A 141849-nucleotide genomic window follows, 5' to 3' on the forward strand; every position below is an offset into this window, starting at 1 on the left:
GTCAAATGTTTGTGGAGGTATTTCCCCTCTTTGTTGTGATCAGTGCCAGGGTTGTTATTACACATAACACTTTTCTTAAAGGTAATGCAGTAAGTTACTAAAGTACCCCCAGGAGAAAGTAATTCATGACACTACTCTTTACATTAATTTTGCATTTCTCCATAAAATGACTTGGGACACATGGTCTCAAAATTACCATTTAACAACATGAACCTGAGGTTACAGTTCCTACCTTAGAAACATGAACAAGTAGAAATGGAGGCTGCAGTCTGATTCCATTTGTTACATGTTGAAGTTCACGGTCTGGCTGCTGGGCTGGGGTTGGCATTCACTATGGGCTCCTGTTAGCTTAGCATTAGCATCCTGTCTGTGCAGGTGCTTGCAAAGAGCCGAAATTGTGTTCGCAGCAAATGTGTTTTTTTCTGCCCTGATCGAGTTTGCACTTTACCATTATTCTTTTGTTTTTTTGTCGAATACAAATTAAAGCTAATATCCATATGTCCTCCATGAGCACAAGTGGAACCAATAAGCGGGATTCTCTACAAGAACTTCAATTCCTGTCACCATTCAGCTTTTCATGTATTTTGAAAGTGTTTTTTTAGAGCTGGAATGTAAATGTTCGTGTTTGATGTTGTTTTTTCCTTCCTAAAGAATAATTTCTTCAACACAGTTCAGTGGACTTCATACTGAACTTAGAGGATGGAAACAATCGATCGATCCTATGAAGCTAGTATTGATCCGATACCAGCATCAGCGTTGGTATTGATACTATGAAAAAGAAAATTTTGTTCATTATTTCTGTAAGCAGTTTTTCTCATTTTCCATACATCAGCCGCTCCATCTGACAAGCTTGAAATGAACTTTAAAATTAAGTTTAAAAAAAAAAATTGCGCCTCCCTGGTCGGTTCACATGCTAAAAGCTGCGCGTCAGGCTTTCCTCCTGTATGTGCGATGGTGTGCGCTTTATTGTGGCAATTTCCTCTGAGCCCCCTCCGCCCTGGCTGATGGACACATCCTGTGTTCTGTGTCTCACCTTATCGCTGCAGATCTATATTAAACAGCGCAGCACCGCCAGCGTATCCCTCCACCCCGCTGTACCTGTCATCTCAGCATCTGCCGAGCTGCCTGTCTGCCAGCCTCCCTCACTATCAGGTGTCTATCAAGACCTCCAGCTCATTTCATCTCTTTCCCAGCGCTCGTATCTTCCTGTTTTTCTCTTTCTTATATGAATTTGGGCCGAGCGAGCCTGGGCCAGTGCTCTGTGTCTGCTCTGGGCTGCTGTCACTTTGAGAACTCCCTCACAGGATTTGATTTGCACCCTAACACTTAGTCGCAGTGGCTTTCCACTTCTTACAGAGTAGCCGAATTTGACATATCTTTCAACTCTCCCTCAGTCATCTTTTTTTCAGAGGGTGACTCTTCTTTTCCCTGACAAATAATCCTGGCATTTACCTCTCTAACACACTCGGCCGGTCCTCTCCCTGTCTCTCCGTTTTTTTCTTCTTCTACTCAGCTTCTCCGCTGATTCTCCGATACCGTCGGTGTCTCTGAAGAACAGGAAATGAAACTCTTTTTTCCCTCCAATCTGTCGCTCCCACCCTTTATCACACAGACACCTTGATTCCCTGCAATGACTGTCTTTCCCTCCGCTAATGAACTCATTTTGCACGAATGGAGAATACCATCTTATCTCCGCACAGTGGGCCCTCTTTTACTTTCTCTCTCTCTCTCTGACACACTTTCTCTATCTGTCTCTCTTTTCTCCATTTCTCACTTCTCCTGTGTGCTTAGTTCATATAATTGTTGCCAAGATACACCGAGAGGTCCTTGATCTGTTGTCTTCTCATTATAGATGAGGAGATGAGGCAGACAGAGACCGAGCAGGGGAAGCGATGCTTAATAGACTCTCTGAAATGCATCCATTATGCTTGAATTAAAATATATGTAGAGGTGGAAGTGTTTGAGATGTGCAAAATAGCCTTAAACAGAATGGGAAAACATTTTACCTAATGTTGAGTGCCCCTGAGGTGGCTGCGGCAGGGAATTGACTCTATATAAATAAAAGTTGTCCAGCTTAAACAAGAAAACTCATATTTTTAGCATGCATTTCATGCATTACAATGGACATCAGGTGTTCCTCCTGCACCGCCATTCTGCATGGAGAAGTATATGGAAGAAATCCATAGGATCAGAGTCCAAACTGAGCAGATCAGTACATGACCACACAAAAAGGCTCATATACTGGAGGATAATTAAAGAGTTAAGGTTCTAAATTCCTACTTGTAACCATAAAAAGGTCATAGGTCACAGGTCAAGGTCATAAACAGGATAACAGCATAACAAATAATCCATGGAAAGAGCAGAGCCAAGAACATGAAACTGTCCTATCATACACAAGGAAATCAACACATGAGGACTGCAACAAACACAAGGAAAACACTGGAAGGTTGGGAAGGGATTGCAGGCTTGATACTGACGCTTTGAGCTTAGGAAACGCAGATGTTTCAGAACACTGCTCAGAAGTGTGGTTCAAAACACCCACTTCATGCGACCATGGCTAATTGAGGTCTTGGAGAGTTTCACCCCAGAAGGCTTACCTGCTGCTTCTAGGTTTGACTGACAGAGTGTAGAAAAAAACCTAATGACACTGCAGACTCACAGGAAGCTTTAGAGTCATGAGCAGCAGCATAAGCAGGAGAGGCAACAACAACCACAGCCAAAGTTTGTGGGCACTTTTTGACAGGCAAGTTAGTGTAAGCCGTCGTACCCACGGTGCAATTGCTGATGGCACAGAAGAGTTCAAAACATACCTGAATGATGCATTCGCTCTAAAGACACATGATCCACTTGTTTCTTGGCAGGAACGATGAGCTGTATAACCACATTATTATATCTTGGCAAAAAATAAATAAATATTGCCAAAAGTATTTGCTTGTCTGCCTTCACACAGATATAAACTTAAGAGACATTCTTAACATAGGGAATGTGTTTATGGAATTTTTGGCCATTCTTCCAGAAGCATATTTGTGAGGTCAGACACCAATGATGAACGAGAAGGCGTTACATGCGCCTCAGCATCTGCTGACCTCGCTCTGTGATTTTACGTGGACTCCCACTTTGTGGATGAGTTGCCGTCGATCCCAATCACTTCCTCTAACAACTGACTGTGGAATATTTAGTAGTGAGGATTTTTCATGACTGGACCTGTTGCACACGTAGCTCCTATCACAGTACCATGCTGGACCTGTGACCATGGAAGAGACTAGAACACCTAAATTCAATGATTTGGAACGGTGAATGAATACTTTTGTCAGTATTGTCAGTATGTGACTGGGGTAAGAGCAGCTATTGTTAGGCACTGGTTTCCTACGTACCAGTGAGAGAGGCGAGTCAGAGAGATGTTTTCAGTGCTGGTTGTTCGTCATTGTGTCAGGATAATTGCACAAAAATTACCAAGATGCATTTCTTGGGAATGAGTGTTAGTAACATGTTTTCTCCCACAAAAGAAAATTTCCTAAAGAGAGCCCCATCAAAAAGTTTAGATCCTCAAAATTATTATCCACTGTTGTATTGCTGAAGAAATAATATTTATTTATATATCCAACAAAGGGACCGTGTTCGTCACAAAAATCCACAGCAGAGAAAAATGGAAATAAAGGAACACTGGAATTAAAAGTAATTTAAAAAGTTGGGAAGAAAAAAACATACAAATTTGACAAATTACCAAAAAGAGCAGGGAAAATTTATGAAAGTGTATTGAATAAAAGCAGACCTGGTGCTAATTAAACACCTGTGTAAGTAGGTATTCTATAGGTGGCTTTAAAAGAATCCACAGATAGAAAAATTCTAAGGCGGAAAAAAAAAAAACTGGAGAGATGTATAATGTAAAGAAATGTTTCATTTCAAGACAAAGATAGCAAAGTGCTTTGCAACAAAAATACGTGGTGGCTGAAGGAGAGAGGCACTAAGTTATGCACATTCATATGCTGAAGCACAGTTCAGGACAAAGACCCAAGACTTTTCTATGTAACATCATCTGAGGTAATGATCAGTCCTTGATAAATTAAATAACATTATTTGAAAGAAAAATGTCATATAAGTTGGATATCCTCCGGAGAACTGAGTAAAAAGACTCTTCCCATTGAACCTTTTTTGTGATTTTCTTCTTCTCTGGAGCTAAAACACTTGAGATATCAATGGAAAGCCTAGGATGTCCCCTATCTAGTACATCAGATATAGACCAAAAACAAATGTCCATTACAGAGGACATAAATGAATAGGCTGGTTCTCAGGAGGATATGAGGTGTAAGTATACATTATAAAGCAACAAAAGGGGCCTCAAAACAGAGCCCTGTGGAACACCACACAGTAGGGACAGCTAGGTTTCAGTAGAGAAAGATCCCCCATAAGACACCCTCATAAGAACAGTTTCCTTGGATTGTCTTTTTCAAAACACAGACCGAGTTTTAAAGTATTTATATATATTTAAATGCAGCAGCAAGTTCTAAGCACACAATTCTATCCAGATGTGTAGAAAAAAAGAAACTTTGATATATGGACGTGTCCGTAGACAGTGAAGAATTAACAGTGCGGGGCTAATAGCTGGCAAGAACTGTAGTAATAAAGACTGGTATTACATCCAGATGGCTGAAGGATTGCTTTGTTCTAGTGATCATCACTCTCAAATCTTGAAAGCTGATCAGTTGAAAGTAATCCAGAACAATAAGAGATGGAGGTGAGATGGAAGTCTACTGGAACGTCACATGCGCCAAGTCATTACCTTATCAAAAAAATCCCCAAAAAACCCAACTTATTAGACATGGTAGAGAAGAAGGGTAAGTTGTGTTATTATTATTAATAGCATCACATAAAATCTTTGGATTTCTTTCTGAAGAGGAGCTTATCTTTGCAAAGTGAGACTCCAAAAGATCTCTAAGCTCATCAAAATGTCAGAAGCCCAAAGGCCAGTTTCATTAAATGTTTCTAATAAAATGCTGTTGCTTATGATTAAAGATTTTTTTCATCTGATTTTTAAGAATGCATTATGAGTCCTGCTCTTGCTAATAGCTCTTGCTAATATATGTATATATACACACACACACACACACACACACACACACACACATATATATATATGCTTAATTACTATGTGGAAGATATATGGAAGAACAATCCTTGTTGACAGACTCGGGTTAAAACCTTAATGACATGTCTGATTATTAATAATAACATTTGATGAAAGAATGTTATTATTAACATATTAACATGTGTGTGTGTGTGGGGGGCTGCCTACAAATTAAAAATAATCATAGTAATAAATAAATACATGTAGCTCTTAGGTTTTTATTTTATTTTATAAGAGCAATTCTTGATCAACTATGTATCTCTACTGTTTTTTAATAGGGTCATATCCCCCCCTGTTGGTTTAAAAGTATCATGACATTACTTTTTTTTTTTTTTTTTTTTTTTTTTAAAGGAACTAAGAATAGGGATGGGGGTGCGATAGATGGACTCTTGCACTAGAGGAGGGTGTGGGGGTTTATGGTGTAAGAAAATGTGTAGTTATACAATGCACACTCAAAAAAGAAGAAACAACCAACTGAAAGAAAAAGGATTCTTGGGGGTCTTAGATACTTGGTTAAAACTGAATGTACACTAATCAAGTAAGTTTCATTTTACTAGATTCCTATAAATGTAACATGTAACATGTAATTATGTAACAAAATGACATGGAAACGTACATGTAATCAAATCACTTTAAAAACGTGTTTTTAAATCTAAATGAATGAGACTGAACATAAACTTGTAATAATGTAATAATTCACCTTGAATGCAGAAATCATCTATATTGTGTCATCATTTTGTCCCTTTAGTATCCATTCAATCTACCACACACACATAACCTATCGTGCACAAACACACTCTGTCATCCAATCTCTCTTGGAGATCAGCACTTTAATTACAAGGAGGAGTGTCTTCAGTCCCATTGTCTTTATCTTTACACTAAGTCCCTGGAGTAGAATCATCCTCTCCTCCAATCCTAATCTTGTTTGCTCCTGCACACTCACTTTCTCAACACCTTTGCCTGTTGTGTAACCTGTCTCGGAAGAGTCTGTTTTAAGGGTTTTTTCCCCCATGTTTCCTCATCTTTTGCCTTCTCTGTGATTCTGTCTTCAGCTTTCTCAGTTACCTTGCTGTCATAATTGTGGTTGTAGGGAATTTGTTCTCTGGGCAAATGACGCATGTGCACACAAACAAATGGACTGAACTAGGATATTGCCATAAAACTGAAAACAAATAGAGGTAGCTTTATATGCACAGCTGCTCTCTCTCTCTCTCTCTCACGCACACGCACACGCACACACACACACACACACACACACACACACACACACACACACACACACACACACACACACAATGTGTGTAAAGCCTAATGGGCTACACCCAACACTGAAGGGCTGACTATGAAGATGGGGGGATGTGAGAAGCACAAGTCATCAATCACTTTGTCACTTCTTTATTTGCAATCATTTCAATTATGTTTTCTCTGCTTTTTATATCCACTTTCCATTTTCTTCCATCCTCTTAGCATTTTAACTAATTTCCTTTTCTGCTCATCAACCACATTTTTTTCCCAAGCTATCTGGCATTTCGCCTTAAATCGAATTCTAGGTTATTTTAATGCCTTTTTTGTCTCTTTCTCCTGTGCTTCTGAAGTCAATCTAATTGGATGATTGGGGAAAAGAAAGGAGGAGAAGGGACGAAGGAGGGGAGTATGAGACTAGGGTGAAGTAAAGGAAGCGATGACCCAAATAATGGAATGAAGTGAATCAGAATGACCCTCCTGTCCTCACAGAGACCTCAGCTTCACACCCACACAGCTACCCATCCACCCAGGCCTTCCCCTGTCTAATATCAACACCTGCTCCACGCCTGCACATCCACTGCGAGTGAGTAAAATCCGAAGGGGGTGTCTAAATTTGTGTTCCCAGGTATCCTTCTGTTGAAATTCAGAAATGTGTAACAACGATTCCAAGAAGCACTGAAGCTGTTATCTTCTGACACTTTATGTTGGTTTTAATTTCTCACACATCTGTGCTCTTTCTGTAATCTGTCTTTCTGAGCTGACCCTCCTTTCACCATCATGCTTCATAAATGTGCCTCCCTGCAGGAGGTATGTAGTGTGACAGGAGAAAAATTGTGTAAGCATGGAGGTAAGGTCAGGTCCTCTGAAGCAGATCCCATAGGAGCAGATGAACACAGATGATTAAATATGTGACAATACAATGCCTTACTAGATACTAAACTCTACTGATTAGGTAAGAGTATTTGTATTTTAGGTGAATATTTTAAACTTGACCATATTTATACTGTTTTGTTTTTTTTTAATTCAGCGTAAATTATCTTCTTTTAGTGACCTTAGGATAAATTGCAGTGTATTTATCAACCAGCCAGTAGCCCGTTTGACAGCTGTTTAACAGGACGCATGCGCATAGCGCCGGCGAGGGACGCTGACGTGTAAAGTACACAGATGTTGGGCATGCCTCTGTAGGAAGTTTAGAAATCTCCTATCAAAATAAAAGTAGACAAAATTAGACTCTTTGAAGAGGGGCAGATTAATTGTTATCTAAAAAATACTCTTATCAAAAAATATCACATTAATAATTCGACGTCTTAGGAGTGCACACTCAGCTGTCGGCTCTCCAGTAGATAACCAAATGCTGTGTTTGTTTTTCCTCAGTTGCTATAAGTTTCTGGATACAACTTTTCGTTTGAAAAACTATATGTTACAAAACTTTAATTATTGTTTGCGACTTGACTCAAGCGGTGCAACTAAGCAACCTCCGGAGAAATAACCTCGGGAGCACGGTGCACTGTAGTGTCTGCCCAAAATAATGTCCGGTATCCCGTCCTTTCACTCTCCGAGGTGACCGAGGTCTGAGCAGCTGCAGTCGGGATGGCGCTGGTTACTGTCCAGCGGTCTCCGACACCGAGCACTACCTCCAGCCCTTGCGTGTCTGTGAGTATCTGTAAACTGGTTTGACGTTTTGCTTCACTTTCGGCTTGTGTGATACGGTGAGACTACCGTTAGCCCAGTTTGTATTCAACCTACATGGGTGGCTAACTTTACTAGCCGCTAGCCCCACACTGTAACCCTAAAGTAAGCTCGTACTTTGAGATGAAGAGATGGGGGTTTGAGTTTTAAGATATTTAGCCAAACACAGGCTACTATCCAAGCTTCATATTAAATGTGAAAAGTTGTTTTTTTTTCTTTCTTTGAAAGTAGCAGAAACCAAGCTAGCAGGTAGAGCTAACTCACTTCCTCACGGAGAACCCAAAGTCGTCTCAGATCAACTGAACTACAAAAAAACAACATACATACACAGACAGACAGACAGACAGACATGTGTATATATATATATATATATATATATTGAACTATATATATATATATATATATATATATATATATATATCTTTTGAACTGTTTGTAAATTCATTAGTTGGTGTAAAACATAGGATAGGATTCCAGTCCGGAGAACAAAACAGCTTCAACGGATCACTGGTTAGTAGAGTGACAGTAAGGGGCCGGGAAGCGGGTTAGTGTGGCAGGCATGTCAGAGCCGGCAGGAAGGCAGTCCTGTTATCCCCTCTGACAAGCCTGAGGTTTCCAGCGTCTGGCTTCAAGCGCTTGAGAGCAGGGTGACGGTGTGGCTGCAGTAGATAAGACCTATGCCTTGTACAAAGTGCTGTTTGTGCTGATGTTGACTGCTCTGGCAAGCTGTTTTCTGAGAAAGAAAAGAAGACAAATACCAACGAGGACTTCTGATTATCACAAGGTGTTGCAGAGTTTACATGCAGCTGAAGAGAATGTGCAGCCTGATGGAGGATCACATGGACAGCTGTGCAAATTCTTTTGAATAGATCAGGGGTAAATATATGGTCAGCAAACATCCCGGTGCTGATGCTGGTGGGGAAATTTGTTGTCAAGACAAAATGATTTAAAAGCATCTTTAAGCTCATTATTAATGGTTACTAACATTTGCATGGGATGCTGCTTGGCAGAGTTTGGACGCCCTAATAAAGTCCAGCCTTTGCTGATCCAAACAGATGGTTCACACGACTTATTGCTGTTAGTGAATTTATGACTCCGTGACCAGGCAGCAAAAGAGTCGCAGGCTGAGGCTACCAGCTGCTTGTCATGAGACCTGCTTCTGATGGGAAGTAGCCTTGTGAGGACTCTTGTGAGATGTGTGCTACTGAGAGGGCAGAAACCTGAGAAAAGGGGCAGCATTGTATGGGGAAAGAACTGGGAATAAAACTCCTATGGAGGAACTCAGCAGTCATGAGGCTCGCAGCTTGGATGCCACCGCACCATAATAGTTAGAATATTTCCTTGAATGCTTGCCCTCTAAACATCTGATCCATGCAGGATCAAATAAAGGTTTAAGATTGACCCTGTGGTAATACAGAAAGCATTACTTCCATACATCACAGCAGGGAATAGCTTCCCCACTGTGGCAGTACACAGTAATCTGCCTAGCAGCACTATGAATCCCCTGTTCTCATTGGCTATGCAAACACTCCCTACACATCCACGCAAAGGAACGATAACCACAGAGATCAGCTCGTAGCCGCCTTCTTACGTTATGTTGTTTTAAACACAAATACTCAGCACCTACACTCATCAGGAATATGTGGGCTTGCTTTGCAGTGGGAGCCCTGGTTTCACATTTGCCTTTGAAATCTGCTGAGCAAGCTTTTGTGTCAGAGGTGTGTGTGTACATGCAGTATGCATCTGCGCACTCCTATTTCACTATGTCACAATATTTTTGCCTTGGAGGCAGGCCGATAAGCTGCTGATGTAGAGAGCACCATTCAGCCAGATGCCTCTTTAGCCTTAATCACAGCTGTGTTCGTGGACACCAAGAAGAAAATGACAACGCTCCGGCCTGCAGCCGCCTGCTCTTCCTTCTTTTACCCGCCTGTCACAATCTTCCATTATCAGTGTATCATTAGCATCTTATTATCGTTCGGTCTGGGCGTGTCCGTGCACACTGCATGTCTGTATTGGCCTGGGTAGTGGCCCAGGATTGACAGATTGATGCCAAAGAGAAAGTTCCCTCAGTTTGTGAGGGATTACTGAAAAAGGCTGGGATTAAAAATGTGTGTGCGTGTGTGTGGCAAACTGTGCTGGTTCCAGTGGTGGGGGAGGATGACTGCATGCGTTTTGGGAAGAGAGCACCCAAGGGTGTGGGGAGTATTGGGGGCATGGTCACTCAGTGTGTTTCGGCCTTTATCCCTGGTCTCTGCTCTGAGCCTCACTTAAAGTAGTGGCCCTGTCTTGTGAGTGAAATCATAGATGAAGAGCTTTACGTGGAAGCCCTCACCCCCAACCACTGTAGTGCTCCTATAATGTACAGTTAATCAAATGTGACGCACTCCCATTGGTTGTTAAATAATGTTTATTCTTCCTGAAATACAAGCGTCTCCCGTCAAAAAAAAGGTGATGAAAGAGTTAAATAAATATTCTGCTTTCTTTAACAATATTGTTTTTTTCTTTTCTGGTCTTCTGTTTGCCTCTGCAGGAGTCGGGCAGTGGCGAGGATGACCGTCGCTTCCATCTCAGGAGGTGAGACCACCCCTCTGTCTTATGTTTCTTGTTTCCTTAAACAACCCTTTTCTTTCAAATGCTGCCAGTTAGCAGGATCCATGCAAACTGCAATTTGAGTCTCAGACCACTAGGGGGAGACTGTACATCAGAATTATTCAATTTTACCTCTAAGTGCTTAAGCACATTTTCTGTTGTCAGTTTATGAAATATTAATGTAGCTGTCACGTTATTATTATTATTATTATTGTTATTGTTTTTGTTGTTGTTGTCATTATTTTAAGGCAACACTATTCAAAGACCAGAATTCCCATGTGTAAGAACATTAGAAAATGTTGCTGTATCGTTCTCGTCACAGCATAATCAAAGGAAATGTATCAATGGGAATCGGATGAAATTGTGTTCCTGTTGTTTATTCCTAAATGTTCCTCGCACACGGTCCCTGCATTGTAGTGCCAAATTTCCTCTGCTTTAAACAGCGAACAGTACGCTGCTATGACAACAACAAGCCGTTCATTCTAAATTTGGAAATTACTTATATATTTACAATGTGTAACACAGAGTGTTTTGATATGGCAAAAATAGTTCCTTTCTGTTTGGGGTAAACAAATGGCAGCTCTGTGAGAACTTTATGTCAATATTTGGCCGTCCCTGTCATATTGCAGGCTGCGGTTAATTTGAGGCTTTCTGCCCGAGGGTTGTGGTCTAGCTGATTTGCTTTTGACGTGTGCATCTGTGTCTTCATAAAAGACGAGGACGTCACCGCTGTTATTGTTTTTTTGTTTCCATGACTCAGGTGGCTCCGTCATTATCCTGCACCCTGGGCCAAGGCCCTGTTCACAATTGAAATGAAATTCTCTTTAGTGAGGAGAGCCTGAAAGCGCGCGCTTTGTTGCATTTGTGTCTGGCTTGCTACTAGCTGCCATTCAACACGGACATTTTCTCTCCATTGTAGGGAAGGCTACGCAAAGACACCGCACTCACTTCAAATGTTCTCCCTGCGTTACATTCTGAGTCAGTAGTGCACAGTCATTAAAGAGGGAGTGGAACATCAAAGCATGTGCAGCCTTTCCATCTTTAATGGACTTTGTAAAGGGCTTTTGTAGACTTATCTAAACTTAGAGGTGTAATCTAAGTAGCATGTCTTTGTCGTTTAACTTTCTGTGTCAAGCTTTTATCAGGTGTAACTCATATTTTTACGTTGCCTCTTGTCACTGCTGTAGGTACTGTCTAATGCAGCAGGTAAAGATGCAGTGCAGTTAGTACAGCTGTGTTGAGCTCAGCCTGAGACAGACAGTTCAGTCAGTGCAGATTGAAGGGCTGGTCTGATTGTCCTGTTTGGAGGCATGACAGAAACACCAAGATAACACCAGATAATGACAGATTTCTGCAGGAGTCCTATCACAGGAGTCAAAAAAACCCAACAAAACACTGCCTGCCTGCCAGTCTGTGTTAGTGTTTCCCCATCTTTGAATAGCAGTGCTAAGAAGCAGTCCAGTGAGCCTGAGCTTCTCCACTTCTCTATTTTCTCTTTCTTTACTTTTGCACTTTGACTGTGGCTCAGAATCACTGTGATTTCATTCAAGTTAATCTAAGGATGCTAAGCACAGTCGGGCATATTTATTACTGGGACGGGAGACTGAGCTCAGTTGGTAGAGCTCAGGTGGTCTGCCAGTTTGAAAGTTGGTGGAACGATACCTGGCTCCTGCAGTCCATGTGTCCAAATGTCCTTGGGCAAGATACTGAACCCCAAATTGCCTCCATCATTTACCATTTGGGTTATTCATTTTGGGAGTGACATCTATTCAGATGCTAACTCTGACTAGATGAATGACTATTTAAAACCCTTTGAACATAGTTGTGTACGTCCTGCTCTACATCTGGATTGCACCACAACTTGCTCATACACAAACCCTTTGTCAGGTCCAAGAAAAATATTTGGCGATGGGCATGTATAATGAAAACTTGGAACAAAGTGGAATTCATCCCACTGTGGAACATGCAAAAAAAGGGGGAGGGGGGTTGTCAGATATATTTGAAAACTGAAACACAGTGACATCATTCCCACAGTAAACACACCCCGATAGTGACCGCGAGGACATGTGGTCCCGATTATTTGTTAGGTAATACCTCAAAGCAGAGGTGAAGTCATAGGCATTGATGAGCATTTACCATTTGGCTCTGTTACTTTGCTCACCATTTCAAAGTCACTCTAGTCATGCAGGGTGCAGCCAAGGGCCTTGCTAAGGGACGCCCGATGTGTATTAACCAAGAGCAGAGGTCCAATTAACTGTGCACTCCCCAACCTGCATATGCCTTCACACAGCCGCATGGGCCAGTAACATTGCACCGGAGCCGTTCAGACTGAGGAAGGCTTTGGCCTTTTGCACTGCAGTAATATTTTTCTCTCCATCATCGTTTTCTTGCACTTCTCCAGAGTTTTTTTGTCTTCTCCTTTTTGCTGTATACCAACTCCCACACTGTATCTCTCACTCTCATATTCTCTCTCTCTCTCACATGCAAACAGCTATCTCTGCCCACTGCACCACACCAATGAAGGATAACTGCTGCAGTGCAATAATGAATCTCTGCCACACACTGTTGCCTCAGGACTGACACTGACTGTCAAGGACAATGTTAGAAAAACTTTTTTTATTTTCCTACCCAAAGCCATCATTTGGATTTTTTTCTCTCTTTTTTTTTCTCCTCTAAGTAAATCTGTTAGTGCTCGAATAAATGTTGGTAAATGTGTTTTACTGTGGCTGTTGCACCATAGAGATCATTTGCAGGGATCTGTGAGTAACTCAGTGTTTGGTCAAATTAGTTTTTAATGCTCCCTGCATTTAATGGTTTAATATTTGTTCACTTTATCCCTGTTCTACAACAATATCCATTACAGTGTTGTGTAATGTTCAGCACAGAGATTGATATGGGATAGGGATATTAACTTGGATGTTTCCCGCTTCATTAATCTTGTCTAATCTTGCAGCTGTCACACGAAACGCTAAGGTGCACAAGCTGGATTCATTCCTTTAAACCACAAAGGCATACCCGCAATCACTTCTCCTTCTCCCCCCTATTTGGTTTGCAGTTCACAAAGTGCCACAATGTATCAACAAAAATGCCACCTTAGTTAGCGCCGTGTCAGTGTATTGTATCTACTGTAGTGAGAAAGCAGGCCGAGGATAAGAAAAGCTTGTGTGAAGAAAGAGAGCTGTTGTTTAGCAGCCCTCCTCCTGACCTTGTCTGTCTATTGTGTCCATGCTGTACAACATTTCCTTTTTACTGAGTGCAAAACAGGTCATTGTATTGCAGTGTTTGCTGTTTGTTTGCAGTACAGCCCCATTTCCAAAAAGAAAAAAGGGTAGACTGCTTCATAAAATGTAAATAAAAGTACAATAGAGTGATTTGGAAATGATTTACATGTAATTTAAAATATTATCTATTATATTACTGGGCGACAGACCGGGACCGCAGAAAGGCCAGTTTAGCACACAGGCATAAGTACTACAGAGCCTTGCTGTGGTAATACATGCTAAAATAATCACAGCCTTTAATGGGGGAGGGGAAAAACAAACAAAAAACTGAGTGGCACAATAGGTTTCTCCAAAATTGTATTGTTTATTATTAATGCTGCCTTGACCATTGAAATGCCTTGTGTTATACAACTCTTTTGTTGCCTGTTCATGTTATAGACTTATAGAGAACTCTGAAACAGGTGCACACAAGCAGAGCAGGTTCATCAGGCCTGCTCTTAGAACGAGAAGGGCGAGGTGCAGTAATCAACACCAAGCCAACGGCATGCTCTTTAAACACCAACTTCTCATGTGGAAACAAGTTTATAAGCTGTTATCTGTCATTTACACCCTGCACCTGCCTTCTGTCTTTCTATAGCACACCTGCTGTTTAAACATGGAGTGCTTGATTAGTGACTACATGGGCGTATATGTTCCCACTGCCACTAAGAAACTGCAGTGCACAGTTTGTACTTCCAGTATTTCGTCCATAGAAGTTCTGCCTTGTGGGACAAAAAGCATTGCATGCACAATATCTGACAATTTTACAATGCAGAAAATGGAAATCATGGGTTCAAGTTTTGAAATTTAGTTGAATCATGCAATTGCAAATTGGAAATATTAGAGTCACTGGAATAACAGGAAAACTATTTGGGTCCTGGTAAGTTTTCTTTTGAAAAACTGTATTTTGTGACTTATTCATTAAGAGAAACTGATTCTCAGGAAAGAAATTCATACTGGATCAGCCATAACCTCAGTGGAAAGAAATTTGTGATGCAACAGTTGGAAACAGTGGAAATCCACAAACAGCATGCAGTTAGTTCCATAGAAGAGTCAAGGGTTACAGTCATTGTGTGCAACATATTTAATTTAATTTTAATTTCAATTAAGTTTTATTTATATAGTGTCAAATCACAACAGTCATCTCAAGGCAGTCTATATCGTCTGGTAAAGACCAGACAATAATAGAGCGAGAACCCCAACAATCAAACCACCCACTATGAGCAAGCACTTAGCAACAGTGAGAAGGAAAAGCTCCCTTTTAACAGGAAGAAACATCGGGCAAAATCAGGCTTATTTATACTGTTGGAAAGTCTGCTTCTTTTCCCTTAAGTGGGGCCCTGTTTGTAAAGAAAATGCATTTGTGGGTTGAGCAGCAGAGTTGAGTATGTGAGTTGTGCCCATGAAAAACTTGCCAAATCTGGTCTCGGACTGAACTCTATTATCCAAGATGACAACAATTGCCCCCACAGAGCGGGGTTTATCAAAAAACAGCTAGAGAGTTTGGGAGTGGAAAAGATGGAACGGCCTGTCTGCAGTTCTGATCTCAACCCCACTGAACACTTGTGGGATCAGCTTGGGTGTACTGTTCGTGCCAGAGTGACCAACACAACCACACTGTCTGACTTGCGACAAATATTGGTTGACGAATGTTATAACATCCCACAGCAGTGTGTGACCCAAGCTGGTAACCAACATGAGATGAGGAACCAGGTTGTTGTGGATGTGTATGAATCTTCCACATGCTATTGAGGCCCCTGTTTGAATAAATTGTTAAATTGGCAATATGTCTTGTTTATTCAGACTTCATCCAATTCAATAAATGACACCAAACAAGAGTCTATAGCAGAGTAAGCTGTTTAGCATTGGCTGAGATGATTTGGCAAGTTTTTCATCAACTTAACCCACACATTGAACTCTGCTCCTCAACCCACAAATGCATTTTCTTTACAAATGTGACATTATTTGAAGGAAATAACAAGCTTTCCAGTGGTATAAAATTTATTGCCAAGAAGCATTGTTACAACTAAGAAATAATCGACCAAACACACATTTCTTTACTTTTTATGCCAAGTTTAAATATATGACATACATAATATATGTCACCGAGTAATGCAAGATATAACATTACAGATATAACAGTTTTGCAGTTATATTTACAGAAATGCGTTCTGGGCTAACTTCACTAACACACCTATTTTCAGCTTGTCCTTATCTAAAGTATACTTTTGGTTTACTGTTCAATATCTTTTGCTAATAGAGCCTTATTTGTCTTTCTTATATTGCTGTTCAGAGCTTTAGAGCCATTTCTCCAAAGCTAAGTGCTTGTACAGCTGACTGGGCTAAGTCTTCAGCAAACATTTGAACTTTAGGCATTGTAGGTCATGCTGTTCTTCGGTTCGTTTTCAACTTGAAATTGCCTTTTAAGTGATAAAGGAAGACATGTAGCTGGAAAACAGTTGTGCAACTTGTTCACATCTCAACTAAACACCACAGCATGGTCTCAGGTTACCATCCCAGAGACAAATAGGTTTCCACTGGGTGCTGGTAAATTTGATGACACTAAACAGAACCACATGACAAGAGCACTTGAGCACACAACCTGCCTTGTGATGCAAGAGCAGTCAGTGGGACATGTAGGTGAAGCAAAGTATAGCGTGAGTACAGGAGTGCCGGTGCGTTTGTTTCATATGTGATTTAATCAGAGTTATCGGCACGTACACACTGGTTTGTTGTCTGTGGCCCTGTGTTGTAGCATTGCTGTTGGATCTATGCAAATTAGGGTTGTAGTTTTAGTTATTTTAGCTCACTTATGTTGCCATGTGTTTACATTCACTGTCATGAGTTCAGCTTTATTAACAGGCATTCGCTACTTGCAAAAGTATGATTATAATTTTGTTTTTGGAGATTTTTTTATAAGATAAGTAAGAGTACTTCATAAAACGGTGACAACAACATGTCATAATCATTTCAGAGAAGGGGATAATAAAATGGAGAGGAGCTCTAGCTCATTAAATTGTTTGCCTCACACCTGGAGATTGGTGTATGTTCTAGGTCCACGAACAATCAGCCACAACATCCCAGCTCCGATGCTGTAGTAGTAGTAACAAGCTTATCACCTCCATGCCACAGCGCATTGCTGAAGCAATTCTTGGTAAAGGACACCCAAATAAATACTGAGTATATAAATAAATATATATATCGATGTTGTAAACACTTTTGAATTGAGCTTTGAAAATATTCTAATAGTTTGTGAACGGATGTGCCAGTCCGATAGCTGGATCAGACACTGGTCTGATAGGCCCAGAAAGTCTTCTCAACTCAGTGATAATGTGCCGCGCTATGGTACAATCAATGCAGTTCAGCAGTGCGAATCTAACAACAGTGGGACAACAGTTTTGTACCTGACACTGGTACACCAACAGCTTCTATTTTTATGTTTACACAAGTTTTGTACTTAACTGCAAAATCTGAAATGAACTGGATTAGGCTAAATTTCAGATACTGGATTTCAGATTTTCATGATCTACAAGCCATAATCATAAAAATTAAAACAAATAAGGACTGAATTAAGATTTCACTTAATGTTCAGTGAATATAGAATATATGAATTTTTACCTTTTTCAATTAAATCCCCCCTTTTCCCCAATATTCTCATTTTTTAAAGATTCACTAGTACATCCAACAAAGTTTCCCGGTGCTAGTGTTACAGGTTAGTCAGTGTTTTCTGCTTTAACAGGATGTAAGAACTACAGGCTGGAAAGTTTGTGATTGCTTAGCCAAAGGTGTATTGTGTAACAGTATTCTTAATAGTGCCCTATTCTCAGACTTCCTACCGATAACTACACTACTTTGGAAACACTCAAAACAAAAATCCAGCCCTCTGTAAACACAGTACGACTGCTCCATTGTGTAGAGGTAGAGGTCATTTACTACAGATGTTTTAGTTTAGAATTTGAGGCACTTGGCACACGTTGGTGTGACTGCAGCAGCAGGGGGGTGCACTGTGGTTTTACCTTGTTTTTCAGATTGTTTGCAGGTTACATAGGACCCATCATGCTGGCGCGTCAACTGAACATAAAACTTTAAAAGGCTATAAAATAAACCTGATGCCTGTGCCCATCTCACAGCATGGAGTACCTCAGCTGATACTTGATACCCTCAGACCAGCTTCATGGGAACAGTCACTGCTCACCCAGACTTTCTTGACAAGGCAGGCTCCACTTTACCTAGATACTACAGGCTCACTGCTACAGCAGCTCAGCCAAGATAACTTCAGCCTGTTTCTCATTTATCTGCTCCTTATGTAACCCAGCCACATGGTTTGTGTGTTGGGAGGGAAGTTTGGAGAGGAGACAAGTCTTCACAGTGAGCTGACTGCAGAACCAAAAGCCCATGCGAGTTTTATTCTCTCTATTACATTAGCTTATTAATGAACAGATCCTCTATTGACCCTGTTGTGCCGGGACAACTAATCAGCTGCTCGGCCTCACTTGACTCTGGCAACTTTAACATACTAGGCTTATTAAATGCGTTACTCCGTGTTTAATCTATTATGGATGCGGCATTAAGTAATTCCCAGCTTCTAACCAAACACTGAAGTAGTATCTTCAGCCAGTCAGAGCAGCCAAAAGCCTGCGGGGTAGAGAACTGGTTTACTTTCAAAAGCGTCGATGCAGAGGTGCTTCTAGTGCCGTCAGTCCCACTTCCCTCTTGCCCTCATTGGCTTCCCCATATTTCCCAAAAACACGTGGCTCCAGCTCCTCCCTGCTATGACTTCTCCGGCGAGAGTTTGACCCAAGTCATACGCCTCAGTACTGTACACGGTAAAGGATATTACCGCTGGTGGCAGGGATGAATATTTTTTGACCTCTTTGAAAATGCCTTTTGCTTTCTTGGGGAAATACTGGACAGTGACACGCTGCTGACGAGGGGCAGGAACACGGCGTGCTAGCTTGAATCTTCCTGTCTTATTTATTGTAACAGAACTACGATTTGGAAACGTCTTATTTTTTGTGAAATATTTAGAGGAATATTTCCTCACTTTCTGTCGAATCACGACCGTAAAAACCTCCCACGGAAGACTGTTTGCGATGACTGTGGGAGAGGAGTAAAAGTTCTCCATCGGACTTTAAGAACACCTGCCGCTCTCTGCTCCCTCCGCGCTGCCCTCGACGGCATGACCCTCGGCACGGTGGCCGGTTCCGACTGCTCGTCGCCGGTCAGCTTCTGCTCCTGCTGCGGGGCAAAGATGGTACCCTACTTCAGCGACGACGCGGTGGTGTCAAAAAATGAGATCAACCAGCTGTAAGTTGCACAAGAGTGGCATGCTGTGAACAGTAGTGACAGTGGGCAGTTTGATAATGAATAAACAATTAGACGGCATAGAGTGTGTGTATGACTAAAAACAATAAGTAGATGGGACTGGGACACAGAGCAAAGCTGCCGTTAAGTAACAGGGTCTCCGTTCAAATTTCTCCAGCACAACTTCAACGTGGAAATAGACTGTGGGAGTACTGTCTGAAACTCGAGTGTGCTAATAAAGCTTTAAAATACACACTAGATTGTCACCATTATTTCATCTTATGGCAATTTTATAATTTACCGCAATACTCAGTGTTCTAGTGAATTGATGCAATATGTGCGTTTTGTAATATCAGGGTTGATGAATGTATTTCCTGGTGACATAGCAGGGTCTTACTCATCACAGTACTCCCTTTTTGACCTTACTAAGACATAAGTGCTCTTCAGCCTGTGTGACTCATCCAACCTGTTTCGCAGGTGTGGATATGGAATTAAGCAAGGGATTCTTCTTTTGGTATACTTAGTGGAGAGAAATGGGGGAAGGGAAGGGGTCACCCGATTGCCATAATAAGAGATTTATTTGGCAGGGAGCATGTTGGTGTTTAGTATCATGACTGAAATAGAAATAAGAGCTTTTGAGGAAGACGAGGTAAATAAAGAGGAGAAAGAAGATATTGTAAATAATTGTTTTGCTTTCTTTACTTTTGGCTATAATATGTGACAAGTTAAACTTATGTTTGAGGTCAGTGGCTTAATGTGTCTTAATATTTTATAGGAAAAGACTCAAACTGACCTGTATCCACCTGGATTCTGACAGTTAATTTAAGCAATAAGCATCTGAATGTCACTTTTAAAATAATCCCAAACAGTTAGGACTGTTGTGTGTCTGGTAACCCAATAATAGTACTGCACAACTGGCTGCTCATCAGAATTTTTTAACCTAAACACACCAAGCTGTCCATATATCCTGTTCTGTATTAGAACTAATGCCCTTTGTTGAGATGTCAGTGATGGATGATTACTTTATCATCCAGTGGTCTTATCTGTTATCTCTCTGTGCCTGCAGACATCAAGGCAAAGTTGGGTGAAGGCTTGGTTTTGCCTGAGAGATGTAAAAGGATTTAGCTGACTTGTACATGTGGTAAAGACAAGTCTGCTCTTCAGGACAGATCAAAGGCCTCCTGTGTTCCAGTATTTCTAAACTCATGTGGTGCTGGCTCAGATAAGCTTAACAAATTTGGGGAAGAGGGGAAAAAGAAAATCAATGCAAAACTTCTTCAAAACTACTTAAACTAGATTAAAAGCTGATGTAATCAGCATTAACCAATTTGTATTTAGTAAAATCACCATATTTAGTTCCAGTGTCGGGCTGTTTTCATGGAGTCAGCGAGTGCATGAGAACGGGCCCTCTGTTATGGTTTTCAGGAAAGTCAAGGGCAAAGTGTGTGTCTTGATTGCATTGTTTTTTAGTTGGTTTACATGTGACGGTGTAGCAAAGTTATTGAGTAAACTGAACGTTTAGCTTTTTTTTATTAGAGCTGCACCCACTCTTTAAGGAAATAGTTTTTCTTTCTTTCTTTTTTTTCTTTGAGTTTGCACAAGGTTGGTTTATGGGAAGAAGTTACTCCGAGACAGGCACACAGTGCTTACTGGCAGTCGCGTGTCTGGTAAACAGCAGCAGATGTGGGAATCTTTCTGACTTCCTGGCTTTGTTTGAAATACAGCATGATGCTAGTGGCTTGTTGTGATCAGCAGTTCTTTGTAGTGCCCAAAGATGGTTTAGAGCCCTTATCACGACACAGGGGGCGTGCTTTCATTTTTTTCTGTTTGTGTGCACACATACATGTCTGTTTATGTCAGACGGATGCTGATTTTTAACCAGGTTTCTGCACATAATTACAGGCCTTGAGGCTGTCACTGGACTTTAAGTGTTGCCTGAGGATAAACGACACCTGGAACACTGTTGTTGTGCCATCAGTTTTTAAAAGATACTGGTAAACCCTCTCCTCCACTTTAAACCATGTTTGTGTTTCGTACACATGTCCAAAGCAAACGGATGGGACTGAAACGTGACAAAGAGATGTTTTGTTTGAGCGTTTGCAGAAGAGACTATCAGCTGAACAGCGATACGGCATCTGGATTACCTGGGCTTTGTCTGGGTGATTTGTCTTTAAAGTTAAGTAGGTTTCTCGAAGTTTGTATAATTAGCTTCAGTAAATTGCCTGATATCAGACAAAACAGATGATCATGTGTGTTGCCAAGTGTCTATTAGTGCTTAATTGTGTCCAGGTACAACCACTGCTCATCTATATTTTGCCTCGGCCACATTAAAAAAAGATTTCTTTCTGTAACTGTAAGTGTAAAATGTAATCTGGATCCTTCTGAGAATAGCCTCGAGTGCCTGACTCAGGTATGTTTATTTCCAGCACTCATACCTCTGTCTATCAGATTACCAAAGAAACAGTAGTGAAACTTGTGGTACTTAATTGCACACTTCCAGAAGCCAGGGGACCAGGGCAGCAAGCCGACTGTACTAGCAAAACAAAAGTCTATGTTTCGTCATCTGTCCTGACCTCTTCTGCTCCTGAGACCCTCATCTGCTATTTGAGTTTCCATGTTTGTCCAACAGTCTGTTTAGCATCGGGCAGACTTTGTGGAAATGCGCTTTGATTAAAATTACAATCAAAAATGTGTAACCTCTTGGGATGTCGTGTGACGCAGGCCTTCAGCCAGACTTGAATGAGGACGTTGAGGTTTGTGGGTCTGCTAGCTCACTGTGACACTACATGAACATAACTTCTCCCTTTAGTCATCTGTCTGTCATTTTTTTTTCTACATGTTCATGGCTTATGCTTCCAGGCAGCAGGGCCCACGTGCACCTGCAGACATGTGGACACACATAAACACACACAGCAGCTAATTCCCTGCCTTTCTCATGGGCTGTATCCGTCTCTGTTGTAAACTCCTAAAGCCTTAGGAGGACCTGCCCTCCACAGAGCAGACCCTATATTTATCCCACTCTCCTCCTAAGAGTGACTAATATGGGCACAGGCTGGAGGAGGGGGTCACTCAGTTATCTGCCCACTATGTGGAGTGGTCCTTACATAGTGATGATTGTGTCTGTGACTGTTGCCCTAACAAGTACCTACAGCTTCGCTTTAGCCCAAAAGCCCGGGATGGCTTAATGCCAAAAGAAGACCCGCCCTGCTCTCAGCTACACGCTCTGACCGGGTCTTCTTTCTTTTCCTCCCATCTTTCACAGTCCACTCGGCTCTGTGGAGCCCAGTTTAACTGAACTCGTTGCCCTCTTTCCATTTCCCCCTTTGCCGTGTCCTCCTGTTTGTAGAGCGCTGCCCTTTAAATCAGCCTGAAAGTGCATATTTTCAGCTGTCTTGGCAATTTCTTATCTTTCTCTCATACACTCCTACAGACTGCTAGTGTTATCGGTCTGACAGTGCCATATCACATTACAAATTTATCATTTAAAATGAGTTCGGCTTAAAGGCAGCTGCGTAACGTGAGTTGACCACCCTAATTTAAACAGAGGCTTGAAGTGATGCAAAGATTTACCCATTGGATTCACAGCAGATGTGTGTGATGATGCAGAAATTAACAATTATGTCCCTAATGAATCTATAGTTTGCCCTATTGATTAATGAATTGACCAGGGTTGCATCAGTCAAGAGATTGATGCAACCCTGGTGTGATTCCTCTGGGTGATGGTATTCTGTGCTTCTAACTGGCTTTACCCGTTTGTATTCATCCAGCACTAGCCTGAGTACAGTATCACAGCAGCACATGCAGGCTTCAGTGTGAACCCTCTGCAGCGTCAAAGAGAAGCTTCTATGTACAGTTCAGCGACTGCTGAGACTTTTAAAGGACTACTGTATTTTTAGAAACTGTATATGAGAGTCATTCACAGCCCCCCACCTCTCAAAGCATGGGGCTTACATTACCCTCTCTGTGTGTCTGTGCGCAGGAATACAAGTGCGCGTTTGCTCGCGCGTGTGACCCTCCACACCAGATTCTCAGGAAGAGTAGCAGTGTTGCATTACATGACATTGTACAGTAGCGCTGCTGTACACAGTCATTTCCAAGTACAGCACATAGGAAACTCACGAGTGTAAGTGGGGCATGATGCAGCAGGAACTGAGGAGAATGACAGAAACTTAAAAGTAGGGCAAAGTTTTGTGAAATGCAGAAAAGAGAAAGGGGGGGAGGAAACAGCTGGTTCAAGGGTGGGTGGGTTATGGGAAATGAGCCCAGCACAAGTCAGTCCTTTTTGGGGGGTTTTTTGTTTTTTTCCTCCTGCGTTGTCTCCTGATTCTCCATATCTATGGTCTCAGCAAAACTCAGGAAGGGCAGTTGGATGGCTGGGAGGATGGAGAGATGAAGTTACAGACAAGAGGGGGATGACAGGAAGACTAAATGACAGACAACACCAGACTTTTTTTGCTGTTTTGAGTGTGAAACTGTAGAACTTGATGAACTCCAAGTTGGGTTCATTGAGTGCAAGCCTGCTGCTAAAGCTAAAATATGCTCGCAGCACACTAGGTTACCATCAAAATAAACATTTCAGTCAAATACCTGATTGTTTGACCTCAGAGATTTGATGTCATTACCTTGCATTCATTAATCCCAGTGATCTTTATCACGTCAGTTCCTTGTTTTAGCTGCCGGCTAAAAGCCGCCCTCGTTTTGAGCAGAACAGGTTGGACGAGTCCTTGGAAGAGTGTTTCCTCTACTAACTATTTGTATCTGCAGTGTTTTTGTTTTGTTTTGTTTTTCTATTTCTTTTTTTAACTGATGTTTATTTACTGCAGCTTTAAAAGTCACAAAAGCACCTTCCTTAAGAATGTGTTTAACTTTTAAGACTCAGGTTTTGCTGATTAGGAACATTGTGGCTGCACGCACATCTGTTTCTACATCAGCCGCATTCTTGCCAGCTTGACTTGTGGTGTCATTTTTGGCAAAACCTGCAAAGTGAATACAGCCGATGTGTTTTTGTTATAATGATGCATTTCTCCTCGGCCTGGAAGAGCTACTTCAGACTTAATTATATTTGTTAAAAGCATAATTTTCATAGCAGCAGTACTTTTCTTTTTTCTTTTATTTCTCTCCGTATCTACTCATTAAACACGAGCAGCCAAGCGCCCCGCTGGCCAAGTGGTAGACTTCTCGCTCAGCATCATTAAAGTTATGCTTTAGCGATCCCATGGTTATCATTAGCTGCTGCAGGAGTAGATGTTTTAACTTGTTTTATAGCTATCTTGTGAGGTTAGTGTACCTCCATACACTAAACATACACCTGGTCAATTACACATGCAACACTTTTATTTTTTATGTTTTTGGTATCCAGTTAAAACATTGGCCTTAGTTTATAATGCATCTTCCTCCTCAATGCAGTGACCTCAGTCACTGTTAATAAGATTAAGTCTCTCAAAGGGAGCAAAAAGCCTGTTTAACTAGGCCTGCTTTGGAGTGTGCGCTGGCCAGCTCTTATCGACGCTTAAACATTGTGTAGGAGGGGGACTCGTTCTGTCTTCCCTCTCGGACCCCTGGTCCCCCTCAGTTCCCCCTATCCCTCCCTCCTGGCAGCTGTTAGTGTGAGTAAGTCTTGTGTGTGTAATCCAGCTGTGTGGAGGACCAGAGAACATTGTGTTCTGAGTTCACATCGGGGCTTGGATGTTGTTTTGCTCGCATCGGTCTGTGAGCTCTGATCTGGGGAGCCTGCAGACCAGAGGCGAGCTGAATGGGGCATTGTGACGGCGACACAAGGGCACGACAACACTCTACTAGTCCGTGTCCCCGTCTTGTGCCTGTTATGGCCATCCGGGGTCGGCATGTGGAAGGAAGCGATTTCAAATTAAGTTACGCAAAAAATACCAGTTATGATTAGATAACTTTGCTTTTTAGGCTTCTATTCATGCTTCATTTTCTCTTCTCTTCCAGTATCAGTGAGAGCTTCCTCACAGTTAAAGGTGCAGCCCTCTTCCTTCCCAGGGGTAACAGTCCCACGCAGAACTCTGCACCTCGAATCAGCCAGCGCAGGAACAAACACACAGGTAAACCCTCATTCTTACAGCGCCCACACAAACAGCAGCTGCACCATCTCCCAAAACTTCCTCTTACTCCCTTTTTAACCCCAAACCTCACAAATGAACTCTGTGGAGAAACTTGAGATTAAAGAGCACTGTATGTCTTCAAATGGACATTCCTCTACAGCATCATGGGTCATGGCTGGCGTTAATTTCTCTCAAGCTGTTTCACAACATAGCAGATAAGCTCAGCAGTGGTGAGCTTGTTTGCTGGATAGAGAAAAAAAAACCCTAACGTCTTAATAAGTCGAAGACAAAACAGATCCACAGGGGAAATAACACATTCTATCTGGTGTTGTATCATACTTTGAAAATGTTTTTGTTCAGGTGACCTCCAGAAGCATCTTCAGACCATGTTCACTGTGCTGCGCCCAGAAGACACAATCAGACTGGTTAGTAACAAGCACACATAAATAAATATAATAACAAAGGTCAGCTGTGTGTGGTCCTGTGATCAGAGAGCATATTCCAGAGCATCTGATTAAGGTCTTAAGAACTGAAACATGGATTGACTTTTGAAAACATAAACAGTTATGAGGCAAAGGAAGTCTCAGCTCTTCCAGCTGTGCCAATAACACCACCCTCACATGAAACTTGCAGAACTCTAAGTGTACTATGAGTGTGCTCGCCTTTCCCCTGATGTCCCTGCTGCATGTTTAATAAAAAGGGTTTATGAAAGAGGGATTTTAAAAAAAGGACTGGTTAAAATTTCATTAGGTTGTCCCTGCATATCTCATATTCACGATCCAGAGTTTTAAATGCCATTCTTGTGGTATAAAGAATCTATAGGTCCTTGAATGATAAGGGGTGATTTCCAGGGCTGTAAAGAGTCAAAGACATTACACAGCTGATTTTACAGTTTGCCCCTGTCCTTCTTTTCTTGCAGGCTGTGCGTCTGGAGAGCGCCTATCCTCAGGTAACCCGCTACATGGTGGTGGTCTCCACCAACGGTAGACAGGACACAGAGGAGAGCATCGTGCTCGGCATGGACTTTGTCTCCTCTGATAGGTACACCTCTGTCTTATTGTACTTTTATAACAACTCAAGAATTTATGTTTTCCCTATGCAGATTTCTTTTTCCTTCTTGAATTGGATCGTCCTCATACTGTAACTGTGGTGTAGTTGACACAGTCAGAGAAATTCAATAAATCAGTGAAAGTTTTTTCAGCTAAAGGATAAAGTAAGCAAACCAGTGCATCTTGTTTCACTGTGTTTACCTTGTCGATCTTCTCTGGCAGCTGCTGCACGGTGGGTCTGGTTCTACCTCTCTGGAGCGACACTATGATCCACTTGGATGGAGACGGGTAAGACGCCACACCTACTCCCTGCTTCCTCTTACTGCTCCCTGGGGCAGCTGCCTGACGGCTCTGATGACTTTGTTTACTTGTTTGTGAGCTTTGTGTTTTCTAACCTGTCTCTTTGCGTCTCCACAGTGGCTTTAGTGTGTCGACAGTCAACAGGGTTCACGTCTTCAAACCAGTGTCTGTCCAGGCCATGTGGTGAGCAACCTTTATTTTTTCCACCAGAATGACAGCCATGTGAAGCTGTTGGCCTGCAAACAATGTGTCCATTGTGCTCCACCCTTAACTTTGACCTCCAGACTGTTTTGTTTTTTTTCCACTTTTTCTTATCTTTTTATTTGTTGTCTTATCATGTTTTTGCTTTCAATCCCTCTCATGTGTCAGAACCGCCTCTTCATATCTTTATTTTGTTGTCCCCGACTGACTTCCTCCTTTGAGTATGATCATGTTATTCCTCTTTATAGCTTCAACCTATGCCCTGTTGTTAAGTTCTCAGATGTTATTATTCCTTCTTCACACATCCATCCTTTTTATTTTCACTCTCACATAATTTTTACCCTTGCATAAGTCCAAGTTCCTTTCTGCACTTTTCATTCCTCCCAGTGACATTTGCTCAAGTGAAAAATCTCCTTGCTTTCAACTGTCTGCCTTCAGGTCAGCCCTGCAGTCACTCCACAAAGCTTGCGAGGTGGCTCGCTGCCACAACTACTACCCAGGCAGCCTGTTCCTGACCTGGGTCAGCTACTACCAGAGCAGAGTCTCATCCAGCCAGTTGTGTATCAACGAATGGAACGCCATGCAGGATGTCGAATCGCACCGTGCCAATTCACCCGTCCTCTTCACAGACCTGTGAGTAGAGTAGGATGGCCACATTAAGGGAAGGGCTTTCCATAGAGAAGCACTGCACTGCTCACACAGTCGTACACAGTTTCATCACAAATTCACCTTCACCGTGGCTGTTTCTGTGAAAAGTTAAAAATATGTTGCAGTCACATCTTCCTAACAGCATTGCCTAATAAACATAACAAGTGTTGCTACATCCCCAAACTAAAATATTACAGTCTGCAGAACCATGGACTCTGGAATGAGGCCAGGTGCCCTCTCTAACCTTCCAGGAGAGGCAAAAACAACAGACCAAAACAAAAGCTTGAAGGGCTGATGTTTACAAAGGTGCCTAATCATTAACGTGTTCACAACATGATGAATAATGCTGCCTTATCAACATATTTACATGGAAACATAAAAAATACAAGCAGTGACTTCAATAGATTTGTCTTCACTGATACCAGGGAAATTCCCCTCCCTGCTGCTTCATCACATGCTCTGCTACCTATTTAGACTGTCTCTCTCCCCTCGCACGCACGCATGCACACACACACACACACACACACACACACACACACACACTCTCTCTCTTTGGAGGTCTTCAGAAGTCTAAAATAGCCAAGGCTTTAGCTGTCTTGATTTACTTATGGAAAAGTGGAGTCCAGATAAACGCACAGGTAAGTAGAGTCGCAGAGAAACGGACAGGAGCAGGTGGTGAGCACAAAGACAGGGGCTACTTGAGGAAATAACGAGGAACGGTTCGGGCAGAAAAAAAGCCACTTCAAACCATACATTTAAACACTTCGCGCACACACAGACACACACACAGTCTCTCTCTGAGTGTTCTGGCTCTGCCCCTTATGGCCAAACACAGAAAGTTCCTGTTGGTTTTCCCGGACAGGGAGGCTGCTAAAGCTTCATGACGCGTCAGTGTTTGTTGACATGGCTTTCCCCCGCCCCCAAAGTAAAAATAGTCGTATCTACCTGCAAGCAATTCAGGGAAGCTGCGTAAAATTTCCATTATTCATTTACTCATTAGCTCCGGTCCTTATGTCGTCATTTGCCCTCGTGTAGTCTGTGTTTTTTCCTGACTAGGCTTCCCTCCCTCAGGCCGTCTGCAGGCAAGTGGAGGCTTGTTGTGAGGTAAAAGTGTTACTGCATGTCAGTAAATAACCCGTGTCAGGTTTTTTTTTATTTGTTTGTGTTTTTTTCTCACTCAACCCTTGTTCCACTCAACTCGTTCTCATGAGATCAGGGAAATGTTCAGGGTTGAGGTAAACAAGCCCCCCTCCCACCCCATTTCCAGCACAGATGATGCCTTCACGGGTCCAGTGTTACACACCTGTGGTCACCGTACTTCCCCTTTCTGTAGCTGCTGACCCACACTGCTGTGTGCTGTTACACTGAATCAGTTCGAAGCAAAAACAAAAGAAAAAATGTTAGAAGAAGGAGTTCACAGACAAACTGAGCTCCTCTCTCCAGAGAGGCAATTAGGCCACTTGTTGGTATCATCGGCATGACGTCGGAAAGGCCCCCAGCCAGAACGCTTAGGAACACAGCGCGGCACAACAAGAAGCAGATCCTACAAGGGGACTTTGTCTAATTCTGAGAAACTGGAGAGGGCAACAGAAAATCTGAGAGCACAAACTCAAACGGGAGGGCAAAACAAAGCCGCAGTTCTCTGGTAGAAGTAATGTCATTGAGACTTACGTAAAAGTGAACATAAATTAATGTAATGCAGCTGTGAAGGTGGCTCTGTCTTCAAAGTGAGTTTTTTTACTTTGGCCAAGAGAAAATGTGTTAAAGTTGTTTTTAAATGGAGGTCTTTGTGTGTTTTATGTGCAGGCCCACAGAAAGGGAGCGCACAGAACGGCTGATCAAGACACGCCTCAGAGAGATAATGATGCAGAAGGACCTGGAGAACGTCACCTCAAAGGAGGTGAGGGGACAGTGAAATTTACATTTAGTGCTTAAATGTAGGTGTTAACTATAGACTGCACATTAAAGATGGATATAGTCACCATGACATCTCTCGTGGCTTGTGAAGTGAACTCGTAAATGGCCCCCTTCTCTCCTCTTTCAAACCATCTGTCTACACAACGTGAACATTGGCGTCCTCAGTCATGTGTCATTTGTCCTTTTTCAATTCAATTCAGTTTTATTTATATAGCAACAAATCACAACAACAGTCGCCTCAAGGCGCTTTATATTGTAAGGTAGACCCTACAATAATACATACAGAGAAAAACCCAACAATCATATGACCCCCAATGAGCAAGCACTTTGGCAACAGTGGGAAGGAAAAACTCCCTTTTAACAGGAAGAAACCTCCAGCAGGACCAGGCTCAGGGAGGGGCGGCCTTTTGCTACGACTGGATGACGCGTGAGGGGAGAAAGACAGGATGAAAGAACATACTGTAGAAGAGAGAGGATTCAGGGTCACCTGATCCAGCCCTAACTATATGCTTTAAAGGAAAGTTTTAAGCCTAATCTTAAAAGGAGAGATGGTGTCTGTCTCCCAAATCCAAACTGGAAGCTGGTTCCAGTAGAGGGCCCTTTGTGTGCAAAGTAATTTTGTTGTAAATTAGAATTGAAACTATACACTGGGACCATACACACATCACTAAAGTGTTTACAGAGGTCATAAATCAAGAGCGACAGGGTCATTTTCTGAAAGGCCTGAGTGCAGACTTCCTTTTGCAGCCCAGATGTCTCTTCATGATGGTCGTGAGAAAGAATGCATGTTTACACCACTGGCTTCACTTTTCAGACGCAGAGGCTGCATTCATCGTTTATGTACAGTCTGTGGTTTTATTACTTGTTCAGATGTACTTGTACCCTGATTTTCTGCGTTTCCCTGCTGCTGTTATCAGCTGTCATCAGACCATTTATTGTTTGCCTGAACTTTCACAGATCCGGACAGAGCTGGAGATCCAGATGGTGTGCAACCTGAGGGAGTTTAAAGAGTTCATAGACAATGAGATGATTGTGATCCTGGGACAGATGGACAGCCCCACGGAAATATTTGATCACGTCTTCCTGGTGAGACAATTGGGCTTTGATTCCATTAGCCTGTGAAGGTTTGTCATGTCAGACTTGAGGTTCAGTAAAAAGCTGCATCTAACTTTGTTTTGTCTTTCTAATTGTAAATAAAATAAATTAGCGCATGCTGTTAATAATGACTGGACCTGTGTTGTCTCCAGGGTTCAGAGTGGAACGCTTCTAACCTGGAGGAGCTGCAGAACAGTGGGTAAGAGATCAGTCACTTAAGCTAAGATTAGAATTGATGTATTCAATTAATTTTCACTTTTAAAGTCGATTGAAATGAGCAGCTCGTTTATCATCATACTGACACGCCTCCTCCCGTCTCTCCTCCAGAGTGCGCTACATCCTGAATGTGACCCGGGAAATCGACAACTTTTTTCCAGGGATGTTTGAATACCACAACATCAGAGTGTACGACGAGGAGGCCACCAACCTGTTGGAGTACTGGAACGACACGTACAAGTTCATCACCAAAGCCAAGTAGGCTTCTGCCCACACACACACACACACACACACACACACACACACACACACACACACACACACACACACACACACTTTAAGCTCCTCTTTCTCACTAGTTCATGTGCTCCAACCCTGCCTCTTTCTCTTCCCACTTTAGGAAAGCTGGTGCCAAGTGTCTGGTTCACTGTAAGATGGGCGTGAGCCGCTCTGCTTCCACGGTGATAGCCTACGCTATGAAGGAGTATGGCTGGAACCTGGACACCGCCTTTGACTATGTGAAGGAAAGACGGGCCGTCACCAAGCCGAACCCTTCCTTCATGAAGCAGCTGGAGGAGTATCAGGGAATTCTGCTGGCAAGGTGTGCTCTCATGCAGAAACATGTACACTTCCTTAGAAGGAATTTGGAGCTAACGAACTCTTCTCTCCCTCTTGTTCTTCTTCTTCAGCAAACAGAGGCATAATAAGCTATGGCGTTCTCACAGTGACAGCGACCTATCAGATCGCCCGGACTCGAAGCCTTCATCTCCCTCCTTGAACCGCGCTGACTCTCACAACAATAACACCTCCTCCCCGTCTGTGCATCACTTCCTGGGTGTGGCCATGCTGCAGGCGCTCTGCCCCGAGCCCGAAGACTCGCACGCGCTCTCCAACGGAGTGTGTGACTCGCTGGTTCAGGAGGTCAGATCAGATTGCGCAGACCCCTGCCTGCTTCCCCTCCCCAGACCCCGAGCAGCCACCGTGGTCCCAGAGGAAAAGCAGGGCAGCTCGGCAAGCATGGCAGTCACTGTGCCCGTCGCTCTTCCACTTCCACCACCATCGCTCCACATCCTACCTCCCACCCCTGAACTGCAGCGCGCTCACAGGGAGACTCCCACACATCTGTCCTGCTCAGTGGGCAAACCAGAGGAGCTGTTCCTCATTTTACCCGACAGAAGCAGTTCAGAGGAAGTCTCTCCTCTCACTATGGGATCCACTGACTCGGATATGATCAACCAATCATTGTCTGATTTAACGAACGACAGGCACACTCCCCTCAGCCCTGCGACTCCCACTTCCTCGCCTCCGGACTTGGCTTTCGCTCCCAGCGACGACAACAACAACAACCCGAGCGAGTTGGACACCCGCGGTGAGGCAGACGGGTCATCGACCCACAGCACGGACAGCATCGACTTCTTCAGTGCCCGGGAGAAGTTTCTGGAGCTGGCCAAAGATGGCCGACATCGGACACTTTCAGAGCAGGCACAGCAAAGGACGCCTCTGTCAACTGACAGAGAAACAGAGGTCAGCGAAGACGAAGAGGAGGAGAGGAATGAGATAAGTCAGGTAAGGCCTCATTCAGCTGCTTCCTTCTGTTTAGGGTTTTGGTTTTTTTGTTTGGTTTTTTTAAAAAGCATCTCAAATGTACAACCACTTTTCAGAGTGACCTTTATCATCATCATCAGCTGTAGTTTTAATCAGAGGGGAAGTAAACTGGAATCTGAGTGAATGTGAGGACTGTGTGGTAGCAGATAGATTGAGCTGATCACAGTGACACCTGCTGGACAATGAGAGAATAATCAAGACCAAACCTCCTCCTATAACGAGTTGTCAGTAGTATTATGTGGGTTATAAAAGAGTGTAAACTGGTGTAAACAGGACTGAGCTAATAAAGTCTGTATCCTCTCTCTGTCTCTCAGGAGTCTGACGACAGCTCCGACAAAACCAGTCCTGACCGGATTCATCACACTCACCACGACAACGGAATATCAGTCCGCCATATTGTCACTGAGATCGAAGCCATATCACACCCTGCCGCATCTCTTCAGACTCCTTCCTCATCATCATCTTCTCCACTCCCTCCATCCTCTCACAGTCCTCAGGTCATCCGACCAGAACATCAGGAAGAGGCGGAGTCTTCTGAAGTCACGCACACCTCTTCGACTTCACCTTCACACCCCCAGCCTCCCTCCACGCTGTCGTGCGACTGGCCGGCGGGCTCCGTGCGGTGGGCCACCAAGCAGCTGGAGCAGAAGCTGAAACAGGAACTGGAGATGGTGGTGTGTCAGCGGTCTCCGCTGCATTCGCCCAGCAGCGAACAACCTCCTGTCAAACTGTCCGTATCCTCCGAACACGCGCTGCTCCACTCCCCCATGCACGCTGCAGAACAAAAGATCACTCAGGGAGAGAACATGGCTGTTTCTGCTAATGCTACATCCAAAGATGAAGAGAAGCACACGGGGTCACACAAAAGACCCGATTTCTCAGGCACAAGCGACCTCCAAGACCCTTCATGTTCCCCAAAGTCAGATATCAGCCAAGTCTCTGGTGCTATACCTGTCAGTGTGCACACGTCCACAGATAGCCATACAGTGACATCATCACTGGCCTCTGCTGAGCAGTTATCAGCATCATCTCAAGATACCTCAGCCCAGTCTCTCAGACGGGGCCAGCTCCATAGCCAAAACCTGCAGGACTGTTCGAACCAAATGACTCTGGATGGCGTGACGCTGCAGGAGTCGGACACGGATGAAAGCTCGCGGGTCAGGCAAGAGAGCTGCGGCCCCGACTGCGCTGCCCAGAGGAGGCTGGCCCGAGGCAGCCAGGATCTGGAGAGGATTCAGCAGACGCTGAGAGAGCTGCAGGCTTTTCTTCACGAGGGCATTGCCCTCGAGACGGCAGACAGTCGAGCACAAGAACTGGGGCAGCCTCAGGGGCCGAGAGACGCCATGGATGCAGAGTCAGAAAGTTATAAAGGGGTGAGTTTTGAAGAGAGCCCTCTGGCTCTGAAAATGGGGCAGCAGCTCCCAGAGAGGCAGGAGCAGAGGAGTTTGTTGGAGCCAACAGAGTGGCACAGAGCCACGGAGCTAGAGGCGCGCATCCGCCAGGCGGGGCTCACCCCCCCTTCTCTCATGAAGAGATCGGCCTCCTTAGCTAAACTGGACTGTCTGGAGCTGTCGGCTCATGACCTCAGCAGCTTGGACCTGAGGTCACACAACAGAGCGACACTGTCGCACTCGCCTGACACGTCCTCGTCCCCCCAGTCTCACCCGGACGACACATGGAAGAAGCAGAAAGTGCTGGCTCAGAGGCCCCGCTCTGAAAGAACAGGTTCGTGCAGTGATGACACATCCCCTCCATCCCTCGGCCTCTCCCCCTCCACCAAAGGTGAAAGAGGAGAACGGGAGGAGTCAGATAACAGCAGCAGTAGCAGCAGCACGGTCCCCGCATCCCGTCAGCCGGGGAGAGGACACTCGTCGAGACGTTCTCGCAAAGCTTCCACTGAGAAGAAGCAGCAGCGAGCCGTCACTCTGCTATACAACACCATGTAACCTCAGAGCAGCCAGACTGGAACACATGCGACTGAAGCTGCGCTTATGTGTGTGAAAGAGACCGCATGATGTGTATGAATGTCAGCTGTAACCCCCTGTGTGTATCCTCTGGTATTATGTGTATAGTATGCAAGACATGAATGATGAGCATTTATTTGCATGGAAACCACTGGATGTTTGTTCGAACTGGAGTTCAGGTTCGTCTGTACAGTGTCATGAATGTCCAAACTAAGACTGAACGGTGCTCAAGCACTCATTTATATCAGTGTCCCCTTTTTTTAAGTGTGACCCTCGCTGCCTGTTCAGAGTTTCTAAAACTCCAACCAGAGGGGCTTTTGTTTCTCAAACCATGCACTTTACTGTTTAGATGACTTTTTCTTTTTTTTTTTAAATTTGAGATGTGTTTCTTACCCCGGGGAGGATTGTTGTTTTGCACTGTTCTCAGTAGACTTGTCTCTGTGGTTTTGTTTTCAAAGCTGGCAGACATGTCTTTATTCAGATTTTTAATTAAACCAGGACAAAGCTGATATGTTGTTTTTGTTTTTTATTATTATTATTATTACATAATTGCTTTAGCAGTAAATAAAGGTGGTGAGTTTGTTTTAACTGTAGTGACTCCTTAGTTTTTCTGTTTTTAGCCACATATCCGTCACCACCACCACCACTCCGTGTAAGGCGAAGAAATGAGGCCAGCTTTTAAATGTACCGCCACCTGCTGGACAGGCTGATCCACACATTAAAACTGGATTTCATGACATCGGGTATTGCCACTACCAAGCTTCTCTTTTCTAACGATTGAAAAGCACGTCCTTAATAGAAAGACATTTTACCTCTCGTTTTTAACTACGACTAACCGATCCTTTAAGCACGTCAGTGCCAACTCCAGTGGGAAATGATCTCCATCGGTGTTCAGCGCAGCTTATTTCAGGCTGACATTTTACCTACTGTTTCATGTGGGTAATTAAATACTGAGATGTAGGCCATCGGAGCCCCTGCTGAGAGAGAGACAGACAGACACAGACACACACACACACACACGAAGCGCAGACTGACATTAAAGGACTGAATCTGCTTTTAAAAAAGATGCTGGAGATAACTAAGACATCAAAACTCACAGGCTCCATATATGAAGACCAAAAGACTCTTTGGTGGTTTAAGTGAATCAAGAGGAAAAGCTGAGATCCCCTGACGTTTTCACCAATTAAATCCACCTCAGCAGACACAGCAGAAGGATTTTCAAATAAAATACGAGTGTGTGTGTGTTTATCACGAGGAGAGGGAATAAAAATCAGTGGAGCAGAAGAGAAGAGGGGCTGGAGAAAGGCTGAGATTGGCATCCTTCCTCTTTGCATACTGATGCTCTGAACGCGACATATCAGCAGCTCTTTGCAAATTCGTTTCACACAGGCTTGCAGCTCGGTACCTTCCACAGTCCTGGTATTTTTCATAATGCACACTGCTGGTTCTTCCTCTTTCTCTCTGTCCTGAGTGCTGTTTCTTGGAGGTTTTACAGCCTCTAATCTGCCCTCCTTTTTTTTTCTCCCTTGTAAGCCTAAAATAACTAAAGCCAGAAAAAACAAAAAAACAACCCAGTTGGATCAGACTTCTTCGGCTCTGGGAATCCATGTCACAGGGACGATGATGAAGGTGGCAGCTGCTAAAAACAGATGAGCTCTCTCTGGTGCTGACAGACGCCGCAGCATTCCCCAATCTCGTGTGAAATAAATTGCTTTTGTCACCATCCTCCACTGGAGAGGACCGCGGAAACGAACTTAACAGTGGAAGAACTGTAGCGCGTGTGTGTGGGGGGGGGGGGGGTGTCAAGGGATTTACAGAGCATTTGAAAAGCTTAAGAAAAAAACATCAAATAACACACTTGTACATTGCTCTCCAAAAAAAAAAAAAAGATTTTCCTTTATTTAAATCATGTCAATTCACTTCCCAGCATACGTCATGAAAACACCGTGCTTTTTTAATGTTTTGCAACATTTTTTCAAAAAGTAAAAAACAAAAGGAGCATTTTTTTACTTCTTAACCCAACCGGGCAAGCTTAGAACCATGAATTACAGAAGGAAAAGAGAAGGTGGTATCCTCAGTTTGTGCTGATACTGGAGTGTGAAAGTTTTACATTTCTCACTTTATTTAAAAAAAAACAGAGAGCATAAGGTGTCCCTGCTCTCGTCATCCTCCACACAAAAACAAGTCCCTCAGAGCTCATCTACATTTGCACCCTGCCAATTTCTAAGAAAACATTTGAGGGGTGATTTTACACTGGGTTTTAGTTTCCAGCTTTTTAAAAAAAAAATTTGCTTAGTGAAACTTGCCGTAGGTCGCAAAAGACCCCCGCCCCTTCCACTGGATACAGACCATGCTGAAATATTAGAATGCACAGAAACACACGCACAAAAAAAACAAAAACAACCATCAGCTCATGTAAGGTGAGAAAAAGCAAATTTACAGAGAAAACTCTTCTCTAACCCACGATCCACACACAGACCTTTATTCCTCTTACTGTTTTTATTAATAAATGCTCTACTTCACATACAGTATAGTTAGTACACACCTAGTGTTCATCTGGGAGTCTCATCATTACTGTGCTCCTTGCAAAGCCCAGCGTCAAGGTTTAAAACTAAACCCCGGCCTGGGTTTCTTTTTTTGTTTTAAACTTTGTGCTCGAACTGAAACACCCATTAACAGTCATATATGTGCTTCACCCACAAGTACAGTACATCTGGATTTTGTGCAAATCAAAAAAAAAAAGAGAGAAGAAGAAGAAACACATTAGTCCATCATTTTAAAAATTTTCATTAAAAACTGAGGAAGTCTGATTATTTGTCGGCCTTTAAATGAGGAAGGCGTTCTCCACGCCGCTGCGCTCTTCAACGCAGTCAGGACTGAAAACCACACGCGCTCAGTGATGACGGGAGCGTGGGGTGAGTGTGCATTAGGTGCTGGAGCAGTGAGTTGGCCTGACACACTACATTTAGGGGAACCGTTTAGTTGACCTTATTGACCTTCTGTGCGTTAAGCTGGTTTGTTTTAAACGCACACGCACGCACAGACAAACATGCACGCGCACGGATGTGTCGTTGGTTGTAAACTGGCACTGGTCGAGAAAGTGCCGATGTGGCAGAAGAGAGACGAGGCGTGCGTCCATCCCTGGCTGTGTGAAGCCGGGGAGACGTAACCACCTCATGGCTTCACGGGAAAAGGGTCTGGCTGAGGCGAGGGGAGGGACGGCCAGGTCAGACGTTACCTCTAAGACGGTTTTCTTTTTAAATTTCACTGGACACTTCTGCCCTTTTCCTCCCACCTCCCCTCAGTCCAGACCCCCCACCCTGGCAGGCCCGCCTGGTTCAGAGGGAGGGTGTGGGGTGAGGGGCTCATTTCTCCATGAGTGACAGCTGGATGATGCGCTGCAGCTCCTCTTCCTCCTGCTGCTGCCGAAGCTCCGCCTCCTGTTGCTCCCGGGCTGAGATCTCCATGGCGATGCGCAGCTGCTCGTCGTAGCTGCAGGTGGTCGGCTTCTTCTTGGAGGGGGTGGAGCAAAGGCTGGTGGGGGGGCGGGGCTTGTGCTGGGGGGTGCTGCGTACAGGGGCGAGGAAACACGGGTTTAAAAACCTCCTCAGTGGGCACAAAGTAGGCATCATTCATAATAAGGATAAGTCAGTAATGCTTTCACTGTGAGTCACAAGGCATTAATAATGAATGAGGTCTGGGTTGCCAGGTTATGAGAATCTCCTCTGATTGCTGTTTATCTTTTCATCGTGACACTTTGTCTTTTAATCTAACGCTCCACCGGAACTTAAACCTGGATCTGTCTCGTCCTGATTCCATTTATTACCGTCTGTCATTCTGCAGATTTGATGAACGGTGGGAGAAAGCTATTATCGACTCACTTTAGCTGCAGACTACATCGTGGAGTCTTAGTAAACGCTTTATTTAAAAAGAAGTTGTGACAAAGGCTTCAGAAGAGACACAGCGAGACATGCGATCCCATAACTGTGCTCGGTTCATCACGAAATACTAAAAAAAAACAAAAAACTGTTTTTACCACAGACTGTACATAAAAGATGGACACAGAAAGCCTGGAGTCAAGCATTTTAGCTGTCACTGGTTTTTTTTTTCCAGCTAAGTCATTTTGAGGACACTACACACTTGTCAATTGACTCTCTGCACGGGGCCCAGAGTCTCTCTGTGGAAATGGATCATGAGGTCGATCCTCTGGGGAGAGGAGACGGTTTCCCTAAATTTAGTTTAATAGTCAAGCATTTCTCTCTGCAACCCCAATGCCAAAAAAAGCATCAAATAAAATACAATTTGGGACTCTGACATGAAAATCTCACAGATACTAACATTATTTACAGTGGAACACAGAAAACATGTCAAACGGTTAAACATTTTATTGCTTTAGAAAAGTATTAGCTCATGTGAAACTTGATGCCCCACAGCAACACATCTCAAAAAAGAAGAAGTAAGTGATGCTAAAAAGAAACAGCTGGAGGGACGTTTTGCAACTGATTAGTTTAACTGGGTAACAGGTCAGTAAGATGACTAGGTATAAAAAGACAGGCAGCGTTTCTCACGAGTAAAGACGTTCACCAATTTGCCAAAATTCTGGATAAGGCAGAAAAGCAGTACTGGCCCGTAATTTTGGGCCCTCAGGCAGCACTGCATTAAAACAGGCATGATTCTGTTGTGGAAAACACTGCATGGCCTCAGGAACACTTCCAGAAATCACCGTGAGAACAGCTCACTGTGCCCTTTAGAAATGAAACTTATGCTTAAATTCATCAAGGATGATCCGCCTGCTTTCCTGGGTGTCTGACTGCTGGTCTGTTATTTACATCACTTCCTCTTTCCCACGCTGTCAAACTCGATGCCGACAGCACTGCTCTAGTGACCAGTCCCACTTCCACTGAGCCAATCTGCCTCCACTCTGCTGAGATGTTAGCTTATTTTTTTCCATATCTGACATGTTTTCTGTGTTCTACTGTAAAATTTGGGTTTATGAGATTGCATTCTATTCTTATTTTTACAGCTTTGCAACTTTCTCTTGGTGTCGGTCTATAGGTCCAACACTTTCCCCTCAGGTTATAATTTTGGCTCGAGTAAACACTGCTACAGCAAGACTTGGGGGGGAGGCGGTGAAAAAGAGAATAGGACAGTCTGTGCATCCAACCACTCATCTGCAAACAGGGAAGGCACCCAGAGAGAGAAACGCTGTCTAAAGATAACAGAGGCTAAAGTCAACTACAGCACTGTCAACTGAGAAAGCAGGAAACTCTCTCAACTCTCTCATCCTCCCACCAACACCCCCTCTCTGCAAACACACACACACACACACACACACACACACACACACACAGTGGAGCTCAGATAGCAGATAGGAGAGGGGGAGAATAGCAGGATGGATAAGAGAATAGAGCAGGGAATGGGACAGGAATACAGGATGTAAGTCAAGTATGGGAGGAAAGAACCACAGGAAAAAAAAATTCACAGAGGAGTGCGAGACACTGAAGATTAACAACACATAAGAGAGCTGAGAGGAAGTCAGAGACAATGCGGTGGAGGGATGGCAGGATATAATCGCCTTCATCCTGACACTCAAGGAGATTTATGCGGGGGCTTTTTTCCCCTCGCTGCTGACAACGAAAGTCCCGCTCTCTTTAATTCACTGACGCTTTCTAACAAAGTCCCCGATAACAAAGAGCTTTAACTCAAACACGTGGGTGTCATTAAAAATCCCCCAAAATAAAACAAAGGCTTTCATTCTGACCTCTCGACACGACTCGGGTCGCAGGACAGAGGGTGAGTCCCCGGCTTGCTGTTGGTCAGCGCCTCCCAGATGGTCACCTGGGCACACAAAAGAGAAGGCGGCACAGGAAGTCAGTGAAGGAGCGCTGCAGGAAGCGGTGCATGGAAAGCAAATTTATCCTCGTTCCCTGTAGGTGGCTTCCTGTTAACGTATGGTAGGGACACAGCCAGCTGCCTTGCTCGTAAACTAAATGATCGATCCTGGCTGAGGTCCTACTCAAGTCCACGCACAGTTTTAATGCTACCAGTGAATAATAAAGATGAGAAGCACTTGTTAAATATTAGGCATCACATAAAATACATGCACACATGCCATATATAAGCATATATTAATAAATAAACCATCATAATCATCAGAGATTTGAAACTTGAGCTCTCAGCTGGTTTCTGCATTCTTACCTAATCTTGAGGATTTCTCCTTAAAATCTGGTTTTAATACCTTTAACGCTGTATTTCCTGCTTCCTGTGACACCCCTCCCTCTCAGCCTGAGTTTAATCATTTTCCTGCTCCTGGAGGCCGACTGGTCAGAGAGGTGTCATCAGGATATGACGTGTCTTGAGTAACTCGGGCCTTGTTCTAGTTTGTTTTAGTATTTTGCCTCTGTGCACCACCACAGCGGAAGTGTTGGAATCAATCAACATGTCACTGAAGTGCAGACATTCAGTTTTAATTCAAAAGGTTTTACATAAATTTTGCATTGATCATTTGGGAATTACATAATTTTTATACAAACTCCCCCATTTTTGGAGGCCTGAAACTAACTGGACAAGCTAAAATAATGGGAAATATATATTATACTTAATACTTGGATGCAAGGCTTTTACTGCAACGACCTTCAGCTGCTGCTTGTTTGTGGGTCTTCCTGCATTCAGTTTTGCTATTAATAAATGAAAACCATGTTGTGTTGAGTTGCAATCAGGTGACTAACTCGACCATTAAAGAACATCCCATTTCTTTGCCTTGAGAAACTCTCGGGTCGCTTTTGGGTCGTCATCATCCATCAGTTTTGCAGCATGTGGCTGGATCTGAGCGCTGTACACTTCACAATTCAACCTGCTGCTTTTAACAGTCACATTGTCTGCACTTCTAACCCCTCCCACTACACCCCTTCACACCCACCCAAAATAAAAGAAGAAGAAAAAAAGAAAGATTAAATGTCAATATTTGGAGCTGAATGCAATTACACTTTACTTTTTGCTGTTTAAGTCAGGACTGGGCATGGTGGTGCAGTGGTTAGCACTGTCGCCTCACACTTAGAAAACTCTGGATTTAAACCCCTGGTTGGCTCGGGCCTTTCTGTTCACCGTGTGAACACATCTCTTTGTCCATTGCTGCTTTTTGGTGAAAAAAACAAAACACTGCTAATCATCAAATGTGGGGATAGGGTAAAACAAGGAAATCTCCGAGGCTTTAACTTTAAATAGACTTTCAAGTTTCAAATTCAGCTTCACACTGTCACAGAAATATATGGAAGCTGTGAACAAAAGCGTTTCTTTTAGAAGATGACAGGATACAGTGTAAGCTAGATTTGTACAGCAGTGAATTCTGTAAAACACGGCGTGTCGGCGGTGCGATCCTTTAGCACCTGTCCTGCTTCGGTATTAGAGCAGTAATTAAAAGTGTCACCTTTCTCGGCAGCGCAGCGGTGGAAGCGCTCGGTACGACAGGCTGCTGGAGACGAGAGCACAAACTGCAGCACAAAACCTAAGCCGCAACCGTGCCCTTGCCTCCTCTGCTCCTTCCTCTTGTGTATTTCAGCTAAGAAAACTCAGAGGATGTTCTCTGACCTGTCTCACAGAGCCTATTTATACCTCACTTTCTGTAACGTCTGGAAGAAGGCCAAGGGCTATCAGGACCGAGGATCTCTGGGATTTTAAACAGCGCCGATCCTGAGGCAGTGTGCGCCACACATCAGAGCCAATTTATTCTACTTACTGATTTTACTTCAGCACTGATTGTTTTTTTGTTTTCAAAACAGCTCACTTTTTCCCTACTTCACCGAGTATATTTGTCTGGTCTTGCTTGACTTATGGTTAAATTTATTGCTGCCATTTGCGCTGTATATTTCAAAAGCAGGGAGAATACTTTCCACATTTGCTACCTGTGCCTGTTCATAGAAATATACACACAGATATGTCATACTCCGCTGCCATTAATTACAGTAACGCGTCAGCACCATATTAGTATGGAAAAGCCGCATCTCCACCGTCTACTGTTTAAACAGACACAGAATTTGTGTGACATATCAGATTTAACATGTTTGAAACACATAACAAGATACATTGCAAAACATCAGTTTGCATTTTGGCGAACCTTTCATGAGAGCATGAGAGTTATTTTCTATTGTTTCATCTGGACAGAATCTCTCTGCAGCAGAGATGCACCTCACAGGCTGCTAAAGATATACATGCACACAAGTGCTTCTTAATGCAAATGTGTCATCAGCCGATCACATGGTCGCAACTGAATTTGGGCAGACACGGCCGAGATGATCCACTGAAGTTTAAATTGAGCATTAGAATGAGGAAGAAAGATGATTTAAGGAACTTTAAATGTGTCATTGTTGATGGTGTGAGACATGCTGGTCTGAGCGTTTCAGAAACTGCTCATCTGCTGGGATTTTCCCACACAAACATCTCTGCTGTTTAAAGAGAATGGTCTGAGATTTGGGTAAAAATGCCTTGTTTATGTCCTGACTGCTTTGAGCTAGCTGATTGAAAGGCACCAAAGGACACAGAAGAGCATCTCTGAACACACAGTACTGGACAACAATGGCTCCAGCTACTCATGGTGCAATGGTGTAGGGTACACTTTTTGAGCCCTTGGTACAATTTGGGCAACCCAATGATAGAGAACAGTAAGAATTTATGGTACATGAATTTGAGCATCTCATATGAATAAAATTTTTTACTGTTTTGTATAAATTAACAAATTATGAACTTGTGAGGATTGTCAGTCATCCGGTGTGTTCATAACGTGCAACTGCACTGCCTAAGCATCATCCAAGTCATCCATTAGCTAGTCTGTGGGCTTGATTTAAACAGATATATGTTCAGCTCATCCACAGTGTAGCATTTCCAGTATGCTGACACAGGTTCTTTCACTATGTGTAGGCTACAATCAGCTGCTCTTTATAGGATGCGGGGAATACACTCCAACCTCTACAGCACCATCAGAAATGATGAAGTGTAAGATTCATTTTTTAGGAAGCTAATCTTAGCTTCCAACCTGATGATGACTGCCAATGTAACTGTCAAAAAAGCCAGCTAGACTAAGAGTCTTCAGTTAGAAATAGGAGCCCTCCTGTAGTCTAGTTTTGTCTCAGGGGCAATTTGCTTTTTAAATGACTATGCTATCTGGATCATTGCTAACTGTGCATGTGTAGCCTGAGCTAAACGTATGAAGCAGTTTGATTTAGCTAATAGCCAGTTAAGCACTGATTTAAGCTGTCTGCAGAGGAGAAAAGATGATCTCTCAAGAGTTTCACATTGAAGCCACCTGATCGTATTCGGAGCCAGCCTCCAGCAGGCTCTGCTGTATGGCAAACTGCAGCAGATCCTCCTCCTCCTCCCTCATGCTGTCTCTCTGTTTGCCTCCTAGCATGGTGTATCCAGGTGGGGCCTCAAACACACACGGGGGAATCTCGCTGGCTCGACAGGACACTGCAGCACACAGGGGGGGAAGGCAAAGGGCAAGAGATGGGAAGGAGTGTTATCTGGCAGTAAAGGAGGCTAAAGGAGAGGAGCGGAAAAAGAAAAACACAAGAGGTTTTTTTTCTGAGTAAAAGAAAGCACGAGGAGACTTAAACCCCTGAATTAACAGATATTGCACAAATTTATAAGTGTCAGCCTGTCACTCAGCAGAGGTTTGGGAGAAAGCAGACAAATCTGATAGGTAACAGTTCATATTTGCAGATTTACATTTGTCACCTAATGAGGCAAAACCTCAGTCTACTGACCCAAAGCCTGTAATAAAGTGTACTTTGTATAAGTCGTAGTTCCCTTTTTCCAAAGGTCTTTCAGTTTTTCTTTGGCTGCATTTTCACTCATTTTGCACCGGACTATTTTCAGAGACATTAGCCACTAAATATTCACCAATGAATCATTCAAACTCAAAAACTCAAAGTATGAACCAGTGTTGTGTCTACACAAAACAGTCAATAAGAACTAATTTTATATTGTAACATTAGACACTTTGTTACTAGGAGACTGGTCTCAGTGGGAAGAAAAAGCTGAGGTATGCTAAATTACACTTAGAATCAGTGGCAACAGGTCTTATGGAGTGATGAACCCACATTTGAAATGTTTGCTTCAAATCATCATCAGTACGTATGAAAAAGATCGGGAAAGAGGTATCGCACATCTGTAAAACATGGTGGAGCCTCTGTCATAATCTGGAGATTCATTTCAGTCATGTTGGGATTCTTTCAAAAAGCATTTGACTGGCATAGCCTCATTTTTTTTCAGCATGAAGGTGATCCCAAACAGTGTTGGGAAGGTTACTTTTAAAATGTATTCCATTACAGAATACAGAATACATGCCCCAAAATGTATTCTGTAACGATTATTCCACACGTTACTCAATGAGAGTAACGTATTCTGAATACTTTGGAATACTTAATATATTATCATACGTGAATGTCCTATTGCTGTGATTTATTACTGTTACTGAAGGTCCGCGGCTCCAAACGTAGTAAAGGGACCTCTGGCTAATCACGTGTTCCCTGTCGGGCTGGTCGAAAACTAGCTTTACTTTGTTGTCTGGGTCAACTTTGCTTGCCAGAGACAGAGAGGCGTTGAAAGGCTGTCCAACGGAACTTATTTTTTTCCGGAGAAAACACGAACACAGTGTACAGTTGAGTCTTAATAGCTTACTTACAGCTGGGCTCGTCAGGCACTCTTCTTGGCTGCAGTGGTTATTATTATATTTACATGCTTCCAGCTCCCGTTTTTTGCCCGTGACAGCTCGGCCTTTTCCTTTCTCTCCTCCTCGCTCACAGACACATAACGTGTATGGTAGTCCATTCTGCCTGCAGCACGGACTACACTGCCCATCAGGCTACATGCTTTAGAGCTATGCCTGTAGCATTCTGCCTTTAGCTAGCACAACAACAACAACAAAAGCGCTCTCTCACCCAGAAAACACGAGAGAGAGAGCGCGTCACCCTGTAACCATGGCAACCGTAACGCTGCCGCCTGGAACAACAGAACGTAGCTGTCAAACAAACCCAAACAGTCCTGACCGCGACAATATGAAACACGGAAGTACCGCCGTGTAATCCATTTATTTCACCAAAGTAACTGTATTCTGAATACCACCACGGTAACTGTAACGGAATACAGTTACTCATATTTTGTATTCTGAATACGTAACGGCGGTACACATGTATTCCGTTACTCCCCAACACTGATCCCAAACACACTTCCAATGCAGTAAAATCATACCTGGGTAGAAAAACACACAATGGAACACTGTTGATCATACACTGGCCTCCCAAAGCCCAGACCTCAATGTTACTAACAGAGTGTGGGATCATCTTCACAGAAAAGAGCTTTAAATGTCCGGCAAGAAGCCTGGAGAACTATTCCTGAAGACTACGTAAAGAAACCTTCCTAAGAGAGTTCAGGCTGTGTTGAAGAATAAAGGTGGTCACAGCAAATATTGACTTTGAAGTTTGTTGGAATTGTAAAAACTCTGTTGTCCTTTTCGTGCACGTGTCCATGCAAATCGCTGCACCTACTTCCCATTTTCCTAGAAACATATCAAGACATGAGGATTGCCTCAAGACCTTTGCACAATAATGTGTATTTGCTGAAATTTCCAAAGTGTATAATTAGAGTATTTGTAATTAACACCCAGCAAACACTGGTTAGTCAGAGGTGTTGTATCCCATTGCCAGAAATAGCAAAGTACAGGCAGGCGGTTTCTATGTCAGATGCATTGGACTGGATGTTTTTTTAGGTTCAAAGTCAGGAGTGTGGCTGTATTAGTCACCACTGCTGTTTGCCTTACGCAGCAGGAGTATAACTCACAGCTTCTGGGTTGGAACAATGAAGCCAATGCATACACACCTGAAAACCTGCACTCTATCTAAAGGCCACCAGATGGCGACAGCTGTGGTTGCAAAAAAACCGTCCACTACTATAGAAGTTTAGGCGAAAACAGCTTTGTGCCCTGACCTCTGCAAACACTTTCCTGATGAGTTTATGGGTTCAGTCACTTGTTTTCGATCATATTGAATAAAAAACTAAATGCTCATCTAGAAGACATCTATAGGAGACTCGAGAGAGTTGCGTCATGGTAGTTACATCCATTTTATATGCTGTCCAATAAAACTACAGACATTAAAGTAAAATATGTCTCTATGCAGATAAACCAATGACTTTAGTTTGTTATGATCTTTAAATCTGATAACTTGCTGCAGGATTACATGTTCTGCTGCAGGGATACCTGCAGCACGCAGGGGTGTGTCTAAAAGGGGGCATGTGGTGTACTTGCCTCAATTTAGTTCAACGATTTGGTGACAATATTTTGCAGACTTACATTATTAACATAAAATATACATATAATAAATTACACTGATGTTTAAAAAGAATATAACATTTTTTTGTGGACCAGTAAAAGAAAAAGCTTCTACAGCTGAGGCGCTTACTGGTGGAACTAGAGCTGGAGACGCTGGAGGAGTCGCTGCCCGGAGAAGGGGTGTCTGTCCTCGGGGTGTCCCTCTGTCTTTCGCCCTCCACCACCACTTCGTTGTCAGCACGGACACCGGCTCCCTCCTCACAGCCATTCAGGTTACTAAAGGTGATCCTGGCATTCAGGATGTGGTAAAGAGGGATCTCTGCAAGGACAGGAGAGAAATTTCACCCCCATCCTCCAATAACACACATGTCCTTTATATCAATTATTCTGTTTTTATGATTGATACATCTTATAAGTAATTTGGTCATTTTTTGACATCCTTTCTCTACATGTCTTAACTTTCCATTAATCTTTGTGTCCATTTTCCAACCTTTCCATAACTGTGCCCTCCCCCTTTAGTTAAACAGCCAACATCTTAGCCCCCTCCCATCATCCGTCTCAATCTCGCAGCGCTCACCAATCTTGACAGGGAAGCCAGGCGGCAAACGCAGAGTGATGAAGTCACGCAGCTTAGCGAACAGGGCGTTCGAGATCGCCATGAGATCGATGATAGGCACCACTTGTTCTGCCAGGGAAAGAGGGTGGGACTCACACAGCCACAACTTAGCTTTAAACCTGGGAACAAGCACACATATGGGAAAAGAAAGAAGGCAGGAAGAAAGAGTTAATTAATAAATATAAGCAAATACATTTCTGACTAAAGCATAATTGAAGCAATTTATGCTCTTGCTCAGACAGTTAAATGTTTGCCTGGAGGAAGCTGCACAAAGACATTGATCACATCAGCTAACAGTGGCTGTCCACAAGCTGCTGAGTCGTTCTCAAACCGAGGCCGATCGATTCTCATATTCTAATTTGTCCAATGAATGAACACAAGATTGAGAGGCAGCTCTACAACCTCAGACCTGTCGTCCTCCCGATGTCCAGCAACTTTTCATTACCCGCTGAAGAACGATGGTACTGGAAATGTCCGAAAGACCCAAAACACAGAGCAACAACCCGGATTTGTGGGCAGCGGAATAACATCAGCTATGTTACAAAAACACCTGAACACTCATTCAACAGATCATTCTTTTATTTGCTTTTACTTTCCTCATTGAGTTCATATTTTCACTTCTTTTGATTTTTGCTTTTTCTCCCTGAGCGACACAGAAAGCCTTCTTTCATTTGTTTTGTTCCATTTGTTAATACGCTGGAGCGAAGATGATGTGCCATGAGTCATCGAGCCAGAGCTGAGTGATCGACTGCAGAAACCCACTAATTGCTCGACTCTCCACTAGCTTTGTAAAAACCTGAGTGTTTGTCTGCCGCCGTCATCTGACTGCCTTTCACCTCAGAAGCTCGGCGGTCAGCTGCTGCGGACGGACGATTTTCCTCTGGGCTCTTCTCTGTCCATCATTTTGTCAGCTCTGACAACGACTCTGCGACTCAGGGCGACTGTGCTCTACGCATGGCTGAATGTTTGGTTTGTTTTTTTGTTTCTTTTTCCGTGGGCATGTGTCACCTCTGTGTCTTGGTTGTGAGCTGGCACGGGTGGCCGATATCCCTCTGAGTGGTCGTCGAGCTGGGGTTGAAGTATTCCTCGGCGGTCAGCGCGGCGGGGTTCGTCACCACGGGGGACGACATCTGGGTCACCAGAGCCTGGGCAAAGTAAGGCGTGAATAACATGAATTTACAAAAAAAAGATCCAGCTATAACATGTCGCCATATTAAAGATAGTGAAGCTTTTACAGCTGTAGAGAAACGACTCTGTTCGCGGGAATGCAAAGGACTATTAATCAATACCAGAGGCTTTTCAGACTCACTTTCTCTGCTATTCTCTGCTCTGTAGAGATTTCAAGGCTTTCCTTTTACCTACTGGCATTTTTTAACAACTCTTTGAAGGAGTCGAGCTCAAGCCAGAAGTTGTGAAAAAATTGATAAAGCGGTTTCTTATTTCACTATTCATCATTACAGCGGCTGGTTTGCTGCATTAATAACTATCTCGGTGTGACGCATGACTAAACCTGTCAAAAGTAGGAACCCCCATTCCTGCTACGGGCCACCAAAGAGTTGTGAAACAGAAGACAGAGTGCCTCTTTAAAGTTTACGGTTTGGCAAAATAGACGATTTTGCTTTGCAGGTCTTTGCAGTGCGAAGCCACAAGCTCAGGATACATTCATTGTCTGTGCACCAATTTTATCTGTTGCCCAAAATAACTTAATGGCAAATTAAATTTTTTTTTTTGGGTGTGTGTGTGTGTGTGGATGATGATGTGCAGAGGCGACAGCGAGAGGAAGCGAGTGAAGAGCCAGAATACACAAATAGGAGAAGCAGGGAGGTATGAGTCATGGGTGCTCGGCAGCAGAAACAAATTAAAAAAACATAATCAATATCTGAGAGCGGTTTGGAGCCTCTGCTGTTGACACGGTCGACTCGACAGTCGGGATTCATACACTGCCTGACCATCCAAAGAGGAGGCGATCGAGTTGGGGGCGGGGTAACGCTAACACTAGAAGGTGGGAAATTTCCCTGAAAACAGCAATGACAGTCACAGTGCTGATTGCCGTTTATGTTTCACGTGACGACGTACAAATCGAGTGTGTGCTCACCCCGTTATTAGGCCCCATGTGCTGTTCTGCAATCCCGAGGAAGTTCTGCAGTGGAGTCTTCCCACCTGCTCGGACACACAGCAGCAGCAACAAGTAAAAAAAATGCACTTATATAATCACAGTACATCCATACAAAATACATGCTGTCCTGTTTGTTTTACACATTTACTTGAGATTACTGCACAGCCCTCTGTGTGGGCTCATTTATCGCCGCTGCAGTTGTCCACAGTGTCATTTTGCTCTATAATGCTCTGCTCAGGATGCATTATTGCATTACATGAAGCTTTCTGTAATGCACTCTTATCTACTAGGAGCCAGCACGAACCAAACCAAGGCGAACCAACTTAATTGAATAGAAGCAAAAAAGGCATTCTAGTCTAAATATCAGCAGATCTCACAACAGAACCTGATACGTGAGTAATTACGGACTACAGCTGGACAACGAGAAGCCCTTAATCTCAACATTGTTCTTACTTTTCCTACTTCCACCTCCTGACTTGACCTTTTCCTGCTCTGAGGCTCTCTCACCCTGCTATGCTATAGTTCATTAAATCATAGACATATTTCCCCCCCTCATAAAAAAGTTCAATTCTTTATCTCATCCCTGTAAGATGCCAGTTTAATAGCACTTCTTCAAGACGCCGATTTTAGTGCTCCAATAAAAAAGAGAGCGAGGGCATCACTTTTGGAGGTATGTCACCGTCATTATTATGGGAAACAGGCACAGCAGTAATGGGAGAAAAAAAATCACATTTGTCACACAAATCAAAAGATAATACAGGAATCTTGAGAATATTTGAGGTCTTAACAGCTAATTCCTGCTACGGGACCACATGAGGCATTCGCTCATCACCCAAAATCCAGTCCAAGTCATGACATTCAACATGCTTGTCAAACTTTAAAGCGCATTTATTGTAGATGTCTGTGTTCCCTTTTCCCCACTCTATTGTCATCTCAGACTGGCCCTGTCAGCATGTGGGGTGAAGTGGAATCATCTTTTTTTGGCTTAGGAAGGTTCCTAACTGGGTGAAATGACCTGGTGTCCACGTGGCACCCTCTTCTATATACTGGCACCTAATTTAGCCGTTTTCTGCAGAGACTCAACACTGGCATCTTACAATGGATTTAGAAAAGTTGTTCATTATCATCCCAAACTATAGACTGGGTCAAAATAATTTGTTTTCCTCCGAGAGTGTTTGCAGCCCACACACTGTCAGTGAGCTTGTTCACACTGCACTTTGGGTAGGAGTGGCACTTATTTCCACATCACCTGGACTTGCAAATGAGGTCACTTCATTTTCGGTGGTGGTGACTAAGAAAACCCTGTCTTGAGCTGTATCGTTTCCATGACATCACTGAGTGCTCCGAGACATCACACAGGTGGAAACTTGTCCCTCTCCTGACTAACTATTGAGGAAACAGTGCTTCAAAAATGATGAGTGACGCACCAAATAACCTTTGCAGTTACCCATACACAGGCAACTTTTTATGATTACATGGGTTTAAAAAAATGTTCTATTATTTTACATTTTATTTACATAGTACTAAATCACAACATCAGTTGCCTCAAGGGGCTTCATATGTAAGGCAAAGAGCCCAGAATAATACAGAGGAAACCCCAACAATCAGATGACTCCCTATAAGCAAGTGCTTGGTGACAGTGAGGAGGAAAAACTCACTTTTAACCTCTGAGGGCTCTGTTTCCCATTCTACCCCAGAAACAACACAAGCCAGCAGTCTGAGAGTAAAGCGCTCTACTGGGATGATATGAGGTCTTTAAGATAAGGTGGGTCCTTGTATGTAGATGGACTTCACATACAGGCAAATGAGGATAAAGATATGGCTTCAAATCAAACTTCACTCTTGAACAATGAGAATAAACAACTAAATAAGGTGTAAAAATCTAAATTAATTCTAGTTCTAATGGTTCGAGTCCCATCTACTTTAAAAAGCTGTATAATGCAAAATACCTGAAGTGAAATCTGCAATCAGAAACTCCAGGATCCTTCTCCTCGCAGTAATGAACTGAATGTGAAAATTAGACATCGAGGGGTTTAAAAGATCCACAGTGGAGAAACTCAAAAGCTGCTTTTCATTTAGATCTGAGCACCAAAAAAAAGTGAGCAGCTTGATAGTGTGTGGTTTGGATGTGGTGGTGCGGTTTGTCTTTATCAAACCAGAAACTGAATAAGTACTAAAAGCAGAGCAAAGGTCCATCACTGTATTGTGGTTTTTAAAGCACTGATCTACATTTCAGCCTTTGGTCATCTAATCTGTCTACAGCTGCTGATGATACAGTGTGTGCCTCTCCTAGGATATATAGATAGCACTTGGGGTTTTTTTTAACAGCGTTAACAAAATGATGAAAAGTAGCTCAAGGAAAAGGGCAAATGGACCGAGTCACTCATTCAGGAGTCGGTGTAGCGTCTCTGAGAACACTTTCCTCGTGCATATTAGCAGAGCGCAGATGGGGATTGTGACCTGGGAGAGAGGAGCTCTCTCAGAAGAGCTCGTGATGGTTGATCCTGGCTGACAGCGACGGTCCAGGGAGAGAGGGAGACCTGCTAATCCTGTTTGATTTATGATGTGAACCAGAAAATGAGACGGAGCCACCGAGAGAACTTTACGGGCTGTTAGCCGCAGCCTCGGGGTGATCTCATCGAGCTCAGGTGAGAGGGATTAGTCATCGGTGACTCTTCTATCGGACATGTCTCGGCACTTGGACTGCGGGTTACAACGGCGCGGAGGACGTAATGGAGAAATTCAGCTGCAGGGGAACAAATACAACCCCACCTGAGTGGTCGGAGGTGTGACGACATCCCGATGAAGTGACTTACCTTTAATCTTGTTCTTGTTCTGGTCTGACAGATGGTCGGTTCTGGTCCTGGTAATCAGCTCAACATTGGATGCTGCATACACCTGAAAGAGGAAGACACATAACTCCTTTTTTCTGTCCACGCACACTTTGCCGCCTCATAACTGTAGCAATAATTCTAAAAACAACTTGTCACCATACAAGCTATAAAGCAAAACCAAAACCCTTAAAGCCGTGATTTTTGTGCACCCTAGTTGCTAGTCTGCAGTCCGACTAGTCCACAGCAAAATGCAAGAATTCCTCAACAGTGACCATAAAAATCAGGTGCTTATTAAATATTGAGCAGGCTGCTGATACTGAGTTTACACTCACTACACACGACTGAAATAAAGAACTAAAAGCTTCCAGAGGTGGAGCAGTTCTGTATGCTTTGTCTGTTTATGTTTGCGACTCTAAATCAATGAAGCAGAAAATAGATGCTTCCCAGACAGCAGTATTTTACTGTAGAGCCCATCTGAAGGGCTTTTAAACCCACCAGTGACAGATGGCCCAGTAGTCTGACACTTGCCTCCCATCGATCCCTCGAGGGGGACAAAGAAAACAAATGGGGTCAAGGTAACAAGGTAATGTATTATTTTTTTTAACTTGATTTGAGAGGCCATCTGGTCTTTTAGGTGCTGCTGAATCTTGATTGATGGGGGGTTTTTTTAAAGCATGAAATAACTCTGGATTTTATTCATTCAGGAAATGAAATCCTTCAAGTTAAGTGAACTTGCATGAAATATCAAACTGAATATCAAATATCAAACGGTGGCTGGGCTTTCTCTGGACAGTGCGAGAGATAAGCGAGCCGCTTACCTTTGCTTCATATCCATTCACCGTCTCGGTCTTCTCGCTCCTCCATCCCAGGATGCCCGTCTTGTTCCTGCAACACAGTTTCAGCACATCCCAGGTCATCTCTCAAAGCCATAATAAAGCAGTGTTGGGTTACATCTAAGCTCAAGGACACAGTACCCTGGAGAGGAAGCTCAAAAAAACAAGTTTCCTCACAAGAGGAATCCTGAAAACACTGTCCTTGTTTGTCACCAGTGAAGACGAGCAGTTCAGTGTGCAATTAGCAAGCCTGCCAGAAGTCAGCGAGCCATATTGCATCTTTGTGATTTATTCGTGCCTCAAAGCACAAAAACTCACTTTTCAAGGATGGTTATTCCATTCATTTCAGCTCTTACGTTTATTAGTGAAACAATATCAGATTTATTTATTTTTTATTTTATCAATGACATTTGGGAGAATTCTCCTGAGGGTTGTTGCTCAAAAAGCTGTCACGCCTGTCTCCCATCCTACTTTGTTTAGATTTTTGTCAACAATAAATGTTGTTGGCTGTTTGGATCTTATCTGTAGATAAGCTGTTATAATTATCAAAAGATTTAGTTTAATGGAAAATATTGGCAATCACAAGCCTGAACTGTACTTTGCAAAATGTTAGCATGCTAAATGGTATAAACAAGGCAAGAACTAAGGAGCAGCAGACAGTACAACACATAAAATGTGTTATACTGTCTGCTGTATAAAACTAGCATTATTGTGTTTAAGTACAACATCACAGACTGACTTGCAGCCTGTTGCTTTTTTGTCAACGATTCTTGGCCAATCAGATCCCAAGAGGACCAGCGCTAAACACGAATGCAAACGACCGCCAAGACATACGGTAATCACGGCATTACACCGCTTATCTTATATGTCCCCAACACCAAAGTAACAGAAAGATATGTCTTTCAAGCTAATATACAATATACATTTTATTGGGCATGCTGTGTCCCCTTAGCAAGTGGCACATGAATTTGTTTCAATCAGGGAAAGTCTGTAGCCTAAGCATGCCGTTTCCTCTGTTAGCCAGCTGTCAAGGTCGTTGTCATGGGTTCCGAAAACTGTTCTACTTGTGAATCCAACTTTCAAAACAGTAAAACTGCAGCGCCGTATTTTTTGTGTGCAAAGTTGCGTAGAGACGTAATAACTCCAGAGCTTTGAGGTGTCCCTGTCTAGGATCCTTGACGAAGCGGTTTGCTGTAAAGCATCCCAAATACATTACTGGACAGGAATGCTGACAGAGCAAAATGCACAGAGGTGACACCGAGGTGCAAGTCTGACAGCGAGATGATTGCCCCACCCCACCAAACCACCAACCTCTCCTCGCTCACTTCTCGGAGTCATTCGTCTCTCGGTCTTCTTTCTCACTTTTAATCTGTTAACATTCACTTCCTGCCGCCGCTGCCTTTCCATCACTCGCCTATCTATCACCGTCTTCCTCTCTTTCCCCTCCTGCCACAAAAAAAGATCAAATATCTCTTTCTTCTGGCTTCTGTATTGTGCTTTCCCGCCCACAGCCTTGCTACCCATTCATCTTTCCCTCCATTTTTCTCATTGTGCGCCTTCCCCTCATACCTCCACGTCCCACCGTTAGCTCTGTCCCTCGCTCTCATTCTTTTTTTGTTTCATCTCTTTACATTTTCTCTTCTCCATCCCTCTCTGTCCAAACAAACTCCCTCTTCCGTTACTCCCGTCCTTTCCTCTCTGTCACATCAGTCTTATCTCTCCAACCGACCAGAATAGGATGAGTTTTGTCCTCCATGACCCCCCCCCCCGCCTCCCGCCAGCTCAGCCCACTTCTCCCTCTCTTCTCTCCACCTTATGTCCGGCCTGTCTCTTGTCCAAGTCTTTTTGTCTTTTCCCACCACTGCATTTTACTTGTTTTACAGGCGCCCTCAGCTCGATTCAGGCAGCCAGAAGCTAATTTGTTCCTCCACATCAAGCGTAGTCCTGCAAATTTATTTGGGCGCTTTTTGCCTTTTGAGGTTACACAGAGACAGAAAGGATGAAGAAGCGAGTAGTTAAATTAAAATACAATGATTACTATTGACCCAGTGTGACTGCGACTGAATTACAAGACAGCTGCTGCTATTTGAACATTGTTTTTACTTCTTTCAAAAGCTCTACAGTCTTACTTTAAACTACAGTGGGATTTTAGAAAAACTATTTTAGTGCACTTTTGCGATAGGAACATATTCCCAGATTTTCAGATACAATATTCCAAAAATATGTGCTCTTCAATGAAATTTAACAGTTTGTTCTATGTGACTCTTTCTTGTGTCCATTTCCTCCCACTGCTGCAGCTTTGGTTTGTATTTTCCTACACTTTGTGAAATGCATTTTGACAGCCACCAGAGAACGTGCCTGAACTTGTTCCACTCAGCTGTGGGTTGCAGTGTAGGAGGCAGCAACAGAGAAACGCTGACAGAAATTCAACTCTAACAACAAAAGAGTGATTTTTCTCCACTGGGGAAAAAAACAAAACATAAAACAAAACAAAGCAAAAAAAAGAAAAAAAAAGAACAGCAGATTAATGGAGCAAGTCCTGTGGCTGAGCTAAAGCTATTTATTAGCTTTCATTTTTCACATCCTGTATATTTTCAGTACACAGCAGTATTTCTTCTGACCTCTCGAACGCGATGTTGCGAGTGTCCAGCTGCGTGGTCACCACTGGGGCAGACAGCCGGGCCGCTACCTGCTCGTCAGTGGGCTGCATTACTCCCAGAAGGCCCAACCCAGCTGTGGTGCTGCTGCAGGCACCACCCTTCCCCCTGCCCGGCGAGAGCGCTGTGAGCGATGACACGCACAAGGTCTCACAGAACACCAGCTGCCTGTCGTGGTCGACCTCCATCACCTCGGCGCTGGAGTCTGAGAGAAAGACGGGGAGAGATGGGAAGAGAAAAGTTGAGAGCTTTTCAGTGAGGTGAGGAAGTCCACAAGTCCGTGATGCTTAGACAGACAGACAGATAGAGCGATAGATAGATACCTGCCTGATACCAAGTCTATACAGGGCCAGTATTGCCGATACCAATATCAATACTGATACTTATAACTTATAAAGGGAGGTCATGTAGGGGAGACCTTTGTGTCATGATTTATGAGATAAATCATCATCAACAGTTCAGTGAGCTACGTACTAAACTTGGAGGATAGAAATAAGTATCAATCCTACTGTGCTACATACCAGTACCAACGCTGGTAAACACACTATCGATTATTGGATCGATCCCCCATCTCTACTTCCCACTACAGGAGATTTAAAGGATACAAACAAAAACAAGTTACGTACAAATGAGAAGAAATCTGACCTTATACTGGATTTAAGGTCAGATTTCCTCGTCTTGGTTTATGAGAATCATTTGAAATCAATACCAGCTTCATGCCTTTGTGATCAATAAAGCCACAGCAAGCAGCGAGTTAGCTTAGCTTAGCACAAAAACAGGAGGAAACAGCTAGCTTTGCTCTCATTTTGATATTAAACCGTGTTTGTTTCATTTATGCAAATAATTCTCAGCAAAAACGCAATGAAAGAAAAATTCAAATTGAATTGTGCTTTCGTTGTTCTCAAGTCTCCCAGTTTCGTCTGTCTTTCACCTCCATTTTTAAATATCAGCACTAGTCAGTGTCATTTTCTGTGAATGCATTTTGACACACTGGGTGCACCTCACACAGAGCGAGCCAGTCCAGCTCAAACTCTCACCTTGTCCCTTGAAAATGAAGCTCCGGTTTCCTCTCTGCCAGGTCATCTGTTCAAATCCCATCAGGGTGGTGTCAACACGGAGACACTGACCACTCTTCCAAACTCTGTATGTGTCACTGGGGCAGATGCGAGACACCAGGGGCACTAAGGACGAACACAGACACTCTTTGACTCAAACTATGCCGAGCTAGGTCTCGGTTTTCTTTCTCGTATTTGAATATTTTTAATTCAAGCCATTCTAACCGACACATACTATACAAATGCTTTTCTGACATGCAACTGAAAACAGGTGTCTTTAGCCAAAGAGGCAGATAAAAGTATTAGATCTGACTGGTTGGTACTGGCTTTTACTGGATCATTGGACACAAGGACTGGACTCACCCCAGCTGGTAAACTCCCATTTCATCTCCACATAGAAGTCTTGGGCCTGCTTAGGGTGGAGGAGGAGGAGGAGAGCGGAGACAGAGAGAGAAAGGAATAAAAATGAGAAAACACTGAGCATCGATAAAGAGGAAGATACAGAGGGAGAGTTGTGGAGAGCGATGAAGTTAAAGATTAACAGACAGAGGGAGGAGAATACGATGTGCAGGAGGAGAGGGAAAAAAAGAAGTAAAGCAAATAAATGCAGCAGGGATGTCTGTGCCAAAGATGAAGGGACTGGAAACAAAGAAGTGTCTGCATATGTGTGTGTGTGTGTGTGTTAATAATAGAAGTGATGGATGGAGGGATGGAGAGGACAATGATGTGGGTGAGAGCAGCGGCAGATGAAGAAGGATGGGATGTGTGTAACGCTCGCGGGTTCGTGTGCGAGTGCGTTTGAGTGCCAGTGCTCTTTGCTGTTTTCACAGTGTGAGGGTGTTGTGTCTGCCATGAGAGTATGCCGAAGTGTGTGCATAACTGTGTGTATCAGGGAGCCGGCAGGAGCAAATGCACAGGACGTCAGACACTTTGGAGGCAGATCCCTGCATTGCTGTCACTGTTCTGTGCAGCAGCTCCAACACAATCTGCTGCTGCAGGCTTCTAACCATTAACCTCCTGTACGGGCAGCCTCAGCATGTCCATCACTGCTTTTGTACCTTCAAACAGGGCAATCCTGAGGTCCTTAGGGAATAGCTATGAGTCAGATTAGAGGGATAGAGCGCTTTGCAACATGGAGACATATCCTTTGAGTGTATCTCCCTTGTTAAACAAAGCTATTAATACCTTCAGAAAGAATCTCGTGGGAAAAGCAAATTTGCATGTAAAAATTTGCATGTAAATTTTAGAAAGACTTATTTACATTTCAAATGCTTTTATAGGTTCCATATTTATCACCCACATAGCTTGCACACTTATTTCATGAACCTGTGCACTACAGCGTGTTTGTGTGTTTGCTTATGGGTGCTTGTGTGAAATCGCACTTGGCGCAGTCGCTCCAGCAGGACGGGGATGCCCGCCAGTCTCTTGGCAGTCCTCTGGTAGTCACGGTAACGAAGCACGAGACGCACCAGCTCCGGATCTCTGGTACTCACCGCCTCCTGAAGAACTGAGAGAGAGAGAGAGAGTAAAACAGAACCACTCACTCAGGCTTCATCTAAAATTTATGTACATGAACAATTTAAAGGGGGCAGCGAGAACTGCCAAAACTGAAGTGGGCCAAAGGAGAAGCTGGAACCACCAATTACTCACCCGTTATTGTGAGTAGTAGTTTAACTCACACACCTTGTGAGTTAAACTAACACACACACGCACACGCTATATTATCTGGTGTGTGTATGTGTGTGACACTGTAAAGATGCAACGATCACACAGGCATTATGCTCGTTTGGTTAGCGTGCTGATATAATGTCTTCCTTTGTTTCACACAGCCAGGCAAATAATGCAATGGACACCTGCTCTTGGTAGCATTAGTTTCACATTCACAACTAGAAGAGCAGCTCTATTTTTCAGGCCTAATGGAAAAAACAGAAGCAAAGTTTTACTAGTGTGGTATGTGTGCACTCGACAGGGCTACCACTGTGATGGTAAGTGAGCAGGTAAAGGTAAACAAAATATCTGGATTCAATATTTTTCAACTATTGATTCATTGAAATAACTTAGATTCAATGCACAGCACTTAAATCATCAACGTCAGGGGGAAAAGCCACAGAAAAAGAGAAGAATGACAGCAAAAACAAGAAACTTAAGGTGAGATCATATTTTGGGCACAAATGGGAAAAAAGGTTACAAAAAAAGAACTGATTTCAAACTCCACTATCTTCCCACAAGAGCACAAAACCAAATTTTGACTGTGCCAGCAGAGATGAGATTTTGGTTTTCATTTTCCAAACAAAAAAAGAAAAGAAAAGAAAGAAGAAAAAGCCAGTGGAAAGTTATGTTGTAAAAAAACAAATGAACCCGCCCCCCCAAAGATATATGATAAAATGTATTATGAGGTCACTAAGTTTTCAAAATGTACCACCATCCTCCAGATACAGCTTATGCATGCTGTGCACTCCTTACATTACCACAAATAAACTCTGTTTTCCTCAACACAGCATGTGCACACGCTCACCTGTCCATCCGTTGCGGTTCTCCTTGCTAACGTCAGCGCCGTGCTGCAGCAGGACCCTGGCGCAGTCCAGGTGGCCCAGTGTGACAGCGAGGTGAAGAGGAGTACGACCACGAGGGTCCAGAGACTCTAAATCGGTCTGGATGCAAAAATAGGAGGCGGAGGAAGATGTTAAAATCTTAAATGTTAAAATTAAGCAGGATCTGTATGAGTGGGAATTGGGGTTAATTGAGTATCAATGTAATGCTCTTGTGGCTCAGATAGAGGAGTGGCAACAGAAAAACATATAATAGAGACACAACTGCGCCGGCAGCAACAGAAAGATGCGGGGAGAGACTGTGACAGGTGCTAATTGATCTGTCACCACTCCTACATGGCTGGGCACTACACTTCTGTACTCCACTTATTGTCTGGGCTGGATGTGTTGGGTTTGGGTAAACACAGAGAATACTACCTGCTTTGTTAAACAGGCCTCTGGACACACAAACACACCCACAAACACACGTATCACACAACATTTTATGTGTTATACTGTCTGCTGCTCCTGAACACTTGAAAAATAGCTAAAGTTTCAGAGAGTGTTCCAGTATGAGTCTTGGTGAAAAAAAAATGTGGGCAGGTAACAGAAATAAGCGTCTCTTTTCAACCTGCTGTGCAATTAAGCAAAAATATATAACCTACAGCCTCTTTGTCACCAAAAATACACTTTTTTTTTCTTAGTAAGCTTTTACAGCTTGAGGCTACACTTCAGCTCTCAGCTCTCCACTCTGAATTTAGAAGCATGTCAACAAGGCCTCATTAGGCAGCCATACTACATTAGTGTTAACCTTTTCACATCAATCATACCAGCGCTTTGATACAGAAAATTAAAAGGCAGGAGGCTTTTAAAGCCCTCAAATGTGAAAAGTGTGGTAGAAAGCAACTGCCAGTTTTAGATGCTCATAAGGCTAGCTCGCTGCTGCCTCTGCTATTTGGTACAGCTTTCAAACAAACAAATAAAGTGTTCCTGGAGTAAGAAGTAAGAAGTATTACCCGCTTTATCATGTCCTGCTTTATCAAGTCCCGAAACAAAGCTTGTGCCTAAATACACCCATCTGTGTTCTGGATGATAGGTTATTTACATCACTTCTCCTTCCCCCTCTGGGTTAATCATTTTTTCCCTGCCTTCTTTGACTCAATCTGCCTCTCTTCTGTCATTCTGTCTTTCAGACTCTCATTTGTTCAGCCCGCCTCCTCCCCATCTTCTCATGCTGGCCATCCTCGTACAAGTCTTGACCACCAGAGTCTAGACTGGCTGCCGGTGGGGGTAGTCATATCTGACTTCCTGCCATGGTTAGATTGCTGGAAGATTCAAACACATTGTTCTTATTACATATCTAACTCTATACTTTGATAAATCATGTTCAGTTCTTTTAAATGAGCTCTCCTTTTGAAATAATAAAACAAATCCCTACACATTTATTGCTTTCTTCACAAGTGTTAGGAGTAGGAAAGGTTATTATAGTCATTATTATCTAAACTTAAAAACTCAAAAATTACTGGCAGCGGTCAGTGGTACCCCTCAGCCTCCTAGAAGATGGTATCAATTTAAAAATCCTTCATCGCTTTGTTCTCGAGTTTTAGCATTCACAGGATTTTCAGAAAACTTGACCTCTGACCTTGGGGTCAAGGTCAGAGGTAGATTTTAACGAGGCAGATTTGCCGCGTTAATGCGTTTATGGCGTTAACGTCATTTAAACAAGATTAACGCTGACAGCACTAAAATGAACTAAAATAAAAATATAAAATTGAGTTTTGAAACAAAAAATGAAAGGAGTTTGTGAACTTGGAAAAGTTACATGCTTAGTTTTAATATTTGTTTCTTTGGTAAAAAAAAAAATAAATAAAAAATTATAACTTGCCTGATGAGACTTTGAGAAGATGGACTGCGAGCTTTCAAAAGGCTGTGTATTTGTTGTAAGACCTGTACTGATTTTCCTAAATCTTGCCCATGGTTTATCCCCTTAAATATACAATATAATACAATATAATATAATAATACTCTATTAACTCTAAAAAAAAAGACAGAAATAAAGGTAAAGATTTTTAAACAAAAAAATACACTCTGGAAATTAACTGAAACTAAACTGAATTTTAGTCAAAATAAAATACAAAATTAAAATAACTCTGTGAGTAGATTAGGTTTGCCATCACTTAGCTTTTGATAATGTGTGTGTGTGCTGGAGGTACACTAACAGACCTGTCTAGGGGTATAAATGACACTGAGTGTATCATAATCCTGGTTTGTTGCTTGCAGCTGTAAGGAGGAGTCTTTCCTCTGAGTTTACTAAAAGCTGCAGCATCTACGAGTTACCTACAGGGTTTAGTATTTCCCACTGTTAAAGATTTGCACATAATTGCAAACGTGGAACATCCCACAGTGGTAAATCCCAATATTTTTATTTATTTATTTATTTTTTACACCCAGGAACATAAGCTGTCACAAACACAGAGTTTTACATTTATTTCTACTGCTCTGCAGGAAACTGTCCATCCCTCTCACAGAACGTCCCCCTTTTTTCTTACAGTGTTACTCCTTCAGCAATTTTTACTGCACTGATCTTAGATCTGCCACCCAATTAAACAGAGCTGCTGATGCCCCCATTATCCACGGCCTTGGCAGATCCAAGGTCAGTTCAGGCAGTCTGCTGTGAGCTTGAATTTTAATTAAGGATTACTCTTGGACATAAGAGCAGCATATCTTGGAATCAGCACTTTCATAAAGATGTTAAAGAAGCTATGAAAAAAAAAATCTTTCCAGGAATAAAAAAAAAAAAATAGTGAGTGTTGTTGTTATGGTGTAGTTCTATGTAATAGTAATACTGTGACGCTTGGCAGACCAAACCTAGGATAGTTCAAGACACTTACTAATCCAGAGCAGTGGAAAGAGTAAATGTGTTCAAGGAAATTTTTTGAGCAACGGATGAGGAAGTTGCCATCGATACTGCACTTGATGGATGATGTCCAAATAAAATATGACCCAAAGGAAGTCCAACACAGGCTAACTGCAGTTTCTGAGAAACGCACACTGTGAGCTTAGATGGGAAGTCAGCGGTTACATTAGCAATCAGTTACTGCGGCTCTCTGTTTGTCCTATTTGCAAGGGAAATGAAGAAAACCTGCAAACACAAATGTGGAGGGGGGGGGGGGATAGCAAGAGACACAAAGTCGCCAACAAGTTTAAAAAAAAAAGACAAGGATAATCACATGCTTTTAAAATGTTTTTGTTATGTGTTGGATTGAGTTTAGTAAAGCATAACTCAATAATAAGAATATGATACCATGGCTTCAGCCTGTTAATGGGTGGTCTGTCTGCGCGATCTCTACATCTTTGCTTAACAGCTCTCTGCGCTCTCCACAGCTCTTCCAAAAGCAACTCAGTAGAGAAAGAGTGGGAGATAAAGAGAAAGACACAAATAACGTGGGCAGAGAAATTTCTGTAGCAAGAGAAAGCCTGTCGGCAAAACTTTAACTAAGACAGGGGAGGACAGGGAACGAGCTGAAGAGAAAGAAAGAGTAATGACGGTTCTCGCGAGTGACGGTGACACCAAACGAAGACGCAGGAGGAGGTGAGGACTGGAGAACATGAGGGGAACGAGCGTTAGGAGGGAGACAACAACATGAGGGAGTCCCTCAGGAGCTGTGTAGGCTGGAGAATAGAGGGAGCGTGCGAGGGGTGGATTATCACAGAAAAACATGGCGGAAGAAAGAGAGCAGTCAGCTTTGTTTTTGCGTGTGCTGAATAACGAACTGTGCATCATGCAAATGCAGCCATTTTCCGTGCCGTGCATGTGTGTGCATGTCGAGCACAAGCACGGTCTTATGGGACACTGTAGAGAGCTCGTGCAGCATAAACGTGAAGAGCAGTCAAAGTCACAGAACGGTCTGAAGTCAGGCTTCTGTCATGTAAACACAAAGAAGAAAGAGAAACAAAATAAAAGATGATTTGTGTGAAAACCAACCTCCTAAAATGGAAATTTCTTTTTTCATTTTTTTGAAAGAAACCACACATATTTTTGTGAGCACATAAAATAGACAAAAAGTCAGAGACAAGAACCAGATGATGGTAGAGAAAATGAGATAAAGGAAAGAAGGGAAGGGGGGTGGAGGCTACTAACGTCTTCATTTTGTTTTTATAAGACCCTTTTACTGTCTCACACCTGCTCTCCCTTTAAGTGTTCCCGTGTAATTTTGGTGATTATCAGTTTAAGCTTATTTTATAGCTCCACTTGATTTAATTTACTCTGGATACAAGAGCTGAACAACAGCTGAAATGCAGCACAGAGGCAGAAACAGAGACCAAGGGAGAGAGGCACGGGCGTGGTGTGGGGGAGAAAGAAGGGTGCTAATAAGGGAGAGGATAAACTGAAACATTTGGCAAGGTGGAAGGTGACAGAAACAGAGGTAAATAAAGTCAGGGAAGGATGCCAGTGGGGGTGATTACAGGCGAACAGGGGAATTTAGAAAGAGACAGGTCAGAGAGTACAGGATGCAGCCAAAAAGCAGTGCACAGAATACATAATAGGATTACAGAGAAACAGCAGGACAAAGCGCTGAACTTTCATGTAGATAATTCCTTTCTCTTAAGAGAGAAAAAGAATATATGTCCCTTAAGACAATTTTGGCAGCCAAAGATAAGTTGGCCGAAGCCTCTGCTTTTGGCTGACACACACAGACACACACTGGAGTGTCTCTGGCTCCTCCTCCAGGTGGTGGTTGCACATGAGGGTGGTCTTCTCAAGGCTATTTGGGCTAAGCTCTTCCAGGCCCCATTGGTAAAGGCTCAGGCACCAGGCTCATGCTGACCAACCACTCCTCCAAATGACTGTGCCGTGATGAGGCTCGTATGCCCTGTGCTTTGATTCTTTTCCCTTCATAGTGGCCATCAGAATAGCACCTCACCTAGTTTTTCTTGGAGATCCTGGGGTAGACCCGGGACAGGTTAAAGAGATTACACCGCTTGGCTGGATTGGATGGATGGATGGGTATATGTCCCCCTGTATTTTGTCATTGGTCACCCATGCTGCTAAACTGATTTATGGGACAAAGAATTGAAGTGAATTGAATTGAATTAAATTGAACTGAATTGGATAGATGGATAGGTGGATATGAAACTACACTCGAGCGCCCTCCTTTCTATTTGTTTTCCTATAGCACTTCTCTGTGATGCATTATACTAGGCACACAGTATTATGTGCAAAACCCATTATGTTGGTAATTGCAAGTCAGTCTGAGTGAGCGTGACAAATCCCTGCAATCAGTGCACATCAGCCTCTTAGTGTTTAATAGTTAGCCTTATTGTTATTTTTGTACCTTATAAGTTAAGACTGAGAGCATAATAAACTTGCTGCCACACACATATTCTCACCAAAGGGTTTCTCTGCGTCTTAACTGCTAGTTTTTTATCGACTTTCTAAAAGCCAAACATATATTTAAAAGGGCCAAGCTCCCCCCATTACAGATCGGCTGAAACAGCTTATCATCAGCTCTCCTTAATTTCTAACTAACGCGAGCAACGCGACACTTAACCCCTGTCAAATTTTCGACACAACACGACTCAATATGTGAGGCATTTGTTGTGATGACACCTTCAAGCGGTACGAGAAAACAGCGTCAGTGTCATACTGTAGCAGCAGAGATTTGCTGCAGCTCATTTGGCCCAATTTGCATCAGAAGTAGCAGAGATAGGAACAAATTGTGACAGACAGTGCTCGGAGTTAGCAGAGCACACAGAGCTATAATTCAAACTGTGAGTTTAAAGTAATGATCGTGACAGTAGAAAACATCAGTGATAGAAGACAGGAGCCATACATAGACAAGTAGGAGTGACACAAAGATATCCAGTGAGTGAGTCCATACACACACACACAAAACCAGGAGCAACACTTAAGTCCACTTAGAGCTAATGTCCTCCCACGACGACATGCTGACCTGCAGACTTACTGACATACTTACTCATTCACATGTGAACAATGTTCAGCTGAAAAACAAAAGACACACACACACACACACACACACACACACACACACAGTCTGAGCTAAAGCATGATGAACAACATTTCCTCTCCCCATTTACAAACTAGGAATTCTCAAGAGAAAATAGTTGTTTACTACTAATGGGCTTTTCTTTCTTGAGTGCAAACACACACACACACACACACACACACACACACACACACACACACACACACACACACACACACACACACACACACACACACACACACACACACACACACACAGGGCAGTCTAATTGCTCTTGTTTGACTTGTGTGGTTCCGTAGTTACAGTAGGGACATTATGTCACCCCTACTAATCTCTGAGCTTCCACTCGTCATAACAAAATGACAATGGATGGTATATCGTGGTCATGTAAAGTTAGCGATGAAGGGTCCGCCATGAAGGTGCTTGGCGTTTCACAAGTTAATGCAAAAATTTCTCAGTTGACTAAAGGTAAGACTGTACTACAGCGAGTAAGCTGTCACAGTATGTTGACATGAAACATGAGTAGCAGGAAGCCTTTACAGCCAGACAGCATGCATAATAAAGACACTGGAGCTAACTGACATGAAATGGAAATGCAGCCATATTTAAAGTGATTCGAACAACCTGTGGTTTCCCTGCCAAAAAGCTTTCTGTGAAAACAGTCAGCAGCAGAACACTGAAAGCCAATCAGCTAAACAGAATATCAATAATAAAGGCTTAAATGACTAAAAATAAAATGATAACGTTTTCTCTTTTGAGGGCTAGCCAAACAAGCAAAGCAAATGTCAGCTTATAGAAATTCGTTGAATCTGGAGAACAGAGGGGGCTTGTGAGGGGTGGAGAGTCTATAAATGGTGGAGGTAAGTGAGCAATCAGCTTTATTTGTGTGTGCTGAAAAGTGAACGATGGAGTGTCCAAATGCAGCCATGTTCTGATGCAACTTTGCTTGGTTCATAAGTTCACTGCTTTTTTCTCTGTCGTGCTCTTCAAATATATCATTTCTGCACAACCAGGCCATGCTTTCTGTACTGTACTAACACTAATGATCCGACCATCCCCATCATCCCATCCTTCCTGTCTACTTGCTCACATTTTCCTTATTAGTTCTCTAGCATATATACCATTTTTACTTCATTTACATGTTACCATATTGATTGGCTATTGCTTGTTCATATTTGTCTTTGAGTCTTGTTTTTGCTTCAGCTGCTTTTGTAAGCTGTTACAAAAGGTCTAGCTGGTTTATCTAGCCTAGTCATGGTTTTCTGCCTCTGTCATCATCAGTCAGAAATGTAATGCCAAAATAAATATATGAGACTTCAAGGTAAAGGTAACATCTACTTTCTCAAATACTGAAACTTCACCATAAACCTAAAACTACCCCTACTACCCCTGACTTGTGATCTGTCGGTTATTACAAGGTTAAGATAAGTTGTCTACTACCATTCATGGTCACTTTTTCAGATACACCTAACCAACATGGTTGCTGGTGCCAGACAGATGGGTTTGAGAAAGTCATAAACTGTTGGTCTTTGGGGATTTTCCCACACAACCCTCTCTACGGTATACAGAGCTTCATGCCTCATTGATGCCAGAGGTCAGAGGTCAATGACCAGACTGGTTCAAACTGATAGGAAGACAACAGTAATTCAAATAACAACTTGTTATAACCAAAGTATACAGAAGAGCATCTCTACAGCCGCAGAAGACCACACCGGGTGCCACTCTGTCAGCTAAAAATAGAAATTTGAGGCTACAGTTTGCACAAGCTCACCAAAATTGGACAAAAATGTGAAACACCTTGCCTGATTTGATGACTCATGATTTCTCCTGCAACTTTTGGATGGTAGGGTCTTAATTTGGTGTAAACATGACGTGGGGGATATTTCCTATGCAACACTTTGGGTCCATTAGTACCAAGTGAAGATTGTTTAAACGCCACAGCCTACCTGAGGATTGTTGCTGAACATGCCCATCCCTTTATGATGACAGTATGCACCAAGTCACAAAGCTCAAATCATCTCAAACTGGTTTGTTGAACATTACACTGAGTTCACTGTACCCAAATCTCACAGTCACCAGATGCCAGTCCAATAAAGCACCATTACGAGATTTATATCATGGATGTGCTGCTTGCCAGTGTGCTGGAACTGTGTCATGCTATCATCACAGTATAGACCAAAGTTTCTGAGGAGGATTTCCATCACCTTGTTCAATCTATGTCACAAAGAATTAAGGTAGTTCTGAAGGAAAAAGGGGGCCCCACCCAGTTTTTTACTGTACAGATGAGAAAGTTGTAACCAAATAAAGATTACTGATTATTTCACCACAGTCCACATCAGGTGTATCTGGAAAAGTCTACTGTTGCTGCTACTGAAGAAACACGCGTGTGGTTATTTGCATAGAGAGATCCAGTCTCACTTCCTTTGGGAACTGCCGTGTAACCTGTCGCTTTTGCAAATGTTGCAATATTCCTCATGTGTACTTTCTAAGATCCTGGTCTTTTATAAAAGAAGGAAGTGTCATCATCAGCGCCATGTCAAACTGTTTGATTTCATTATGAGAAGACAATAATCTCATTACGATGGCACTGTTGAAAGATGAAATCTTCATACATTTGTAATGAGATGTAGGAACTTTGGTTTTGGCAGCTCCGCATGTCTTTGCATGCAATTTTGAGCCAGTGTAGATTTTTTTTCCACGCCTTTACTTTCTTTTCATCTGTGTATGCCTTCTTTTTTTACTCTTTGTTGCAGATCTGTTTTTCCATTTTTTCTATTGAATCTTTTGCATCATCCACTGATAATTTGCCTGTTTTGATTTTTTCCTTCTCTCTTTCTTTGTCCTTAACCCATATCTGCTCTTTATAACCAAACTATATTTTTTTATGCTTTCCCCTCTAACCCCTTCTGTTTCATTTGTTCCTGCCCTCCCATCAACAGAGAGCTCAGTGGAAGTTGCATTATTGATAGGCATCTCTGTCTGTGGCATCTGCTCCTTCTCTCACTACTCTTTTCTCCCCCTCTCTCCCTTGTTCCATGTGTGCCTGGCCTGATGCAGCTTGGCAGGTACTTAGGCCAACATCAATCTTTCATGCAAACACCACACACACACACACACACACACACACACACACACACACACACACACACACACACACACACACACACACACACACACAGTGTGCATATTCACAAACAGCAGCCCTCTCAAAATGTTTGTGCACGGGGCACATAGGAACAGAGGGTGGCAAAGGGAAGGAGGAGTGTAAAAATAACTTTTCCTCCCCTTGCCCTCTTTCTCGCCTCTGCGATTCTCAATCCAGAGGAGACTCAGAGAAACGCTACACTCCCACGAAACCCTGATTTAGTCTCATCATAGCAATGCTTCCAAAATAAATAAAAGAGACAGTACAAAACCTGCGTCACAGGTGACACGACGAGTAAAACGACCGGTGAAGAGGGCTCCCCGCAAAACAACAAAACCTCTACAGAACTCTCACACTCTTCTAAAAAACAGTTGCATTTCATTTCTACTTGTGCAGGTGCATGCCATGAATTCTAACAGTGGAAGTAAGACCAAATCATCAAGTGAAGACGGTGACCTACTTTTCAGCATATCTAATGTTTCTCTGTTTCACTGAGCTTAGCCTGTTCATTGTCAGCTATAATCTCTCAACAGGTTAGATCTGCAGACAGACAGGAAGACACGGGGCAGAAATCAAGACAGCGCAAACAGCGTGGGATGCCAGTGGACCTGCCAGAGTGGCAACAGGAGCAAATAGAAAGCCTCTGTGATGGTTATCTAAAGGTGCTGACACCTGTTTGTTTCACTGAGCTAGCACACGTCACCAAAATATCAGGAAGTACACGTGTGTGGAGGGACAGCACTGCGTTTGCATAAGACACAGGCATAATCTTCTGTTTGAATGGCAGCGTCAGTGCATATGCTATAAATGAACATAATCACATAATGTCGCCTACTGGAGTGAAACAGCCACAGCTGTCACTTTCTTTCTTTGGTGCATGAGTGTGTGTGTGTGTGTCTGTGTCAGCTTTTGAATTATGCAGCAATCTCAGGTAAACCTGGTGGCGTGGCAAGAGACGGCTGCACTGAGCTTTTGCTCATGTTGAGAGCAAAGGGTTGTTTTTTTGTTATTGTTGTTTGAGTACATCATTCATTAGCATCTGTCAAATTCAAGTGCCTTGGATTTGCTAAAATGGATGGAAAACAGCATAATTAGCAATGCATCTTGAAACCAAGCTGCAAAGCAGCACAGCAAATCCATATATTTAGATTTGCCACTGTCACGATTCTGATTTGGTTCAGTGTCCTGAATCATATTTGGAAATTACTGAGACGAGTCTGGATGTGTCACATCTGGATGACAACAGATCCAGACCTTTGGAATGGAGTCCAAAGGTCTGGATCTGTTGTCATCTATCACTGTATTTATATTTATGGTTGTGCACTGAAATCTGAGACTCCTGTGTTCATGCCATTCTTGCCATTCTAACAGCACATGCACACACTAATACATTTATCCAAATATGCATGGACACTGGAATTCTTCAAATATGTAATGTGTGCTGTTAGCTTAATTTCGCCATTGCTAACAATATCTTGGAAGCCCAGTCATTTGAAGGGCAGCAGCTAAACTTAAAGAAGGGAGTTTAGCTGCTGCCCCAGTTTGTGATACTCTGTAGAAAACACCACATACTAACGATGACCAAACAATCCTTAGTATACTATTATGAAAAACGGGTTACCATGGTAACCTCTTCCATAATGAAAACAGTTAAGGTGGTTGTTTGAAGAATTAAATTCTTGACCTAACCTAAAAATTATACTCAAAGAGTGCAAAACTCTAAATATGTCTAAACTCTAAAAATAAAGTTACATTTTTATCCAATTATCCTTTGAAGGTTGTGATTGCATCTTCAGGAATTCTCCTGGGGGCTTTTCTAGTAAGCACAGGTGCAGAGGGGAACATGGATTGACTGACAAAGCAGCCTTAAGTCTTAATATTCTCTTTCTTACCATGCTTCACTATACACTCGCTGACCACTTAATTAGGTACACCTTGCTTTTACTGGGCTGGAGCCCCTTTGCCTTATTTTTTCATGGCATAGATACAACAACGTGCACACACAGTTGCTGCAGATTTGTTCCACCACATCCTAAAGGTGTTTTTATATCAGACTGATATCTGGTAACTGTAAAATGAACTCAGTGTCATGTTCAAGAAACCAGTTTGAGATGATTTGGGTTTTGTGGCATGGTGCATTATCCTGCTGGAAGCAGCCATCAGAAGATGGGTAAAGTGTGGTCATAAAGGGATGGATATGGTCAGCAGCAGTACTCTGGTAGGCTGTGGTGTTGTGGTGTTGATGCTCAGTTGGTGCTAACAGGCCCAAATTATGCCAGGAAAATGTCCTCCACACTATTACATCATTTTGGGTTGTTTACGCCAAATACTGACCATCTGAATGTTGCAACAGAAATCGAGAGTCATCAGACCAGGGAAGATTTTTCAAATTTTTGTCCAATTTTGTCAGGCCTGAGGAAACTGTACCCTCAGTTTCCTGTTCTTAGCTGACAGGAGTGGCACCCAGTGTGGTCTTCTGCTGCTGTAGCTCATCTGCTTCAAGGCTCCACTTGGGCATTCAGAGATGCTCTTCTGCATATCTTGGATATAATGAGCAGTTATTTAAGTTACTGTTGCCATCCTATGAGCTCAAAGCATTCTCACTATCCTCCTCTGACGTCTGGCATTAATAAAACATTTCCACCCAAAGAACTGACGCTCACTGGAGGATTCTCTGTAAACCATAGAGATGGTTGTGTGGGAAAATCCCAGCAGATCAGCAGTTTCTAAAACACTCAGACCAACCTGTCTGGTGTGACTTAAATCACCTTTCTTTTCTGATCCTCACTTTGAACTTCATCAGGCTGTCTTGACTGTATCTCAATGCTTTGAGTTGCTGCCATGTGATTGGCTGATACATTTGTCTTAAGGAGCAGCTTAATAGGTGTACTTAAAAAAACTGGATGCCGCTCAGTTGTAGCTGCTTAGACAGATGGATTACTGAACGGGGGAGGTTGCAGGCTGATGAGGCTTTCCAGCCAGTTTTATTTTCCTTAGAAGCTTGGCAGCATAAATTCCTGATAATTCAATTCAAATCACCAATTTTCCAATTTGCTTTTCTTACAAGTCCTCAAATTGTTTTCAGATTTCAGACTGGCCTTGTCAAGAACATAAGTGGAACATAACGGTGCAAAAAGCATAGTATTTAAAATAATCTAAAGAAAACTAGCACTTTCCCATGTGGGCTCATGAGCTACCTAAATGTTTTCCTAGTGAAAGCCAGAAAATGTTGACACTAAGTGATGATAAAATAAATAATCAAAAAAGTGCTTTAGCTATTCAGAAGAGGGAATGCTTTCCCATTTCTCGAGATGATTCACAATAATAATCAAGAGAAGCATCAAAACATCCTCCTGAGGTTCAAGTCTTTTTGAACTGTACTGTGTTATTAAGTCCTGCTTTTACATGTCTGCATAACAAAGACAACTAAAGTTTGTTTCATTGTATTTATTGTCTATCACTAATACACTCTCTATTTGTTAAAAGCTTTCAGCAGCCTAACTAAGTATGACCCAACCCAGCATACGTGGCCTATGAAATCTGGAATTGGATTTTTATTACACAGAAGAAAGAAGGGTAGGGTGGGTTTGATGTATGGATGCTTGGAGATAACGAGGGATGGAAAGCACTAGGGAAAGAGGATAAAGAAAACTTTAGGCAGTGGGGGAAATGCGACTTGGGAAGAAGGAAGAGAAGTAGGTGCTCGTAGACAGGTGCGATCAGATAGCAGCTGCCTGGCAAAAAGATTCAGGCCTATAGTGAAGCCAATGAACCCGAGAGCCTTAATTTATGGCTCCATTCCCCTCAAGCTAGCACTCCGGCATAAGATTTTATAATGCTGATGTAACATTAGTACCTCGCCAAGGGCATCATAATCAAACCAGCTCTGATAGGAGGGGGGGGAGAAAAGAGGTGCAGAGAAGACAAGAAACAGCAACAGAGAAGTCTTTCTGTCATTTCCTGGCTTTGTCCTAAGATAGACCATCACTCCTTACATGGCCCTGTTCTTTTTCAATTACGCTGCGCTTCTACGTCTGTGCGCAACCCAAACAGAGTCTGCTCATGGTCAAAGTCTGTCATTATTTCCTCCCCACCTCCTCTCCACTTCTCTGCTCTCTGTCTTCACTCCTGTCATTACCTTGTTTGTGCCTCCGCTCCTCGGTTCAGACTGTCAGTGTTTGCCTCCTTGATTTCCAATTCCGCCTCTCGTTACCCAGCCGGCTGTTAGTGCACTCCTTAACTCGAAGCTGTGGTAAAAAAGCGGCTAAGAATCTCACCCCAGGATCTCTCATCCTCTCTTTTTTTTTTCTTTTGCAACCCACCGCTGCTTGTTTTTCCTTCTTATTTTCCATCTCCTTCTTTTTATTTGTGCTTTTATCCATGGTCAGCTGGCATTTATTGTACCATTCCCACTCTTGCCTAACCTGTTATCTTCTCACAAACGATACCTGTACATGCATGCTACACTCTAATAGTGGAAGTCTTGCAAAAAAATCCATTTAAGAAAAAAAAGACAGCTTGAGTTTCATGTTACACCATCCAGTCACTGCATTGCAGGAAGGAAATAAGACTGTGGACCGAATCAGTGCCGGATATTTGATGTATGCACACAGCGAAATGATAAGTCTGATCATAGATTACTGAGGTGTAACGCAGAGGTCAGTGATATTACACTGTTCTGCAAAATACTGTCTTTGTTATCTGGGCCGTATCATTTTAATTCCTCTCATATGACACTATGAGAACTGGGATTATGCATATGCCTCTAATATTCTTTATCACACCTCTTAGGAATCATTGGGTTTATCATTCATGTTAGACCAAGGTATATTATTTTTTTGTTATCTGTCTGATGTCACACGCACACGCAAATCTTGAAATCAGCAATCAAACTGCAGTCATTATCTAGATGAAGAACATTTACCCCTCCTGAAACATACTGCTAATTCTGGTGGCTTACTGCAGCTAGAGCCCGCTACTACAGTGTGAGAAAGTTACTGTATAAAATTGGTTTTCAGCAGATCTGCTCTCCAAGAGCAGTGCATAAAAAATTTAACCTACCACCTACATCTTTACATCCACACTTTTTTTGTTTTTTTGGTCACCCACTTCTCTTTCCTCCTCCATGTTTTCTCTCATTTTGTTGCCCTAGCTGGAAACTATCACACTAGGCCAGTGAGCAAAAGTAGGTTAGTGGCCTTGATTTTCACTTTAGCAATATTCCATATCTGAGCATGGAAATCAAAGTTCACGCCAACGAATCTCAAACAGTGTCCTGCTTTTGAGCAGCAGGGCAGGCCAAATAGGTCTCGGACATACTAGGTAACCTTGGGCTCAGGTTTACTCAGGCAGGGATTTTAGAAGCTTGGGAAAAATGAATATACAGTTAACTTGAAGTATTCAACCTCCATTGCTGCCTGCAGGTATTACAAAAAAGACAAAAATTTTAAAAGTCCTGTTTTTCCTCTCCCGTGGGAGTGCCACAGCTATCTAGAATACTTCCCGACACCTGAGATCAACATCACTAATGTGCTCGCATGAGTGTTTCACAGGTTTGTGACTGCTAGAAGCTCAGAGTCCAAGCATGCTGCGTGCATGCTGTCCTAGTTTAAGTGGCAACACAAGTACTGCAACTGGGTTCTAGGAGCTGATTGTATAAAACATACCAAATAATGCATCACAAATGAGTCCATGGATATAATGCTAATTGTTAATGCTGACATTAGTTTATAAAGCGAGGAAAATGTTTGCAGGATTGTATAACATAATCCATATGAGCATACAATCACACAAAGAGAAATTTTGCTGTAGTTTGCGACCTGTCACCACATACACGTTGAGCTTTAGACTCTAAGAAAACACACCTGGTGCTGGCAGGGAAAATGCAAGAAATATGGGGGGAAAAAATCATTATGTTCTTGGAAAAAGCTTTAAAGTCATATTCTAATATAAGCAAGGAGAGAAAACAGACTGTAATCTTACCACTGTTTTAAATTTCATATAAACCTAGGGTGCATAATGACAGCTGGTAGACATGGCCCCATGTACTGTAACTGAAATAAAGTACAATAAAAATAACTTGCAACTGGAAGATGATCAGCTGTGCTTATTTACTAAAGTTCATTTGCACGTTTAGCACTTTGTTTGCTCTAATGCAGTAAAAACAAGTATCAGACAGTCTGGTTGGCTTAGTTTAAAAAGAAAAAAAGAAAAAAGTGGAGGGTTCCAATGCATGGCAGAGGAGGAATAAAAATTTGCATTATAAAATATTTATTGATACAAGAGTTCCTGAAAAATGAATTACTATGGGGCTATGAGGGCAAATTTATTGAGCCTGTGTGAACCAAACATGGCCAGAAGTTTCTGTTTACTGAGCGTGATGTGAAATATTAGCTACAGTAAAGTAATGTGTTAATATTTAATACTTCATTAACACATTTAGGTGGTGGCAAAATAAATACAATAATAATAAATGGTATAAACTCTACGAGGTACCTACTGGTGCCAAATTATAGGCACGAGGGAGGGACTCACAAAGCACAGAAGTAATGCAAAGACAGTTAATAATTACAAGCTAGAGGTATATCATTAACGAGCTACTTTCATAAAAGGTTGCCAGCAGGTCAGCATCTACCTGTGTTGCTTGACATTGGCCGTTAGAAATTCCATTATTATACATTACAACAGTGAGATGTTTGAAAGGCAAATGTGTCTCTTTCAGGAAATGGATAAAATGCTTGTAGTCCTTCCTGTGACTGGGTTGTTGTAATGATTCTCACTGCATCACCTTAAATTTCCCAGCATTTCCCAGTTAGCAGGAATACTTAATGCAATGGGATTCATCCTCAGGGGATCATGAACAACTGCTCTGCACTTAAGTGTAACTCAGTCTATCCAATACAATCCATCCAATATTTGTTAGGACATTTCTGAGTGTGAAACTGACCAATCAATGGCCCACTGACGCTTTCATTGTTTCAGAGACCCCGCAAGTGTAGCTACTGGACGAAGATGCACACCTTTGCTTTAAATGTATAAATCTTGACATTTGAAAATATGAGACACTCTCCCAGGTTAGCAACTAATCCAATTTTTGAGTGAACACCGACTCAACTGCACATGTTTGGCTAGGTATGTTTTCTCTGTAGAGTTTGAATAATCGTAATAATTAGAGGTGGAGCGTTGACAGCCTGTTACATTTTTGGAGCAGATTCTTTAAAATTGCACGATAGTGCATTGACTAAGAATGAAGAGCGCTTTCTCTGAGTGAGTGCCCTTCCAGTTTTAATTAAGCCCTCAGCCAGCAGCCAGGGTTTGAAAAGTTTTTGTCTCCTCCGCCTCAAGAGCTCACATGATTCATTTCCATCTCCTCTATGCATGAAACGCGGTAACTATGTCACCTCTAGCCCTGACTTGACAATGAGAGGTCTGTTCTTAGAGCCTCTTAACTGTGAGGTGTGCCATGTGTTTTGCAATAGTTATTATTATGGTGAGGATTTAAATGTAACGTGTCATTCCCACAATCTATTGCTGTAAATGCAGGGAACTGTGGCAAACTGACAGCTGACCGTTTTTGGTCTAAAGAAATGGCTCCCCGGGTTATGATTTTATAACCACATGAAGGTGAGGGTGTGCATGCGTAGGCAAGTGTGCGTAAATGTGTGCACACACGTGTAGAAATGTGATGGCTTGAGCAAGATGCAAGCAGTTCTCCTCTATATTTGTTTGAATTCACAAGCATCTGTTCACATGACACACTGTGATATTCTTATCGTGTTATCTGGTCCCTCCCTTTTTACCGCTGTGACAAATATCCATCCATTACTGCATGTCTCATATTTGGAGACCATAGTGTATCTTAATGGTTCTATTACTGTATTTACTGTGGTCGCTGGCAACTGTTCGCCCACATGCTACAGTATCTGCATTGTCTCACCCACTCACAAAGGGTTTAGGTGCTGGTGGGAAGGTGGAGAGCCTACACTTTTGAGTAGATAACAATAAAGCTGCTTAAACACAGACATAAACGCATAAACGCGCACACACACACACACACACACACACACACACACACACACACACACACACACACACACACACACACACACACACACAGAGTTCAACCCCATAAGGTTTCACTTTGATTTTCCTTTTGTTTTTTTCAGGAATAAACTCCTGACACAACTTCCTATACATATTTAAATCACAGGGAAGCTGGGTATTTCCGGTACCTATGCGCAGCACAGACCTGACATGCATAGCCTGTTGTGTCACACTGTGGTTTAAAAAATGAATGGCAACAAGAAAATAGCACAGATTCGAGGGCACGATACGGTCCACAAGTGTCACCCTCCACCCTATAGCAATTAACTGCGCTAATGCCGGCCAGGTTCTTGAATGAGGTGGTCCGTGGATGGCAGCTTCTCCACCACTATCTACAGCTATGGATCCACATACCTAATAATCGCCTATAAAATAGCTCTATATATGGAAAGAAAAAATGTGTTTGATCGCCTTTCCACCCCCCCTCACATTCTCACCTGCTCGTTCCTTGCAAGCTCCTTCTCCAGTTGTCGGTGTTTGTTGTGCCACACCAGATAGTGGATAGGATAACGACTCTTCTCCGGAGTTTTCTTAGCAGAAATCATCCTCGGATCATAGTTTGCCTCCCCCTCCTCTTTCTTCACTGTGGATCGCAAGAATACTTTGTCACAGATTTACGCTATACAATTAATCCTATCATCCTGCATCGGCGGTGATGCCCAAAGGCGTGTAGGGCAACCTTACGCGTCAGAAACAGTGGATGGCTCCCTGCTCGCTCTGCTTAGAATAAACGCAAAAGCCCCATGAAATCATTTAGAAATAAAGATAAGGGGGGAGAAAAGCCCTCCCTTGATTGTGTCAGTAGATTGGGTTACACCTTTATTCCTTATCCACCCGTTCCTCCTCCTCTCGCTTTCTCTTCCTCGCTCTCTTTCTCCCCTGCCTACTCTAACGCGTCTATCCTCCTCCTCTCCTCCCATCCGGTGGTGACTGAGAAAGATGCATTGACAAGCTGCAATGAAATGGGCGCACACTCAGCCAATCCGCTGTCAGGGCTCTGATAAAACACATGCCTTGTGAAAAAGAAAAAGAAATCGAAATGATGCGTTTAAAGTGAACCAGGCCCACATAGCATAGGAGTGTTATAAAGGAGGTGTGGGCGTACTGTGGAGAAGGCGCACGACATGACAGCAAAAGACAAAATTCATCAAAGTTGAAATGAAAGCCTAACTTCTTGATTCTTTTTGTTCCTCTACTCTTATTCTGTGTTATTCACAGCAGATTTTTCTTGTCGACACGACAGAAAAGTGAAACAGATAAATCCAATAAATCAATAGCACTTTAATGTTTCATTTGACTGCTAAAGCTGCTCAGCCATTGAATGTTCATTAAGAGGTCAGAGAAGGTGATCACGATATTTCTGCTTAAATGGAGCAGTGTGTGTCTTATATCTAAATGCTGATTAACATCAAGTAACTTTTCTGTCAGCATGAATTTTAGATTGTGATTAAGTCCCACTCTATCGAAACCACCTCACCTTTAAGAATATAAGGTTATCATCACGCCCTGTCCCTCCCTGTCCTAAGTTGTCGGGATGTTGGGTGTGTGTGTGTGTGCGCTCGTGTGTGTCAGAGTGAGTGAGCGCGAGCGCGGATACTGTCAGGTAAAGAGCTGCCGTCTCTCGGTGAGTTGCAGGCAATGCAGGGAACAGATTTACTGTAGCAATATTCCGAGATGAGATCCTTTATATAAACAGATTAACTATGTTCACATAACTTGGATCCAGTCTTGGAGTTCATCAGCGAACGTGGGCGAACAGACCGCTGGAATTAACGGGAAGCTCAGTCGTCGTCAGCTGGCCGGGGGAAAAGCCGATCATACCACCCGGCTTCCGGGGATTCAGGGGCCGCATCGGTTGACGGCAGACGTCGGTCTGTAGCTCGGGGGGGAAGACGGGCGAATATTCACATCATCGCCGACATCCACCTCTCCGTTTCATCCACTTTCGAGATGTCGAGAAAGCTACAAAGAACAGAAGTCTGCGCTGACTGCAGTGCGCCAGGTAAGGAACAGAAAAAAAGAGAAAACAGACCATGGGACTGGAACAATGCGTCGATAGGGGCGACGTGGTGGGAGAACAAGGCCGAAGTTGCTGTCATTGTCAGAGGGTCTGCAGAGCAGGAAAACGGCCAGGGCTCCAAAGCGTCGTTTAGGCCCAAAATAAACACTGGAAAAAATAGGCGTGTTGCCACAACGGGAGAATATCTCTAGCTAACAGCTGCTCAACGTTAATGTAAGCCATTGAATAACTTGATAGGTATATTTATTTGACCACGGCCATATGTGAGAACGAGCAGTTTATTTGGGGCAATTTAAGATCCGAGTGTCAGCTTTATGCTGCCTTCCCACTCGAAGAGACGTTTGTTTTGATTTTCGTGACCGGGACAGACTTCCGAACACGTTAGCTTAGCTTGGCTAGCGAGCTGGCGATTTTGAGTCACTATGCAGCTGTGTGATAGAAGAATTTATGGTAGAGTGAATGTCCTGAGATATAATAATACATTTATAGCGATGAACAGCTATCATATTGTTAGCACTTGCCCGTGGCTTTTGGAGTTTGTGCTTTTTATACTGTTAGCTTAGCTATGACGTTAGCTACTTCAGCTAACTTTTGCTAAACGCCAAGTTATTGCCAAGCTGATTCAGCTAAAGCGTCAGCGACCAGTCAATAGCTTTAACAACAATTTGGCTTAAAAAATACAGTAAAGTATCAAAAACGTAACTAGAGTTTCTGTTTGTTTAACTTGATGATTTTAGAATATCTACAGTAAAGTTAAGAAATAAAATAGTGAGAATTAATAGGAGTAAATTCAGTTTACAGTCATCCTAAGTTGGAACACAATTCAACATAAACCTGAAATGAGCCATACCTGTAGTTGTACCTCAAAATCATTTAAAAGCCACCTCAGTTACATTAACCTAGTACAACACAAAGTTAATTTCTAGCTTCACCTGTCTCAGCTTTCATCCATACTGTTCAGGGCGTAGTGATTTCCACTACAATGACCATCCATAATTCTAGGTTAGTTTCCAACCCACTTCTCCTTTGGCCCCATCTGTGTTTGTTAAAATCTGATTAGAGGCAATGCCAATAAGACCCTTCGTATGTAGCCCCAAATGCACGTGCTGTTTCAGTTCGATCCCCTTGATCGTTGGTGATCTTGTGTGCCTTGCTTGCATTCATTCATGTATACGTGTGCAGCAGCTGCTCTTATGACAGCTGCGACCCCTGATAACTCTAAACTGTCTATATGCTGCAGTCCGGCCTTGCATTGCACACCTTGCTATTATTACTTACTAACATGCTTCAGCACCTATTTGCCTTTTCTGGTTCCCCTTGAGTTACTGTTTACATACTGATGAAACCCCAGTTGAACTCCTTTCGTTGATACTATATTAACGTGCAGAATAACAACATGCACGTTATCTGTGACATATTAGTTATGTTTTAAAGCTTTAGTTTATTTACTAGACAAAATAAGGCATTCACAATGGTAGATGGCTTGTTCGCATACCTGTTACTAGCCGTGCATTTCTTCTACAACCATCATCTCTCTGCATGTAGCCCCTCCTTGCGACTTACACACACACACACGCATGCAGTGCTTTCTGCAAAATGCTGACCTAGCCCCTGGTGACAGGCCACCTCCCTACTACCCAGCTTTGTGCCATACTGGGGGATAACTCAATGGCATGGCTACAAAGGACGACTGATACTCCTTTCGTAGCCAAGCTTCAGGAGCCTTTAATGTCACACCATGGCAATCTGCACAGTTTATGGCAACAGTGAATCACATCGTCACTATAGTAAACTCTTTATTGCGCACAGATGCATTTGTTTAGGAAACTGAAACTCTTGTGCAACTATTCACAGAAGAGAACAGCGGGGTTGAGTCGATATGTTGTGTTGGTGTCCGTGTCAGGCTTTGCTGTTGTTGCTGTGTTTGGTTAAATTTAGAAGTAAGATGGAGTAAATCCGGCAAGCTGAAACTTAGTACAATTAAACACTGTATTAAAATGCGTTGTGATATACACCAAACGAGCCTGAAGCTAACCCGTTAATGGCCAAAGTATACAGATGTGTGCAACATGTTATCTCAGTGTTTGAGAGTGGAGTGTAACACAATTTTAAAAACTTGCAATCATTTGTAGCATATGTTTTTGTGCAGGGTTAGCTGACACTTATAAAAACAAATGTTATACTGGATTGATGAATTAGGCCAACTTTAGGCAACATTATGCAGCAACATGCTGCAGATTTCACCAATACAGCACTGCTAATAGTCTATCCACTTCTAATAGCTTAATGGCATAGCCTCATATTGATTTAGCAGACCAGGCAGATAGCCTAGCCTGTGGGAGTTTTTTTTAATATTTATTACACAGATTAAGGAATTAAATTGCTGCGGCCTTTAAAGCCTACAGGGCTGCTGTTCTAAACTGAGCTATAGCTTTTTTTAAAAGCCAGTTTGCATTTCCTATTTCTTTTTTTTCTCTTTTTTTCTATGGGCAAAAAGACTTAAAGCACACCGGTTCATCTGATGATGGACTATTTTAGCTCCATTAATACCCTAAGCCCAGACAGTTTTTATCCCAGGCTGAGTGTGACCAACACACATTGTAGATGTGTGTGCGTTTGGGCGTGAACAGTGTGCATGTAAGTGTGCAGATGCTTGTTTTGATACTGCAGACTGTGTTAGTTGTGAGGCATTCATCGCATCAGGGTCCTGAGGGCATAAACATAACCCAGACTCAGTCTTTCAGTGTCATTGGACTGGCACTGGCCTTTGCTGCTGCCCTTCACTTCCTCACCTCATTTGCACCCATTTAGAGATATGTTTCTTCTCTTAGGTATTAAAACAGGTTTCTTTGTCAAGCCACTGTCATAGTAATATTTAGTGATGGCAGCAAAGCACAACTTGTCTCATTCCTAGCTGTTTATGACTGTAAGGTGCAAGCTAACTTGTATATTTGTAAAAATGCTGTATATAACTGTTTCTTATCAGACTTGCACAGTTCTTTACAGGAAGAACTAAAAATTGATTGCAATCAGAGCCTGACCAAGCAAACTGATATTATAAGCCAGTATTAACTATTTGCTCATCGGCTTTAGCATTTATAACAGATGATAAATGAAAAGTAAAAAAGTAAAAAATAAAAGGGAGAAACACCCTTCAACTGTGTTTTGAGTGCTGCATAGTTTGTTGACCAGAGGGCAGTCTGCAACACCAGCTGATCTGGGCAAAGTCGGGCAATGCGTTAAATACATAAATGCGCATAATGAATGTTAGGGAAATCAGTTTAATATGTAATATGCCTAAAAGAAAAAAAAAGATTATCTGATATATGGAAATGTTAAATCATCTGTCCATTAAATTTAGGGTCACGGGGGGGCTGGAGCCTATGCCACTGCCATAGGGCAAAAGGCGAGGTATAGCCAGCTTGGACAGGTCGCCAGCTGGTCGCAGGGCTAACACATAGAGACAGATAACCATTTGCACCTATAGGCAATGGGGAGAACATACAAACTAAACAGAAAGGCTCCGGCCAGATGGGCTAATTCGAATCTCAGACCTTCTTGCTGTGAGGCACCAGTGTTAACCATGTAGCTGTGTCCACATAGTCGTGCTTTCACATGATTAATTTCTGCATTATTTAAGTCACTTTTCAGAGTTAATATTTAAAAATGTCTAGTTCTTATATTTTCAATAACCCAGTTTTTATTCAAAAATTCTCTGTTATAAAAGTCCTTTGATTCATTACTGACATATACATCCTGCTTTACTCTTAATGTGCATAATACAAACCAGCTGCTCATTCAGCTGAGAAATGTATAAAACGTATAAACTTAATTGGAATATCTGTGACAGGATCACTGTCTGGTACTCGTCTTTATTTTATCCATCATGTGGTTTCGCTCAGAAACATCGAAAAAGACCTATAAAAAGACACGCATATGTTTGACTTGATATTGACTGAAGCCTAAAAGAGTAGCAGTGTAGGTAGACCGCATCTCCTGGGAAAAAATGGCATTATAGTTGTGTAGTAAACTGTAATTTGGACCACCCACGTCATAAGTCGTAGATATTCATGAGTATGTTTGTGTGGCCTGGACGGAAAGCACTTAATATTTTTTAAAAATCTCCAAAGTCTAATTATCAGTCACAGTGTGCTTTAAAAAATACTAATGCTGTCTGTGTTTTTCTGTCTGTCAGACCCGGGCTGGACCAGTATCAACCGAGGGGTCCTGATTTGTGATGAATGCTGTTCGGTCCACCGCAGTTTAGGCCGCCATATCTCCATAGTCAAGCACCTGAGGCACAGCGGCTGGCCTCCCTCCCTACTGCAGGTAAGTCTGAGAAATGAGGAGTGAAGGAATGAGAAACAGGGAAGGGCTTGTGAGGCAAACGCAGTACCCAGAATAGTGCCACAGAAAGAAGAGCTACTGCAGAAATCTTAGTCAGCTCAGAAGATGCAAATCCACAGTACTGCAGTTTGTGTTTATTTTTTATTTTATCATACAGTTTAACTTTGATCTGTCAGTCTGTCTGTACTCTTGTTGTATATCTGTGTTCGTCTCAGTATGGCCTAAATGCAGGTTGAGGTGCTTAGTGCTGCTTCAGCTTCATCCTGTAATTAAGGAGGCATGAGGAGTGTGGGAGTTTTTGGCTTTATTGGTTTTATAACCAGTTTTGATTCCAGTGTAGAGCACAAATATGTATCAGGGTTGTTCTGCAGCTTTACTGAAGATAATTTAGATTTATTTCGTAACACATTATACGCGTTAGATAATAGTTACAGAAATCACTGTGACTGTGAGCTATATGATACTAGATCATGAAAATAAGCCGTTAAACTAATTTCTTCCAAGCTTTTCTGGCCAGTCCAGAAGTTATTTTTCAGTGATGCACTGGAGTCATAACACTGATGTAGTTTTAAAACATATAGAACTGCATTAGCATCAGTAGACCCCAGAAAGTCTTCTACTTTCTGAATGTGAATTTTACATGTTGTAGGAAAGCATCATTTTCATGAAACATTTGCTAATGTTAGTAAATGTGACCTGAGCAGAACCCAAAAGAAATAAAGAAATACACACACACACACACACGCGCACAATCATTGTAAAGAAATACATACACACACACACACACACACAATCATTGTATGGTGGTTTCGGCCCTGTGCACCTCTAAGGGTATTTTCACACCTGTGGTTTTTAATCCGTTTAAGTCAAACTTGGTTCATTTTCCTTTTCAGTGTGGTTCATGTGTGCAGATGCGAACACTGTAATCGCACTCAGGTGCAGACCAAAACGACTGCACTGAGAACCTTTGGAGGAGTTTATGGTGTGAACGTGATCCCACCTAGATCCAAACCAATTAGCAAGTTTGAGCTAAAAACATCCAGCAGCCACACAGGGTTAGGGTTAGGGTCTGATAGATCTGCAAATGCTAATGGAAGTAAATTCTCTTATAGTCCAGAACACAGCGCCTTCTTCCAGACACATCTGGCTAATAAGCAGACTGAACATTGTCACGTGGTTTGTAGTGACACATTTTGGTTCACTTGGAGTTCACTTGGATTTTTCTCTGCGTGAAAACAAACCAAAGCATGGGAGAACGGCTACAAGTTTACTGACTCATAAACTGATTTGAACCAGAGTACGAATCAGATGTGAAAACGCCCTAACAGCAGGTTGTCTGTGGATCTCAGTTGTTTTAAAGCTTGTAAAAGATCAGAGAGGACAGTAGTCCTTGCAGAGGTGATGTTGTGATACTCATCGTTCTGAAAAAAAGCTCTCTGTGTTCAAAATAAATCAGGCCGTTCTTTCTATATCTAATCCTTCTTAGCAAATTTAAGTGAGGTGAGTGAGTTTTCCAGTAATAGTCACCAAATGACATACTTTGTGTAGGTCGGCATCTTTTTTGCTCTGAATTGTATTCAGGTGCTGGTGACTCAGAATACTGACACTCCACTGACAGGTGGCGTGAATAACACTGGCTATCTCTTCATCATGTCACCTGTGAATGGATGGGTTAAATTAGGTAACAAGGGAAGATTTTGTCCAGGAAAAATGGGTAGCGTAAGGATTTGAAGGAGTTTGACAAGGGCCAAACTGCAATGGCTAGAGGACTGGGTCAGAACATCTCCAAAACTTCAGCTCTTTTGGGGGTGTTCCTAGTCTGCAGTGGTCAGTATCTATCAAAGGTGGAACCAGTGACAGAGTCATGGGCAGCGGAGGCTCACTGGAGAGTGAAGGTTGGACTATGTGGTCTGATTCTACAAACATTCTACTATAGCTCACGTTGCTGAAAAGGTTACTGCTCTCAGAATACACAGAGCATCACAGTAGGGCCTCAGCTGTAGACCAGACAGTGCGCCCATGCTGACCCCAATCAGCTGCTGAAAGCACTAACAGTAACCACATGAGGATCAGAACTGGACCACAAAGCAATGAAAGAAGGTGGCCTGGTCTGATGAATCATTTCTACACTGCACAGCTTGCAGGACTTCAATGTTTAAACTTAAAGGTTTCTTTACAATCTGTTGCTAACATCTTGGTACCAGATACCACAGCGCAGCTTCAAGGGTCCACTGGAGTCTGTGCCTCGATGGGTCAGGGCTGTTTTGGCAGCAAAAGGGGGACCAACACAATATTAGGCAGGTGGTCATAATGATCTGATCGCCTGGTTGTTGTACGTGGCTGTACTAATCCAGAAAAAGCTTCTAGATCGATAATCAATTTCTCAAATTGTAGAGGTACTTTATCTTTGAGAGAAACTGCCTTCCCATGATTGGGCGCACAGTCGTAGCATCTTCAGTAGACAGGCTTCCAGCGTCTCTAAGCAGAGAATATTGCTTTTTTTTTCCAGGATATTGAAACCTAATTTTCTGTGATTAACAGTCAGTTTAGCCAGAGGATAACACATTTTTCTTCCGTGTGACAAACTCCGAACACACTGCTCTACGGTGACTTTAATAAAACATGCTCATGACAGCAAACCATCACTGAGTCACTTCTGTGTGTGTGTGTGTGTGTGTGTGTGTGTGTGCGTGTGCGTGTGTGTGTGTGTGTGTGTGTGTACGCGTTTATGTTTCAGATGGTTCAGACCTTGGCCAGTAACGGGGCCAACTCCATATGGGAACACAGTCTCCTGGACCCAGCTCAGGTGCAGAGTGGCCGCAGGAAACCGAACCCCCAGGACAAAGTCCAGTAAGTATGCTCTGCACAGGCTCAAAATCCACATTAGGACACAGAGAAATTATTGTCCCTTTGTAAGCATAATTTTTCTCTCTCTTTTTTTTTTTGACTGGTGAAGAACAATTGCAGCTAGTATTTATTTCTAAGTACATTAGTGCGTTGTGGGTTGAAATATGGCTTTGGGAGAGTCATGAGATCGGGACCCGCAGGAAAAATATTTGCTCATTTCTTTTTCACCGGAAAATGGAAGTTTAGTGTGAACTGCCTCTTAAAAACCTCTGCAGTGTTCATCAGATTTATTTCTTTATCCATTTATGTAAAGCAAACTAGGAAACTAGGCATAACCCATCAGTTTGGTTCACTGTAGAGATTATTTATTACTGCTGGGGGACCTTTGTCTATTATTACAGCACTTTCTGTGTCTGTACCTCACACAGAAAGGCGCCTGATCTTTCTATTTGATGAGAGTGAGGGGGTGAGAGAGAAAAATGAAGTCAAAGCAAAATGACCTTACCTCTAGTGGGGCTTCAAATCCCTCGGTGGGGCACTATATGCGCTTGCAGTCATGATGCTGAAACGCATTTTGCTGTATAATAGGGTTTATTGCATGAATTGCAGTTCCACATATTTTGTCCTCGCGTGTTCTTGTTTACCTTTGAGGCCTGGGCTTTTGGTAACCATCTCAACTTCCCCTCCTGTGCAGTCCCACCAAGTCAGAGTTCATCAGAGCCAAATACCAGATGCTCGCATTCGTGCACAAGCTGCCCTGCCGTGATGACGACGGCGTCACCACTAAGGATCTCAGTAAGGTAAGAAAATGGCGTTACGCAGCTGCTGAATTGAATGCGTGCGCCACGTGTTTTTTTCTTGATAAACAATAAAAGAATAATTTAACTCGACTTGTCCTCTGTAGACCTATAAGCATGCTTTCTTTTATCTGCTAAGTGAAGGATGCTGCACTTGTGTGGATGATAACAGAAAACCAGTATTGTCTTTAATCTGCGCTCTAATGTTACTCTGTACTGAGCGGATGGGTAGGATGTTATGAGTTCAGGTTAATTAGCCTATACTGACACAGCCATACTGTGGAACAGCATGTCTAAGCACAAAGGTTGTTTCCTTTATGAATGTCAGTAGCGGATGTTGCACATAAACATGCGCTCATGCACTCAGGCAAACACACACAGATGCTCTTTTACTTATAAACCCCCCAACCCAGCAGGGAGTGATCTGAATGACACAGCAGGATACAACAATCATCTCTAGCGCTGTGGTGCCTCTCTGGGCTAATAAGGGAATTCAGTTTGTTTCTGTCTCTCTGTGATGTTTAATCTTTCCGCCCCCGACTCTCCCCGTTTCTCTCACTCCTCTCTACCTGTCTGTTTCTCCCTCTCTATTAGCAACTTCATTCGAGCGTGCGGACGGGGAGTTTAGAGACGTGTCTTCGGCTCCTGTCCCTCGGCGCTCAGGCTAACTTCTTCCACCCGGTCAGGAAAAAGAAAATCTACCGCTGACTCACATTTTCGTCTTGTGCTGTTAACTTACTCTCTTTATGCCAGGCGTCTCTTTTTGTGACTGTGTTTCTGTGTCTGTCCCACAGGAGAAAGGCACTACCCCACTTCATGTGGCAGCCAAGGCAGGCCAGATCTTGCAGGCTGAGCTGCTCGTGGTGTATGGTGCAGACCCTGGATCGCCTGACATTAACGGACGCACACCTATGGACTATGCTAGGTACTGGAATTTGAAAGCACAATTCAGTAAATACAAAACCTGCATTTAGAGCCTGTTCAGCTCTGGAATTGAGTCATCTAATGGTAAACACAACACAAGTAGAATCATTTTATGTGCGCGTGTGTGTTCCAGGCAGGCGGGCCATATAGAGCTAGCAGAGCGTCTGGTAGAGTGTCAGTATGAGCTGACGGACAGGCTAGCCTTCTACCTGTGCGGTCGGCGTCCAGGTAACCTAATGCACCAGTTTTCCCTGTTTTTGTACTCCTCCTCACATGCCTTTAAGCACAGCAGTTAACCTCAGTAACATACTGTGGTAGATTTTTGTTATTCGGTTGTTACATTTTTCTCTTCTCTCCCAGATCACAAGAATGGGCACTATATCATTCCTCAAATGGCAGACAGGTATGGACCAAATTATCATTTTATTGTCTTAAGTTAATTATGAACAGCTGCAAGTCTGTTGTCATTTAATTGCTTGAAAATAAATATCTACATTAGTGAACTTGCAGCTGCCAAACTTGCCTTACTTCTGTGACTGCTTAATTTCTCTGTCTGACATGTATGTATTGATATAATTTAGTGTTCTGACCACAGGGTGGCACCAAAGCCCCCACAAAGGAGTTAGGTAAAGGAAGTCTTTATTAAGCTGTCTGTTCACTGTGAATTTGGTGAGGTAGATACTTGAACCGCGCTTGGTTAAGTAATGCTGAACTGCAGCGTGGATTTGAAAGACACACGAGTGCTCAGGCCGTGACACATCGAGTTCAGCATTTCTTAGCACGGCTTCTTTCACCTGTTTGATGGGCGCTGGGTTTTCTCAGCTACAGTTCAGAGATGTGTTGCACCTCCAGATCTGTTTGTTACTGAAATGGGTCTTACTTCTGTGCTGTCATCTTAACTCCACTTGCATCTGTTCTGTTTCTGGTGAATGGTTCCTCTTGATAACAACAATTAAAGCTGTTTTCATGTGGCTTTTCTTCCCCTTCTTTCTGTCTGTTTCTCCCGTTTTTCTCACTCTGTCTTCTGTTCTCCATTTCGCTGTGCTTGGTGGAGTCAGAGCTCGTCCTAAGTGCCCGACACAGAGGTATCTTTACTTTCCTTGTTCTTTTTTTCCCCCAGAATCTCTTTCTCCCCATCGGTCCCCTCTCTGTATACTTCCATCTCTCTTGTATCCCATAGTGCATCCAGCTTTTCTTGAGTGGCATTGAACAGTTATTTATAGATTATAAAGTTTAAAACAGATGTTAATAATCAAGAAGTCTTGTGACTGAAAGACTCTTGTGTCTTTGAATCACACCAGGCTTTTTCGCATATTCAAATTTTACTTCAGTGTGTATCCTTAGTGACATCTTAGGCCAAAGAGTTTCAGTTCAGTCTTTAAATCTTCGAATCTCTGTAATCTCACTATGTCACAAACTTGACACCCCTACAGCATAATATTTGAAAGCCAACTCACATTTATATTGCTGTTGTTACCTGACCAGCATTCACCATTAGAACAAGTTGTCCCACCCCAAATGTACCCGCCTTCCCTCCTCATTCTAGAAAAAACTCCCTTTCCACCTCCTCACCTCTCACTTTTTTCTTCCATCTCATATCTCCCTCCCCTGTCCCCTTCCTCTCTGTGTCTTTATTCCACTGTATATTTACCATACCTCTTTGATTGTCATCTTCTGTGTTTTTGTTCTAGCCTGGACCTCTCAGAACTGGCCAAGGCTGCCAAGAAGAAGCTCCAAGCGGTGAGTTGAATTTACATAGCTCATGGTTATAATGTCAAAAGCAACAGACTGCTGTGTTTTGGGGGGGTTGTTTTTTTTTTTTAACAGGTTCTTGGAAGTTAAAAAAATTTAAAAATACAAGAAAAGAGTTTTTGTCGGGTGAAAAGAAAATGTCAGAGTTGGTGTCACAAACAGATTTTCTGCTCCGAGCTGTTTGTTCTCTCCATGTCAATCTGATAAATTGTTATTAAGTTCATTTTATTTCATCTGCTCTCTCTGGTTTGTCACGCTGATGCTTATTGTTCAGCACGTGCTGTATCTATGTAGACATGTACAATAAGACCCGCTAATGTCAATTTGTGTGCGCATGTGTGGCAGCTAAACAATCGGCTGTTTGAGGAGCTAGCAATGGACGTCTACGACGAGGTGGATCGCAGAGAAAATGATGCAGGTGAGCCTTATCGCTTCCTTTTATACCCTGTACAGTTGTCTGCCTGGGTCCGTGCGTTTGGGCTTTTTCCCCTTTGTGGACCAAATTGATGTTGATACAAACTAGAAAATGTAAAAACTCTTGAGGAAAATTTATGGGAGTGAAACTGATAGAAAGATAAGGAGTGCCAAAGAAAAAGGAAGTGAATGTGAAACACAGGGCGAGGAGAGAAGGAAAAAAACTGCTGAAGAAGAAGGCCAAAATGTTTTGAGTGAAAGAGGAGGAGGAGGAGAATTGGAGCGAGGAAGTGCCTCGCAAATTCTTGAGTCTCTCTCCTCCTCTTCGGCTCTTTCTCTTTTTTCCTTCTCTTCTCTCCTTTTCCTTCAGTATGGGCAAAAGTCAGAGAGCGCTTTCTGACTGAAGCACACAGGTAAGTAGCAGGGATAGACTCATAGACGCACCACCAACAGCACGCAGAGCACAAAACTGCACTGTAAGAGATTCGCTGTACTTTGTTTATATCTCTGAGGATGTGTGGGTGGATGGGCTGCGTGCGGTTGGATGTGGGCGACCTTGTTGTTTGAACGCGCACTCACGATTTATTTTTTGCTTTACGTTTTTGTCTCCAGTGTGGCTTACGACCCAGAACCACAGCACTCTGGTAACAGAACGCAGCGCAGTCCCTTTCCTACCAGTCAATCCTGAATACTCTGCAACGCGCAACCAGGTAAAGACGCACGTACTCGTATACGTTTGTAACGACTGATTTAAAGGAACAGATGGGGGGGAGGAAAAAAAGACAAAATGGAGATTTCTTATATCTTAGATAGGCAGTTTATGTGTTTGTCGGGGGGGACAAGCAGAGAAGGAGTGTGAAATTAGCAGCGGATGTTCCTCAGCTGTGAGAGTGTAATCTTTCTGTCCTCTCTCTTTATCTCTCTCTCTCTCCCTGTGAGGTAGAGAGCGAAATCTCAAGTCCACTTACAAAGTTTATAGTCATCTGCATGGCTCATTTTTGGTGTAAACACTCAAACCCAAGTGTACACACGTACACACACACACACATATACAAACTCCCACATGGCCACGTTTGCTTTCACGTGATTGGGCAGTTCACTGCGGTCAGAGGCTGCTATTTATGGTTGAAAACAGAAGAAATCACGTCTTTAGAGTTGAACTTCTGTGAATGGTTTTACACTTTGGTGGGAGCTGACCTTCTTGTGCTCTTATGCAGATGCCTGGACGCTAACCTAATTGTAGAGTTTATGTTCCTTTGCACATGTTGTGTTGCTGTGTGTGTTGAGAGTATGACTGTGTTTTTCCACAGCACATGGTAACTGACCACAGCAGTCACACAGGCACTGAACCACTGACTGTGGGCCCCATTGTATTTGTCTCATACTCAGCTCATGATTTGAAAAAAGAGAAACGCTGAACTGAATTTCAGGCTTTGATGCCAATGTTTGTGTGCGCATGTGTTTGTGTAACTCCCGGCTTGTTCTTTTCTCAGGGCCGCCAGAAGCTCGCCCGTTTCAACGCCCGAGAGTTTGCTACCCTCATCATCGACATCTTGAGTGACGCTAAAAGAAGACAGCAGGGAAAAGGTCTTAGCCCTACTGGTGAGACTGAGAGGGAGGGCGAGACTTTAAACTTTGAAGGCAGTGCCATCTAACCTGATTAATATGCACAATGCATAGATATCAATTTATTTGTTTATACCAGTGTGCAAAAGTCTGCAAAGCATAAAACCTTAAAACTTTTAGAATCACCTGTGTCGCAGCAGCAGCACAGTTATAAGAGAATCACTCCTGTGTGACAGGCTATTCTTACATGAAACAGTCAAGTACGACACACTGCTGGTTAAAATCAGTTAGCGGTGTTATTACTTTGAGCACTCCCAGGAGAAAGATCAAATTTGAGAGATGAGCGAGTGCTAATATTACGTAAAAGAAAACTGTAAATGGGCGGATTTTTCTTCCTCCGTTATCAGACCCGGTAGACCTGGGCATCGATGATGACCAGCACGACTACGACAGCGTAGCTTCTGACGAGGACACAGACAGCGAGCTCACCACCCAGAACAACAACAACACGCAACGTAGCAACCGTGCAAAGGTATACAACGTGACACACTTTTCTTTTTTTCTAGATAGCTACACTTTACCCCACGTTTGTCTGGCTTTCATACTTGTTAATCACCATTTTGATGTGTTTCCTTTCCCTCTATCCCTGCATTTCATTCAGTCATATTAGTAAGCAAAGCTTTTCCACAGTTTAGTGGCTCGAATGACTGCTTCTCCCAACATGCTTTGCGGGAAGTGGCCGCACTCATGGCTGCCACATAGCTCCTGAGTGACATCATCAGTTATTCTGGGTCCCTGTCAGAGTAGGCATTGTTCATGCACAGAGAGAGCGTGTGTGTAATGGGAGGGAAAAGAGAAGGAGACAGATTTAAGAAACAAAAGGAAGGAAGAATGACGTGGGAGGGGTAGAAATGAAGCTAAACCAGTAACAAGCTTCTTTTCATGCCCAGGGTAAAACCCCGGCAAGCTGGAGGATCTACTCGCCTTTATATCCAAGGAAATATATGCATTTGTTGTTTTACAGTGCTCACAGCATCAAAGAATTGTGTGTTCTAGTGTGAACAGGGGGTAATAGAAATAGTGGTAGATGAATGACAAGCAGAAGGCTATAAAGTGTAGTTTATGAAAGGTGTATTTATTGGTTTAATTGCAGGGAGTGGTAGAGGGCTGAATCTGAGCAGGCTGGGGGGGGGAATATTGAGAGCAAGAATTAAAGGTCTAATGTCTGCATATATATGTGTGTGTGTGTGTGTGTGTGTGTGTGTGTGTGTGTGTGTGTGTGTGTGTGTGTGTGTGTGTGTGTGTGTGTGTGTGTGTGTGTGTGATCCTACCTTCAAGCTAGGCCTCTTCCTGCCTCACAGCCACAGCTCTGTTTTTTCCACAGCTTAAAAAAATGTATAAATTACATCCATATTTAGAATCGTGTTAGTGCATGAATTTTTCAATGTGTTTGACCTCCTGCCTTATATGTTCCTATCGATCCAGAGTATGGACTCCTCAGACTTGTCAGACGGTCCCATCACCCTGCAGGAGTATCTGGAGGTGAAGAAGGCTTTGGCCTCCTCAGAAGCTAAGGTGCAGCAGCTGATGAAGGTTAACAACAACCTGAGCGAGGAGCTCCGGCGGCTCCAGAAGGAGGTAGGAGGAGTGCAGGTGGATCGAGAGGATTGGCAGTGACCATTCAGACTAATAAAGGGTTTGCTGTGTGGCTTCTTAGAAAGAGAAAAAAAAGGAATAGAAGTTGGAATAAAAGGTGTGCTTGGTAATGATGACTAGAAGACACGAGACAGAATGGTAACAGAGACGGAGCAGTTGATTCAGACAGAAAAAGGGTAGAATGATGGAGAGAATTAATATCTTTGCAAGATGATTTTTTTCCCTGTCAGGGTGTTATTTTTCCTTCACTGCTGTCTCGGGTTGATATATTTGGCGACAGCTTTCCAGCGCTGTATAGAAACTAAAGCTATTGTTGTCCTCATGTGAAATTTTTTACTTTTGATGGAGCTCATGTGTTGTTCATTGTTGCATCTTTTTTTTCCCGTGAGTCATTGTCATTTCCCTAATATGTTCATTAGCGACTGGCTTAAGTGATTCATTTATGTGTTCATCTTCTCATGTCACTGAGGATTTAATGAAGATTTGAAACAAACATAGAAAAAAACCACACTGCAAATAACAAATGTGTCAGATTAGGGCGCTAGGCAACAGTACCTCAGGGCAGATGAGCCTACAGTTTCCCCTCATTGACCCCTTGAACACAAACACTGTATTTTCAGGTATGTACTGTAGCCCTCGACCCCTTCCCTAAGACCCAGTCCCAGCTTATTGGAGTGTAATGCCATGTGTTGCATCCCCCTCCCCTCAATACTGACTTAATATGTGAAGCCCGATATGAGCCTGAATATAGATGCTTGTTTTTGACCATTCAGTTGACTCCCCCTCCCCCAATTCCCTTCAACCTTCCCATGTTCCTCCCTCCATCCCTCCCTCCATTCTCTCATCCCTCCCTGCTGCCTTCCTCCTCTCCTTTAGATCACCCGGATGCAGACAGAGAACAGTGCGCTACGGAGGGGCCAGCAGGCTGGGGGAGCAGCTGGCCATGGGGTAGGGGGACCTGGTGGAGGTGGGGGAACAGGAGGCCACTGGGCAGTGGGTGGGATGCGAGGTGGAGTGGGTGGATTTGGGCCAGGAGGGGACCCACCGGTGCTTTCGGTGCCCTCCACGGCCACCCCCCACTCCCACCCTCACCGGAGGGAACGCCAGGCCTTCTCAATGTATGAGCCAGGGGCAGCCCCCGGCCCCACGGCCCATGGTCCCCCAGTCCTGGACTCCCTAACGCCCCGCCTGCAGCCCCTCAACACAGCCAGCGTAAGTTAGAACGGCCCTGTCCCCTTTCCACTCACCACCTTCGCCTCGGTGGCTCTGATTGCCTGTCTTTGGCCTGATTAAATAGGTGATGGTCTGAACCTGATCTTTACATTTTTTTCCCCTCTTCTTTCCCCTTGCATCTCAGTTCTCAGTCCTTCTCTTTCAAAAGATCCAGTTGTGCACGAACCCATTTTTAAGGGAAGTTTTGTTATGTGTTCAAAATATTGTAATATTGAGCTTTATAACTGCATAAATGATGGAGTGCATACGTGTGACCTGAAGGAGAAAGATGGGAAAACCCCCCAAAAAGGACTGTTTCTTCTGTTCTGCTGCCTGGCAAAAGCCTCTGATACACCACTGCATAGCCTGCTCTGCACACTTTGACCTTTTCAAACCCCTTTGACGTCTTTGCTGCTGGACAGTTGCTTAATCTGGAAATGCTGGGATCACACACACAGATGCACAGAAGTTCATTTTTGTTTCACCACCACTTTAAAGAAAAAAAAAAAGTTTCTCATATTGCAGACAACCAGGTGAGCAGTTCAGCAGCATTTAGTTTACAGCACGTTAATAGAGCTACAGAATGCAGACACAACTACTCCTCACCGCCGCACCAAGTTGGTGACTGTTACTTCACACAGAGATTTACCTGTTTGTCTGTTTTCTGTCTGTGTGTCTCTTCACCTGTCCGTTCTTTGCTCACTGCAGTGCAGCCGTGCATCCTCTGGATGTAAGCATTCTGTCTGTCATTGCATCGTTTGCCATTTCATCTTTGAGTTTGTAGTATTATCTCACAGTATGTAATTATGTATTCTGTTTTTCAGAGATCAACATTAGTATTAAGTATAGGTAGTCTCTTTTTAGATGCTGTGTGCCGTGTGTAAGTCAATCAGAAGCAGCTAGATTAGTGGACAGTATGTTTGCTTACTGTTAGATAAGCAGCGAGGCATGTAGAGTAGATTGAGATGATGGGCGAGCTGTTGAGTTGTTCAGTGCTGCTCTCACTGACTCGTTTGCCTTTTTTTCCTGCTGTTTATTTAAAAAAAACAAACTTCTTCTCTCTGTCCCCACGCTTCTTTTTTCCCCTGCTCATTTCATCATCTGTCTCTTTCTGCTAATATTTCAATTTCTTTTTAATCTTCTTTCTGGCCTCACCCATGCTCCTCCATCTCTCTCTCATCCTCTCTATCCTTGTGTTCCCTTTGTCCTCCCAGGTAAGGAAGGGCAGCTCAGGGAGTCCGTATCTGTCTGGATCTGCAGAGATGGGTAGATACATGGTGAGCTGCTGTTGTTTTGGCTCTTCATTTCTTTTTATGATCCTCCACTTAATGCATTCAGAAAGTTGAAATTATTGGCTTACATTGTTTTATCCAAACCAGTGTCTCATAGGTCTGTTGCTGTTGGCCCTAATCGTGTGATTCAATCACAGAATATCCCTCATCCCGTTAGAATTACCCACATACCAAATGTAGTGTAATATTTGTCCCATTTAATGGACATCAGTTCAAAACATCTCAATTTTAATGGAAACAAATGAAAATTAGAATTTTGATTGAGGAGGTATACTTACAGGACACGATGTGTGATAATTAGGATGTGTGATGATTATTAAGTTGCTGCTGTGTTTTTCTTCAAGGTCCCTAAACCAGAGAAGCACGGCAGTGGCACCGACAGTGACTACGACAACACACAAATGTACGACGCCTCAGTAAGGTCAGTGTTTGAATGTAAATATGAAGGTTTTAAAAAAAATAGATCCCCTAACCTTCTAACACAAACCACCAACTTTTCTACTTTTTTAATGATCTTATTTTTAAAATGCATGTACGGAATGGGTTTTTATTTACTTATAACACAAATGTGGAGGTAACAGTTTTTAGTTAGAAACAAGGGCCACAAGCTGTTGACATTTGGCCATGTCACCTACTGTCCCTAATAGGAGGTTTTAATTGTTGCGCGGGTAATGCATTTCCCCTTCCAGTATGGGCCGCAGCAGTGAAGAAGAAGGCCGTGGGGAGCCTGAGGAGGGAGGCGGTGGGGGTGGGGAGGGGGGTGAGCCAGACCCCACCTTGCCCTGCACAGAGGATGTCATACTGAAGACTGAGCAGGTGACTAAGAACATCCAGGAGCTGCTCAGGGCCGCTCAGGAGTTCAAACACGACAGGTAGGTGAAAAAATGGTGGCACAATCCTTTTCATCTTAAAATAAAATGCATACACATTACAAATCTAATTGTGTCTTACAACCAGCCTGTCAGAAGTTGAGTTAAGCTAATGTCATGCTTGTGTTTTTCTTGATTTCAATCACAAAAAAACACAATATCAAATCAGATCATAGCAATTCACAAACAGTTGATGTTGACATTACGAGAGGCCGAATCACAAAGATGTGAAAGAAAGACAGAGGACAGAAAAGAAGAATATACTAGGGGTGGAAATATAAGACCATGTATAAAACCTGTAAACGGTTAAAAGAAAATCTCCCCCGGGTCAGAAATGGTGATTTAAGTAATCTTACTGTAAATACTGTAAAGAGCTGAGCAGCTCATAGACACAGGAGATCATGTGACCGCATGCAGTTTATACTGGTGCTGTGTCCCCTAACCCTAAGTTTACCCTTCCAGCAGAATGACCGGGGTGCACTGAAATGCTCAGGTGCCGTCAGATTAATGCAAAGCAGCACATGTCTGATAGACATAGACAGTACCTTCATCTCCATTTTTAAATGGTAAACTCTGATGTGAATGATAGTCGACAGCTGCACAGTGAGAATGTAGTTGTTAACTCCAGTGGCCGTAGGCTGAACTGTTACGCTAGCAATATTTTCCAGCTTTTACTAGAGGAAGCCACATAAGAAATATAATCTCTTCAGAATGTTGTGGGTGCTTGTATTTGCAGTCTCATACTTATGGTCACCAGGGTAACCAAGGGCCAATGACGATAGGTGTAATAAGGAAAGAATGAACTTATTGTAGTTTGAGGCCAAGGCAGCATTTCTCCTCAGTTTCAACTCTTTTGTTTTATTTAATTACAGCACACTAAACTTTCCTATTGATAAATACTGCTGGTCTTAAGAAATCTATTTAAATCTCTTTAAAAATCTAAACCTGCGCAAACATAACACCAACAGAAATCACTGCTCCAAAATGGCACACTATAAACTCCTAGCCTAAGTGGATTTGCTGTGTGACCTCTGTTTTTCTTTTTTTACCCCCCTTTAACGTGAGTCACTCAAACTCCCAGTTTGATAAACTTTGCTTCCTGGACCAGCTCCCTCTTTACCACAGGAGTCTTCCTGCTCACCTGCATTAGTGCTGCTGCACAGTCCTTGACTCATTTGACTCCTCAGTTAAAGAATCATTTCTCTCTTCAGTTTTGTGCCGTGTTCTGAGAAGATCCACTCTGCTGTCACAGAGATGGCTTCACTCTTCCCCAAAGTAAGTGCCCTGTGCTTGTGTTTTTATTTCTCACACTGTGTGTCTCATCTACATCTACATCTTCTTTTTTCTTTTTTCTGATTGCTTCCATCTCTCTGCAGCGCCCAGCACTGGATGCAGTCCACTGTTCTCTCCGCCTGTTGGCTTCCAGTGCCTCGCGACTGCAGGTGGAGTGCCGTAAGGCGGCGCCTTCGGAGCCCGGCGCTCCCGCAGTAGACTACCAGCTTCTCACTCAGCAGGTCATCCAGTGCGCCTATGACATCGCCAAGGCTGCCAAGCAACTGGTCACAATCACCACTCGTGAAAAGAAACAGTGACCCGACAAAAGAAAGAGAGAGGATCAGTGCATGTGTGGTTTAAAGTGGGATGGGAGGGGGCTTCCGGGAGAGGGAGAAAGAGGTAGGGGCAGGGGGTGGGAGGGGAGGGGAGTACGATCACACTACAGGATGGAGGGTAAGGGATTGAAGTGACGGGGGAGCAAGGCTGACATGAGGAAGAGAAAAGAGAAAGGAAGGGAATTGGATGGAAGCAAAGGAGAGGACGTTTGTATGATAGAAACACTACAGTGAATGGAAAAAAAATTCCACACGCGTGGAAGCGAAAGTAGGAAAGGACGAGAGGAAGGATCCAACACGGGAACCACAGCCCGCAGGGACCTTAGCAGACTGTTGGAATGGGATGTGTACCATAAACTGCTCAAACTGTGACGAGCATACGTGTCATAGACTGCTTTATTTATTCTCACTTGTCACTCATCGTCCCTCCCTCTCCCGCTTCGGGAGGGAGGCAGCGTATGCTCTGAGAGAGAAGTAGATAGACCAGCCTCCACGCCATCTCCATCCCTCCGTCCTTACGAGCAGTCTGGATGTCCTTCCTCCTCTTCTTTCCTCTATTCCCTTTGAACCCCCTCCTCTGGTCTCTCTGTCCCCACACCCCCACGCTGTCCCAGGCAGGATGAGCGTCCGGTGCAGAGAAGGACCTGCAGGCCACTCAGTCCGATTCCCACACTTCTTTCCACATGGGGGTGAGCATTTACAGGAGGGGCTCCAGCTTTTTTTTTTTTTTTTTTTTTTTTTTTTTTTTTTTTTTTTTATACCCATCACCTTCCCTTTCTTTTGGTGGTACACAGCATGATCTGGCATGTTTTCCTTTCTTTCCTCTTCTTTTTTTGCCTTTTGAATGTGCAGGTCTGTTTGGTCTGACAGAAATACTTTTTTTTTTTTTTTTTTTTTTTTACTGACTTACAGAAACAAAAACCCTTACACTGGAATAATTGTGATTTATTGTTATTGTTGTTGTTTTTTCTTGCCTATTGTTTTATTTTGTATTGATAATTTTACTGACTGTCATTTTTAATTTTATGTATGTTTTTTTTTCCTTGTCTCATTTAGTTGAATATGGAGACAGGTGGGAGTATGTGTTAACCTCTTACTGGGATTTAAGTCTACATGCACACACACAAACAAACACACAAATCAGCCTGTGAAAAAAACGGTCCTCGACATTTCTCAAGCGCTCCTTTTCAAAGACAGTTGAGTTTTTATTACATTTTCCTTCATCTTGTGATATATACATCTTATGGCCGTGGGGGGTTGAACAGTTGCCAAAGGCATGATGCATTATGGCAGGACCAGGATCAAAACTGCTCCTCCTTTATGTCCTCAGCTGTCTTTTTTTTTCCCTCTCTTTTTTTGCGCTTGATTTCTCTTACTGTTCGCCTCATTACCAGAGCCAGTGGAATCATCTCAGAATCACCTTGTAATCATTTTTTCGCAGTGCCAAGCAGAATAATAAGAACATCTGGTTTGCGCATGGAGGATTAAGCCACAGTCTTCCTCAAAAAGTGCTTATGCGGCACGGGTGCTTTACTTGGTAACTGTTGAGTGTCATTAAGTGGACACACTGGTGTGTTGGGAGTTGAGCTTTAAAAGTAGACCTGTGGAGAAAAAAACAAAAGCACCAGATCTGGCAACCAGGATCGCAGATAGCCTTCTGAGGTGCACTTGATTTAGTTTGCCAAGTATTATTATGTTTTTTTTTTTTGTTTTGACCCTTGACTGTTTGACAAGCTGTGGAAGCCTGCAAGCAGTTTTCCGTCACAGCCTGCTGATCTGGGCCACAGAAGTCACTTTTTAGCCATCCGCCTTTCTGCAGACGGCGTTGGGAACAAAACTCAGTGCAGTTCAGCCGACTTATGTCAGTCGCGTACTGTGCCGAACAAAAATGGTCATATCTGTAAACGCGTTGGGAGGACTGCCCTCTTTTATTTTCTCTTTCCCTTTTCTTAAAGTTAAGATTCTACTCTAAAACCTGTGCTCCCGCAGCTGGTTTCCTCAGTAACAGAGAGATTTCCTCACCTCGCTCTGTTTTGTAATCTGAACGTTCAGTTACTCACCTGAAACACTGAAGGATCAAACTACAGTCGCATCTCAGTTTGTGTCTTGTATTGCTGCCTTTTTTTTCCACAAGATGACAAATCGGCTCCAAACACCTTGAGGTAATGCCTCATCATTTCTCTGTCCACTTTTTTTTTCCCCCCCAATATTTTATGGTTTATATATATGTATTTTTTTTTAAATCTTTTACTCTGATCACTACGTGGGATTTCAGTCCATGTCCCCTCAGTCTTTGACATAGTTGCACACATGTCTCTGCATGGGAGGGAAACTTGGACCGTGCGTTGAAAAACTCTTGAAATGTATCATTGTTTAATATTGAATGCCTTTGCACATCGTCATCATCATCATCTCCTGTATGACTGGCTGAGTTGCGGTGATCTCGTACTGACTGCTGATACAACAGAAATACTACCACACTTATACATACACACACACACACACACAGGGGGCCAGCAAGAAAAACTTGTCCCCTTTAATCATGATTGCCCATGTTTTAGTCTAGAGCCATATATATATATAAATATATATATGAACGTATATTTTTCATGCTATATTTTATATTAAGCTGTAGGTTTTGTTTGTGAGATATTTATCTATTTGTTGGCCTAAATGGGCTTCAGGCCATGACCTCTGTTCACCAAGTCCTTGCTCACCTCTTAAGTCTTGGCACCTGATGCACTTGCAGTTGTTCAAATGTTGTGAGGTTACGTTATGGTGTTACTATGTAGTCATGTTGTACATATTAACGATCCTACTCGTATCCATGGGAAGATGGGAATGACAACGTGTCTCCTTTGATCTTAGTTGCACTATTTTTCAAACACCTGCTGGATGAAGTAGGATCTGCAGTATGTACTGCACTCTCCCAAAGGTCTTAGCTCAAGTACATTGGGTGCAGGATTGAATTTGGCATATGGAAATATGGGTGGGGGTATGGTCTGAAGCACACTTGGGCTTAACACTACAGTCATCTCAAAAGATCACGAGGAGGGGGGGGTCTTAAAAATGCACATGGCCCAGTCCTCCTCTGAGTTAGTGGACACTACATAGGGTGCCTCTAGTGTGAATGTTTAATGCTTGTGTCAGTTTTGTCACACTTTGCAGACTTTATATGCCTTCATTCTGTTCAGAATTTAGCACATAGACAACATCAGACACTCACCCTGAACTTATCGGTTGGACCAAGCCATGCACAGGTACAAACATTAACCCTTCAGCCAGACTTTAACACACACACATACGCATGCACACACACATCAGATTCTCAGCTGTGACAGTGCACTGTAGCCTGTGCTGTCGCCATTCCTGTGTTTCTTCACAGCTCAACAGTTTGGGAGATGGGAGAGTTATCTTTTAACAGAAGACATTAAGAACTGTAAAGTAGGGAAAACAACGACTTAAAAAGGTCAATCGTAATGGAAACTCATAAGCTGTACATTTGTAATAAAATAATAAAACAATTTAATTGTCCAGGGTTTGCCTGCATTTCTTTGTGTTACTATATGGGTTTCCCCCCTAGTACATGTGCAAGGAGCGTTTCAGTTGAGATGATGTACTCGAGCCTTTCACTGTTGACAGCAGAAACTTGACTGCAGATGATGCTGGTGGAAATGTCGTAAGGCACAAAACGCTGCAGATCGTGCTAATCTGCACGTGTAGGCAGGCAAAGTAAGCAGTAATTTAAAGCTAAATTTCCGCTTGGCTGAAAAGTAAAGCATGTCATTATTTTCTGTTGTTGTCAGCTTTGTTTTCGCACAAATGTAATATTTAATTTAAACGTAATTGCCTTTACACATGTTTGTACTTTTTTTTAAAGGTAATTTTAAAAAGTATTGAGTAATAGTTCCACCTTCAAAAGTTGTTTACATATCAATATTCAGCCACAGCTTTTGCAAGTTTACATCAACAAGTGTTTGGGGGAACAAAAAACCAAAACCTGACCATCTTGCACTTAAAGTGAACCTGTTATGCTTTTTATTATTTTGAACTGGTAAATGTGCAATGCCACATCTGCAAACTAATGGACCATTTTACGTATACAATCTGACATCTATGATGGGAACTGCAAAAGTACATTTGAGATCATTCAGCAAAAGCTTTTCACTCTGCCTTCCATTGTGGTCTGGATCATCACAGTGCAGCTCACGCTCTCGCCTCCTTCTTCTTCAAAAAGAGTGGATAATTGTGGTTTTTTTCCCCACACATCCATTACTGATCTGGATGTTCTAACTTTACAGTTTTAATTTTAATCCAAGTACCTGTAGACTCACTCTTTACAAATCACACAATCGCATCTCCAGAATGCAGCTATTCATATGTTTGTATGACAACACAAACATAGCGTTGCTTACAACAGCAACTTACATTTCGCATATCAAACCTTTACAGTTAAAAGAAACATTACTGTAAAACTAATTATGAAAACATTTTTAAGGCTTAAGAGTTTTTGGAACGATTTGGGGAATGGCTGGTTATAATTTAACTGTTCTTTTGGATAATAAAACAATTTTTTTGTCCTTTCAATGAAAAAAAAAATTGACATGTTAAAAATATGACATGTTAGGTCCTCTGTCAAATTGCTTTGAGCCTGTTGATTGTGGTTGTAGGGCTGCTACAGTCTGTGCCATTTACAGCATTTAGGTTCTCTCAGATAAACTGCACACCGTAGGTACAAGACAGCTACATGTAAGATGAGTCCAACATACATAACACAGCCTTTTTCTTTTCCTTCAGGTCCCCTCTTCCCCCTCATCACTTGAGTTCACTCCAAACAGTGTTGGGGGTGTTTCTTTCAGTTCTACGGACATTCATTCATCTGAGCTGGAGGAGCTCGGCAGGAGAACGCATTCTTGCCTTCTGCCCCTTTTCCGCCTTCTCTTTGCAATTCGCAATCTTCTGCGGATCACATCTGGAAGAAAAAACATAACAGGAATAAGGTTGGCTTGTAAGCTCCACCTAAAAGAGAATGTGTATCTTTCACAAAAACTCTAATTTAATTTAGGGCATAACAGCTCTATTCTTCATCTCTGATGACCTTACCTGCAACGCTGTCGTAGTCCTCACTTGGGTCATGCCAGTAAAGGCTCGGCGTGATCCTCCAGTGGCGGTACAGGCGAGTGTGAAGCACTGACAGAGTCAGGAGAACCAGCAGGAAGCCTAGCGCTGCTGCTGCCCACACCGCTTCGTCCGTCCTTGGGGTCCTTTGCAGTTCTTGACGTACAACAGCAGCAGCAGCAGCAGCTTGGGCCTCTGATCCCGAGGCCTTGGCACAGTCACAGTGTTCACCTGGTTTGCAACTGTCGCAGTCACGGCTGATAGGCTGGCTGTGGCTTGCTGCCTGTGGATGCTGTTGTGCCTGAGCCTCTGACTGGGGTTTGGGCACAGAGTCGGAGCCGGTGCTTTCACTTTTTTGGTGAGATCCTGGGGCACCGTGGATCTGCATATGCTCCAGCTCTCTCTCCTTTACATCTACCACTTCATTATCCTCCATGTTGGCGTTAGATGAGTCGAGGATTTTCTCTTTGGAGTTGTCCACTTTGATATTGTGTTTAATAGAGTTTGTTTCCTTGAGAGTCAGGGCTTCAGGCCTGTCGGTAAAGGTGCGTTTACTGCTCACACCATGTGCAGAAACAGCAGATTGGTTTAGGTTTCTGAGGCCTTTCTGAGCCTCTGTCTCAGACATATTTAAGGCCAAGGGAGCTGTGAGCCTGGGTTTAGAGGCTTGAGATGGAACCTGAGGAGCTTCTCTGGAGCTAGAAAGATCAAAGAGTTTCCTCTGACCTGCTGATGATCCAAGCGTGCTGCTGTTATTCTGACCATCTCCTGACCGCTGAGGAACAGTTCTGGAGACATTTGCCATAGTGTTATTGCTCTCATTGCTGTCAACATTAAACTCACTGTTGTTCAGGGCAGCTCTCATCTGCCTGGTTTTGCTTCCCACTTTTGTTTGTTTTGAGCGTTCGGTCTTAACGCTGTGCTCTAGTTCAGCCTCTGTGGCTCCGCTTAACAGAGAATAGATGGTCCGCTCACAACACTGCCTCAGGGAATCCTGCAATGTTAGTTATATCAGACAACTGAAATTACTCATTTATTTACTTGTCTGTATGTTAAAAAACATCACATAACTCAACAAAGCTAGCTCAATCTTGAGTCGTGTTTCCCAACCTTCATTTTTGTTGTTTGTTCTAGTTGATGCAGCTCTGCTGACCAGGTCAGCAGCAGGGCATACTTCCTCATCTGTGTCACACCATCAGACTCTTTTCTTGAAGTCTGACCTCTGTGATTGACCTCCAGCCAATCACAGACGTCTAAAGACGCGGCGGTGGACAGCTCCAAGGTGCGACCCCAGGACACAAAAGCTACAGGCTGAGCACAGAGCAGAGAAAACACACTCAGTAACTTCCCTTCTCCCAGAGGCTAAAAACTTATCTTGTACTTCATGATGCCATGAAGTACAAGACTATCGATACTGCCTGAGTGCTCTTAAAAAGGCTGTTTTAACGAATAACTGACAGTTCAATGACAGGACAACACCCTCAAAAAGTCTTCTTAAAGCAAACAATGCTTTTGCATTTTGTCTCTCTCCGAGATTCTGAGTTCCACTCTGAAATGGTATTAAATGTGACAAACATCCATATTTAACATCCCAGAAGTCCAACAAATTCTGATGAGAACAAAGGTTGCTGAAAGTGTTTCTTACCATGTGTTTATTGAGCTGTGGGTGTGGGGTCATGATGTAGGACTGCAGACAGGAGCGAGCCAAGTCGGACAGGATCTGACGCTCGCGAGGCGGTGCACACGGATGGTAGAGCAAAACAGCCGCTCCACGCTACAAAACACAGAACACCGCACGTGTGACCAGAATCTCCCCATTATCCACCATTACTGCAGCATTCTATGATTAATTTTCATTAACATCTGTATACTCAAGCGCTTATAACAACATAAACATTATATCAAATAACATATTCTGATTAGTCCTTCTAATGTTGCTTTAAAAAAACAACAACAATATGCCTATTGGTCGATGTTCTCTCTGTGGAGAATGATAGCTGAGAACTAGCTGCGATCCACATTACATGCTGGCATATTACTGCAGGAGGTCAAATCTGTGATTTTCAAGGAAAATTCATAGTCAGTGTCAACCCTGCTACCAAGGGTCCAAACGCGTAGAACATAACTGCTGGTACACCTGCCTGGTTTACTCGTAAGCTGCACTTAATACTACACACAGTGTATCGACTGCAGTTTGATACGAACACGAGTTTCAGCTTGGATTTTTATAAAAGCTAATTTGTAACTCAAGAATTGGGTGTGTGTTCTACTGTCAACAACCGCCCCATTCCTCTGTGCTTTTATCTACCGTATTCGGATTTTACAAGCGTTGCTTCCTAAAGCAGAAACCAAAAAAAGGTAGGCGACTGACCTTCCCAGCACACATTTTTACTTGTCACGATAGAGAAGGCACAGGTGTATTAATAGTGGCTGCCTTCCTTTTAGGAGAGGTCCTGGTTTGGTGCATGCCGTACAAACTATACACATTTTCCATACTGTTACAATTAAAAATGTTTGCTGTGATTAAAAAAGTTACATAAATAAATAAATGCTGAAATAAATGCTTGTTTTGTTAATGAGTGATTTTAAATTGGTCATAGTTATGAATGTATAATACCCTAACTTAGATTAAGAAATTGATGGATCGAGGAACGAAAAACAAAGAAATACTCCAGTCCTGCTATTGTTATTCATGGTATGGCTATAAATGCTTCAGACAAGTAAATCTATTAAATGCAAGGTGGTTTGATACTGACTCAAAGATCACCATCACAACACAACAGTCAAGCACAGAGGTGGAAACTATGCTTTGGGACTGTTTTTCTGCTAAGGGTACAGGATGACTTCACCACATTGACAGGGCAAAACACTTTATCTAAAAACTCTGCATTTTCTCTCATTTTACAGTTAGCTCCTCCCTTGTAGAAAATGCTGTTGTGCTACCAGTATGTCTGTCCAGGCTTTTTAATGCTGTCAGCAATCCCCCCTTTTTTAATGTTAATACACACAGGGCTAGTATTAAAAACACAAAACAAAAACAACGCTGGGTTGACTGATCTACGTGAAGGTGATAACTTCCTGTGACTGCTTAGCCTGAGCACTGATGTTAGAGTAAGTAACACCAGATAACAAAAACATATAGAGACCTCAGTTGCTAAGCTGTGCTTCACTGACCTTGACATTAAATGAGCACACTGTATAACACCGTGCACTGCCACAGTGATGATGATTAACCATAGGGAGGTGTGTTTAGGGTGGTTTTTATTTAGCAGTATAAAGTTACTCTGTTAGTTGTTAAACGCTAGTATTTGTGTAGCTGTGTAGAGTTATGGAGTGTTGTGTGCTTTAATGAACTTTAATGCACAGAACAGTCACACCCATAATTTTGCTGTACTTCAGTGAGGTGACAATAAAGGTTTCCTAACTGTTGGTTCTAAGTGATCCGCTGCTTGTTGTTAAAACAGTTTTGCAAACTAACTGAAGATGCTCCCCCCATATTAACAGGTTGTTACTATAAGCTTAAATGGCATACACTAGTGGAGGGAAAAAAGTAAGTCAATCAATAAAGTATGGCCTCAGGATGGATGTGACTGAGTGCTGAAAAATACATGTCCTGAGAGTGCTGCAAAAAGGCTCAGTTTACACAGAATACACAGGACGCACATATCTCTCCGATGAACAGACAAACTGATGTTTCAGAAGATACAAAGGCAGAGGCAGCAGCAAAACATGTGCAATAGTGCAACTAACCTGCAAATTATTGAGCCACCGCTGAGGAGGACAGTACAAGTACTCTCCGCTCTCTGCTCCTATTGGTCTGTATGCTCCACTGCAACACAAACACCAACACAGAAACACAGGTTAATGTCTTCAAAAGCCTTAACCCTTTCACGCATAGTGGTCACTACAGTGGACAGCTATTCAAAGGCTGTTTTCTTGTATTTGTGTCAGTGTTGATGGTATACTTGCACATAAAGCACTACACTGGACACTGATGTGTCACTCCATACCCTGCCACCCGCTGGTCGTTTAATGTTACTATAGATGTAAGTAATTTGTGCAGCACCTTGTTGAATCTATGCCATTCTAGAGAATTAAGGTAGTTCTGAAGCCAAAAGGGGTCAAACTCAGTATTACCAATGTGTACCTCATAAAGTGGCCAGTGTGTGGCTTGCTTTAATGTAGTAAAACAGTGCTTTTTGTGACAATACTAAGCTTGTGTATCTGTCAGCTCTTTGTACAAACAGAACTAATTGTGTGGCCGTCCAGTAAGTTATTTTGCAGCTCTAGTGAACTTACTCACAAACCTTTACACTCACCTGTTGGGAATGCGGTGATAGTAGGAGATAGATTTATCCATGCATATTTGCCTAGCTGGCTGCAGTGAAAACATCAAGCACACAAGACAAACACTTAGTTAGCTTCTAGTAAATTTCACACAAATTACTTTTACTAAGCAAAAAAGCTGGTTTGGTTAACTCAAACTGAATCTTGTTGCAACTAACACACTTGCTTGGTAAGGCTTTTGAGCTATTACATGTACTGGTTTCAAATGTCATCTGGGAGAGGCTCCAGCTCCCTCAGGACAGTACATGAGGAAAAAATGGTTAAGAAAATAAAAGAATGAATGGGTTCCAAATTTTGTGAACTATGAATGGGACTTGTTTGGAGTGTTATCAAGTTGCACTTTGATTTTAGGAGATAACCATGTCATGCTTCATGTTTCGAGGGCCAAAGGTTGCGTAAAAAGTCCAGATATGAGATCCTTAAGTAAACTGCCTGGTGTTTACTCACCTCAGGATTGTACACAGTGTCAATACTCGGAAGTCTCTGAAAAGAGGAATTAGAGGGAACACTTGTAATCTGGGAACAAAGCAATCCGAACAACTGACAACCATATGTAACAGTGTGAGGCCGTAAGGTGATTCGAAGTGGGTCGAGCAGCTCTAACAGCTCATTTGCTGTGTGTGCAGGGTTTATCACAACAGTCTCATTCTTATGATTGTTTGCATTTCCTGGCAACCAGTCTAAGTGCAGCACACCCCTCCCATATGAGCCACAGTGATTATAGTGGTAATGTGTTAGACTAAGGTGTATGATTTTTCCATGTTTACCTGAGTAAACTCTGGCCATGCAGACGCAGCACAGTCCCAATAAACAGCATCCGCAGGCAGGTCCCTGTCCAAAGAGAGCTATCTCACACACACACACGTAAAATAAGTGCATTTTAATCACCAATACTTGGTTATAAACCACATGACTTAAACCATGGATGTCATTAACACCAGCAGACACACACAGGTAGTGAGATTGTTACCTTTCCATTATCACATCCTTGCCCCAGAGATCCGAAGACATCGCACCGACCCACACTGACCCACAGCGCTGCCAGCACAGTCACCGTCAGCGGAGGGAACGTCGCTTCTCTCGGCATGACGACGACCAGTCAGTCGAGTTTAGCTAGAAGTCATAGCGCACCGTAGGTCCTCCACGTACAGAGTGGCCGAAGAAGTGACCCTTTAAAATGCCCCAAAACACAAAATGTGTTTGGCACAGAAACATGACCGAAGAGCGGTGAGACGTGCGGATGAGGGTGAACAAAGTAACCGTCCCTCTGTGCCGGCTGTCCGCTGTCTTACCCACAGCAAGCGAGCGTTAGCTAGCTCTTCTACATTATGAAGTTAAACTAGAGTGACAAACTCGTGATTAAAACACAAAAAAACGTAAATAAAAGAAAGCGTATTTCCATTCTTCGTCAGAGTTTGGTATACAACAGTTAAGCTACACGCTGTAACGTCTTCCGGAGAAATTTCAAAATAAAACTGCTGTCTTCCGTTGAAATTACCTAAAGAAGCTGCCTCTCTCTCCCCATATTAGTTGTATTTAAGAGGAAAATTTAAAATATACATATATATAAAAATTAAAATGTATTCTGATTATTATTTTTTAATCTTCAAGCGGTATTGTGGGAATTCATTTCGCCCTTATTTAAACCCCCATTTCCGGAACTCAAGCCTGAAACCCTTTGAGCTAACTTCACTGACCAGTTGTACTACGGAAGCGACGAAGGAAAAGATTCAGAGGTATCAAACGCGCGGCTCGGGGACCCGTGAAAGGGCCCGTGCTGTCCCGGTGACTAACTGCAAAGTGTGAAAATTGCAGTAAGGTCCTTACAGTCCTCTGAGCCACCCCTCTTGGTTTATTGAAGATGTGCAAATAGGCATGGAAAAAGTATAAAAGGCAAAAAGACTGTCTGATAATAACAAATATGAAAGTCAATATTTGAGATGACCACTTTTATTCTTTACAACAGCCTGAACTCTTTTAGCCAAGCTTTCTTGTCGTTTCTTATATTTCCTATTCTTCTCCGGGCCTCTTGAAGGGCATTAAATGCTCTTATTTGAATGCTGACTTCCTTTTTTTCTGTTCTTTGTCAAGATGATCCCACACTGCTACAGTAATATTGACGCCCAGGCTCTGGGGAGGCCAGTCTATGACTGAGGGTGCCCCACTCTGTTTTTTCTATCAAGGTATGTTTTCTTCAGCCTTTCTTAGCTCTTTGGGAATCAACAAAAAATTGTTTTTGCAACAGGCTGCTATTAACAAAGTTTCTAAAGATACAATTTTAGAATATTGTCTGTTATGTGTAGACATAACATCTATTCATCCCTCGAGTGGGGTACATTTTTTATGCTTGAATAATTCACAGCTCGGTGTTAAGTGGGTTTAAAAAGAAACCTCTAAAAAGGGTCTGGTACAAGGACTGGACTGAAAATGGGTGGGAAAAAACCTTGAAAGACTTTCAGAAAGCACTATTGCATTTTATCGCATTCTAGCATTTGGCAAAACTTTTAAGGGGCCAGAGTGCATTTGGACTCATGGCTTTTGTTTTTCTAAGCATTTAAACATCTTCAGAATGCACTTTGTTGCACTTTAATAACATTTTAATAACACAAGTGCTTCCTTTTTAAATAATGTTTCTCAGTTTATTTTTATTTTTCTCACTCCAGATCAGGGGCGATTCTAGGATTAGAGCTTTGGGGGTGCTGAGCACCCAGAGAGCTGCCCATCCAGGCAAGATAAACTTTACACGTCACAATGAGACTTCTTCCCTGTCTCTGTCGGTCCCTGTATCCTTAAATGTCTCCAGTTGTCCCAAGTTCTCTCTGACTGTCTCCTGGGTGCATTTAAACCCCTGTTCCTCCCTGTCCTTATCGTCTGTTGTCTTCATCTCTGTTATCAGTCATCATAATTTTACCATCTCTGTGCAAGTCTGCAAATTTCTTTCTTAAATCATAAGATTCTTAAATTCAACAAGTCCCTCTGTGCCTGGGTCCTCGTCTCAAAACATGACATCACTGTTTTGTACATTTTAACACAATTTAATCCCCACATTTGAGAAAGAAAGGCAAAACACTTTTTTTGAAAAGTCTGTAACAAAACCATCAAATCTGATAAAGGTTATTTAAATGCTGCAAAAGAAGAATGGATTGGAATAATAAAAAAAAAAACCCATATCCTAACCTTACTGGGGGAGAATAATGAATGATGCTCATAGTGAGTAAAAAGTAAACTGTGCATTTTTTGGACAGAGATTCACTTTTAATGTGTATGTATAATATAATACAGATACATAAAAAACACTCCCAAAACAGAATAAATTATTACAAATAAAAATCTTTACTGCAGATACTAAATTTACTAATTTAATAATACTAATTTTGTGTTGTAAGATTTATGAGTTTCATGCTTTCATAGTGGTACTTGGGAGAGCTTGACATTTTTCTCAGGTGGTACACACTGTAAAAAGTTTGAGAAACACTGATAAGTGTATGTGTGCTTTTGGAAAACATTTAAAGCTGCAGTACAGAATCTTTGAAACAAGCTAGCTTAAAACAGTTTTAGAATATAAACAGAGCACTCTGCTTCTCTTTACAGCTCCTCACTCCACCAGGGCACCGTTTGGCACTTTCTGATACTGTACTGCGGCAGTCATACAGACAACTGGACGGTCCAAAAGTTGGCCTACGTATTACTGGCTGAGGTTTTAGTAGAGTTGTGGCTGAACCACATAAAAATATATGATTAATTTTAATCTCCCCAATCAATTATAATGTTATGTTGGAATGTTGTTAAAGAGGGTCAAAAATGTTTCAACCCAGTTTGTTTTGCAGATTCTGTATAGCAGCTTTAATATAGGGAGAGCACAACTTCCTGATTGTGTGAGTAAAATCAGGTTTTTTCTCTTTGTCAGTTTAACAGTTTCAGTTTTGCCCGTCACTGTTCCCTGTCTGTTTTCTTACCTGGTTCTTCCTGACCTTGTACTTTCTCCTCACGTTCCCCTCTTTCCTCTCTCCCTCTTTGGACTGACAATCATACACAAATAGATTGTATTCAATTAGATGAAAAATTACATTAATATGACAAAAAACTATTAAGATCACTAACAAAAAGTCCTCTCTCAGTATACTTTCAACCAAAAGGGAAATAACCAAACCACATGAACATCTAATAAAAGATATAAATATTGAAACACTGTTCCAACATTATCCTTTATTGACGGATCATTTGATTTTACACTTTTACCTGAATGTGGCTCCTTTTTTTTGAAAAAACTTCCTTATATCCCTTAACCTGGCTGTCTCTCTCACACACACACACACACACACACACACACACACACACACAAACACACACAACAGGAGTTATAAGGTTAATGGGCATTCAGTCAGTTAGCTAGTTAGTATCCATTTCAAACAGGACAGTGGTAACAACAGTAGGCTATGGACAATTTTAAGTTTTAGATTTTAAATTGGCTATATAAATTTCAATGGGAGCAACAGGACGGTCAAATGTGCTGATTTTACTACAGAGCAGGACGGATTGTAGGGTAGCAAACATCATCGGAAAACACGTTTTCAACACTGCAGGTTACCTGGTGTAAGGTTTTTCAGCTAAAAAGAAACATGGTCTGACTCCTACCTAACTATATAAAGAGTAACTGAAGGTTAAATGCAGCTAATATGTTTTAAGATAGGCACTCACACCTCCACTCCACTGCGCCTCAGCCACCATGGCTCTGGCAGCAACGGCGCTAGAGCCAGAGTAGGGGAGAGCCGAGCTGGAACAAACCATTTTGGGAGGGGCGGGGTTATCTATACTTTTGTTGTTAAAATGTTATGTCTCAACCAAGTTCTGTATGGTTTTTATATTTTTAGCAGTGTGTCACACAGACAGCAAATATTGTCCAAAAAAAGTAAGAAATCTTTGGGGGTGCTTTGATTCATTTTGGGGGTGCTAAAATGGGCTAAAATCGCCCCTGCTCCAGATCAAAAAGATTGTATGTGGCCCAGGAACACCCCTGCTTAGGAGAATGTTGTGGTTTTAACCATGATCATCCACTGGGAGGCGACATAGCAGCAACATGATTAAGGCTATGTCCACACGTGCCGGTATTTTGAAAAGCGCAGATTTTTCTTATGCTGCGTGGATTGCACCTTTCACACACACACACACACACACACGTAAACGTGGCCTATTTTCGGTCACTGAAAAGGAGCGGAGATTTCTAAAAGAAAAAAACGCCTGCCAGGGTGGATATTTTTACTCACTTTATGTCTCTTCCAAAACTCCGTTTTTGCAAGTTACAATTACATTGTGGACCAATTAGGAAAACGACGAGAAGCGACTTTTAGGCAGCGTCAAAGGTGTGCGCCTTTTTTGACGTCACACTGTGCGCCCACGTTATTGTTCGGTGAAATGAATTTCTACAATACTGTTACTGTTAATTGTACTCTCTGCAGTGTTTAAATGCTGTTAATTGTACTCTCTGCAGTGTTTACATATACACACACAGTTACTGTCCCTCCACACATAGGACTAGGTTCTGCTTCTATGCCCCATCTTTGTTTACTATTTCTAGACTTCTGATTGGCCAACATTTCTACACGGTTAGGAATATATCGCCACCTGCAGTGTTGGGAAGATTACTTTTAAAATGTATTCCACTTGGGGCTTAGCGGTGCTGCTGCCGTAGGCCCCGATCGGGATGGGCCTGGGCTCCCTTGCTTTGGTGGGTACTAGAGGACGGGGTGCCTACTGGGGTCAGCCGGGAGTTGGCCCTAAGGAGGCATCTTGCCCTCCTTCTTTTCCTCCCATCCCGGCTGCCTCCCTCTTCCCGCTCCACCACACCCACCCACACAGGTAGGGCCTTGGGGTGCGGGTGTGTCACCAGGGTGCAGGGAGGCATTCCCCCCCTCTGTCCCCTTCTGGCCACCTGTGCCTCAATTTTACTTCACAACTTAGACATCCACATTATTCACACTCTCATAACACACACACATATATATATATATATAGGGCCTTGAGGGTGACCACGTTAACGGCGCCCAGAGGACGGTCTGTGTATTCAACCCTACCTCTGGCGCCGGTGCCCACCTCTCAATTTTAAATCCATGTAGACATTGAGGGTTCTCGGGAGGGCCGTGCTAACACCTGCTGCTCTCTGGCAGCAGCACCATGCCCTCCCTTGTTTTAAATGCACTTTAGAACAACACGCAGCAACACTACACATGAGCGGGAGGAGGGAGGTATGGGGTCTTCACACACCCCCGTTCTCCACTAGCCATCGGGGCGGGGGGCTGGGAGGAGGTGTTGGCTGTCCGATTGGCCTCCCTGCTGCTGCGGAGCCTGGGCGGTCTGCTTGCCTCCACCCCGGGAAAGGGTCACATCTCTTGGGTCTGGGTGCCGTTTCCCCTCTGGGGCGAGGGTACCTGGACCCAAGGCATAGAGTATGTTTGGGGAGTATGATTGTGTGTACATGTCTATGTATGTCTATCCCTACGTTGGGTGAGTGCTGAGTGTTTGTATATGTGTGCATGAGGGTGGGAAAGCATGTTTATGTCTGTGTGTGCCTGTTTGTCTGTGTCTATATGTCAGGTCGGGTCTTAGACTCCACCTCCTGGGTACTCCCAGGCCCTCCAAGTGTGGAGGCCTATCTCCCCTCACCACACTCCCTGCTGGTAACTGATGCCCTCAGGGGTTGGTGCATTGGTGGTTCTTGGTGTCCGGGCTGGGCGCTCAGGTATGCACCAGCTCACACCCGGTGGCTACTTGGCGGGGCCCGTGCCTGTCGCTCGGTCAGGCCTCTTCCGGGGCAAAGGGGCCCTCGGCCTCCGGCCTCGGGCCTGCAACTCGGTTCACTCTGGCACAGCTGGCTGCCGGCAGAGCCGGCGGGCACGCCAGTGCAGCCCCCTCTGGCTTCTGCTCCGTGGCTACTGGGTGACCCCTCGTCTGGGGATCCCTCAGCCCTTCCCAGGAAGGTGGCACGGATGCCCCTCCGGTGGTGCTCCTTGGGCTCTCGCACTCTGGGGCCTCTGGATGTCTGGAGCCTGGATCTCCTCCATGCCTGCTTCATGCCCTGGGGACGGGGCTATGGGCCTCCACACCCTCTAGCAGACAGTTACATGGGGAAACCTTTTTGTATACAAGCGTTGATCCACACAGGTGTGCACACGGGTGTTCACTGTTCGTGAGACATAAACTACACCTTTCTTAGCTGCTACTTCAAAGCACATTGTGCGCTGTCTGTCCTGGGCGTGCTGCACAACAACTTTCAATATTTAGTATTTACTGCTGTTCACACTTAGCTAGATTAACGTGATGGTGTTGTGTTTAGTATGTTGCTTTGTTTTTTTTGTTTTTTTTGCTTGCTTCTTCTCTTCTTTTTCTCTCAACAGGTGATCCAGGAGATTTTTTTATTTTTATTTTTCTTTCTCTTTGTCTTTGTAAGTGCCCTTTCTCACTGTCCCTTTTCCCTTCTGTTTTCCTTTTCCTTCCTCTCTTTCTTTCTCCCTTTCCTATCCCCCCGTCATGTCTGTCCCATCTGTAACAACTGAAAATAAAATAAATAATAACAACAAAGTTTGATCAAATGGACCAATACGGCAATGCCATGATGATCCATTTGGCAAAATAAATCCATTTGGTATCCTTGTTGGTCTTCAGACAACAATTCTGACGGCTTAAGAACCAAATGGGACAGACAAAAAAAAAAAAAAAAATGTATTCCACTACAGAATACCAATACATGCCCCAAAATGTATTCTGTAACGTATTCCGTTACGTTACTCAATGAGAGTAACGTATTCTGAATACTTTGGATTACTTAATATATTATCATGCTGTTTACAACTACCTGAATGTACTATTGCTGTGATTTATTACTGTTACTGAAGGTCCGCGGCTCCGAACCGTAGTAAAGGGACCACTGGCTAATACGGTGGGTTCCGTGTCAGGCTGGTAGCCGAAAAATAGCTTTACTTTGTTGTCTGGGTCACTTTGCTTCCGAGAGACAGAGAGAGGCGTTGAAAGGCTGCTCCAACGGAACTTATTTTTTTCCGGAGGAAAACACGAACACAGCGTACAGTCGAGTCTTAATAGCTTACTTACAACTGGGCTCGTCAGGCACTCTTCTTGGCTGCAGTGGTTATTATTATATTTACATGCTTCCAGCTTTTTGCTCCGTGACAGCTCGGACTTTTCCTTTTTCTCCCTCCCTCGCTCACAGACACATAACGGGTACGGTAGTCCATTCTCGCTGCAGCACGGACTACACTGCCCATCATGCTACATTCTTTAGGGCTATACATGTAGCATTCTGCCTATTAGCTTAGCACAACAACAACAACAACAACAAAAAACCGCTCTCTCACCCAGGAAACACGCAGAGAGAGCGCATCACCCTGTAACCATGGCAACCGTAACGCTGCCGCCTGGAACAACAGAACATAGCTGTCAAACAAACCCAAACAGTCCTGACCCGCGATAATATGAAACAGGAAAGTACCGCCGTGTAATCCATTTATTTCAGCAAAGTAACTGTATTCTGAATACCACCTTTTAAAACGGTAACTGTAACGGAATACAGTTATTCATATTTTGTATTCTAAATACGTTCCCAACACTGGCCACCTGTTGCTTTGGCATGTTCCTAGCAGCGTTTTCCTTCATTTCTGCGTTTACGTGTGGACGGGATTATTTTTTAAAACGAAAACGGAAAATCTCCGTTTTCAAAAATACCTGTGTACGTGTGGACGTAGCCTAAGTGTTCGAGCTACCAGGTTTATACTCTGTGAACTCTGGGATGGGATGGTGCCACGAGCAGCTGAAGCTGGAGTGTTAATTAAACCGATATCTCCTCAGGCTAAGTGTCAACTGCTGCAGAAGAACACTGATAGGAGGAAGCCAAAATGTAACTGCAGCACCTGACAGCCAGATGATTTGCTCTAAACTGTACACAGGCTCCACAGGCAATGTATGGAAGCACACACCGAGTCAAAGCTAAGTGCTCCTCATTGATCCTTAGCCTCTGCAGCCTGTGGTTTTGACCCAGTGTTTAGGTTTTGTTTTTTTCTTTTGTTGCAGTAAAATAACTGCTGGCCAGAACTGCATTATATTTGGGCATGTTTAGACTTGCCATCTCCCCGAGGGCAAAAACATTACATCTGCATGAAGTCAGTACTTTTGTTCTATTCTGGCCTGTCTTGGCTCACATTCTGTTTTTAAAACATGACTAAAGAACTATATACACATACTGTCCCTCAAGGGGACACTGAGAAAAAATAAAGACTAACATTGACACTGTAACTTTGCCTTAAGTCATTGTTGATTTTGTGTCTTCACTCTCCATCCCCTGCCAAGCTGCACCTGTGATTCTGCGACTGCTCGCTGATGAGCTGACCGATAAGTAAATCTTTTCTTGGATCTTATCCTCTGCATCCTTACCCTATCACCTCTGCCTCCCACAGGACACCAGCCTGCCCTGTTGAAACACTATTTTTTTTTTTCATTTTTTTAACTGAAAAAATAGAATGCCTTTGATTAAAAATAGAATGCCTTTGATCCTTTGATCTTGCTGAGAGAAAAAACCCACATATAGGAGCTTTGCTCTGTTAAACTTTACTGCTTAACGGACCTTGACCTGACAGCAACCAAAACCCTTTTGGAAATTTTTGAGAGACTCTCACGTTTCTAAGCAATTCTCCGACCAAGCCGACACATTTCACCATGTCAGCTAACCCATCGTTCTGCTCAGATGAGCTTGAAATAGTTAAAGGGAGCATTTTGGGAAGCCACTACAAGGTAGAGGCTTTCCTCGGAGAAGGGGGCTTTGGTATTGTAGCCAAATGTCGTGATACCATGACCAAACAAGCTGTTGCCATTAAAGTCAACAAGAGCCGCCCTGATATTCTGCAACAGGCAAAACTAGAAATTTTCATCCTGGAGCAGCTGAGAAGGTTGGATCCAGATGCCGCCAACATTGTTCAATGGAACGGCTTTTTCCACGATGGAGAGCGGGTTTGCCTAAAGTTTGAACTCCTTGATCAATGCCTGTGGGACTACATACGGGACCGGCAAAACCAGGGTCTCCCCATAAGCGAAGTCAGGCCAATTTTAGGTCAACTCACAAATGCCCTGTCCCACCTGGGTTCTGTGGGAATAGTTCACGCTGACCTCAAATGTAGAAACATCATGGTTGTGAACCGCCATGAGTCTCCCATCAAAGTCAAACTTATAGACTTTGGCCTTGCATGTCCTGCGTCTGCAGTGATTCCTGGTGACTGTGTGGGGACGGTTGGTTATAGTGCACCTGAGGTTATGCTTGGCCTTCCTTACAATGAAGCGATTGACATGTGGTCTCTGGGGCTGGTAGCTGTGGAGCTTGGTACAGGGGTGCCACTCTACCCTGGAAATGAACATTATGATGTTTTGAAATTCATCATAGAGACTCAGGGTCAGCCACCAGATCATGTTCTAGACTCTGGCGTGTACACTGAAGACTATTTCACTGAAGACAACTACAACTACAACCAACAGCGCTGGACATTTAAGACTGACGAACAATTTAAATACGAGACAGGATATGAGTCCCTGGAGACTCGACACATAAAACTTGCGTGTCTTGAAGAGCTTGAAGAAGTAATGATGTTTAGACGAGGACCTGAAAATGGCCAACGTTTGTTTGTCAGCTTAATTAAACAGATGTTGGCCTTGGATGCAAACCAGCGGATAACACCCTCGGAGGTTCTCCGGCATCCCTTTTTCGACCCTGGCCTCTCTAAGAGTTCTCCTTGCATTGACATGAGTGCTGAAAGACCACAAAACCCTGTGGTCTGTCAGCACCCTTCAAACTTGAAATGCAAGAGATCACAGAAAATCAACCGCAGTTTTCAAAGCTCGGTTGAATTTTCTCAGCAAGTATTCGTACACACGTCAGCCAGCCCATCCTTCTGCTCAGATGAGGCTGAAATAGTTGAAGGGAGCATTTTGGGAAACCACTACAAGGTAGAGGCTTTCCTCGGAGAAGGGGGCTTTGGTATTGTAGCCAAATGTCGTGATACCAAAACCAACCAAGCTGTTGCCATTAAAGTCAACAAGAGCCGCCCTGATATTCGGCAACAGGCAATACAGGAAATTTTCATCCTGGAGCAGCTGCGAAGGTTGGATCCAGATGCCGCCAACATTGTTCAATGGAACGGCTTTTTCCTCGACAGAGAGCGGGTTTGCCTAAAGTTTGAACTCCTTGATCAATGCCTGTGGGACTACATACGGGACCCGATTAACCGGCGTCTCCCCATAAGCGAAGTCAGGCCAATTTTAGGTCAACTCACAAATGCTCTGTCCCACCTGGGTTCTGTGGGAATAGTGCACGCTGACCTCAAACCTGGAAACATCATGGTTGTAAACCGCCATGAGTCTCCAGTCAAAGTCAGACTTATAGACTTTGGCCTCGCATGTCCTGCGTCTGCAGTGATTCCTGGTCACCGTGTGGGGACAGTTGGTTATAGTGCACCTGAGGTTATGCTTGGCCTTCCTTACAATGAAGCGATTGACATGTGGTCTCTGGGGCTGGTAGCTGTGGAGCTTGCTACAGGGGTGCCACTCTACCCTGGAAATGAATATTATGATGTTTTGAAATTCATCATAGAGACTCAGGGTCAGCCACCAGATCATGTTCTAGACTCTGGCGTGTACACTGAAGACTTTTTCATTGAAGACAACTACAACTACAACCAACAGCGCTGGACATTTAAGACTGACGAACAATTTCAGTATGAGACAGGATATGAGTCCCTGGACACTCGATACATGAAACTTAAACGTCTGGATGACCTCGAACATATAATGAAGGTTAGACAAGGACCAGAAGATGGCCAACGCTTATTTGTCAGCCTAATTAAAGGGATGTTGGCCTTGGATGCACACCAGCGGATAACACCCTCGGAGGTTCTCCGGCATCCCTTTTTCAGCCCTGGCCTCTCTAACAGGTTCCCATGTATCGACAATGAAAGACCATACAGACTCAATCTCCAGCATGACATCTTCCACCCTGGACAAAACTGACAAAAACACAAACTGGGGTTGGAAAAGGATATTAACAGCAAATTACACTGGAAAAATTAATTAAGCTGCTCCAATAATGATCACTTTTTTTTTTTTTTTTTTTAATTTTCACTCCCCCACCCCAACCAGTCGCGGCAGATGACTGTCCTTCCTGAGCCTGGTTCTGTCGAAGGTTTCTTCCTTTTAAAGGGAGTTTTCCTTCCCACTGTCGCTAAATGCTTGCTCATAGGGAATCTTCTGATTGTTGGGGTGGCCAAAACTCTAGGGAAGTAACAATTCTTGTGAAAATTAAAAAAAAAAAGCTACCTATATTCAAAGCGCGGCAACAGCGGACACCTTACCATCACATCAGTCCTTCAATCAGACCTAAAACACCATGTTTACAAAAATAAATGTGATAAAAATTGGAAATAAATTGCGTAATAATTGTTGTTTTTGATATATATACATATATACATACATATATATACTACATACACATATACATACATATATATACACATATACACATATATATACATATATATACACATATACATATATATATATATATATCCCACACACATATATATATATATATATATATATATATATATATATATATATATATATATATATATATATATATATATATACATATATACATATATATATATATATATATATATATATATATATATATATATATACATATATACATACATATATATACACACATACATATATATATATATTAGAGATGGCACGATACCACTTTTTTATGTCCGATACCGATACCGATATCATAAATTTGGATAGCTGCCGATACCGATATGAATCCGATATTGTGATGTTTTTTAATCAATAAAACTGTTTTTAAATATCTTGCTGCATTTTGTATAAGTTCATACTCAAGTTTAAATAAACAACAACACTAAAGCTATTCTGTTATACCTGTGTGTAAAAAATGCACTGCACCCAAAATATTTCATAGTTCAGCAACACTGATCAATCTAATAAACCTTACCTAACTTAAAACCTAACTTAAACCTACTCCATCCTCCCTATTCTGGTATTTTAAAGAGTACTTAGCAGAAATATTAAGCAACCTAACTAGGGTTGCAAACTCCCAGCAAAAAAAAAAAAAAAATAGGGAACCACCCACCCTCCACCTCATGATGCTTAATCGATGTAATCAACTTTAATTTGATGCAGGGTGGAAAAAATGCACAGAAACAAATTATTTTTTCAAGAATAATTAAATAGATTCAAGATCTTTCTTCAACAGAATTGCAGAATTCACAGACGGTATCTTCCCAAAGGAAAAAGTACTATAGCTTACTAGGGTATACAGACTTAAGAGTTACTATATATAGTAATGGACTTCTATACATTTTACATCAGATTAAAACTTTGGGTGTAAGATTCAGATAATTATTTATTAAAACCTACATATTTTAAATGAGAATAAGAAAGAAAAGTATGTCTTTGTGCCCCCTTTTCCCTGTTCATTCCCTATCGGCCCCCCTGGCTGCACTTTGCTAGATCCGCCCCTGCACAGTTACCAGCCGTCAGCTACGTAGAAAAGGATCCTGGTGTAGAAAGTAATATTAAATAAATTCTAACAACAGCTTATCAAGCTTAAACGTGCTGCTGTTGTTCCGCCGCTGGTTTCCTCTTTCTGGTGCAAAGTGGGCCAAAAACAAAGAAGAGAGACGGACTCGCAACAGAAAAGCCGATCAGCTGATCGTTAAGCAGTTCCACGATTGAAGTAGCGGCAGGAAGGTGAGGGAGAGAGAGAGGCAGTTGCTCCATATATCGGTTGTTAAGCTTAACATGGGAACGCTTTACAAACATTCAGAGATGAACTTACACACTTGCTTTACTTCTCTCTGGGATAACTTCCTCGGAGATGAAATGCTGGTTTGGTAGCGAGGCTACAAATACACACAGCCTCTCTATCACATGAGGCACACTGCTCCGACGTGCTACGGTTATGAGCCGAGTTACACCGTGTTGCAAGTTTTGTGAGATGCTTTTTTGATACTTAATGGATCGGATTACATTTTTTATTTTTCGCCGATATCCGATCCAGTAATTTAGGTCAGTATCGGACCGATACCGATACGTAATATCGGATCGGTCCATCTCTAATATATATACATATATATACATATATATATACATATATATATATACATATACATACATATATATACATATATATACATACATATATATACATATATTTTCAGCAAAGTAACTGTATTCTGAATACCACCTTTTAAAACGGTAACTGTAACGGAATACAGTTACTCATATTTTGTATTCTAAATACGTTCCCAACACTGGCCACCTGTTGCTTTGGCATGTTCCTAGCAGCGTTTTCCTTCATTTCTGCGTTTACGTGTGGACGGGATTATTTTTTAAAACGAAAACGGAAAATCTCCGTTTTCAAAAATACCCGTGTACGTGTGGACGTAGCCTAAATCACCTCTCGCTCTGTTTTTTTTGCCTTCAATGCTCCTCATTAAAGGCAAAGAGGTTTTTTCCCCTAAACCTATTCCTACATTTTGGAATCATGGATAGTTAAAATTTGTTTTTGATAATTTCCTGCTTTGACCTGCTAGAGAAATGGCAATCCTTCTCCTTCTGCAACACTATCCAAATTTTTTAATTCATGCAGACAATGCACACAGGCTACAGTCCAGTCATAAAACTAGCACCACCTGTTCGCACAGGTAAACCAGCCTTTCAAGCTATGTAAGTCTCATAACACAAACAGATGGTGACAGTCAAATACAATGCATGTAAGCAGCTTTTAGAATAAGACTGAGATAAAATAAACACAATTTATAGAATAAAATCAGATAATCAGCTATCCTCTTAAAAGACAACCGTGAACTTTTCGCGGTAAAAAATAAATAATGGGTACAATAAAAGATGACTTCACAGTCAGAACTGATTGGTGACTTTCTTTTAAGGTGATCTTTATTTTGAAACCGATGTGGGGAAGTGTCTGCTTTTGGCCCTCCCTGTTACTCCACCCCAGGGCTCCACACACCCACACCTTGTTATAAATGGGATCAGGTGGCTTTGTCAGATGCGACCTGGACTCCTGGACAGAGGACCGAAATGGAGTCCACCCTCCTCAAAGGTTTGCTATTTTTTAACTGGCTTGTTTCTTTTTCCTTTTACAGTTTGAAGAGTGTGGATTAAATGTATTTATTTTTGGACAATGCCTTTTTTAATGTGCAGAATAACCACTACAGGGAGATTGCAGCTGATGCACTCCTACTGCTTTATATTTGTAGACAGCAGGCTCTTTTTAAACCTTTCTTCTGCTGTCAGGGGTGTGCACTTCCCCAAATTGTTAATTATTAGAGTATTCACTGATTTATAACCAAAGGCTCTATAAAGTATATGCAGGCACAGTTTTAGTGTTGATGCCTGATTTTTAATGTCTGTGTTTTAACCTGGCTGTCCTTTTAAGGAAGTTGGATAACAAGGAAGTCCTGGCACATGCTGCTGTCATATGTGTTTTTTATTTATTTTAATATTTTATTCAAGTGCATGTTAAAAATAGGCTGTTAAGACAGATGATCCTCCATAAAGTTTGTATATACAGATTACTCATTAGTTGAGCGTTCAGAAAAATTGATGTCTTTCAGCCAGATATTTGTAACACTGTTCACCTGAATTGTTCAACTGCAGGTGGAGCAGACACTGCAGGTGTCCGGCCTGCAGCGGTGCCCTCTGGCAGTTCGCAGCCCCCGGCTGAGGTAGAAGGGCTTGCGGAGCTGGCCAAGACGCAGGGAGACAAGACTCAGACCGGAAAACCTGCAGGAACAGGAGATGAGGTTAGCAGGAGAAACAAAGCACACACGTTGTGACTTCTCCATTATCTAATGCTAGTGAAGCAATTAAAGCAGCTCTGTTCACAGGCTCAATTTCCCCACTGAAGATAACACATCTACCTTCTCCTCTCTTGCGTTTACCAGGAGTTGTATTCACTCGACAGCTCTCCAGACAGTGAAGATGAGGGTATCGGCAAGAAAGAAAAGAAGAAAAAGAAGGTGAAAAAGAAGAAGAAGAAAGTAAGTGTGGCAGAGTTCAGTAAAGTGAACTACCGATGAAAACAGTATAGATTGTATTTGGAATTTTTTCTCTGTAAATATTTTCTGGTATCTACTAAGATCACTCAGCAGTTTTTTAGGGTGTTGTCCTGACGGGAGCACATGTGGTGTTGAAATCATGAGTTACAGCTTCTTACAGAGGAATGGAGTACAGTGATGGCTGCACCCAGTCAAACAGGAGAGAATCGTTTGTTCAATGTGTGGCTCAACTGTTGCTTTTGGCACAAGTCGTTAATGACATAGCAGGGATAGGTGTGTGCTCGTGTGCTTGTTTGTGGAGTTTTCCTTTATATGTGTTGCCAAGTGCCTGAACGGGCTCTTTCATATACAATCACATAAACAACCTGCCCTCGTATGACAGAAACTCACTGGGGCGTGTTGGCCGTGACTCATTCCTTCTCATGTATCATGTCATAAACAAAAGATTGCGTACATAAACTTCTGTATGTAAAATTAAGCACTAATATTCTCCTTCTTTCTCAACAGAGCTCCAGCTCCTCCTCCTCCTCATCTTCTTCATCTTCATCTTCCTCCAGTAGCTCCTCAGACAGTGATAGTGAGGTAAGTTGCAGATTGGCATGTGCTGATCAGGGTTTGAAGAGGAAATGTATTTGTTCAATAAAAATCTGAATAAATGAGATGTTCTTATGTGAAGCCATGGAAGAAAAACCCTTCTCAAACAGCCACTTCAACTTTCAGACTGAATGCCTTGGGGTATTTCCAAGCACTATTTGATATCGAGGTCACAGTTTGTCACACACCACCTGTAACACTGGGGCATTTTTAACTAGTCAGTGTGAGCAAAAGTGTGCACCAAAATGTTGCTGATGCATCCGTGCAGAGCACTTTGTGTTTACTGGTAAATTGTAGTTTTGCTGATATAGTGACAAAGCAGTTTTACCCGCACACCCACATGCATGACACACACATCTACACCTAACCACAGATTCTGTGATGGGTCTTTGAGAGCCTTTTTTTAAAAGCTCCTGCTAAGGTCAGGCATCCAAAAGAGTTTTCTGAGGGCTGTCCAGAGCGCTTTTGTTCTCAGTATGTTGACACATGAGACACAAAGTCAAACACAACAGCAGACCCTCGACAGAAGTAGGTTGTAATGATTGATGGCTGATCTAGAGCCTTCAATTCTAATGTAATAAATCTGAATAAGTGTGTCATTTCTGTGATCATGTGACTGATCTGTTTTCATTAGAATTTTCGCCTTTATTAATAGATTCTGGTTTTAGGAGAATCCAGGGTTTTCTTGCTCACATGTAGCTTCCATGGGCTGTATGTGCTTATTACCAAGTGGAAAAACATGACTCTCTTGCAGCTCCTTGCCTGCTCTAACCTGTCATTTACCAGGTGCTGCCATTACATGACTTAGTCATGACAACACTGCTCGCAGTAATTAATTCTAGCCATCTTGATGTTTGCTTAGGAATGTAAATATCTTTCCAAATACTTAGAGAATTTTGCAGTTTTGTTTATGTAAATCCTTACGAAAGGCAGCTATACAAAGTCCTTGGCTAGAAGCACAATTTCAAATCGGCTCACATGGGATTTATTGTCCCGTTTAATTATGTATCTGCCTTAGGTGAGGATACTGTCTAAAAATGCAGTCTGTTCAGTGAATATTTAGGGTGGATTGAATCTAAAAACTGCATTTTTATCCTGTCTCTTAGCAAACTGATAGATAACCACGTCAGTCTTCTCCCTGCTCTTGTCAATTTCAGCTCTTGAAATAACTCAAGGAGCACACAATGACTCACAATTCCAGTTTTGTCTAGTTTTCCAATTTTGCAACTTTTAGATGACTGCAGTCATATGATGACATGATGTGGGTGTAAAATCAGGAGACTCAGGAAAAGCCAGTTATTTTGCTATTGCATGATTTTAAGATAAAAAGACAAAGGTCAAAGACACAAAGGATAAACATTTCAAAGCAACAACCAGTTAACCACCTACTGGGTCACCTCTGATAGGACTTAACAACTGGTGAGCTTTATTGTGACTTTATTTAACTTACTGAAGCAGAAGGTCTTAAAAATAAGTATACAGAGCAGCAGAAATGATTTCTCAACAGGCAATAGGCTTTATAGTCCTGATCTGAAATGACAAACTATGTGAGAGGAACACGCCCATTAACAATGATATTTTTTGGATATCATCCAGCTACCGATAAGTTGTGTCTGAGAAAGTTATGTGTCTTACCATGAGAATACAATGACATATCAGTTGTGTGCATGCTTCCATGCAGCACTGCTCATGCATGTGTATGCGTGGATGTGCATACTGTGAGTTGGTTTTGACGTCTGATTTTGGATCCTCCTCCCGAGTCTTTTGTATTAACACAAATGTAACATTGCATGAATACACGCGAAATAAAAATGCATTTACGAAACAACTGCTGTTCAATGTTTCCTGGCAGGATGAAAAGAAAAAGAAGAAGAAGAAAAAGGAGAAGGAAAAGAAGAAGAAAAAAGACAAGGAGAAAGAGTATATCCATGACAGTGTCATCATATCTCAGGCTGGTAGGTGAGCTACGCTATTTCACGATGACAGTTTGTTCTTGATTTCTGCTTTGCAGCGTCTCCACGATGAGCCTGAAATTTCAATTAAATCAAAGGGGTAGTTTGTTTAATTTGCCGTTCACAAACAGATACTGAACATTCATTGGGTTTTCTTGAAGGCTGTGTCTAGATCCCCTTTATAACAACATGTCCTAAACCATCCTGCAACCCCACATTCTGTGATCATAGTAGACCAGCTGTTTACATAACAATATGTGTTTTTTCTTCCAGAGTGATTAAACTAATGCATTGCATTTTGTTGCATTCAATCTTACCAGGTTCCAATGGCCAAATAAAACATGCAGACGATCTTTGTCAGGTGAGAAACAACTCAAGTCTGTAATTTTATACATTGCATTGCTCATGAGGTCGACGATCCAGTAACACCTGTGGTATAAAGAACAGCTTTATTAATCGACCAACATGTTTTTTCATCAGGATTTCATCAGATTCATGAGAAATGTATTGCATACCATAATTTAAATGCCGTACATGTTTAGCAGAGAAAAAAAATCTTAATTTGAATCAATCATATAGGTCCTGTGTACCGATCCACCAATCCACTCAGTTGTGTGAAAAAACAGAGCACAATCAATCGAAGCATTCCAAACTTATCATTGTAATTTTTTTTTTTATTTGTCTCAGGATTTTAACTCATCAGATGACGAGGATGACAAGAAGAAGGAAAAGAAGAAGAAGGAAAAGAAGAAGAAGAAGGAAAAGAAGAAGAAAGTGGGTTTAATTTCCCCTCCAAAACTGGCAAATTTTACGACAACGACTAATTGTTTAATAAGACTATCAAATTTCAACATACCATAAATGACAAATGACAGAGACAAAGGATAAATATATGGTAGACTATGTTAATGAATATGTATTATACTTCCTCTGTCCTAGGAATCTTCTTCCTCATCATCTGATAGTTCATCATCTGACAGTGAGGACGAAAAGAAGAAGAAGAAGAAGAAGAAGAAGAAGAAGAAGCAGAAGAAGGTGTGAAACTCACCATTGTCACCACATGTATGTAACTCTGAGTAGACAGAGAATGATTTATACGTAATACTTTTTATTCCTTTCTCACAGGAATCCAGCTCCTCTTCTTCAGATAGCTCTTCTTCATCTTCTGACAGTGAAGATGACAAGAAGAAGAAGAAGAAGAAAAAGAAGAAGAAGAAGAAGGCATGAAGATCACTATTGTCACCTGCCTGATGTGTGTGTGTTAATGTGCAGACAGAAATTGATTTTATATGTCAGTACTTTTTATTCCTTTCTCACAGGACTCCAGCTCCTCGTCTTCTGATAGCTCTTCTTCTTCATCCTCTTCTGACAGCGAGGATGACAAAAAGAAAAAGAAGAAGAAGAAAAAGGACAAGAAAAAGAAAAAGAAGAAGGTAATGTCCAAGGTTCTTAATTTTCAAGTGACTAATCCTTCTATTTCACTTGTGTTTAAAAGTTCATTAAGACTTTTTTTGTTTTAAATAAATTCGTTTTTCCACAGGACTCCAGCTCAGATAGCTCCTCTTCTTCATCTTCTTCTGACAGCGAGGATGACAAGAAGAAAAAGAAGAAGAAGAAAAAGGACAAGAAGAAGAAAAAGAAGAAGGTAATGCCTGAGGTTCTTAATTTTCAACTGACTAATTTCTCTATTTCTGTATCACAGTTCATTGATGATATTTTGTTTTAAATATATTCATTTTTCCACAGGACTGCAGCTCAAATAGCTCCTCTTCTTCTTCTTCTTCTGACAGTGAGGATGACAAGAAGAAAAAGAAGAAAAAGGACAAGAAGAAGAAGAAGAAAAAGAGGGACAAGAAAAAGGTAAAACAGATGTGGATGTCTGTTGTCCTCTTACATTCAAATGACGTTACAAAATATACAGTCAGTATCCAGGCATGAGCAATTAAGAAGAAACACCATAGGGGTTTCATTTCTTTATTTTTTATTTAAACAACAAGATGAATTATGTTTCTTAATACAGGATTCCAGCTCTTCATCTTCATCCTCATCTTCTGACAACAACAAGGAGAAAAAGGACAAGAAAAAGGAGGATGATGAGAAAAAAGTAAAGTAACTTGTGTTTGTGTTTAATAAAAGCATCAGTCCTGTTGCTCTGTGATAACCCACCCACAGCGAGCACATTTACCCTTGCACTGGCTTTTCACCATCAGGAAATGATTCCTAACAACTCAGCGTTTATCATTTTGAAAGTTTATGAAGTTTATTTCTTTAGCTTAACTGTGTGCGTGTGTCTTCTTTCAGGATGAAGAGCAAAGTGATATTGGTCTGCCAGCAGCAGGTGAGTGTTTTCTACTTGCTCTTGTGGACAGTAATATAAATCACATTAGCCAAACATTTACATTATGTTGATCCTTTTGGTTGTCTTTTCTCTATTTTTGTAGGTGGTGCAATTCCAGGACCAGATGAAAAGGTTCCTGGCAAGGTGAAATATTTGCTCACGCATATGTCTTCACACTACACCTGCATGCACAAACTCAATACGTGTAAACAAAAGAGCGACAGCTCCTGGCTCTAAAACAATGAAGCCGATGCAAACTTATTCTCGCTAATTGTTCTTGGTTGCAGTTTCAGGTTTAAGTAAGCACAGCATGATGTTCATTTTATATATTATGATTGCCCTGTTGGACTCAGAAAAGACGATAAAACTGAGTATGGTTTAGTGCAAACATACTGTGTGGCTGTCAAGTTGCTAGCCTAGATAAGAAGTACTGGGATAGCTAAAGATGACTGTGCACAAGAGACGAAAGCTTGAGAGAGATTAATGGAGCCGACAGGTTTTTGGGATCAGCCTCAAGTGGCTAACAGAAGACCTACAGTTTTTTTTGTTTAATTTTTCTTGCTCTGGAGTTTGCTGCTTCATTGAAAAGATGATTCCAAATGAGTTTTCAGTATCCTTGGTTTCTCCCCATGTTGAGATAAATGTTTACAGCTGACTCAGTGCTTTAGGGAGCCTACAAGCAGGAGTGGTGACATCATGGTGACCATGTCCTGGTTTTATATAGAAAGGCATGACAGGAATAAAAAAATATAATAATTACTTTCCTTTCCCATGACAGCTTCAAACTTCAGACGATTGCAAAGTCTCCTCTACACTGGCTGGTATGTATGCCTCTCTAGCTCTTACATAGATCAAATAGCATTGATGGCACTGGCAATGTTATTGATGGCAATGATGTTTCCTGTCTAATGGGGGGAGTAGAGGCAGTACCTAAGGATGGCAACCTGAGTGATGATGAAGGAGAAGGAGGGGAGGAGAAGGACAAGAAGAAGAAACTGAAAAAGAAAAAGGTAAAAGATTGTCAGCTACCCATACAGAACTCTAATAACAGTACTACCACTAATAATAATATATATTACTAATAATAAATTAAACTTGTAATTGTTCAACTTTTTTACAGGATTCCAGCTCCTCTTCTTCTTCTTCCTCTGATAGTGAAGATGAAAAGAAGAAAAAAAAGAAGAAAAAGAAGAAGAAGAAGAAGAAGAAGAAGAAGAAGAAGAAGAAGGTGGTTAGAAAAAGTCTAAATATATATTTTACAGAAAATCATGTATTTCTGTTACTGACTGACTGATGCACTTTCTAGGATTTTAGCTCTTCTGATGATAGCTCCTCTTCTTCCTCCGATAGTGATGATGACAAGGTGAGAAGAACATCTACAAATATCGCCATTTTCGTCTTTGCAAATACATTTGATGCACTCAAAATTATGAAAGATAGAAGACACAATTTAAATTGAGTCTTCTTTTTTATATTTAGAAAAAGAAGAAGAAGAAAAAAGACAAGAAGAAGAAGAAGAAGAAGCAGAAGAAGGTGAGGGGCCATCCATTTTAAGGTTTTAGGTTACATTTGTGAGTTTTATTTAAAAAGTTTCCAAAGCTTATTGGACGAGTCACAACACTTGTGAAAGTAAAAAAACAAACAAACAAAAAACAACAACAACAAAAAGATCTTGGCAAATGGAGGATAAGCTACTGTAATTCCTCTAAATGAAATATGTTCCTTGTTTTTGTCCAGGATTCTTCTTCTTCATCAAGCTCCTCAAGCAATTCTTCTAGTGATGATGATAAGAAGAAGAAGAAGAAGAAGAAGAAGGATAAGAAGAAAAAGAAGAAGAAAGACAAGAAAAAGGTAAAGAAGAGTGGACTCCCTGCCTCCTCCTCCTTTGTATATTTTCAAAACTCTGGTTCCTATCCGTCTTATGATTGTGTAACTTCACTATCATATTTACATCCCAGGATTCCAGTTCCTCTTCGGGTTCTTCTTCCAGCAGTGATGATGACAAGAAGAAGAAAAAGAAGAAGAAGAAAGACAAGAAGAAGAAAGACAAAAAGAAGGTAGTTCTTTCCTTTGTGATGGAAAAAAATGTGTCTCTGCTCATTTTGGTAATCATGTTTGTGAGTTGATGAGTTTCTAACCCTTCCTGTCTGAGCAGGACTCAAGCTCCAGTTCAGGGTCCTCTGGTAGTGACAGTGACAAGGAAAATAAAAAGGAGAAGAGTGAGAACAAGGAGGAAAAGGTAAAATGACTTGTAACCTGCTAATATCAGATTATATGAAAGAATAACGACAAATAATAATTTTAACATTATTCTTTTTTACCGAAGTTTTGGCTCCTCGGGAAGTGAAATCAATAGAAACAACAAAAAAAAGCTTTTAATCTAAAAATGTTCAAATGGATTGTTAATTGTTCATTTCCAGGACCACCTTGATGGTGAGCAAAGCAGCGACCCTAAAACCAGCATTTCAGCCTCAGGTGGTGGTGGACCTTCTGCCACTAGTGGCGGCAGCTCCAAGCCAAGTGATGCTCCCAAAGTGTCTCTTACATCTCCTGCCTTGAAGCTGAATCCTGCGAGTTCTTCAGCTGCCACCAAGTCCTCCCTTGTAATCAAACGTCCCAGCTACATGGAGAGCCTGATGGGCACCCCGAAGAAGACTGGAGACAGCACGACACACTCCACTAGTCACCTCACCTCAAAGGATCTGCTGTCAGGGCCCAGACCTTACCAACATTAAGATGTCATAGATCTTAATAATCAGTCAAAATCTGGCCTACATGACACTGGAAGCACTTCAGTGTAATCATGATATGCTTTAATGATGTTACCTTGGGTCATGATTTCATTGGAAGATCAGTAAATTTTACAAAATAAATGCACTGCTTGATTAAACAGGATTCTGAGAAAAGATTTGTGTTTTTAAAATGGACAAGTTTACAATTGGTGGAGGAAATGTCAATTTACGATCACAACAGGTTAAAGGTTTGAGAAATAAAAGAGCATGAATTCATGTTTGTGGTTTTTGTTTGCTGTTATTATTACCAGTTGGTGCATCAGCACTTTCTACTAGAGGCTGCTTCCTTTATAAGCAGTAAATTCTATATCTACAGTTAATTACAATGTAAATATTTTATACATGTAACTACTCTAAACTACTAGGTTGAGCATATGGTTTTAAATGTGTGTTGTACTCTGTCATTTTTGGACCCATGTGGACCATGTTCCCCAGTAATGTCTGTGAAGGTTCTCAGTCATCCAGGTCATCGTAGTCAAAGGAGTTTGCAAAGAAAAGCGTCTGGACTTCTTTAAGTTGCTTGAAGACGTTTCACCTCTCATCCGAGAAGCTTCTTCAGTGCTAAGGTCAAATGGCCGAGAGTCCCAGATTTAAACCCAGTGGGAGTATCCCCCCAAAGAGGGACAAAGGACCCCCTGGTGATCCTCTAATCATATGAGTCAAGGTGTGAAAACGGGTGTGGGACCTAATCAGCCAGGGTTTCGGGTGAGCTCATTGTGAAACCTGGCCCCACCTTGTCATGTGAATTCCTGAGGTCAGATGGCCCAGGATGTGAGTGGGCGTTAAGGCGTCTGGGGAGGGAACTCAAAACTGGATTATAGATGGCAGACAGTTGGTGTCAGTAAACCACCGCCTCTGTTCAAAGATGGTCGCTCACAGTGGACATAGATGGCCTCTTTCACTCCTCTTTCAAACCATCTGTCCTCTCTGTCCAAAATGTGAACATTGGCATCCTCGAAAGAGTGACCTTTATCCTTAAGATGCAGGTGGACTGCTGAGTCTTGTCCTGTGGAGGTGGCTCTTCTATGTTGTGCCATGCGCTTGTGAAGTGGCTGTTTGGTCTCTCCAATGTAGAGGTCTGGGCATTCCTCGCTGCACTGTACAGCATACACCACGTTGTTAAGTCTGTGTTTTGGAGTTTTGTCTTTCTGGTGGACCAGTTTCTGTCTGAGTGTGTTGCTGGGTCTGAAGTACACTGGGATGTCGTGCTTGAGAAAACTCTCCTGAGTTTCTCTGATACACCGGCTACATAGGGGATGACAACGTTGTTGCGTCTGTCTTTCTTATCCTCCCTCGCTGGTGTCTGATCTTCAAGATCTGATCTTGAAGATCTGAAGATCAGATCATCTGATCTTGTCTGACCTGGAAGATCAGACACCAGCGAGGGAGGATAAGAAAGACAGACGCAACAACGTTGTCATCCCCTATGTAGCCGGTGTATCAGAGAAACTCAGGAGAGTTTTCTCCAAGCACCGACATCCCAGTGTACTTCAGACCCAGCAACACACTCAGACACAAACTGGTCCACCGAAAGACAAAACTCCAAAACACAGACTTAACAACGTGTGTGTATGCTGTACAGTGCAGCGAGGAATGCCCAGACCTCTACATTGGAGAGACCAAACAGCCACTTCACAAGCGCATGGCACAACATAGAAGAGCCATAGAAGAGCCACCTCTAATGTTCCCTCTAATGTGTCTGAGCGAACACACAAACTCCCTGAGCGATCCCTTGGACCACTGTGAACAACAGCAGACGTGTGCACTGTGGTCACGCCAGCATCGAATCCATCCAAGTTACATGGTTTATTAAAATAATCAAATTACAGCATTTACATTTATGTTAGACTACTTTTAATTAACTGCTTTAGCCCACGTACAATGAAAATTTTAAAAAATCTTGTTCATGACCTGTGTAGTATGTTAACACTATTGGAAGTAAAAATAACTTGAACTCAAATTTTGAAAACACAACTTTAAAAAAATAAAATAAAATATATATATAAAGCTCTGACTTGTGTTATGAGTCTGTGGTCTGGGAGAGAGTCTGTAACTCTCTGTCTGTCAAATACAGTAAAGACCAATGCTGGGCAATTAATAATATAGTTACTTCTTTAAAAAAGTAACTGAGTTTTGCAAACAAAGTTTTTTGCAGCTGTTTAATTAACGTGGCTTCACTCCACATCAGCCACGCCGCTTTGCTAGCCTGTCAACGACGTTGATTAGCTGCGCATATACGTGAATGTGAATCGCGTGATTGGCTGGACTATGGGGTACAGTGGCATCGTTTTAATCCCATACAGGAGCAGCCAGTCACTTACTGACTAACACTGCAAAATAGAATTATTAAAGTTTTAATTTTAATTGCAATTCAGGTTAGAATTTTTTTTTGTTGTTGTTGTGGGTAACGCAGATTTTTTCTGCGCAGAGACCGTGCCAGTAGTGCGCAATTGCGCACCGCGCAGCTTAGAGGGAACGTTGAGCCTCAAAAAAATACTGAAAACCACCAGTGCCACCTCTCAGCCTCCCAGTAGACACATTCACATTTCAATTAGAAAATCCTGTATCGCCTTGTCAAGTTTTTGTATTCACAGGATTTTTTTTATTCACAAGATGCATAAACTTAGGTGTCCTCACCGACTGCCCACCTATCAAACTTTTACTGCTGCGAGGTAATAAAAAACAGAGCTAAATAAAGTCCAAGAATTCACAAGTACTGCTGAAACAGTAAGTCATAAACAGGCATCCACAGCCCCATGAAAAGTAAACTAAAACTCTGAAGATAGGGTAAGGATGAATTTATGAGCCCCCCAAAACATAGAATCACACACACAAAAACAAACAAACAAAGAAACTATGGAGATGTCTGTGAAGGTTCTCAGTCATCCAGGTCATCGTGGAGATGGAAAGAAAAGCGTCTAAACAAGTTTTCTTGAAGACGTTTCACCTCTCATCCGAGAAGCTTCTTCAGTTTTAAGAGCCCATAGGGCTTAAAATCTGGGACTCTCCCCCAATTGCTCTTAGAACTGAAGAAGCTTCTTGGATGAGAGGTGAAATGTTTTCAAGGAAGCTTAAAGAAGTCCAGACACTTTTCTTTCCAAGCTCCTTAGAAAACTGAGGAGATCTAGTAAAGGCTGTAACAACCGGAAATTAAATCAAACCAGCAATCTTAAACTTTCAACAGTAGAAAACATAATTTGTTCACAAAGAATCCTAAACACTGGAACCATGTCAGAAAGCACCCATGTGGCTTGCTGTGCTTAAACACAGCTGGTGTTTTACCCCACATAAATTAAACGGAGCTTATTCTAAGATCCTTTAGTATTGGTCGAAAAATAGAGAAACAAGGTATTTTACATATCCATCTATCCAATTCATTTTCTTCCGCTTATCAAGTTCATGGTCCGGATGGTAGGAGGCCCGGAGCTTATCACAGCTGATGTGGGAGAAGAGGTGGACGGTGGATAGGCCAGCGAGCAGTGTTATGTATCAAATACGCATAAATAAGAAATATAACACTATCTCACAACGTCTCCCACTCACCTCACGGCAAGAGCGAACTGCGTTTCCAGGGCGTGGTGTGGTGTTGATCACGTGACTTAGGTGCGGTCGGTCACTCCAGATTTCCTGAAAAGTAGTAGCAGCGAGAGCTCACTGACAGTTTGCTTCGGAATCGGAGAGAAGAGGCGCATAAGCAATAGTCACAATGAGTTTCGATCTGTCAGAAGGTAAAAATCTATCGCAGCTTTATGGGATTTTTTTTTTCTTTAGCTGCACTCTTTTGTTGGAGTGCGAACAGGTTTTGCGCTCCATATTGCGATATGTGGACACATGATCCTTAAAACCCTGTCCCATCTTTGTCATTGGCAGCTGCGGGTAAGGACGAGGAGATGATAAAGAAGGAGGAAGCACAGAAAGACGAACTCAGTTGGCCCTGGGGCAAGAACAAAGATAAGGGCAAGGTAAGACTTTTAATTCGCTTTCCAGAACAAAATGTGCGCTACGGATGGACGTTGCATAAACACACGGTGACGAGAATTGACCTCTCCTCTTGTAAAGCTGTTTTTCTGGTCTTTCCTTACTTTTGATTAACTACAATAATTACGACATAAACAACTACTTGTCAAAACTTTGTATATTTTTAGGAAGGCAGCAAAGACAAGTCTGGAAGTAAGGACAAGGACAAGTCTGGAAGTAAGGACAAGGACAAGTCTGAAAGTAAGGACAAGCACAAGTCTGAAAGTAAGGACAAGGACAAGCACAAGGATAAGGACAAGTCTCACAGCAAGGAACATGGTGAGAAGAAGAAGGAGAAAAAGAAAAAGGAGAAGAAGCATGGAGGCAAATCGGGCTCATCTTCCAGCAGTGATGAGGTAGGTGTACCTGTACGGTTTAGTTTCAGGGATCACTTCCTCATCTCGTGATCAGGCAAAGTGGTTTTAGTTGATTTTTATTATTATTGTTGTTGTTATTATTATTTGTATTTATTATAAGTATTTTGTTGTCAAAGTTGTTATAGTTTTTGTATTTTTCTAATTAGTTTTTATTTTGATTTCTTTTTGTATTTAATTCGGTTTAGTTGAAGTCATTTCCAGGGTGGATTCTCTTGTTTTAGTGTAGTTTGTATTATTATTATTATTATTATTATTATTATTATTATTATTATTATTATTAATATTATTATTAATATTATGAGGGAATGTATTTAGGACAGTAGGTAAAACTTCTTCTAAATTTAAATTTTTTGTTATTCAGCTTTTCCAAGCTCACAAAATATTTTTTTCAAAGGTTTATTTTTAATTTTTATTTTATTTCATTAAAGTCTTTTCTCCCCATCTAGTTTTTAGTTTTAGGTAACTAAAATGACCTGGGCTGGCACAGTGAACACACACAGGCAACCTCCACATAACTGTCAGTGCTCAGTGTGTGAACGTGTCTGTGTAGTTTTCCACAAAAAAAGCAACCTGCAACTGAACATTTAACATACCAGTCACACCTCTGTTCAAATGTTATCCGCCGAATCATTGGTTCCTATGGAACAGCCATAACCAGCCTTACCAGTACTTCCAGTTTAACGAGATGAGACACACCCAGCTCTCTTTTGTGTGCATGCTGCTCAGACTGTGATCAGATCTGACTGATTAACCTGCAGCAGGGGAACACCTACTCCTATCAGCTTTCAGAGGAATTCCTTTTCTCTGACTTGCACTTTTATTTTAAGAATACATATCATGTTGATCACATTTGTATGAAAATACTTACACGCATATGACCCAGTGTGTGACAAAAGAGGAAACTGGTCAGATGATGTGAGAACACACTTGGATCAGTCGTGACCTGATTACATTTCCGAATACCCCCCCCCCACCACCACACACACACACACACTTTTAAAGTGTTCCTTTATAAATCATTGGTTCCTTTCAGCAGTAACGGCATTATTGCCTTTGTCATTTCAGGACTGATGCTTCTTGGGGGACCAAACTGCTCTGTTAGTCTTTTTATAATCTCATCTGTCGACTAAGTGAGTGTGCCAGTTTTTCTTTTTGTCCTTCTGGTGATGTCTCATGTACACAAAGCCGATGATTCCTGGAAATTAATGTTCGGACGACAAACAGTAGGTCTGCAGGATTTACCCCCATTTTTTTTCCCACTCCTGGCTTGTATGGTTTTTCACCACAAGATGGCAGTAATGTCCACATAAAGCAGAAAAATTTGAAGATTTTTCTGTTATGAGAATAAATAAAAATACACAGATTGTTGTTGTCTGTCATTGTCATTTATTTTTGTTTTGGCAAAATAAAAAAGACTTGGACCACTGGAATATTTCTTCTTAAACCGGTGACTTTTATGAATAATAGTTGGGTTTTTATTTTTAAATTTGTTTTTTAAGTAAATGTTTTCTTATTTAGATGCATGTACATGCACTAAAAGAAGCAGTTTTCCTAGTGTGAAACTGTGAATTACAGATCACTTAAACTGGAGACTCGAGTGGAAAAAGAGACGTAAAATGTTGAGTCTTTTTTCTTTCCTCCTGGAAACTGGCCTCAATGTCGATGGATGGATCAGGATGGCACAAGCAAGAACAAATATTTGCAATCTTAAAAAAAAATCCCAGAAATAAATTGACCAACCTTCAAAAACCTAAAAAATATGGTAGTGTGGACACTCTATATCAGAGATGTCAAACATAAGGCCCGGAGGTGAGAATTGGCCCCTGAAAGACATCAAATCACAACAACAGTCACCTCAAGGCACTTTATATAGTAAGGTAAACACCCTATGATAATGGGGTCATACAAGAAACCCATTAACAAAGAAAAAATCTACTTTTCTTAGCTGGTAAGACTGAAAAAAAAAAATCAGTAAATCAGCTTCAACTTGTTAAAAGATCACAGATATTTAGAGAAATTGGCTTCAATTTTAAAGAACAAAGTGACCCTGATTTTAAAAACAAAAAAACAAACAAAAAAAACAGAACAAAAACCTGGTCTTTGTTCTCATGTTACATCTAGAGCTGTTTCCTCTCATTACACAAAATAATAAAAATCATATGCTAAGAGTGCCCACCATGATTGCTATACAACCAACCTCATCCCCTTCACTGTTCTGTTTCTGCACTTGTGTTTGTTTCTGTGTTTAATGTGAAACTGTCATATTGTCATGCGTGTTCATCATCTTTTATTTTTTCTAACCCACACAAACTATATTTGCATTTTTGTCCAACAAAAAGAAAGCCTTTTTGTCTGAGGTAGTCATTCAGTTCCACTCTATTTTATTAAATTTTGCTTCGTTGGAGGACATTAAAGCAACAGCACCTCCCTGTGACATGACTGACATTAAGACGTGAGCACATCTGAAAGATGCAGCTTGTTCCTGTGTGACTTAACTAGTAAACTAGTAAAAGGAGGCTGTGTCCCTTTTTTGTGGTTGGGTGATGCGGACAAACTGTGAAGCACACGTCACGTGACAAATGATCGGAACCAGACAGGTTCATTTTTAAACTGTGCCCCTCTGCTTATTTCATTTTCTTTCCCTTCACCTTGGAGATGTTTTATCATTATGACTACTTGTCGACATGTGTCTGAAGACTTGACCAAGTTTACATTTAAACGTCTTGTCCGGTGACTTTTCAAAATTTTCCAAAGCCTCACTAACACTTTCACTTTTTATAATTTACCAGAGACAAAAAGATCAGAGGTAGAAGTGAAATTTTTTTTAAAAGGTCAAAAAATACTCCTCCATTCAGCTTGCAGCAGGACTCTGGGACTCAGTGATTGATGGAGCCAGTGGCTGATTAGAGCTTCTAATTATAAAAGAGGGAGTCCTTTTTCAGCACGATTTTGTAATCAGTCACAGCTGTGGATTCAGATTTACAATGGAGAAAGTAGCAAGAGTAGAAGAATAGTCACTGTTGAAAGATGAGAAATTTTCACAGGAAGCCACACACACAGATTACTTATTTTAGGTAAACCTTGCCAGGATTGGACTGAACCTCCTTTTCCTTCAGAATTGCCTAAATTATTTGTTTCACATTCAACAAGTTGCTGGAAAAATATGCCAAGGTTTTTTGATCCATGTCAGCATAACACGATTTGTCAGCTGCACATCAATAACGTGAATTTCCAATTCCACCACATCCCAAAGGAGCTCTATTAGATTAAGATCTGGTGATTGTGGAGACCATTTAAGTACAGTGAACTCACTGTCATGTTAAACAAAAAACAGATGGTTGAGATGATCTGAGTTTTGTGAGCAGGTGTGCTACCCTGCTGGAACCAGCCATCAAAATATATACATGATCAACAGCAACATTCAGGTTGGCTGTGGTATTTAAATAATACTCAGTTGGTCCTCCACACCATTATACCACCAGCCTGATCCCCACATAGCAAAATTGGTATGGCCCGGATCTGGCCCACGCAATGTGCTTACACATGGCCCACATACCGCAAAGAATGACGGCCCTTTGGTGGCCCAGATCTGGTTTGCCAGAGGTGGCCCACACATGGGCCAGCACAGGGCCGGTTGCAGACACACTGCTGGCCCTGTGCTGGCCCAGAACAGTTTCAGCTCTGGCCCCAGATGTCAGCCTAATGTGTACCTTAATCAAGCCATGTAATAAAAACGTGCTGGAACATAATAGTGCAAAAGTAACATGCCAAAACTCTGTTCAGACAGTGAATGGACTGATTCTTATATAGCACTCACAAACCTGTCAAACCTGCATTTGAAACGTTGGCTACCATAGCAGTATAGTATTGCACCATGGCATTTGTGTCTTCTAACTACAATAGGAAAATAGAAACATAAATAGTGCCATCATTGCCAGACCTGGCCCACATCTGGTTGACATACACTCTGCCATGACACCAGTCAGTCAGAAGTGCCAGCTTGATGCCGGATCCAGGCCAGACCTGTTTTCTATGAGCCTGGGCCACATAAACCAAACCACAATCGGGCCAGATGTGGCATGCCATCACATAAACAGTGCCATCTACGCCAGGCCTGGCCCATATCTGGATGACATATCAATTACCATGCCAGAAGTTAGCCAGATCTGGGCCAGACCTGTCTGCTGTGTGGGTCTGTTGAATGGTTCCATTCTTTCTCGTTTTTCTGACCCTACCATCTGAACACTGCAGCAGAAATCAAGACTCATCAGACCAGGCAACGTTTTTCAATCTTCTGCTGTCCAACTTTGATGAGCTCTTTTGCTGATATAGCCCTTTGATTACAATGAGTGTTTTTCGGGTTTACTGTTGCCCTCCTATCTGCTCAAAACAGTCAAACCATTGTCCTCTGGCATCAACAAGACATTTTCGTATAGAAAACTGCTGCTCACTGGTTATTTTCCTCTTTTTCAGACTACTCTCTGTAAATCCTAGAGATGGTTGTGTGGGAAAATCCCAGAACATCAGCAGTTTCTGAAATATTCAGATGAGCCCGTCTGGCGCCAACATCCACAGCATGTTCAGAGTCACTTTTTCATCATTCTTATGCTCATTTTAAACGTTGTATTGACTATGTCTGCTTCCTAAATGACTGCTCTAAATTCAGTTTGAAATTATTCCCTTCTGTTCAAAATGCTAAAATGTCAAGAACTCAATGAAACGGAAGGAGTCTGCATTAAAACACAAAGAGGGCAAGAAATATGGTGTTTTCACAGCGTGGTCAAGTATGCTTTGGAGTTGATTGCTGAGACTGGTGCTTGCAGAAAACAAAAGTTGACTGAAGTAGATGTCAGACCCTCCATGATTTAAGTGTTAGAGACAAAAGAAAGACCACTGCTGAGATTCAGGTAGAGATAAAAGCTTCTAGATCAAAGTTTGAGAAAGTCTCCAAAATAATGACTGAACAAACAAGGCCTAAATGAAATAGTAGCCACTAAGAAGCCTGCAAACAACCAGAAAGACCTCAGAGTTTCCAGAGAGCAGAAACACTGAACTGTAGATGACTGGAAGAACATACTCTGGAAGGACAAGTCCTCTTCGGTGAGCATCACTTTGTTTATGTCCACAGAAAAGCTGAGGAACGCTTTGATGCTAGCCACAGTGCACCCACTGTGAAACACAATAGAGTTTCCATGAGAGTATGGGGGTTCCAGTTCTGGAAACACAGTGGGAAAATTAGTGAAAATCAACAGCATCATGAATAAAAAGGTCTACCACAACATTTTAGTGCATCATGGATTTCTCCCTGGACTGAAGCTGATTGGTCATGGGTTCATATGCCAATGATACGACACATACTTTGAAACCTTGCAGTGACTATTTGACCAAGAAGGAGGAATCTAGAGAAGTGGAACTGATGGACTGGTCAAGACAAAGTCCAGAACTGAATCCTGTTGAACAGATTTGGTGGATTCAAAGATAGATGCAACTAAAAGATTCATCCAGGGCAAGTCTCTGGAAACAGCTGGAAACTATTTGAAATTCAATAAGAAACGAGACTGTCAAAAAGTTTTCAGCTTTTTATTTGCCTAAAAATAATAGCATAGCACTTCTATTATTTGATTTATTTATTTTTTATACGAATTTCTAAAATATGTGTGCTTTATGACAGGCATTCTATTGCATTTATTAAGCGCTCTATATTTTGATATCGGTGTTTTGTGTAGTATATAATCATGTGCTGTCTAATTATTGAGGCCTTAAACTTTAAACATATAAATACAAAGTTAGACTTGTAACTCTGATCACGTCACCTTTTTGATTTTTAGAGGCACCAACCCTGTAGCAACACTGTTTTTACCTACAAATTCATTCAAAAGGTCTGCCACTGCCATTTTAAAGTCTGTTGACCTCATACAGGTATGCAACATGATGACTTCATCATGAACTGTCTGTAGTTCAGTAATATTAGTCTTATTTTTACTTTGAAATACTTTGACACAACCTGTGCTGTGAAATTGAAATAAAAGGCTGCACACACGCCAGCAAAGTATGTTTCCCCACTGCAGAAAGAGACCTACTTTGCAGAAAATGTCCACTTGTGCACTTCTTAATCAACACTTATTAAGTTAACAATGTAAAGCACTGAGCAATCGCTCTACACAAGCATGTGTCAGAGCCACTGATGCTTCTCCAAATGCTTAGGCCTTTCCCTTTCAGCTCACACGTTGTTTTCCACCCTCTTCCTGTGTGTTGGATTTCATTTTGCACCGTGTTTGAATAGTTTGTTCTTTAAAAAAAAACAAAGAAGCATAATGTTTGGCAAAAATCTCAGAAAACTGTGTAGAAGCAAAAGTGACAGGAGA

The 141849-nt window shown here is 42.3% G+C and overlaps 6 protein-coding genes across 11 annotated transcripts; 4 read left to right on the plus strand and 2 right to left on the minus strand.

Moving 5' to 3' along the window:
- The first annotated feature begins 7813 nt into the window (after positions 1-7813).
- On the plus strand, positions 7814-34784 carry ssh2a (slingshot protein phosphatase 2a). 2 transcript variants are annotated; one of them, XM_031754502.2, is made up of 15 exons: positions 7814-8023; positions 10593-10636; positions 25168-25280; positions 25641-25705; positions 26200-26321; positions 26552-26617; positions 26747-26812; positions 27269-27463; positions 29285-29378; positions 30353-30481; positions 30643-30689; positions 30818-30964; positions 31107-31307; positions 31396-32272; positions 32626-34784. In XM_031754502.2, exons 1-15 carry the CDS (start codon positions 7961-7963, stop codon positions 34255-34257), a joined length of 3861 nt encoding a protein of 1286 aa, XP_031610362.2. In that variant the 5' UTR covers positions 7814-7960; the 3' UTR covers positions 34258-34784. The 2 variants fall into 2 exon arrangements, with proteins under 2 accessions (XP_031610362.2, XP_031610361.2); XM_031754501.2 differs by lacking the exons at positions 7814-8023; positions 10593-10636 and adding an exon at positions 18690-19218.
- Positions 34785-36146: 1362 nt separating this feature from the next.
- Positions 36147-79540, minus strand: ankrd13b (ankyrin repeat domain 13B). Of its 3 annotated transcripts, none has more exons than XM_039598166.1 (16): positions 79445-79540; positions 76930-77075; positions 59224-59359; positions 58091-58215; positions 57072-57117; positions 56691-56834; positions 55618-55858; positions 52982-53048; positions 52146-52227; positions 49309-49373; positions 48222-48358; positions 47175-47332; positions 46728-46916; positions 43574-43737; positions 40037-40113; positions 36147-37842 (listed from the first exon to the last, which is right to left on the minus strand). In XM_039598166.1, exons 1-16 carry the CDS (start codon positions 79458-79460, stop codon positions 37641-37643), a joined length of 1995 nt encoding a protein of 664 aa, XP_039454100.1. In that variant the 5' UTR covers positions 79461-79540; the 3' UTR covers positions 36147-37640. The 3 variants fall into 3 exon arrangements, with proteins under 3 accessions (XP_039454100.1, XP_039454099.1, XP_031610479.2); XM_039598165.1 differs by having other exon boundaries at positions 57072-57120; XM_031754619.2 differs by lacking the exon at positions 79445-79540 and adding an exon at positions 77177-77314 and having other exon boundaries at positions 57072-57120.
- Positions 78365-101332, plus strand: git1 (G protein-coupled receptor kinase interacting ArfGAP 1). Of its 3 annotated transcripts, none has more exons than XM_039598163.1 (21): positions 78365-78494; positions 82708-82841; positions 85597-85709; positions 86401-86506; positions 87098-87184; positions 87298-87428; positions 87561-87655; positions 87788-87830; positions 88009-88053; positions 89119-89167; positions 89525-89597; positions 90206-90303; positions 91087-91195; positions 91567-91691; positions 92645-92797; positions 93692-94027; positions 95242-95304; positions 95664-95740; positions 96009-96191; positions 97400-97463; positions 97565-101332. In XM_039598163.1, exons 1-21 carry the CDS (start codon positions 78443-78445, stop codon positions 97778-97780), a joined length of 2352 nt encoding a protein of 783 aa, XP_039454097.1. In that variant the 5' UTR covers positions 78365-78442; the 3' UTR covers positions 97781-101332. The 3 variants fall into 3 exon arrangements, with proteins under 3 accessions (XP_039454097.1, XP_031610558.1, XP_039454098.1); XM_031754698.2 differs by lacking the exon at positions 88009-88053 and adding an exon at positions 88486-88512; XM_039598164.1 differs by lacking the exon at positions 88009-88053.
- Positions 101333-101813: 481 nt separating this feature from the next.
- tp53i13 (tumor protein p53 inducible protein 13) lies at positions 101814-108967 on the minus strand. Its single transcript, XM_031754544.2, has 9 exons — positions 108234-108967; positions 108031-108108; positions 107711-107746; positions 107236-107294; positions 106667-106745; positions 104562-104690; positions 104027-104227; positions 102902-103910; positions 101814-102770 (listed from the first exon to the last, which is right to left on the minus strand). Exons 1-9 carry the CDS (start codon positions 108348-108350, stop codon positions 102670-102672), a joined length of 1809 nt encoding a protein of 602 aa, XP_031610404.1. The 5' UTR covers positions 108351-108967; the 3' UTR covers positions 101814-102669.
- A 13467-nt stretch (positions 108968-122434) lies between these two features.
- LOC116331758 (uncharacterized protein DDB_G0271670-like) lies at positions 122435-131307 on the plus strand. The gene is made up of 15 exons (XM_039622394.1): positions 122435-122456; positions 123014-123159; positions 123922-123996; positions 127086-127181; positions 127981-128064; positions 128262-128298; positions 128402-128442; positions 129138-129308; positions 129500-129526; positions 129605-129661; positions 129778-129831; positions 130036-130149; positions 130257-130355; positions 130454-130537; positions 130719-131307. The coding sequence occupies exons 1-15, from the start codon at positions 122435-122437 to the stop codon at positions 131031-131033; spliced, it is 1422 nt and encodes a 473-aa protein (XP_039478328.1). The 3' UTR covers positions 131034-131307.
- Positions 131308-134660: 3353 nt separating this feature from the next.
- Positions 134661-136910, plus strand: LOC116331772 (splicing regulatory glutamine/lysine-rich protein 1-like). The gene is made up of 4 exons (XM_031754560.2): positions 134661-134818; positions 134961-135052; positions 135236-135463; positions 136550-136910. The coding sequence occupies exons 1-4, from the start codon at positions 134797-134799 to the stop codon at positions 136553-136555; spliced, it is 348 nt and encodes a 115-aa protein (XP_031610420.1). The 5' UTR covers positions 134661-134796; the 3' UTR covers positions 136556-136910.
- Positions 136911-141849: the final 4939 nt, after the last annotated feature.

Source organism: Oreochromis aureus, linkage group 14, assembly GCF_013358895.1.
Source record: "Oreochromis aureus strain Israel breed Guangdong linkage group 14, ZZ_aureus, whole genome shotgun sequence".
Lineage (NCBI taxonomy): Eukaryota > Metazoa > Chordata > Actinopteri > Cichliformes > Cichlidae > Oreochromis > Oreochromis aureus.

Coding starts and splice junctions, on each gene's coding strand:
- LOC116331758 (XM_039622394.1), top strand. CDS start 122,435: ATGGAGTCCACCCTCCTCAAAG. Junction 128,299..128,401: donor TATTGGTCTGCCAGCAGCAG/GTGAGTGTTTTC, acceptor CTATTTTTGTAG/GTGGTGCAATTCCAGGACCA. Junction 130,356..130,453: donor AGAAGAAAGACAAAAAGAAG/GTAGTTCTTTCC, acceptor CTGTCTGAGCAG/GACTCAAGCTCCAGTTCAGG.
- tp53i13 (XM_031754544.2), bottom strand. CDS start 108,350: ATGCCGAGAGAAGCGACGTTCCCTCCGCTGACGGTGACTGTGCTGGCA. Junction 104,228..104,561: donor CACAGCTCAATAAACACATG/GTAAGAAACACT, acceptor CTCTGTGCTCAG/CCTGTAGCTTTTGTGTCCTG. Junction 103,911..104,026: donor AACAAACAACAAAAATGAAG/GTTGGGAAACAC, acceptor CTAACATTGCAG/GATTCCCTGAGGCAGTGTTG.
- ankrd13b (XM_039598165.1), bottom strand. Junction 52,228..52,981: donor TGAATGGATATGAAGCAAAG/GTAAGCGGCTCG, acceptor TTCCTCTTTCAG/GTGTATGCAGCATCCAATGT. Junction 48,359..49,308: donor ACATGGGGCCTAATAACGGG/GTGAGCACACAC, acceptor TACTTTGCCCAG/GCTCTGGTGACCCAGATGTC.
- git1 (XM_039598163.1), top strand. CDS start 78,443: ATGTCGAGAAAGCTACAAAGAACAGAAGTCTGCGCTGACTGCAGTGCG. Junction 87,831..88,008: donor ATTCCTCAAATGGCAGACAG/GTATGGACCAAA, acceptor GATATAATTTAG/TGTTCTGACCACAGGGTGGC. Junction 88,054..89,118: donor AGCCCCCACAAAGGAGTTAG/GTAAAGGAAGTC, acceptor TTTTTGTTCTAG/CCTGGACCTCTCAGAACTGG.
- ssh2a (XM_031754501.2), top strand. CDS start 19,091: ATGACCCTCGGCACGGTGGCCGGTTCCGACTGCTCGTCGCCGGTCAGC. Junction 19,219..25,167: donor AAAAATGAGATCAACCAGCT/GTAAGTTGCACA, acceptor CTTCTCTTCCAG/TATCAGTGAGAGCTTCCTCA. Junction 30,690..30,817: donor GAGGAGCTGCAGAACAGTGG/GTAAGAGATCAG, acceptor TCTCTCCTCCAG/AGTGCGCTACATCCTGAATG.
- LOC116331772 (XM_031754560.2), top strand. CDS start 134,797: ATGAGTTTCGATCTGTCAGAAG. Junction 134,819..134,960: donor GAGTTTCGATCTGTCAGAAG/GTAAAAATCTAT, acceptor TGTCATTGGCAG/CTGCGGGTAAGGACGAGGAG. Junction 135,053..135,235: donor AGAACAAAGATAAGGGCAAG/GTAAGACTTTTA, acceptor GTATATTTTTAG/GAAGGCAGCAAAGACAAGTC.